General features: G+C 40.9%; 9 protein-coding genes across 12 annotated transcripts in view; 7 read left to right on the top strand and 2 right to left on the bottom strand.

Annotated features, from left to right (window-relative positions):
* frmpd4 (FERM and PDZ domain containing 4) overlaps nt 1-24539 on the top strand; it is a 31753-nt gene extending 7214 nt beyond the window's left edge. The window contains exons 2-17 of the mRNA XM_073473942.1: nt 1504-1620; nt 8194-8354; nt 8657-8759; nt 10991-11036; nt 12926-13030; nt 14904-15011; nt 15401-15532; nt 16920-17039; nt 17241-17377; nt 17687-17813; nt 18013-18102; nt 18207-18389; nt 18565-18697; nt 18782-19759; nt 20192-21376; nt 23332-24539. Coding sequence (XP_073330043.1) covers nt 1504-1620; nt 8194-8354; nt 8657-8759; nt 10991-11036; nt 12926-13030; nt 14904-15011; nt 15401-15532; nt 16920-17039; nt 17241-17377; nt 17687-17813; nt 18013-18102; nt 18207-18389; nt 18565-18697; nt 18782-19759; nt 20192-21376; nt 23332-24539 — 4933 coding nt within the window. The remainder of the gene's footprint in view (nt 1-1503; nt 1621-8193; nt 8355-8656; nt 8760-10990; nt 11037-12925; nt 13031-14903; nt 15012-15400; nt 15533-16919; nt 17040-17240; nt 17378-17686; nt 17814-18012; nt 18103-18206; nt 18390-18564; nt 18698-18781; nt 19760-20191; nt 21377-23331) is intronic.
* Nucleotides 24540-26287: 1748 nt separating this feature from the next.
* On the top strand, nt 26288-31577 carry tlr7 (toll-like receptor 7). Its single transcript, XM_073473661.1, has 2 exons — nt 26288-26302; nt 28431-31577. Exons 1-2 carry the CDS (start codon nt 26288-26290, stop codon nt 31575-31577), a joined length of 3162 nt encoding a protein of 1053 aa, XP_073329762.1.
* Nucleotides 31578-31890: 313 nt separating this feature from the next.
* LOC141002358 (toll-like receptor 8) lies at nt 31891-38297 on the top strand. The gene is made up of 2 exons (XM_073473662.1): nt 31891-32087; nt 34807-38297. The coding sequence occupies exons 1-2, from the start codon at nt 32085-32087 to the stop codon at nt 37891-37893; spliced, it is 3090 nt and encodes a 1029-aa protein (XP_073329763.1). The 5' UTR covers nt 31891-32084; the 3' UTR covers nt 37894-38297.
* Nucleotides 38298-41435: 3138 nt separating this feature from the next.
* tmsb4x (thymosin beta 4 X-linked) lies at nt 41436-42805 on the top strand. The gene is made up of 3 exons (XM_073473664.1): nt 41436-41527; nt 42164-42276; nt 42375-42805. Exons 2-3 carry the CDS (start codon nt 42177-42179, stop codon nt 42398-42400), a joined length of 126 nt encoding a protein of 41 aa, XP_073329765.1. The 5' UTR covers nt 41436-41527; nt 42164-42176; the 3' UTR covers nt 42401-42805.
* Nucleotides 42806-62102: 19297 nt separating this feature from the next.
* egfl6 (EGF-like-domain, multiple 6) lies at nt 62103-71908 on the top strand. Its single transcript, XM_073473663.1, has 13 exons — nt 62103-62176; nt 64161-64267; nt 64599-64691; nt 64920-65039; nt 65173-65292; nt 67187-67321; nt 67407-67529; nt 67990-68052; nt 68677-68925; nt 71033-71107; nt 71192-71287; nt 71373-71635; nt 71801-71908. The coding sequence occupies exons 1-13, from the start codon at nt 62103-62105 to the stop codon at nt 71906-71908; spliced, it is 1626 nt and encodes a 541-aa protein (XP_073329764.1).
* Nucleotides 71909-74197: 2289 nt separating this feature from the next.
* rab9a (RAB9A, member RAS oncogene family) lies at nt 74198-77009 on the top strand. Its single transcript, XM_073473998.1, has 3 exons — nt 74198-74597; nt 74931-75050; nt 75277-77009. The coding sequence occupies exon 3, from the start codon at nt 75316-75318 to the stop codon at nt 75922-75924; it is 609 nt and encodes a 202-aa protein (XP_073330099.1). The 5' UTR covers nt 74198-74597; nt 74931-75050; nt 75277-75315; the 3' UTR covers nt 75925-77009.
* Nucleotides 77010-77212: 203 nt separating this feature from the next.
* trappc2 (trafficking protein particle complex subunit 2) lies at nt 77213-79142 on the bottom strand. Its single transcript, XM_073474000.1, has 5 exons — nt 79058-79142; nt 78669-78796; nt 78321-78463; nt 77570-77657; nt 77213-77475 (listed from the first exon to the last, which is right to left on the bottom strand). Exons 2-5 carry the CDS (start codon nt 78759-78761, stop codon nt 77377-77379), a joined length of 423 nt encoding a protein of 140 aa, XP_073330101.1. The 5' UTR covers nt 78762-78796; nt 79058-79142; the 3' UTR covers nt 77213-77376.
* A 205-nt stretch (nt 79143-79347) lies between these two features.
* Nucleotides 79348-89343, top strand: ofd1 (OFD1 centriole and centriolar satellite protein). Of its 3 annotated transcripts, none has more exons than XM_073472985.1 (23): nt 79348-79467; nt 79568-79682; nt 79775-79978; nt 80059-80127; nt 80220-80241; nt 80323-80433; nt 80517-80653; nt 80780-80953; nt 81076-81182; nt 81284-81403; nt 82607-82680; nt 82767-82858; nt 83076-83265; nt 83975-84105; nt 85037-85148; nt 85594-86283; nt 86436-86589; nt 86698-86789; nt 87992-88120; nt 88285-88451; nt 88547-88720; nt 88800-88870; nt 89135-89343. In XM_073472985.1, the coding sequence occupies exons 2-23, from the start codon at nt 79587-79589 to the stop codon at nt 89178-89180; spliced, it is 3162 nt and encodes a 1053-aa protein (XP_073329086.1). In that variant the 5' UTR covers nt 79348-79467; nt 79568-79586; the 3' UTR covers nt 89181-89343. The 3 variants fall into 3 exon arrangements, with proteins under 3 accessions (XP_073329086.1, XP_073329085.1, XP_073329084.1); XM_073472984.1 differs by having other exon boundaries at nt 79349-79467; nt 80326-80433; nt 86433-86589; XM_073472983.1 differs by having other exon boundaries at nt 79349-79467; nt 86433-86589.
* A 2609-nt stretch (nt 89344-91952) lies between these two features.
* Nucleotides 91953-122772, bottom strand: gpm6bb (glycoprotein M6Bb). 2 transcript variants are annotated; one of them, XM_073474217.1, is made up of 7 exons: nt 122671-122749; nt 96011-96197; nt 95171-95327; nt 94856-95024; nt 94580-94653; nt 94386-94451; nt 91953-92159 (listed from the first exon to the last, which is right to left on the bottom strand). In XM_073474217.1, exons 1-7 carry the CDS (start codon nt 122672-122674, stop codon nt 92010-92012), a joined length of 807 nt encoding a protein of 268 aa, XP_073330318.1. In that variant the 5' UTR covers nt 122675-122749; the 3' UTR covers nt 91953-92009. The 2 variants fall into 2 exon arrangements, with proteins under 2 accessions (XP_073330318.1, XP_073330319.1); XM_073474218.1 differs by lacking the exon at nt 91953-92159 and adding an exon at nt 92575-94003 and having other exon boundaries at nt 122671-122772.
* Between the last annotated feature and the right edge of the window lie 21407 nt (nt 122773-144179).

Genomic DNA, 144179 nt, shown 5'->3' with positions numbered 1-144179 from the left:
ATATTAAAAATGTCTTCTCCAAAACTACACAGAGCCCCTTTAACATGGCTGTTATCCCAGAAGCTGAAATGTAGGCTAACAAGTAGGACTCATCGATGAGGCAAACATGGCTCTGACAGTGTCAGACAGTATCCAGTTTTGTCTACACACATCATTTGAGCTGCAGGAAATGTGTTCTAAATATACACCATACTCGAGGCCTGCTCCCAGCTAATGTACTGTGGGTCAAATAAATCCATATCTGTGTGGAAACGCTAATATCCCCCAAACGCAGCACTGTATTGGAAAAGAAATCACAATGCTTCCTGTGTTGACTAAAAAATGTAGTGCACAAAAGAAAAACACCATGTTCAGCTACAGTAAGGATGAATTAATTATGGTTTAATGCACCCAGTAGTAGTAGGTGTGTTTTGTTAATTAGCTGAAGTGACCCTAGGATGTACTTCATTTTGTAGCCAACTCTCGCTTTACAATATTTTCTTTCTCTCGGCTTGTGTTGACAGTATTTTATTCATATCTCATGAAATGGGCACGTGCGCCAATGCAGACTGTGCTCACAGGCACACCCACATGAAGACACACACAGATACAAGCACACACCCTGCACACAATTTATTATCGCCAGTACAGTAACTGGGGAAACATTTAGAGGGGAAGAAAGAGGAGCTTTGAATAATGAATGCGAAGAGCCCTGTTACACGGCAGACAAGCCTTTGAAGTGACATAACTTACTGCCACCGCTTTCATAGCATCACCAGTGTGCAGACACAAAGACAGAGATAAAGGAAGGACGAGGATAGAGGGGGTGGGTGCTGGGGTGCAGACAAAAAGAGAGATGAAAACATTTTAACCAATTACAGTTCTTCTAAATACCTGCACTCTGCCAACTTGTAGCACAGTGGGGGGGATTGTTGCATGCAGAATTGTGTTTTGTTGGTAAAATCAGAAAAATCAGCTGAAATTGAGATTTAGCCAGGCGCAGTCTTGCATACAAAAGCCTACAATAATTGTTTTTTTGTGTGAAAAGATGGTCATAGCTGGTTGTATTCTGTGATAAACTTGATCAAATCTTCATGGCATTATGCAAATCGAATAACCACTTTATAAGAGAGTTCCTCTGGGCTTTCTTTTACTAAAGAACGTGCTGACATCTAGAAATAATAGCAATTTCATGGCTCTCAAAGCGTAAGAGTGAGGCATGACAACTCCGCCTGTGTGTCTAGCTTACGTAATTAATTTGATTTGTATTCACTGAGTGAACTGTGTGGCTATGGAACATTGTTTGTCACACTGGAATCGCTCTCTTATCACTCGGGTTGAATCGCTTCACATCAGCTATTTCTATTATTATTTTATATGACAAGTTTTATTTTTTGAAAGATTAGATTAACTAGATTTCCAGATATCCTTGCGGCTTGATACTACAGGTGTTATGCAAGAAGATTTTTTACTAAAAATACACATTATGATATAAAGTTGATTTATGTTGAAAATCTCTTGCAGCCACAGGACCAAATCCTCCGGCTGGCCGCCCCCGTCAGGGACCTGGAGCTCTTCGCAGGGACCCCCCAATGGCTGGGACATGGGCACCAGTAGAGAGGGGCGTGACTGCTACATCAAGTAAGTGCCCTGTGTTTAAAGAAACAGAGGGGGAGCTCTCTGCTGTCCCAGATGTTTCAGATGCTCTGCCAACCTGTGATTATTCCAGCCACGTCACTGCCTCCACACTGTCTCCATCTGTGCATTCAGAATACTGATTCTCTGTTCCCTCCACTGCTGCGCACACTCTGCCCCTGCCTCCTCTCACTCTCTCTCGCACTCTCACGCACCCACCACACTCCTCGTGCCGTCTCCCAAAACGCAAGGAGAGGGCTTTGGAGAGTATGCACGATGCGGTGCTGCCGCTGATGAAGAAATTCACCTGTGCGGGGACTTTGTTTTAATCTGAGAGTCTGCACTTCCCTCAGAGGATGCCGGGCTGTAGTGCTATAATTGATCCTCGGTAATTGGCACTCTTGGATATCTGCGCAGGCAGGTAAAAAGAAACTCTCCACTGGCTCTTTATATGTTTGTGTGCACATGTTCCAACAAGTGAGTGTGTTGCTTGTTTCATCTGTGCTGTTGATGCGGCTGCTCTTTGCTCTGTTTTGCACACCAGAGACGTGCAACATGAATTCACACTAGATCTAAAAATATTGCTGCATTTATGAACCCCTGTGCATACCAGATTGTGACTGATTTTGGAAAATTGTTGCTCCTTTTATTTGTTCACAATGTTGTCAATTCTTCTAATCCAAATATTCATTATAATTAAAAGACATGCATCGCAGTTTTTGCATCCTAGATGCATCTTTGTAACGTTAGAAAATCTGTACATTTGCATGCTTTGTGGAATATGAGGTGAGGCACTTGTCACACATGGGTTATAGCATGAGAAGCGTGATGTCAGAGGAGTTATATAAGAAGTGAGGAGCAGTGAAAGTGCCTGGATGCAGAGTGTGCCTGGATGAGGCAGATCACGGAGGCTGTTATGGTTCCAGTTTTAGCTTCTTCTTCTTCTTTTTTTTTTTTTTAGATTTGAGTAACACTCATGAATAAACAAATGTCTGTGTCTGTGATTGTCCGTGGCCATCTGAGTTTGTCAAGGCTACGGGGGGCCGATGCTAAATTGTCGTATCTCTCAGTGGAACACATGTCTAGCCTGCGTGACGGGAGCACATGAATAAGGCAGTAGTCATTTAATATTTACAGTGTGACTCACGGTATTTAACATAGATGTGATGTAGTTTGGAGAGTGCTGCGACTGCATTATGGAGGATTCTTCAACAGATTCCTCAAAATGACAGATTCAACAGAGACTGAAATGAGACTGGTTGGCAGCACAAGTACTTTAATCAACCCAGTCAAAGCATTTATCACATTTAATAGACAAAGTTAGGTTCCATATAGGAGGTTTAGAAAATTCACAGTTGCCAGTCCCCTAAAAGGAGGAGTGACACAGCAGAAAAAAAAAACATTATGCCAATACACACTGGCTGTGATTGCATAATTTGAAAAACAGGACAAATATAACCGCCTCAGCACCAACAAACTGTGAGCCGTGTCAGAGCAAATTCACAGTGAGAGTAGCAGGATATTGCTTTTAGTAATGAGCTCAAGCCACTTTTTCCAAAACATGCTTTATGAAAATAGTCTTTGAACAGTGACAGTCTCCCAGCTCATTTTCCTTCATCTTGTTAACCTTATAGCTCACAGTGCGCCTTCTGATTGCCGTGTAGAGCGTTGTGGTGCTACACTCGCAGCTAATGAGTATGATTAGGGGCCATTAGATGCATGGCTGTCTGCACAATGGGAATCCAGCCATGTTTAGCAGGTGGCCTTGGAGGGGAGGAGACAGCGCTCTTCCTGAATGCACAGGTCCATATGGTTTTGATTTGTGCACAATCTGTTGAGATGAGAAATAAAACTGATGCAGAACACAAAAGTAAATGTATCTGAGAAATGTGAAGCGAAAGAGCTCACAATGCAGTTATTGTTGGTGTTATGAGCTGCTGCATAATGACTGTCAAAATACTATGAAACCAATTCCTTGTTTTATTGTTGGTGTGACGAGGTTGAGAACAAAACGTGTCACTTTAAGAGGCATTACAATAAACTTTATTATATTTAAAGACATTGTAAGGGAAACAGAGATAAAGGATAAATGCTATCTGACTCTTTTGTATGGAGGTTCGAGTGTGCCATGAAAATATTCACTAACATGAATGGTTATTTATAATATTTTACAGATATATTTAGAAAACACTTTCTAAATTATACAATAAAAATATATTGTGTTTATGCTGTCCCACATTTCCGGACTGGGTGTGTTAGGAATATTTTGCCTACTTTCCTATGTTATGTTGAAAATCCCTATAATGTTATATATATATATCTTATATGAGAAAAATAAAGTCAAAAGACACACAAATATACATATATAGGACCTATAAGGACCTTAAATAATTAAGTTAGTCAAATAATGCTTGTTTTTTATTTAAAGGTCATTACTGTGATTATGAATTAATTATTTTAAAAACTTTGTTGGGTCCAAAATGATTGTTTTTTTCATCTCTGTGTAAGAATTCTGACAGTTGGTTCCAGCTTCTAACAAGGTTTGTCAGATGATAGTATAACTCCGTTGGTATCTCATGGTAGCTGTGTTTTGTCAGTGATCAACAGTCTTGGTAGTTGCCAGTTTGTGAAAAAAGGTCAGCAACTTTAGCTAGCATTTTCTAGCTAACGTTAGCAATGTTGGCGAGTGCACAAACTGACAACCACTGGGCAGATGATTCAATCAACAGCAGTGTTGTAACGTGAATGCAATGGATGCAATCTTATTTTTAAGATTGAGTGTTTCTCTGTAGATCACCTCAGGTATAGTACAGGGACAACCCACTCACCTCATTATTTTCGATTCCACCTCCATCTTTTCAGTTTTGTTACTGTGGGCTTTGCACATACCATCGCCAGGCTCTCTGCCTGCCGATACCACTGAACCACACAGAAACCAGACACTTATTAATCAATGAACTTTTTGTTACTCTTACATCTTGTCTTCCTCTCATATACCTTTTCCGCTGATATAAGTAAAGTAATATAATATTTAAAAAATAAGTATGTAATGTTTTTTCACATTTTAATTTTAAGTGAGACACAATGGGTGCGTGTATTTGAATCTATCAATCAGTGTGTACTTGTGTTGGTGTAAGAATGATTAAGCATTTTGTGAGCTGTTGTTGTGATGATACACAAAGTTATCTGGGCAAATCGCCCACATTTAGTGACTAATAGATCAAGTGATTAAAACACTTGAAAGGCGGTTAATGTGTGCCTTTAGCTGCTTGGTAGCCATTTTTAAAAGCCTTCCCTTACTTACTTTTACAATATTGGCGTACAATTTGCAAGCACTAAGACTGATCTATGTACAGTTAAAAACAAAAGTAGTTGAAGCATGTTGAGTGTCCCAATTTAAATATGTGGAATTGTAGTTTTAATTTGTTTGATTTCTTGTGGTTCTTTACCTAAATTTGTATGCAGGAAAGAGAAAGAGAGAGGACGCTGACTTTATCTTTTCATTACACCTCAATATAAATGTGTTCCTCAACTCAGCGGATGCCTTGTGGTTATGTAATTTTTAATTGAAACAAAGAGGATAATATCTTAATACATTTATTATTGCCTCTGCATAAAAGTCACGCAGTTTATAATATATTAGCTTGTATTATCATTTCAATATAATCAGTAACACAACACTTTAGTGCCATTTGTTTAATTACCAGCATCTGCAGCATATTTTGCACATTATCTGCTGGTTTCTCGAACAACACACAGACACATTTCCTTCTGATAAAAGAGACAAGCTCTTCCATGAAGGTGTTTTTGCTACTTTCTAAGCAATGCACACGTTTAGTCTTACTGCAGATGTATTACTGCCACAAAGGTCTCTTACTCATTTTTTCTCCCTTTTACATGACAAAAGCATACAGAGCAAAACAAGGGAGTGGGAGGAGGGACAACAGCATCGTCCTTGTAATAGGAAGCAGTTGGATTTATTTAAAAAGTCTTAATTTAGAGAAACCTTCGCGAAGACGGTGCAGTAATAGTTCCTCAAATTAAAGAGAACAGCAGCCCTGAAAATGTTTCGACCTTCAGCTGAGAGGAGACGACAAAACTTGTTTTTATCTCCTATAGATTATTGTAGCTTTAGCTACATGCTGTGGCCCAACAATAAGGACCCCGTTTTGCTAGAACTGGCTTGTAAAGTCAATGTTTACGGACCGGTTAGGGCTGAGCATTTGATGTATGTATATAAAATCTCTATTTTAAGTCTGTAAAGGTGAATGTGAGGGCATCAAAGAAGAGTGGGTTCACTTTTAGTTCAGATAGAGGTTGAAAAAAATCTGATACAGCCATTCTTTCCACCCCCCTTTATCTCCTGTCTGTCTAGCGGCTCCATTTTACATCCTAATGACAGACCACATGTTCAGGTTTTTTCTGGTTTGCAGCTCTGGGAAAGAATCGCTGAATCCTCCTCGAAAATATCAGCTGACAAAAATCTCACTTTGAACATCTTGTTGCCGTTGTTCTTTTTTTCATAGTATTGGATTTGCGATTGACAGATCTCACTGTGTCTTTGTGCCGTGAAAGATTAATTGTTAGTATTTAGTGGTGAACAGTACATGTGTCAAGAATAACTGTGAATTACACACTGTCTGCCCACGGCTTTAATTAACCAACACTGTTGGCACCATACGGTGCTGCCTCTGCTGCTGCTTATGCAGTCAGAGAGGGTAGAGAAACACTGTATAAACTCTGATGACACGATATGTGAAAGCTACATACAGTTTTTGCATGTCTAAAGCAATAATAACTGCATTGCCTGGACGAAGGAAACTGCGTAGATCAGGGTACATTAGGTTCTAACTGTACAGTCTAGGTTTGCTGCCAGCTATCGAGGTCAGGTTCTCACTGTCATCGAGATAGCAAATCTTAAACTCGGGCAGTCGGGAGGTTTCAACAGCATGACACTCCACAGCATACCTGCCCTGCATCTTTATTAGCCTATTCTGTGACACATATAACAGTGTGAGTACTACAGAAACCTGTAACTGCCTCTTGGTGAAACACACAGTGGATAGCTGCAATGTGAGAATACAAACATTGGAGCTTGATTACCATCGCCCACATGTTCTATTTTTGCAGCATCGCTCCTTATTTCAAAACAATATCATCTGGCATCTTGTCTCCAGACATTTAGAGGATTTAGACTCTGCACAGTTAGCAGTTACATTTATTACTGCCACCTTTACTGACATTTTTTTAACAGCTTTCACCAGTCTGAGCATCACTTGTCAGTCTCTTCAATATGATCAGCATTCATATTTTGAAATTAGCACTGCAACTAACGTTCACTTGTTGTTATGTCGTGGCAGGAGGCACCGTCCGTCTGTACATGCATACCTCCGTCCACCCATCCAAACCATTCTTGTGAATGCGATATCTCAACAGTACCTTGAGGGACTTTCTTCAAAGTCCCAAATGTCCACTTGGACTGGTTAGAATTTAGTGGCCAAAGGTCATAGGTCAAAGTCACTGTGACCTCATAAAACACTTTTTTTTTACTTTTTTGCAGCTCCCAGGGAAGTGCATTAAATTGGCATTCCTTCTAACAGCCAGCAGGGGGCTACCCCCGGTTCCAATTGTATGTAAGCTTATGGGAAAATTATCCTATTTCTAATTGGAATTATTACCACAGTGAACGGTTTCCTAGTGAGTTTATGGTCTCAATCGCTACTTTCAAGCATTTTTCAAAACAGCATGATGTTTGTTGTGTAAATTATGTTCCCATTTAGAGATAAATAGATGATAAAGGAAATTATTATTTAGCTCATGGCTACCTTGAGAAACACAGAGCTCACACATGTCCTTAACGACTCTGTAAGAACACTCCCACACAGAGTTTAAAAAGCCTGCCAACTCCTCCAGTTAGTTAGAACTGACGAAGCCTCTTGGATGAGAGGTGAAACGTCTTCAAGAAACTGAAACAAGTCCAGTTGCCTACGATACAGCACCTAGATTTACCATAAGCTGGATGACTGAGAACCGTCATCAACATGTGATTAATTTTTTTTTGTTTGTTTAGCTCATCTATGTGTGTGAGGCCAAAAATATAATCTCTTATTGTTTTTTTTTCACTAATATTCTCTAAGAATAAAATCACAGTAGGAAAATAATTGATTTAAATTTTAAATATAATTAAATGTTGTTTCTACAGTAATGTTTACAACAGCAAAGTCACCATGTAAACTATACAATATCTCACTGGGAACAAATTCAAAATGTCAGTAAAATCCAAAAAGTTGCTAAACACATTTCTGCTGATTAATCAACTAGTAATTTTAGATGCAAAATGACTACATATTTCTTTTTATGTTCCCGACAGTTTACTCAAAATCAAATCAGTTGGTGGGGGTTTAATGACTGTAGACATTTTCAGTACAGCAAACACGTGGAAATTTGTGAAAATGTAACATTTTCCTGGAAACACTGATGGTGGTTTTGCAACACAAGACCAGTGTTTCATACTGAAACAAAATCATCTAGCAGGGATGACAGAAACAGGAAATATTGTTTGTTTTTTTCCTCTTACAGCCACGTCTCCCAGAGCAGCTCCCTGGAGGAGGTTCGTCTGGAAGGGGACAAGTTTGTGCCACCAGCGCCCCGGAAGGTGGAGATGAGACGAGACCCAGTGCTTGGCTTTGGATTTGTGGCTGGCAGTGAGAAACCTGTGGTGGTCCGCTCAGTAACACCAGGTAAAGTGGCCCAGCTGTACGGTGAGCTCTCATACGTACAACAGTGACTCACTCGTTTCATGGCCATTATCAACACAATCCCTGAAGGAGGTGTAACCCACCTCAAATGTAGCCAGAAGGGAGAGAGGGAAACCCGCTCACTCTGCGGCTTACGTCGATGATTCATTGATTTTAACAGCACTCAGTGAGTAAGCATTCATTAGAGCCTTGAGCTAAAAGACAGGAAAGCAAGAACATCAAGAAAAATGGCACGACTGTGCGCAGTTTGTACCACTTAACTCTTGTTTATTGTGTGTCGGCAGGGGGCCCATCAGAAGGGAAGCTGATCCCAGGGGACGAGATCATCATGATTAATGATGAGCCAGTCAGTTCAGCACCCAGGGAGAGGGTTATTGACCTTGTCAGGTATGACAACACACTAAGGTGAGATGCCATTTGCCTGCTGTTAAACCTGTTGTCTATAATTGTGCAGTGCTAGAAAAATGATTCACACTCCCTGGAAGTTATTATGTTTTATCGTCTTACAACATGGAACCAAAGTCGATTTAATGTGGCTTTTTTGACACCGATCAACAGAAAAAGACTTGATTGATTGATTGATTGATCTGTACAAAATGATCTTAATCACAAATATAATAAAAAATACATGTTTGCATTGGTTTTCGTATGAGAAATAATCACCCATGCAGCCAGTTTGTTTAAGAAGTCACATTATTATATAAAGATAAAATACACAACGCTCAATGCCTCTAGATATCGCACCAGCATATCGGACAAGAACAAAAGCGTGTCTTTCACTCCATAAAGTTCAGGGGAAAAAAATTTAAAATACACACTGTTGAAAGTGTGCATGCAAAAGATCTTGAATGTTAAAGTCCACATCAAACAGAAGCTCCTCTCTCCCACAGAAAGCACTGCTCCTGAAACGCCTTATCATTAGTCCCACCTTTAATTCCATGACAAAGTCACACATTTGCATAATTTATGCCTATCAGCCAGTTTGGCACGTAAGAATTGAACTGCTCTGATGTTGTGAGCGGTGCTAGCTCAGGCGTGTGTGAACTGACCAATCAAAGAAGGTATACTGGGTATTCTGGAGGGGGGCGGGCCTTAAAGAGACAGGAGCTAAAACAGAGCGTTTCAGGGAACACAGTGCTGCAGCACTGGACAGTATGAGAAAACTGATGTGTTTTTGGAGCATTAAAGCATGTAAACCTATTCTAGAAGTAAATAAGTAAATATGAATCAAGATTATGTTACTGTATAGCCTATTTATCATCTCAAATGTTTTCAGAAACAAAATTTAGTGTACTGTTTAGACAATTTGAGGGACAGACTCACATGCACTAACGTGGTAGGCTTACATTTACACTAACAGCCGGAGTGACTACCAAAACAAAGAACAGTTATCTGCTTGAGCAGATACATACATACTATATCTTTACATATCAAATACTTGTTTGCTGCTATATTAATGTTCAAAATATATATTTAAACATAAATATAAGTTTAACATCATCTGTGTGTATTAAAGTCAATGTATCTGTATCTGGAAGGTCTAGCTTTTCTTTTGTGAGTCAGTATTGTGAAGTACACCACGACAACAAAGGGCCACTCTATGCCACTCTGTAAAAAGGTGATGGAAAAGTCAGGGGATAGATACAAAAAAGTGAGTGTCAAAAAAGGCACATTAAAGGTGCACTGTGTAGTTTTGGGGGGAAAAGAAATATGTTCACTCATTCGCATTTGAATAAACTGAATATACAAGCACAATTTCTTACTGTTTTACTTTGCTTATATTTGCAGGAACCTTCCAAGTATCGACCTTTCTAGCTTCAAACAGCGTCCTGGGGCATTTATTGTCCCCTGAAGACAGCTTGTTTATTGAGTTGTGGAAATATATCAAATAAATATTTGATATATACATGTTTATTTGATAAATACATGTAATATTTTATTTGAATGTTACCTCGCTGAGTTTTCAAAACTACGTAGTTTAAATCCCTTTAAATCCCCCATGATTCAGTGCTGTTAAACAATAATACATAAAATTTCCAAGGGCGCTGAATATTTTAAGCACTGGAACTAGTCCCTCACTTTATTTTGTTTGGGGTTTTTTTTATTTAATTTTGTTTTTATATTTTTGTGTTTTTATTCACTATGTTGTTATGAAACCATCTATTTTAGGTGGATATTTTTGTAGCCACCTGCTCCATTCACCGTGACTTAGCTGTATGCTGGTGTTGATGTTTCTTCATGCGTCTCATTTGATTAATATCACTGACACAGCTGAGTGGCTGGCTGTGAGCGTTTGGTCCTCATATGACCTGTGCGGCAGTCTGTAAACAGTACATTAGCACAGGGAAAAGTGCCCATGTGGCCACTCCTTCACCGCTCCTGTGGCCTTGAATGAGCTCAGTCTCTGCAGTAAAAACTCTGCACTATGGAGGCAGGACAGGGCCGCCAGGAGCATCACTGGGACACAATGTTCCTCCTGCTACCGTCCACTATGGTGTCTCAAAAATAACAAGACATATTTCCAGATTTCCCTCACCACATCTTTTGTTTCTTTTCTTTTTTTTTATTAGAGTTGAAAATGAATCTTTAATCGTTAAAAATATTTTTGTGTCTTGCAGGAGCTGCAAGGAGTCCATATTGTTGACCGTTGTTCAGCCGTACCCGGTAAGTTTCTCCATCCTCTATGAATGAAATTGAGCTCATCCCAGTACGCTCTTTGTGTGTTTGTGGAGCTGATCTTTTTGTCGCCTCTATGAAAGCAAGTCATTAATCATGCCATATGTTTGCGCTGGCACTATATCAGAGTGTTAGAGCCCTGCTAACTCAAAGGGAGTCCAATGGCTGCAGTCTTTCCCGGGCTTCTCATGTTGTAGCGTCAGATCCTCGCAAGACCACAGATGAACCTGCCACATCAACATTTACCACCAGTAACAGAGCACCAGATGGTGGTGTACACAGTGCCATGAGCATATATTCAGGCTTTGTTTACAGCTCACATAATCAGTCGGTGGGAATGGAATTATGCTTGAATCCCCTCCAAAAATAGACAAATCATCGATGCATGCTCACAGAAAACCAGGATGTCTGCAGGTCTGTATTAAGTCTTAAAGGAGACATATTATGCTTTTTTTTTCTTTTCCTTTCCTTCAGTGTGTTATAGAAAGGTCAAAGTCCACACCAACAGAAGCTCCTCTCTCCCACAGAAAACACTGCTCTTGAAAAGCCTCGTCAGTAGTCCCACCTTTAATCCTGTGACTTTGTGACATCACACTACGTCACCATGTCACACATTTGCATAATTTATGCCTTGAAGCTAAATTGGCACGTAAGAATTGATTTAGCACAGCTGCTCTGTTGTTGTTAGCGATGCTGGGTCAGGCATGTGTGAGCCGGCCAATCAGAGGAGAGTGGGTATTCAGGAGGAGGGGCCTTAAAGAGTCAGGAGCTAAAACAGTGTGTGTTTCAGACAGAGGGGGGATACAGTGCTGCAGCACTGGACAGTATGAGGAAACTGATGTGTTTGGGTGCATTAAAGCATGTAAACCTATTGTAGTAGTAACCCAAAATAAAATTATGAACCTGAAAATTAGCATAATTTGTCTCATTTAAAATGTCTTCAATTCAAGAATTATGAGGCATTAATGGTCATTACATAGTCTTAAAGTTGAATATGTGAGGTCTTGATTGCTACAAACCTTTTATCTAATTTCATGTATCCATCTTTTTATTTCTCTTTGTCAAACTGAGTCAAGATCTTCCTCTTGAAATTCCAAATTTCTGATGTTACTAATCTTTAAACCTAATGCTGAACCTAATACTGTCTTTTACTTTAGACTTGTTGGCACAATGCACGTTAACTTAACTCACTCTAATAACCATAGTCATACATAAAAATTATACCTCCTATCTGATATAAACTACATACCTAAATTCGGTTAAAAACGATCTTGAAAAGTTTTAAAAGCATTAAATAAAGTATCTGTTGCACCTTGAAAACAAAATAAATGTCTTGTGATGAAAACCGTGACAGTAATTAAAGAGTTTTATAGCACACAACACTTCCTAAAATGTGAAAATGTACTGTGTGAATACATCCATTCATCGTGCATTTCATTAATCATTTTGTTCAAAGTGTTTCAGAGGCTCAGCATGATGAGTGTTGAGTCTTTAAAAAACAGCCACTTAACAAGTGGCTTAACTTGAATAAGGATGTGATTTGCAGAAAAACACGGGAGTATTATTCTACAATACTCAGAGGGCCAAGCAGGTCTTATAATCCAGCCTGTAATTGCTTCCATTTACTATTCGTTTTCTTTGCAGCCCCAGTGACACACCGGCAGTGAGGGTGTCCTCCCTCTTGTGCCCTTACACAGAGCCACCTCAATTGCATCGGCACGGAGTGGAGACATGGGATGTTGCCATGTTTTCAAAAGGGAACATGTCCTTGAATTGTGTGAAGCTGAAAACATGCATGTCTCATCTTTACACTAACTGATCGTCCTTTAAACTCTTTTTCTCTCTCTCTCTCTCTCTTTCTTCTTTCCCTTCAAAAGTCGCCCAAATCGGCATTCATCAGCGCAGCCAAAAAGGCCAAGTTAAAGACTAATCCTGTTAAAGTGCGCTTCGCTGAGGAGGTCATCATCAATGGCCAGGTCCCCGTAAGTCACACTGGACACTGATTCATTGAGTACACATCGAGGTTCTGAGCAAGAGGCAGCAGCAGACTTGAACTATAAAAGCTGGCACAGAGAAGAGAGAAAATATTAGAAATCGCTAACTGTAAAATGAAGACACGCATGAGCAAGAGATACACCTCCTCTGCTTATTTCTTTTCATCACACTACCATCGCTGGGATGAAATAGAGAGCGTGTGCCTCTCACGGAGAGAGCTTCCCTGATTTGTCGGATGTGTCACACAGAAGAGAAGAGGTTTTTTAGAGAGCAACCACAAATTTAAAAGACTATCAGGGAGTCATATCCACTGAGCAAGAAGGACAGCATCACACATAAAACCAGACAGTGATTACTGAGGCAGATGCATCATTGTGTTACTTTGTATTACTTTCACAACTACTTTTGCTCAAAACATGCCACGGAAATTAGATGAAAAGGTAAAAAGGAATCACAGTAAAGAGTGGCAGGGATGACGTATTTTTTAAGGCTTTGAAAGCTGGTTCACTTGACAATAGGCCGATGGGATTTGTAAATTGGATTTTGGATTAATGCAGAAAATAAGCTCTGTGGCAAACAGAAGTTTATGATTCTTTTGTTCAGCAAGGTAATCGTCACAGATGAACACCACTTTTATGATTTTTGAAAAGCTAAAAGGTAAAAGCCAAGTGTAAACGTACTACATTGCGATCGCATGACTTCACAACAGCCTCACTAAACATCCTACTGCATTATACTATACACACTCTACTTTAAAGGTGGTGTTGATAACATACATCTCCCCCCATTGTGTTCATGTCACACTATCGCTGTTGTTCGAATCATCAAGAGCATTATAGTATTGGCTGACAAACCTTCTTAGTAGCTTGTTAGTTTTGACTAGTGAGTAGATGATGTCCCCAAAAACCTATGTGGCCTCATTTAGCCACTTGTTAGCAACTGCCTTTTTAAAGATACGTAAACACTTTGAAATTCACAATTAGGGTACTTACTAGTGCGTTTAATGTCGTAGAACAAATCATGAAAATAACTTGTGTCAGCCTGTGTTAACAACAGACCTTATTTCAGACATTTAACCAAAAATGCATTTAAAAACCCATTGACTTTGAGACAAGGGGAACGGAAATACAAAAATATGAACTTATTTCCAGGTTTTAGGACTCATTCCTGCAGCACCCTATAAGTCACATTCATGTTTAAAGAAATAGTTTGACATTTTGGGAAATACACTAATTTACCTGACACAAATTTAGACAAATGCACAACAGAATTATTTCCTGGATGTAAGCTTGTTTCAATATAGTATATGTTTATTGCCTAAATAAATGTATATATGTTCTATCTATGTGTAACATGGAGGACTTTGGCAACCCTGTGATTAATAATGACAAATAAACGATCTTGAACCTTGCAGCTTGAACCTTGAGTTTGATAAGAAAATCAATACCACATAGTATCCATATCTGCCGTATGCTAGTCAAGAGATCTTATCTTAGCTTCAAGACTGGAAGCAGGAAAAAAATCTGCCTACCAGTACCTTTAAAATGTCACTAATTAACATGTTATATATTGTCTGTGTGTAAAAATGACTCTATGCTAAGCTAAGCGTCTAGTGGCTGCAGCTTCGTGATTACAGTACAGACATGAGGGTGGTATCAGTCCTATCATCCCAGCAAGAAAGCAGATAAGTGTCTTCCACTTTCATCTTGAGCTCTTGAATGGGCAATCATTTTCTAGCAGGGGTCCTCTAATTGCAGACTTTTCAAACCCGACTCCAGTGCATTTTAACAACAGTATATAAACACCTTTCAATTAGGACGAAACAGATTTGTTGATCAATACCTCTCATTCCATCCTCAGGAAACGGTGAAGGACAACTCTCTTCTTTTTATGCCAAATGTTCTGAAGGTGTACCTGGAGAACGGGCAGACTAAATCATTTAAATTCGACAGCAACACATCCATTAAGGTAGGTACCATGAAAGAACTTTGCTACGCTATGAAATGCAGTTATGTAATCTAAAGTGCTGTTCACTTTAAATGTTGAATGTTGTTCACAGTTGCACTGTACATTATAAACTCCCCTCTCTACTCTGGCCTTATCTGAATTTAGATTATGATTCATACAAAATCATTTTAAACCTAATTAACTGTGGCGTGGGAAATACTTGGTCAGCACTACACATTTCCTTTCTTAGTTGAAATTCTGATCGCATGTTCTGTATTAGTCACGTTTTTGTGTGTGTGTGTTCAGCCGTGAAAATGATTTATGGTCGTGGCATTGAGCTGAGCATGAGCAGGCTGCTGCATCTGCACGCTTCTCAGATTGTATTAACCACAACTTTGTCTGTGTGAAAGGATGTCATCTTGACCCTGCAAGAAAAGCTATCCATTAAGAGCATCGAGCACTTCTCTCTGATGCTGGAGCACAGAGCTGAGGGAACTGCCAGCAAACTCATGCTCCTGCATGAGCAGGAGATGCTAACTCAGGTGAGACAGCTCTCTGGGGCGTAGCTAAACAGGAAAGAGTTAAATAATAGACTTGATGGCAAAACAGATGGAGGATAACACCCTTGTCTTCAGGGTACAGTAAAGTATTATTGTATTCAATCCATAGTCCAACAGGAGCAAAACTGTAGTTATCAGTATGACAGGTTATACATGGAAGATTTTAATGGAATAGTTTTGGGGAAATATTCGCTTTCTTGCCAAACGTTAAGAGGGTCCTTGAAATAGTCCCTTAAGAAAACCACTACTTCTTGTTTCTACACTTTAAGTGGCTCTGTGAAACATTAGCTGCTGTTGCTTTCTGTTAGCGAAGCAACAAGAGGCACTGAGACGAGGCACTCGAGAACGTACATAACGTCACATCCTTTGGACTGTTGCAGAAAATCTGACCTGAGTCCTTCACAAAGAAATCCAAAGTCTAGCAGCATTAAACAACTTAAACAAACCATCCACAGGCTTGTATAGTCAACTGAGAGAGACAGGGAAGGTATGACATATGACCAATAAAAAAGTGATTAATACATGTAAATTACTACTAATTGTTACATACAGCTCCTTTAATGTGTGATCTTTAGATGTGCTGCTAGGTGGATCAGAGCCAGGCTAGCTGTTTCTCCCTGTTTTCCGTCTTTTTGCTAGGCTAGGCTAACCGTCTCATGCCTCCAGCTACATATATAAACACACAGTATGTCATTACTGCTGCTAGGGGTCCCTCAATCAAAACAATAAAACTAAAGACATAATTTGATGATTTCATGAAATAGCACAGGATCATGGGAGTTGTTGTCTTCATTATTAAATAACCACCATTGCTGATGAAAATATGTCTGATGTGTTCATGGACTAGGTAATGTTTTAAAGGAGACCTATGATGCTTTTTCATGTCGTTCCTTTCCCTCAGTGTGTTATAAAACTAGGAAAAAATAAGCATAATGTGTCTCCTTTAAAGTTTGGTTTTGTTCCTGTTCACTGATTTCCTCATGTGATGTTTCCCTGGAAATTATAGCAACAGGCGAGCAAATTAAATGCACTGTTACCGTGAATAAAATAATGGATTTCTTTGGGTGTAAACATTGTTTGAAACATTTATGATAGTGTAATACAACTCAACAATTTATGTAACAAAGGTGTTGTAATTTAAATGCAGAAATGTTGGATTATTTTATCTTTAACTGACAGATATGAGAGTGATATTGAACAAGAAAGCGATGAATCAATATTCGCTCAGTATTCTATATTACTCCTGAGAGATCCCGGGATTTTAGTTCATGTACTGTCCTTGTTTATCTGGAAACAAATTTTTTTGCAATGACTTGTTAGAAGACATTTGACTAATGGGTGCCATCTTATCTTCCGACTTGTGGTCTAGGTGACACAGAGGCCAGGGTCACACAAGATGAAGTGCTTTTTTCGCATCACTTTTGTCCCAAAGGATCCTGTGGACCTGCTTAGGAGAGACGCAGTAGCATTTGAGTACCTCTATGTTCAGGTGAATATCAGCAGATGATGATAAAACAAACAGTATAGGTTATAATGTAAGTTTTTTAAATAGGACCTGCTCTAGATTTACTCGATAATAACAACTTAAACAAACGCATGGTTGCTGTAAGAGTGTTGTCTTGAATTTCTTGACAAGAAGAGTAGCTCCAGTGTAACCTCCTCCTTTCCTCTCCTTCTCCGGCTCCTCCAGAGCTGTAACGATGTGGTATTGGAGAGATTTGGGTCAGAGCTGAAATACGACACAGCCCTCCATCTGGCTGCCCTGCAAATGTATATTCTAACCATCAATACCAAGCACTCCCAGAAAGTTTCCCTCAAGTATATTGAGTAAGTAGACTGGATTTCACATTTTGCCATGTGGGCTGGAAGTCATTTGTTCCCAGGTGTAGAGGATACTACTGAGTCCAGAATGCTGTTAAACAATAAAACAATAACAGTCCCACTTTTATTGTTCTACTTCGGTGCCAGAAGATACATCCCTGCTGGTTAGTGAATGATTTTGATTGTACCCCGTCAGTGAATCAATGCACCACTTGTGGGTGAAGTAAATTGATCGCCGGCGGAGAATGATGACTCGACCGTTTATCATAGCGCCTGACTGACCTTCTCTAATCTATATGAATTGTGCTTCTGCAGGAAGGAGTGGGGTCTGGCATTGTTCCTGCCTCCTGCTGTGCTCTCTAGCATGAAAGAGAAGAACATCAAAAAAGCCCTCACTCACATCCTCAAAACCAACCAGAACCTGGTGCCACCTGGTAAAAAGGTAGAGCGTGCTGCTGCTTCCTTTTTTTTCTCTCTCTCTCTATCTCGTCCTCTTTGCCTTGCACTACATGTGAATGGACTCTTGACTACCACCTAGTGGCCAGTTCAGTTTCAAAATAAAATCTGATGTTGCACCTCAGTTAAATGCCACATTTAAACTTATATTTCATCCTATATCTCTTGTTTCCTCTCTCTTCCAGCTGACCGCCTTGCAGGCAAAAGTTCATTATCTGAAGTATCTCAGTGACTTGAGGCTGTACGGAGGACGGGTGTTTAAATCCACACTAATTGTGAGTGAAGCCATCTTGCCGTTTATGCAGCAAAAATATGGCGAGTCACATGCTGTTCATTTCGGAAGGTGATACGTGCGCTGATTCTCTCTTCCTCTTTGCAGCAAGGCGAGAAGCACACAGAGGTGACGCTGCTGGTTGGGCCCAAATACGGCATCAGCCATGTGATTAACACCAAAACAAACCTAGTAGCCCTTCTGGCTGATTTCAGTCACGTCAACCGCATTGAGATGTACACAGAGGATGAGAACAGGGTCAGAGTGGAATTACACGTTCTGGACGTAAAGGTTAATAAACCTTTCTATTACAAATAAGCATGTGCTGACAGGGTTTGTGATTGTTTTCTATGGTTTTACCCGACAACATTAAGTCTGTTCTGCAGTCATTATAACCTCATTCTACAGCCCAGCTCTCCCATTTACTTTGCGCCCATTGTCATCTGCTTATCTGCCTCTTTCACAGCCCATCACTCTCTTAATGGAGTCTGTTGATGCAATGAATCTGGCCTGTTTGACTGCTGGCTACTATAGATTACTGGTGGATTCCCGGCGCTCAATCTTCAACGTGGCCAAAAAGACAGACAGCCTGGAAACAAGTACGTCTGAACTGAAAAGATCACAAAATGACTCATCAGAAAAGTGTTGTGTTTAAATGTTTCAATTTTGGTTCCTCTTTGCAGGCCATGCTGCGAGAGTAAAGCAGAACTACCAGGCCATCGAGTGCACATACAGCACACCCAATAAAGGATGTGAAGACAGAAACAACCAGAGGTGCAGCCAAGACTATTCTGATCAGGAGTGTGAATACCTCGACCACGGGAGATATGAAGGCCAGCCGGTCTACGTGACTGAGATCCACCAGGCCCACTCGATGCACATGGCGGAGAGAGTGGAGTGCTGCAGAATCCCTTGCTCCCAAACTTACCTCAACATCCCGAGAACCAAACCCCAAGACTCTTCCAGGAGTGCAAAGGTCTCCTTCATTTTTGGAGATCCCCCCTTAGACAGTGTAAACCCCCAGAATCTGGGCTACCAGCGACTGATGGATGAGGGCCCAGAGATTCTAGACAATCACAGCCCCATGTACAGGCGTCTTGAGGAGGACTATAAGATGATGGATGCCATAGAAGATGGCGACGGGTATCAGTACTCCACCAAAATCTTTGGTCCTACCGAGTGCATCGAGGAGCCGCTGCTGCACGACATCTGCTACGCCGAGACGACAGATGACGCAGAGGATGAGGATGACATCAGCTGCGAGGAGGACATGGTGATGAGTGACATTGACAAGCCTATGCTGCTCTCGCTCTCAGGGTCCAGCGATGACATCATTGACTTGACCTCCCTCCCTCCCCCACCGGAGGGGAATGACGAGGAGGACAATGACGTACTGCTGCACTCTCTTAACCTGGCCATCGCTGCTCCTCCTCCCGGCTTCAGGGACAGCTCAGACGAGGAGGAGCAGCAGCAAGGGGCTGGGGGTCGGCCCCAGGCGGCCCGCAATGATATCCCAGTGTCTCTCATAGATTCAGTGCCCACCCACAGGGCACAGGGCCATGGAGAGCCGCTGAACGATGCAGTGGTGTCCACCTTACAGGCACTCGAGGCCCTTGCTGCGTCTGAGGAACAGAGTCCAGCACAGTCCGAGAGTAGCACAGGTTCTCCTTTCACTATTGTAACGTTCATCCATTAACACCGTACATGTTCCAGCCATTCACTTTTGATTTGTTGTTGTTGATTTTTCTTTTTCAATAAAGCCCATTTTGTTCTATGTTTCCATTTGTGCGAGTATTTCTTCATTCATTTGCGCATACAAACAGTTGTGTTCATCAAAGGGTCATTCATTTTGTCATGATTTGTTATTGTTTTGTGGATCATTTTTGTTGGTTATCACAATTGCACACTGCACGATATCAGGGGGTATGTTGCTAATACAGAAAAATGAAAGCAAATCCATTAAGATAGTCATCACAGCATGCTAATTTAAGTTCTGTGTTATTCCAAAGTAATCATTCACCCTAATCTGTGATATTTTTGATTTGTCTAAGATTAAGTTATTAATGAGATGTTTGTCTTTCTGTGGCACACAGGTGTAGAAATATCACGAGCGTTTAGCCCCGAGTCCTCAGATTCTGGCAACGAGACAAATTCCTCCGAGATGACGGAGAGCTCCGAGCTAGCCACTGCTCAGAGACACTCTGAGAACCACCTGAGGATGCATGTAGCCATGACAGAGGGGTACCACGCCGTGAGTGAAGACAAGACAGAGGTCACCGCGACTAGTGATGGCGGTGCGGCAGCTATGCAGTACAATCCACAGGAGCATCAGGAGGAGGAGGCAAAATCAGCCGTCGCCTCCTCCCAGATTTTTCACTCAGATGGTGGTGAGATGGAGCCGGAGACGATGGAAATAAAATCGGTGAGCGAATACTTCACTAAGATGCACATGGGCTCAGTAATGAGCAGGCAGAGAGGGAAGCAAGGAATCCAAGGAGATACCTGTGAATCCTCCGACAGATCTCATGTGACGCCTCACGAATCGGCCAAAGAGGAGCCCCCTCACCTTGTTGGGAAGTATAACGCGTTCACTGTGAGAGATTCCTATTACATGAATCAACTCGATCTGGGGCGAACTCACTTGAAAGACAGGCATCAGAAATGGCAGCAGAGAGTGCCTGGAAACAAAATGGCAGAAAATCTCCCTCCAGATTGTGTGAATGACTCACAGGCTTCCCACGCAGACAGGTTGACCGTAAAGGGAGAGAAACAGGACTCAGATGAAAGAAGCCAACACTTAAACCTGCGCTCGCCGTCCAAAGGGCCCGTCTCTGCAGAGGGAGACGCCGCTTCACAAGATAATCAGCAGCAGCAAATTAAGATCCCGCCATCCGAGCAAGACGTCACGCGGTTGTATGAATACCACGTGAGCAAGCGCATGTCGTCGATACAGAGTGAAGGCGTTCATTCTCTCCAAAGCTCACAGTGTTCCTCTATTGACGCCGGTTGTAGCACAGGCAGCAGCAGCTGTGTCACTCCCATGGATTCTCCCCTTTGTGCCACAGACAATATGCATGTACTGTCCGAGTCTTCGCTCAAGGGGCTGAGTTATGTAACAGCTGAGGAGAGAGCTTCTGGGCCCACCAGCCAGGGGAAGGTTGGCCATCCCATGGACCCCACCCTGCTGAGGAAGATCCATGCAGCCACCAGTGCTGAGCCCGGGTTCACGATTACACGGGACGGCAGTCACAGAATGCCCAAGATTAAAGAAACCACAGGTAAAACTAAACAGGAGGGTGCTCTCTTTATCTGTGTCTGTGTGAGTGCATGAAAGGAACAAAAGACATATACTGATGTTACTCACCTCAATGTATCAAGAGATCCCACCAGAGAACACTAAAAAGTAGTGTGTCCCCTCAGAGTTGCAGTAAGGCAGCTACCTCAGTATAGCTGAACTAACTTGGTTTCAAGCTTCTGAGGCTGAACACAGCTTAGTTAAAGACATGTGGTGCGGCGATGAAGGCGCTTTTAAACCCGGCACGGGGATGTATGTCGGACGCCCTCCAGGCAGGGATCTGAGAGTTGATCTGACTACCTTTGCTGGAGAAGGGAGACAGTTTTTTCAGCAACCTCTAACTGCCCTCCTCCATAGACCACACAGCTGCCATTTTCTCCTGATGTCACGCTCAGGGTGAGAATCTTGAATGCTGGGATACTGTTGTGTTGTTCAAAGGTAAGGAATCTGACAAATTGATATCGTTTTACCGCTTCCCGATTGATCAGCAACTGAAAAGATGATGGATAGTGAAAATCTGGAGGGACTTGATAACCCATTAGCTAATATTAGCATTCAACCACTCCCTAGCTAATGTTACTGTTTGATTACCTCCAGTGCGATTCACTTCCAGCCTTAAATAAACGTGTCCAAGATGTGCATTGATATTTTAGAATTAATTTACTCCTTTCCTATCGGATCATCTAACGCCATGACACAATAACATCATAACTAGGAAGTGGTTGAATGTTAAGGTTAGCTGTTGTCTAATTGAAGCTAAAAGGTTATCAAATATGTTGTTTACTTCGAGATATGGCCTGACGTCCTGTCGGATCTTGACTTTCCATTGTCTTTTCTATTGATGATCATTCAGAAAGCTTTGAAGATAACAATGTGTCAGATTGTCTACGGTTATAAGACTTGCAACCTGGAACACAACAGTATGACATTTGTGCTTCCCACCTTGAGCGTGGTGGCAGAGGAAAATGGCCGCCATGTGAATATGGTCAATTGCAATATTTAATAGTGGACATTGTCATATGCCAACTTGGGAGACTTCATTGAACCCAACTAGTTTGCTTAAAAATAAGGGCTGTTGGAAAAAAATACGTCCAGTGGGACATTTTTCAAACTACTTGAGTTTGGGAATAATGGGCCTTAGGAACAATAGCATGGCGCCTTTAGGCACAGCAGTACTTTCAACTAAATGCTAACACCCGGATGCTCACAATGACAATTCTAACATGCTGATGTTAAGTAGGTGAAATGTTTACCATGTTTACCATCCAAGTGTAGAATGTTAGCATGATAACATTTGCTAACTGGATCTAAACACAGCACAGCTGAGGTTGATCATAATGTCATTAGGATTTGCAGGTATATTGCTATAAACTAAAATATTGTATTAGACCTTATCCCTTCACGCCTCTTAGAAACCATTTGAACAAAACAATCTGTGACAAGGGTTCGGAAGTACACACTGATGTTTTAACGGGCCAAAAATATTGGGAACCATTACTTCAAAATATATTCCTGCCCTTATGTAACTGAAATTGGGAGATTTCTTTAAATGTCACTTTTTCTTTCCATTTGAGCCTTTAGAAATTAAGATAATGGTTTCAATCCTGGTCCTGGGCCCGGGCCCCCCTGCCCTGAATGTTTTCGATGTTTCCCTGCTCCCAACACAACTGATTCAAATGAATGCCTTCAGCAGAGCTTGATGACAAGCTAATCATTTGAGTCTGGTGGGTTGGAGCAGGAAAACATCTAAAACATGCAGGGCAGGCGGGCCCTGAGGACCAGAACTGAAAAACACAGAGTTAAGGAATTAAAATATATTTTTTACAATTATGCAAATGCAGGTATATAAGTGTTGTTAGTATGAAACAGTTTATTGTAGATGAATATGTGCTGTGATGCTTAACAGTTCCCTTTGTTCTCCTACTACCCCTAGTGTAGCTTGCACACAGCTGAAGAAGGTTGGGGAAGAGTCATCTTTAGCTCTCTGTACTGAGACCACCACCACAACCATGTCACCATCATCATTAAGAAGTAGCACAGAGCCCGCCGGGCTAACACATGCCAGCCCCGAGCCCGACCCACACGCCCTGGCATTCCCTTCAAGTGGATCTTCATGCGACCCTACATCAGGCAGCCTCAGGAAGCCACGCAGGGTCCCGTTGCTCAGGAGAAGCTGGAGCACCATAATGCCAGGTTCCAGGAGCTTAGAAGCACTGATAGATAAGACCAAAGCCACACTTAGTGGGAGGAGTCGCGGTCAGAATTTCCAGTCTCAAAATCCCCCAAAAGTACAGAGGATATTCTCTGCCAAAACCTTGCCCAAAAGCTTGTCCCAGGGTTCAGTCGCGTCTAGTTCATCTGATAGAAAGCTGCTAAGAGGACCCTCCCTCTTGCTGTCCCCAGCACCGAGGCTGGATGCAGGTACGTGGAGGTGCCGTGGACCGTTCAGTGACTGTTTCCTGCGGAGAAAGACAAACGCTGATGAAAACAGAGAGATTCCCTCACACGCTCTGTTCTCTGTCAGCTCGGTTTCTTTCAGTCGCAGGGAAAACACGAAAGCTGACTGTAAAGCTGAGCAGAGTCACACGGTGGTGAATGACACGAGCCTTAAAGCAAGGCTAGCTCGTGTCAATTCCATGAAGGGAAAAACCTACAGCCTTCACACAGGCTTTGCACTTGCACGGAAGGATGCCTTAGAGATAGCCAGCGTGTTGCGTTCCAGCGTCTGTCACTCGTGCAGAGGTGAGAGACAGGAGGTGAACGAGGCCGACATGGATGCGTTCTCCCAGCTGCTCTTAATGCAGGCCAAGGTGCTGAGCAGCGCCTGCAGTCAGATGGCCGCGGAGTATGGCAGCCCAGAGGAGTTACTGCTCACTCTGACGCACAGCTTCCACACACTCTGCTGCCTGACGCAAGCCTGCATGTCACTCGTGGAAGGCCTGAGCAGGGAGAGTGAGCGCCGCTCGGTGGTAGCCAAGGTGGATGAGGTCGTCATGAACTACGTGTGTCTGCTGAAAGCTGCTGAGGTGGCTTCGGGAAGCTCCCCCAGTGACCAAAGTGTGAATGCATTGACACATCACTCTGCCACCATGTCTGCTATTATAAACACACTAACTCACTCACTGAAAACACTGCTCGACAAATAAACTGTTGTTATTTTGTCCTGATTATTGATTTTAAAGCCATACATAAGAGACATGGGTTTAACAAACCAATGTGAACTGCTGTGAAAGAAAAAAAAACTTGCCTTGTGTATACAATATTTTATTATGTAAAGTAAAAGTAAAATTATATGAATCATTAAAGTTTTAAATAGATTATATTAAGGCCTCTATGAAGAAGCATATGGCCCTCCTCTCAACTATATTATCTAATATGACATAATAGAGATTGTTTGAATGATTTATTGGTTATATTAGGGGCATAACATGTAGATTATTACCACCTTGTTAGTACCTTGTTTATAAATTGTAAAAATATATATTATGTTGGAGAAATGCATACACTATATACAGCTCTAGACAAATCATTGCACAGGACAAGACATGATCAAATAAAAGTAATGAATATAACTTTTTCATTTGCTGGATTCACCTTAATTTAATGGATACTTTACACATGAACACTGAGTACTTTCCTGTTACTTTTTTGTCAAGATCATTAAAAAGATTAAAAGTTTTAAAAGTTTGTATCTCAATTTTTGTCTGTTTGTGTTTGAATAAACACAAGTTTGTTGCTGTTTATCACCAACCTCTCGCAGATAAAACATTTTTGTTTTATTTCTAGATTATCCAAGTTGGCTCCTAAGATTGCATTATTCATACAGAAAAGCTGCTTGACCCATGTTTAGTTTTATACCTGTATTTAATAATTCAGGATTTTACTATTTACTCATGCTTGAGTGTTGGTAATGCTTTTTGCATTAATGATGATGATGGCCCATTTCACTTACGGGGCAGGAGAGAGTGTTTGTACAGTGTTATGCTGCATGATGCTTATTCATCTGAGAGTCATGCTGCACCGTCCTCTACTCCTGCTAATGTGCTGATGTTTAGCAGGTAATGTTTGCTATGTTCACAATCTTAGTCTAGCTTCTTAGTACGCTAACCTTTGCTCATTAGCACAAAAGTACAGTCAATGATGGGAATGTCATTAGTTCTGCAGGTATTCGGTTCTAAAGTTTTGCTAAAATTTTAGTTTTTGACTTGATAATGGCGCTATATGAAAAATTAGTTCAGTTCTGTGGGGGACATTAGTTGCCTCGCAAGGTTGATCAGGTAGATGCTATGAAAAACTACAGTCCTGTTTTGGGTCTCTCAAATGGAGGGCCAACATACACAGGTGAGAGTGAATGTTGCTCATCTGTAGAGCAAGAAAGAAGCCACGGAGAACATGATAAGATTTTGCCTGGTGCAAGAATAGCATGTTTACCATGTAGGCTAAACTGGGAAACCATAACCAAAGCATAGGTTTCACTTTCCTCTGCAGGCTAGTTGGAAATGAAAGCACTTTCCATGGATGGTGGCCACTTAATAACCCACAACTCCTCCAGCTGTGCCATTATACTGCCCAATACGAACCAGAGACTATGACATTCTGTCCTCAAGAAAACCTCTTCATAGTAACATAAGCATGATGTAGATGTTTGCAGCATTATATAACAAACAGCAATCAGTCGACCATTATCACACAGACATTGTAAAAGATAGAAGATTTGGATGGTGCGTGTTGTTTGTGACAATAGGGAAGTGATTCTGGCTAATTATACACTCAATGGGCTACCCCAGGCACCTGTTACTTTCAGCCCATCACCGAACATCAATGTTACAGTTGTCAGATCCAACTTGACAACAGGACTTACAGCAGGACCTCTTTTCAATCTCCCAAGTGAACAATGTTCTTCCACCTGGTGAGTATCAGTTACCTGTATTCATTCACTATGTTGAATTATAATCACATTCATACTGTAAGTAGGGAAATGGCAGGTTGACTTTGATCAGAAGGGCAGTAAACCACATGCAGAGGTGGAAAATCAAACGCTAGCTTGTACCAGGTCCTAGTTTTACTATGACCATATGAGTGGCAACGGGCTCTTTGATAAATTTCAATCTGGTTTTAAAGTGCTGAAAATTCTTAATGACATTATTTGATCAGCCAAACATCTGTTTTATCGCTTTTAGATCTTAAAGTAATAATCTCAGAGATTTCCATGTAAACAAATATCTGTCTATCTATTGTCGAATGAGGTAATGCAATGATGATTGAGCCTATGGCCCACTGATGAAAGTCCTTGCATTAAGTTGACTATGAATAAGCATATACTAGGGTTTGGCCGATGGCTGACAGCCATGGACTACTAATCCTTGACCATCCTAACATCGTGATTTAAAAGGCTCCCCACCAGAGAGCACAATTAAGTGGTGTGTCCCCTCAGAGTTGCTGTAGGGCAAGAGTTGTTGTTGTTTGTGATAACACTGAGGGGATACGCTGCCTCAAATTCATAAACAACGATGTCATCGTCCATCCATCACGATGTTTCACTGTAGACATCATCATATGCCAATTCGGCAGACATCGCCCAACCCTATGTACATAACGTTACTTTTATAGCAACCATTTTTATTCAGTAAATAGTATGTGTTATATTACCTTTTTGCATTCGTGTGGTGTTGTTATGGAGGCGTGGCAAAGCTGGCAATTGACAGACGTCACACAGGCAACACTGGATCCTGGGAAGCAGTGAGGCCTAGAGATACAGCTGTAATTGTCGTTTCTTCACTTGCCATTTCAAAGCAGCTTTTGATACAGTTGACCATGTGATTTTAATCGAGCATCTTAGGCACTTGGTTGGCATATCTGGTACGGTTTTAGATTGGTTTTATTCCTAATTATCTCATTGGAAATTCTGTGTGGCCACTGGCGATTTTAGATCTCCCTTTTCTTGTAGTGTACTTCATTGCTCAGTCCTTGGCCCATTATTATTCTCCATTTATATGTTACCGCTAGGTTTTATGCACAAGGGGTGTCCATTTTTATGCAGATGACTCCCAGATTTATTCCTCATTTGATTCCAATGACACAACATGAATAGTTAACATACAATCCTGTCTTACAGATGTAAAAAAAACAAAAAACTGGCTCTCTCAGGCCTTTCTTCAGCTTAACACAGATAAATCAGAAGCCATTATCATAGGTTCAGACCCCTCCAGCAAGCACTTCTCACTCAGGTTTTCTGTCCAGTTGCATCAAATCCCAGTGTAGAAATCTTGGTTGTCCTTGACAACAAACTTAACTTTGATCAACAGCTGAAATCAGCCATTCAGTTGTGCTTTCTTCAATTACGCAATATCTAAAAAATGTGATCCTTTTTGTCACAAAAAATCTGGAACTTATCTTTCACACCTTCTTTACATCCTGGTTAGATTATTGATTATTAGATTATTAAAATTTTAATAATCACTTTTAAAGCACGTCTAGGGTAAGCCTGTGATTATATCACAGACTTAATAACCCATTATGAGCCTGAATGCAGCCTGAGATCCTCTGGCAGAGGACTGTTGGCTATTCCAAGGTCGAGGCTAAAAACCAGGGGAGAGCGAGCTTTTAAAGTCTTTGGAACGAGCTGCCGGAGGAGATGAGGCAGACTAGCTCTGTTTCTTCTTTTGAATCTCTCTTAAAAACACACTTCCTTTTTTATTTTGTTTATATATATAATATATAATAATATATAATATGTTTGAGTATTACTATTATAATAGCAGGTCCATTTTTTATGATTGTATTATTTGTACTGTTGTTTATCATTTATCTGTAATTTTTCCTGTTTTTGTAAAGCACTTTGTAACTTGTTTTTGAAAAGTGCTATGAAAAGTTATTATTATTATTGTTATTATTATCATGAAGAAGCACATCCTGTACATACCTTGTTGATTTTAGCAGTTGATTATGCTTGATACGTGTATTATGTGTCTTAGACTGCGTTATTAGCTTTCCACTTGCACATATTTCTCAGTGAACCTCCTTGTGTTTTTCTGCAGATGTGTGTGCCACTGCTGGGCCTGTGGTGTTTCCTCTCCCTGTCGACGGCCAGCGTTTCTTACCCAAAAACTCTGCCATGTGATGTTAGTGAGACCAACAATGGGAGCACGGTGACGGTGGACTGCACTGAGAAAAGCCTCAAAGATATTCCCCGCGACATCCCCAGAGACACCACTAATCTGACGCTCACCATCAATCATATTCATGAATTAAACTCCACCTCCTTCCGAGGTCTGGAGAACCTTACTGAGATTGACATGAGGTGCAACTGTGTGCCAATCAAAATCGGCCCAAAGGACCGCATGTGCCTTCAGAGTGTGAAAATAGAGGATAATACCTTTACCAGCCTGAGGAATCTGCAAGTGCTGTATCTAGATGGCAATCAACTCGAAAGCATACCCAAAGGCCTGCCTTCAAACCTGATCCTGCTGAGTCTGGAAGTGAATCATATTAGCTCTATTTCTAAAGCAAACCTCTCTGAGATCAGAAATGTTGAGATACTTTACCTCGGCCAAAACTGCTATTTTCGTAACCCATGTAATTATTCCTATTCTATAGAGGAGGGTGCCTTTTTTCAGCTTAACAATTTGACATTGTTAAGTCTTAAGTCAAATAACTTATCCTTTATTCCACCTCATCTACCCACAAGTCTGAAGGAGTTGTATCTCTACAATAATAACATTTTAACTGTCACTGATGAGGATTTCAAAAACCTAACAAACCTTGAGATTCTGGACATCAGCGGAAACTGTCCTCGATGTTACAATGCACCTTTCCCATGCAACCCATGCCCAAATGATTCACCGCAGAACGTCAGCAAGAACGCCTTCAAAATGTTGACAAAACTAAAGACGCTCCGCATGCACAGCAACTCTCTGACATTTGTGCCGGCTGAGTGGTTTGCGAGCACAACAGAGCTCAAACAGCTCGATCTCTCATCAAACTTTTTAGCGAGAGCGATAGGAGACACCACCTTCCCACGTTTCCTGGGCAAACTGGAAGAACTCGACCTTTCCTTCAACTATGATCTGCAGAGGTACCCCCAAACACTGAAACTGAGCTGCAGCTTCTCCCACCTCAAATCACTTAAAATTCTCAGGCTAAAGGGCTTCGTGTTTCAGCAGCTAGAGCCAGTAAGCATTGTTCATTTAAAACCTCTCAGAGACTTAGAGGTTGTAGATTTGGGCACAAACTTCATTAAAATGGCAAACCTTAGTATTCTGATGGAATTAAAAAGCTTTAAAATAATCAATCTGTCTGGCAACAAAATATCCTCCCCTTCTGACAGTCAAGACGCTGTTGGTTTCTCTGGAGGAGAGCCCCTGGACTGGTCTCCCATGTCGCCTGCTGATCAGTACCAAAATGGGGAAGCGAGAGAGATTCATTACTTCAGATATGATGAATATGCACGCAGCTGCAAATACAGAGATAAAGAACTTGGAGTTATTTCATCCCTTGTCAAGAGGAAATGCAGCCAATTTGGCAAAACCCTGGATGTGAGCGGAAACAACATCTTCTTCTTGAATTCAAGATTTTTAAACCTTAGAGAGCTGAGATGCCTCAATCTGTCAGGAAATGCAATGAGCCAAAGTCTGAATGGCTCCGAATTCACCTATCTGACTAATTTAAAATATCTGGACTTCTCCTTTAATCGGCTGGACCTGCTCCACTCCACTGCATTTCAAGAGCTGAAGAGTCTGGTCGTCTTGGATATAAGCAACAACAACCATTATTTTGAGTCGGAGGGCTTGACTCACATGCTTAATTTCACTAGAAATCTGAAAAATCTCAAGATATTGTTGATAAACAACAACAAGATTTCTACCTCCACTAACACGGAGATGGAGAGTCAATCTCTAGAGAGGTTAGAGTTCATAGATAACCGGTTAGATATTTTATGGAGAGATGGGAACGACAAATATTTCAATTATTTCAAGAAATTAATTAATCTGAGTGTCCTCGACATCTCAAGTAACAACCTCAATTTCATTCCAAAAGATGTGTTCAGCGGTCTGCCAGACAAACTATCTGAGCTCTACATTAAAAACAACAGACTAAACTACTTTTCTTGGGGTCAACTACAACTTCTACATTCTTTGAAAGTCTTAGATCTCAGTGGAAACTGCCTAACTACTGTTCCACGCATGCTGTCAAACTGCACCACATCTCTAGTGAAGTTCATTATACACCACAACCACATCCTAAAACTAACCCCAGATTTTCTCAAGGACGCCTACAGCTTAAAACATCTGGATCTCAGTAACAATATCATAAAGCAGATTGAACAATCTAGCTTCCCAGACAATGTTGTTAATAAGATGGACAAGCTGCTTCTGCACAAAAACAATTTCCAATGCAGTTGCAATGCCACTTGGTTTGTCATGTGGCTCAACAGTACCAACGTAACCATCCCGAGACTGGCCACAGAAGTAAACTGTGCCTCTCCAGGGGCGCAAAAAGGCCATCCTGTGGTCTCAGTGGACCTGCTGGCCTGCCAGCACAACTACCTGACGATCATCCTCTACACCCTCACGACTTCCCTCATCCTCGGCTTCCTCACCCTGTCCATCTCCAGCCACCTCTTCCTGTGGGATGTCTGGTACATCTACCACTTCTGCAGGGCCAAGCTCAAAGGCTATATCCGCCTAGACTCCCAAAGCTCCGTCTATGATGCTTTTGTGATATACGACAAAGAGGATTCTGCAGTGACGGAGTGGGTGTTTAAAGAAATGTGCGTTCATCTGGAGGAACGCGGAGACCGTTGCCTGACGCTGTGCCTGGAGGAACGGGACTGGATCCCTGGATGCCCCCTGATCGACAACCTCTCCCAAAGCATCCACAAGAGCAAGAGGACCGTGTTCATTCTGACCAGCAAATATATTAAAAGTGGCAACTTCAAGACAGCTTTCTACATGGCCCACCAGAGGCTAATGGATGAAAAAGATGATGTCATCGTACTGATCTTCCTGGAGAAAGTGCAATGCAATTCGAAGTACCTGAGATTAAGGAAGAGGCTGTATAAGAGGTCTGTGCTGGAGTGGCCAACAAACCCTCAGGCCCAGCCATACTTCTGGTTCAGCCTGAGAAGCGTATTGGCAACTGAAAGCCACAAACAATACAACAACCTCTTCAAAGAGACACTGTGAATAGAACAATAAACTGTCATACACAGTTCTTTCATTTTAGGTTCCTCTAAATGTACTTCTGCATGTGAATAACAATGTAACGTGTATTTTCTTACATAAATGAACAAAGAAGAAGAAAATGGTAAAATGATAGCGTGCTTATTTTAAATACCCCATTTACTCTTTAGAGAAGTGGCTTGTGCCATCTCAGCAGAGAACTTTATTTTGAATCCTTTTATTTTAAGATGTTAACAAAACTGCCAACATGTTAGGAAATGGGGAAGTGATACAGATGCACTTCCTCAATTCACACGCTACATCTGTCCCAGATCTACGGTAGTCAGTCTGTTACTGCTATGATTGATTTGTTGTGTGTTGTATACTAAAGATAAAGAACACAGAGATGAAGTAGGACATTTTCATTTGTGTTGACTTGATGACACACAAGATGGGCATAGTTTTGGCAATGAGTTTCAAGTGCCAAAGAGTCATTTAAGGATCATAAGGAATCAATACAACACATGCACGATGGTGAGTTTTACTGATACAAGTTTCTCTGTATGCTTTTAAGATGTGCTCTATGTATAGATACACCAAATGATCAAACTGTTTAGTCATTAGATTTCCTCAAAATCATGTGTTATGGATTTACTTTTGACCTGCATGTGCTTTTTAACTGGATGTTTGTGTAATATAATCTTTCATGATTTTGTGCTTCTGTGTAAAGAAATTCACCGCACAAGATAAAACATTGACCAACTGTGTATAAATTTACTACTGATTCTTTTTTTGATAATCAAGTGTTCTACAGTAAATACAGTTCATTAAAGTTAACTCACAACTAAAGCTTGTTTTGTCAGTATCACCTTCCTTTTTTAGAGAGTGCCTGTCAACCACCAAGCATTAGTCTGCCGGTGGACTCACAAAGTCATGTCGTGCAGCCAAACTTTGTCAAACCCAAAGAACATTGTTTTAAATTCTAGTTTCCAAAGGTAGTGTGTTTCAGGCTGAAATGTTGTGTCAAATTCGATATTTCCTGTAAAATATTACTTTGGTAAAAGTGAAAGTCACCCATACGTATAGCACTTGAGTAAAAGCCTTTAAGTTCAGATATTAAAAGTATCAAAAGTCATTTTCTAGGGATAAATGTGCGTGATTATCAAAAGTGTATGTGTAAAAGTATATTATAAATATATTTACATGTATGTATATAGTGTATACTATAGGTAGACCGATCACCCACCCGGCCAATTATCGGATCTCATATTTAGCAGTTTTCTGATTATTGGAATCATTTTTAAAAACATCTGTGTCCAGATAAAATAAATAAATTTTAAACTGCACGGCTTTGGCCCTGATGCAGCATGTAATCTGCAAAATAACTAGTAACTACAGTTCTCAAATATATGTAGTGAGTAAAAAGTATTCTTGCCTCCAAAAACGTAGCAGAGAGGAAAAATAGAGTAGCAGAAAATGTAAAGGTCATACAGCTTTAAAAAAGGTGAACTATGTAGTTAATGGGAAGAAATTTTAATCTTCATTGACTGATTTATTATGCCTAAACAAACTAAATAAACAATTAAATATTACTCCATTAACATTGTAAATATATCAATTCTGAGTTTAAATTTCTTCTCCAAAACTACATTGTGCCCCCTTAATGGCAAGCAGGAACAAGTTGGTAGCGATTACTGAATATATAATTCTAACAAAATGCAGAGAGCACTTATTCTAGTTGAGTTATATTTAACTTACAAACTACTGCCACCTGCTGGGAACAAGTGGTATCATTCTGAAAAGAAACACAAATAGAGTGTTTCTATTTGTGACTATGTAAGATTAATAATTGTAATATAAAGATGGTGAAACAAAGTAAACTTTGTTTTAGTGCCGCAGCTTTGAGACCCCTCAGTACATCCACGGCACTCTGCCACAAAGAATACTTATCATTTTCTGACTTATCCGACCTGGATAAGTCAGAAATCAACCCGATGACAGGCATTAAGATTAAATATAATAACTTTATAGAAATAGCCCATCTTCTCACTGACGGTCTCTTTTGCTTATGTAGGTCATAGAGACATCTGTATTAAACGTGTTTAAAAAGTGTTTCATAACCAGTTACATGTTCCTTGCAGCATGTTTAAAAGTATAGGTTCACAAACTGTCAAGACTGCCTTAAAGCAATAGTGAGGTCACTGTACATGTTTGATCATTGAAGCAGGTTTTGCATCCCTCCCGTCGATACTCTTCAGACTGTAACTTTGGAAGATATCCATTTGATTTGTCTACTCATACAAACTCAGCTCATACCACTAAATCAATTAATGCGAGTAAACCTTCTAGCAATAGGCAAATGACTCCTTTCTCCTTGCCAGAGATCCGGTTTGTCGACACGCATGCCCTGGAAAACCAGGTAACAGTAAAAAGCAGAAGATCATATACCTAATCAGACTACATCCAGAACACAATACAACTTGTTTTTAAATTGTCTTAATCAATAAGATTCTGATAACACCAATAAACACCAGTGATTACTGTTATGTTTTAAGGTTATACTAGAAGAGGACCCAAGTGCAGACACACAGGCGCACACACAGGAGGCAGTATTGGGGGAAACAAAGGGCGAGCTTGTAATAACCAAAGCTGAATACAAAAAAATGAGGAAATACAGAAAAACTAAAATGAGACATGTAGACAGAAACAAAGTAACAACTAAAGGCTAAAACAAAGTGCAAACAAAAGCAAAGTACAAATCAAAAGAGAAACCAGAAACCAAAACTACACACACACCAAAACGAGAGACACGAGGAGTCACTGGAGGAAACACTGGGGAAGAAGCTGGTGGAGAACATAGGGTGACGTCACAGGGAAACATGGATGAGCACAGAGGAAGACAAGACGGACACAGGCTAACACGGAGAAAGTCGGGAACGGGAAATCACGGAGGGACACCGAAGTAACACGGACCAAGACGGAGGGAAATGAAAACAATCTGACGAAGACATGAGGGAGCACAAACACTAAATATAGACACACTAAAGACGGGACGAGGAACAGGTGGAGTGAGGAGGGACAAAGGACAGCAGACAACAATTTAATGACTCATATGGGCACCTAACTTTACTTAAGTTGAAAATTGTGAAACTATACTATATTTAAAATAACGCAAATGCATGATATAATTCATGATGACATACTGTTTAAGTTAAAGTAACTTCATTTGACTCATTTTATTGTTTATCTACAGACCGTCACATGTTGGATACGCCTGCTGTTCTTCTGTCTCTGTTGCCATCACGAGATCCAGCCTGCTGCATGTAAACTTTCGTGGATGTCGCCAAAGTTCCCTTGTGATGTCCCAGCCAGCAACACCTCTGAGGTCATCTTTGACTGTAGGGGGCGTCATCTGCATGAAATACCCGAGGGGATAACTAGTAACGCAACTCAGCTCGACTTATCGGAAAATTTTGTCAAGAATATTTCGGCTGATTCGTTTTCCAAACTGCTGAATCTGACTCAACTCAATCTCAACTGGGCAAACAAGAAAGAAGAAGTGAACATTGATGCGAATGCTTTCAAAAATCTGACAAAACTAAGTGTACTGAGCCTGAGTGGCACTTGTCAGACACATATTCCCAGAAATCTCCCCCCCAGCGTGAAAACCCTTGAGCTAAACATTAACAAGATTGTGTCATTGAATAAGACGAGTCTTGCCGGTTTAACGAATGTGACACAGTTATGGTTATCAAAAAACTGCTACAGCTGGCATCCTTGTGGGCAGTCTTTTACGATTGAGGACGACAGCTTTGAGAATTTGACCATACTGCAGGTTCTGGACTTGTCCTTTAACAACTTAACTAAAGTTCCCAAAGGATTACCCCAATCGTTACTCAAGTTAAAGTTGGGTCCGAACCAAATACAGAGCATATCTGAAGATGATTTCCGCGGGTTATATTATTTAGAAAATCTAAAAATACAAGGGAATTGTCCAAGATGTCAAAATGCTCCATACCCCTGCGTTCCCTGCAAAAACAGTTCTCTTGGCATCCACCCTAATGCATTTGACGATTTGACACAGCTTAAGCTGCTGAATCTTGGAGGAAACTCACTGACCAACCTGAATCCGTCCTGGTTTAAGAGGCTGAACAAACTTAAACAATTGTTCGTGTCATTTAACTTCTTGCTAAAACCAATGACTGAGGAGGCAACGTTTCTAAGACACATTCCCAAGCTAGAAAGACTTGATTTCTCGTTCAACTTCGATCTTAAGTACTATCCTCAGACTATAAATCTTTCAACAGAGTTTTCAAATCTTAAGTTGCTTCGAACTTTGCATTTGGAGGGCTTGGTCTTCCAAAATATTGGACCAGGGACACTCAAACCTTTGTACCAGCTCAAAAATCTGTCTGCATTGAACTTAGGGACTAACTTCATTATTTACTCCGATTCCACCATATTCAGCAATTTCCCCCACCTGAAAATGATATACCTCGCAGAAAACAGGCTGTACCCCATTCCAGTGAAAAACCCCCCACATCCAAATAAGGGATACAATCAGAGGCCGGACTTTTCGATTTCACCGCTTGTGAAGCCCCATGCGAGAGATTTCGATATTGAGTTAACACACAGCCTTATCAAGCAAGAGTGCTTTGACTCTGGACGAGTAGTAGTTCTCAGCTCAAATAATCTGTTTTTCATTTCTCCAGAGCAATTCGAGGGCTACGGAGATATCGCATGTCTCAACCTCTCGAGAAACGGATTATCAGCAGCACTTAATGGAACAGAGTTCAAAGGGCTGGTTAATTTGACATATCTGGACCTGTCATTCAATAAGATTGATCTGGCCTACGACTACGCCTTCAGTGAACTACAAAAACTAGAAGTGCTAGACCTCAGCCACAACGAACACTACTTTAAAGTGTTCGGGATAACGCATAATTTGAACTTTACAAAATATCTGCCAGCCTTAAGAGTGCTGAATATGAGTTTTAACAGCATTAACACATTAACAACAAAACAGATGCACAGCAAATCATTAACAGAACTTCAGTTCACACGTAACTATCTTGGAACTCTTTGGAAAGAAAAAGATGGCACATATAAGAGGCTGTTTACCAATCTTACTAATTTGACAATCTTAGATATATCCTACAACAAAATTGCGAAGATTCCAGATGATGTTTATGGATATTTGCCACAGAAACTCATCAGACTGCACATAAATCACAACAAACTGAATGATTTTGTGTGGGACAATCTGCAGTTTTTCCATCAGCTTGAAGTTTTAGACCTGAGCTACAATGTTTTAACTAATGTGACAGGTATAAACTCAAACAGCACCTACAATTTGACTGTCCTCGACTTGAGTCATAATCACATTTTCCACTTGGACAATGGATTTCTAAACGGTGTGAAAAGCCTTAAGATTCTTAAACTCGGCTACAACAAACTGACGACCATCAATGAATCAACCTTCCAGCCGAGACCTGAGAGTCAGATTGATACTTTGTACTTGCAGAAAAATCCCTTCCAGTGTACCTGCGATTCATTAGATTTCATTCTGTGGATTGAAAACAGTGGCATAAAAATCCCTAGACTGATCACTGAGGTGACATGTGAGACACCAGCAAACCAGAGGGATAAACCTCTGATAAAGTTTGACATTAACCAGTGTGTAAATGACAGTCTGGCATTCTTGATCTACCTTCTCACAAGCGCCTTCATTATCGTTTTCATGTTTGTGGCAACGATTGCTCATTTGTTTTACTGGGATGCTTCCTACGTCCTGCACTATGTGAAAGCTAAGCTGAAGGGATACAGCTCCTTGAACTCATCACATGGTGTTTATGATGTCTTTGTGACTTACGACACCTCAGACCCTCATGTCTCTGAGTGGGTGATGAGGGATCTGCGAGTGAAACTGGAAGAAGAAGGAGAGAAGCATCTTCCTCTGTGTCTGGAGGAGAGGGATTGGCCCCCAGGAGTCCCGCTGGTGGATAACCTCAGTCAGAGCATCCAATACAGTCGCAAGACTCTTTTTGTCTTGACAGAGGGCTACGTTAAGACCGGTGTTTTCAAGCTGGCGATGTATCTGGCCCACCAAAGACTGTTGGATGAGAATATGGATGTGATCGTGGTGCTGATGCTGGAGCCTGTGCTGCAGCACTCTCACTTCCTACGTCTGAGGAGGAGGCTGTGCGGGGAAAGTGTGGTGGAGTGGCCGAGAACAGCTGCCGCAGAGCCCTGGTTTTGGCAAAACCTGAGGAATGTGGTCAGAGTAGACAATCAGGTGATGTACAACAAGACTTACTCAAAGTACTTCACCAGCCGCTGAAACAAGACCAACAGACTGGGATTAATTTATAACTTTATTATCTATAAGAATTGTTTTGTCCACTGGCCAAATGTCTAGTGAATGTTCAAAATGTACCAGCCGCTCAGTAGATTACTGTTGCCTTTTTGGCTGGTGAGTGAGGCAAGTCTACCAGCCAATTGCATATTTTGTTTAAATTTGAGCCCTGCTTAACATCCGGAACCTTGCTCTGAAACTATTGTTCTATATCAACACTGATGTGGTCCATCAAGACTTTTATCACTCTTAAAAAGAACATAAAAAACGACATTACTTCATAATTATTTGCTGATAATTAAACATGTGAATTACTGAATTTGATTGTGTTTTGTGTGCAAGTATTAATGTATGAATAAATCAATCCATTTTCAATCTGTGTCATTTTGTAGGTAAAATAAACAAACTGACCTTAAAGAACAACACAATTTCATACTGTTTTACTTTGTTTATATGTGGCGGACCCTGCCACCTTTCAAGCTTCAAACAGTGTTCTGGGGACCTTATTTTCCTCTGAGAACAGCTTGTTTATTCAGTGATGGAAAAAATAAATATTTCTGAGTTTGTATTATTACCTCGATTTTATCGTAATAATTAAAGTTCAGAGTTTGAATTTCTTCTCCAAAACTACAAACTGCCCCTTTAAGTTTGTAAAAAGAGAATTTAAAGAATCTAAAGAAACCTTACACAACCTCCACGATTATATAAATTCTGAATCCACCCTGAACATTTATCTGATGTATACTCCTACCTTTTTATAAATTCAATCTCTACTGACAATAGCAATCACATTAGCCTATGTCACTGTAATAGAGCATGTTGTACAGTGGTGTGATACCAACCATCTCATTATAAATCTCAGGAAAACTGAAGAGATGGTTCTGGACCCTTGATCAGTGAGGGGTCATAGCTCTGTGGTCATACATGAAGAAGAATCAGTCAGGCGTGCTCCTTTATGAACCTTGTCCTCCACTTGGATAACAGCTTGCTGACAGCGTGTGCTTCGTTCATCAGAGATTGGGTTTTTTACGCATTCTTGTGGTGTATGTGGACCAGAGGATCATGTTTTTATTCTACCAGGCTGTTCTAGAGAGCAAGTATGGGATGTCAGCATGGATGGCAATATTACCATATAGTTGAAAAACAAGCTCGCTCATCTGGTACAGACTGCCATGAAGGCTATGGGGAAAAAAATCAGTCCCTTCAGTCAACATATGAGCAGTCTGTTTTCAGGCAAGCACAGAAGATACCGTCTGACCCACCACATAATTCTCCATGGAGAGTATTAGCTCTTGCCTTCTGGCATAAGATATAGAACAAAATTTAACTGCTATGAAAACTCATATGTGTCTACCTCAATTAAGATTTGACATAATGCTGCTTTAGACCGCAGGGACTGTGCAATAACTTGTGGTGTTCTTATCATTACTGGTTGTGTAATATGTTTAATATGTGCAATAGAGGGGTGTCTGCAACAACTGGTATTGGCAATAACTGTGATCGAGTTGACAATAGACATACTATATTATCATGTCAATAATCCAGCGTCTCTTAAATCTTTTCTGTTTCTTTCTGTTCTCACTTCGTAATAATAGATGTCGGTGATGAGCCTTAACACTGGTTGCCAACCGCCTTACAACAGGATAAGAAGAAAAAGCTGCAGTAACAGTTAACTGTTAGCTAACTAGTGTGTGTGACATGGATCTGCTGTGTGGCTGCTACTCATTGATTTACTACTGCTGTGCAAAATCATGTGGAAACGACAGACATTTATGGTCACATAGACGCTCTCTTCAGCTACAGGACTGTACATGCGCACAGTATTTGAGTCCAAGACAAATTTCCCTATGGGGACGATACAGCATGCCACGTTGTATTGTATAGTATACAAACAAATAAGTCAATTTCCTTCTTACTGTCTCCATTATCCGCACTGTCTGTGGGCCTTTTTTCCAACAGTCCCAGTAAAAAAAACGTTAAAGTAAAAGCTCCTTCACCTTGCTTGCTTTTCATTCTGGGAACCCTGCGTAAACCTGTCCATGATGACCTGAGGGGTCTGGATGCTTGCATCACACAAGTAGATCAGAGATGTATATTGAGGCCTAAGACCATTTAGTGCTTTATAGACAAGTAATGATAAGATTCTGAAATCTAACCCTTCACACACAGGAAGCCAGTGCAATGGGTAAAGAACATGTGTGATGTGCTCCACTTTCTTGGTGTTGTGGACACCAAACAGTAGCCCACGTTTTTCCAAAAAGGCAGGAGATTCAGAGTCAGATCCAGCATTGACATTTCTATAAATGAGTGCATGCATTATGGTGCATTATGTATAAATTAATACATAAATGAATCAATGCAGAAATAAATGTGTTTTTTCATTCATTTCTGCATTTATTTATACATTTTTTTATTTACGTATAAATCACATTTCATATTGATAGATCTCGATCGTCATACCCTGGGCTCCGATGGATCATTGCTCTCTTCTGTTTTACTATCTCCTTATATCTGTACTTCTATAAAATTAGTTTTCTTTTTTATGGTCTGCCCTCTTCAGGTCACAATGATGGAGTGGAGGCACCGCTTGGCGATGCCTCGGCCTGCTCACTTGTCCTCCTGGATCCACACTCTTCACATATATTTTATATGATTTACTTGTATCAGATAGTCTGTCAGTGCAATTTGTAAACTGTGATTTTGTTGTTCTGTTCTGTACATGCGACATCTTTTGCATGTCTGTCCGTCCTGGGGGAGGGATCCCTCCTCTGTGGCTCCTCCTGAGGTTTCTTCCATTTTTTTTTACCCCTGTTAAAAAGGTTTTTTTTTCTATATCGCTATAAGTTTTTCCTCACTCAAATCGAGGGTCTAAGGACAGAGGATGTCGCTTGTTGCACAGATTGTTAAGCTCACTGAGGTAATGTGATTGTGATTTTGGGTTATATAAATACAACTGATTTGATGTGTGTATACATTTATTTCATTATGCATTTATACATTTATGTATTTAATCATTCATTTTTGCATTTATTCATACTTATGTCACTTTTATAAACCTACAGGTCCTCATCTTCACTTTCTTGTTTTCCCCAGTACATTACTTCCCTGTTATTACTTTGTTTGGCCGCACGGTGTCGCCCTGATACAGTTTTAATAGTGTGTGTAAATGGACTCAGTGAACTCAGTGCCTTACTCCTAAATCTCTTTGTAGCCTACATTTAGATCATTTTGTGTCATAAACAAACACTTTGAACCGACGTGACTGCAACAACACTAAAGACAGGAGAAAATGGATAAATCAAATGTATCGCTTATCTAATCTGACGCAGGTGGTCGCAGCTGATTAAACTCAGATAGTTTTCCTGAGATAAAAGCTCAGACTCAGACTCGCAGGCTTACTGTACAATATGGCGAAGGTATATTTCACATTTGGCGCTTATCACTCAATGTTTGTAGCAGAAAAGCGAGTTTTCCGAGACGGTGGGCGTGACGTCAGGGGACTATTTGCATACTGCGCAGTATTTAAGGTGTGATTGACACCAGACTCATCACTGCGATCCTGCGCCGACGCGACGTGTACCCTGTTGTCTCTCTCTCTCTCTCTGTGACTGAAACCCCGGTGAGTGCCTTTTTATGTTTATTTATATATATATTCTAGTGTGTTTCGAGGCTGCTTTTTATTTTAGCCCTGCTGTGTGAATTTCTAAATCGTGGTTTTTGACTTTATTACCTCTGAAGTCATCGTCTCGCTATGTCCTTCCTGTCCTCGACATCAAACGGTCTCAGCTGCGCAGGATGCGTTCAAAACTGCCCAAATAAATCAGAAAATGCCGAAAGTGTGACGCGTTTAAACAAAGACGTGCTGCAGAATGACTGAAGGGTGTAACATTGTTGCTTTGTAGTCTGTGAAACTTAAAAGTTAATTGGGCTACATGCTGTGTCTGTTATTTAGCTTAAATAAAACTTAATATTACATGTGCTCTCACTTTTTCTTAAGTCGAGGTTTGTCCATAGGGGGGTTGGTATTGAGGCAGTACGCACATCTAGATTGCTTTAAAAAGGGCGGTGGTCCGTGAACTGCACACTCCCACTAACTGACACAAAGCTGTTCTCTAGTCGGGCGCAGATGCACCGTTTATTTTGCCTTAATGTCTTCATCCTAACTCATGTTAGCCAATCAAGCTGTTAATTGCGACCTCCACGTGATCAGTGTAAACCAAATTGCTTAATTTATTTATTTATTTATTTTTTTAAGAGCCTCCGCAGACATGGGTGACAAGCCTGACATCTCAGAAGTCGAATCCTTCGACAAGTCCAAGCTGAAGAAGACAGAGACTGAGGAGAAAAACACACTGCCAACCAAAGAAAGTATGTGTTGCACCTAATGACCTTAACCCAGAACATTTGAGTTGGTACGATCACAACCTTTGGAACTAACCATGCAAACTTTACTTCCTCCTTTGCAGTCATCGAACAGGAGAAGTCGGCATAATGCAGATCGGCACTCCTATGCTCTGTACATTCCACAAGACCTGCCTTTTTTTTTTTTCCCCCCCACCCCCCTTTCTTTCCAACCTGTATCTCAAGCTGACTAATTGACAAAACGGTGGCTGTTCGACCCTCGCCACTGACTCTTTTGTCAAGATGTCCCTCTGTACAGTAAGGAAGTGTGGCGCGACGTCAGCATGGGTTTCTGGTCATCTGTTGCTTTGGCTGCATCGCCAGGGTGGTGGTGAAGAGCAGTCGTGCCATGAAACAACTACGGGACCTACACTTTGTGATTTGTAGCCCTGCTCCAGCCACTTGTGAATGCTAAAAACAAGCAGTGTTTAAGGGTTTTTGTAAAATCTGGAATGCACCAGTTTGTTAAATATGCAAAATAAAAAATGTAAATTGACTTTAATGTGTCCTTGTGGTTGATATATTGTCAGTTATGTGTGCTCCCCCTAGAAGGGTTATTGGAACTACTTTTGAGCAGCAAATTCTGCTTTTAATATGAAGCGGCTGTGACAGCATGGGAACATTTCGTAGGCGACGCAGCAGTCTTTGGTGCTGGCACAGTAAAGTAACAACTGACCTAGAAAGTGCTGACAATCCTCACTGCTAAAGCTTGAGCAGCTTGATCCCACAGACAAGCTGGAGCATAAATTTCTAAATCTTGTCCATTTGGATTGCACACTTCAGGATTTTTAAGTTAACAGCAACATTGGAGTTTTACAAAGGGGAACATGAACCCTTACAGATCAGAAACTGACTTGCAGTTTTAGCTGTGTCTGCACGGGTAGCTATTGTCTTTCAATAGACTTCTCCACCCACACAGGTGTTACTTCCTGGAATGACTATCTGAGGGGGGAAAAAAGTTAAGCTGTTTCTAAACATCAACTCTGACTCCAGAGCAAACTATCATTTGCACCATGCTGTGACAAAAATGCTTAAAACTGGACTGGCCTCAAAGTCCTGTTGAATCCTGTTTAGTGCACTTCCTTGTAGTTGCACCAGGTCCATGCTCAGCTAACCCTTAGCGGAAGCATCACTGAACTTTGCCTCCAGCTGTAGTTACAGCAGTCTCCCACTGTCAAACTGCAAAGAGGCAATTGAGAATCTCTCCTGCCTGGTGAAACAAGACAACTCCTCGAATAGATCTCAGTTGTTGATTAGAGTTTAGTGGTGTGTACCCATTTTCATTCAGAAATGCTCTGCTGGTAGAACAGCATAAATGTAATGCTAGGAAAAATGAATGGTGAGAACGAACCGTGTCTGCTGTCAACTGGGTGTCCTCGGATGCCTTTTACTGTAATATGGTGATAGGTACATACTGAACAGCCTGTACCTGGTTGAGCTGAGGTCGTATGTTCTCATACACAAACAGGAACAGAAAAAGCACAGCAAGAGCCTGTTGCTGTGGTGCTGAAAAGTTTTTTTAAAGGAGCACTATTTAGTTTTGTAGAATAAATTCAATTTTAATATTTACAATATATATGAGGTAATAATTATTTTTTTTCCATAACTGATTAAACAAGCTGTTCTCAGAAGAAAATAAGGTCTCCAGAACACTGTTTGAAGCTAGAAAGGTGGCAGGGTCTGCCAAATATAAACAAAGTAAAACAGTATGAAACTGTGTTGTCCTTAAGGCCAGTTTGTTTACTGAGTCATGAAAACAAAGAGAGTTTATTCATTTAGTTTATGTCGGCAGAAAACGATGTAGGCCCCCAAAACTACACAGTGTAGCTTTAAAAACTAAAAAAGGTATGAACAAATTTGCCCGTCCAGGACTGTGAACATACTGTAGTAAAGTGGGTAACAATGTGAGTGCTTTGAGTTGACCAAAGCCTTCATTTTTGTGTGCTGTCATTGTGTTAACCAAGGCACTGACGAGGCTGTTACAAAAAAAAGAGAACCTGCTCTACCTCATTCTGCTGCTCAGCGACAACAGCTGTATCTCATGTGGGGAAGAGGGGGAGAGAGAGAGAGATTACGTAACTGTAATGGGTCTTTAGACTGTAGCAGCTGTGCTGTAACAACAATAGGCTCTGCTGAGGGATTGGCACAAGTTCACGTTCATCCTCTTTCCCATGAGGCTGCATTTAATCTCATTTTTAGCATGGGAAAGAGGACATGCTAGTTTATTTTGATTTTCACTTGCCCTTTTAAGAAGCACCAAAAAGGCCAAAACATTTATACTTTTACACACATCTGTAAAGCCATGCAGCCCCCTGACCCCCTCTGAGTCGTCTACCATTCTTACATACAGTCTGCTCACACAACAGCTCCTCAGTCTCCCCTAACAATGTGTGCTTTGGAGAAAACAGCAGCCAATACGACACATTACAAGACACTGCTATCTCCTGTTACACCCTCTCCACATGTTTTCATGCTGATAAATGACAGATTTATCCTGACAACTTCACAACGTGAATGCCGCCTGAGGGTTCAGCTTCTTCCTCAACGACACGGCAAGAAAAGAAAAAAAAATCAAACCTGATCCTTGTGCATGTGAGAAGCAGAGCATTCTTATATTCAGATATTTACTGTAGTTTCTATCGGCGCTGCTCATATGGGTGTTCCCAGTCGAGACCCGATAACTGTCCACGAATAGTGATGCAAATGGCTCTGAAATGACACTAAGGGCTGATTGTGGTGAACTTGGCTTGAGGCACCACGAGGCCATCTGCCAGTGTTGTGACGGGCACCCTCTGGACCAGCTGTGGCTCTGACTGACTGCAGCCTACTACGAAGAACACAGATGCCTCTGAGACTGCCTATGGCTACATACGTAATGCGCTTTGAGAATGAAACCACACTGGGAGTAATGCTCCCCAGACGAGGCCATACTGTATATCAACAAAAACAATGCACTGTTAATTTGGCTGAGTTTGGATGGAGGGTACAGTGTAAACAAAAGTGAGATTGATATGATAATGCAAAAAATGAATACAATAAACAAAATACAATAAACCTTTAAGGGTCACTATGTAGTTTTGGAGAAGAAATTCTCAAACTCTGAACTAAATTATTATGATATTAATGAGGTAATAATAGAAACTCAGAAATATTGATTCAGAAACTTTTCCTTGACTGAATAAACAAGCTGTTCTCAGAAGAAAATAAGGTCCCCAGAACACTGTTTGAAGCCAGAAAGGTGGCAGGGTCCACCACATATAAACAAAGTAAAACAGTATGAAATTTTGTTGTCCTTTAAGGCCAGTTTGTTTATTGAGTCATGAAAACAAAGAGTGTTTGTTTATTTAGTGCGTTTAGACAAAAAAAAATCAGTCAATGAAGAAGTTTGACTTCTAATTGAAGTTTCTTCCCCAAATCTACATGGTGCACCTTTAATAAACAAGCCTTTACGACAGCAGTAAATTCACGTAACAAGGGACATTGTGCTTTTTTTTTTTCTCAACAGGAAATGCTACAGGGGCAAAAACAAGGCTTGTTCGTACTGGTCATTATTTTTACATGCAGGAGGAAGTGACAGGATCTCACAGCAGCTCGGTGAAATTCATCTCTGCATCTCTGCTCCTTCCTCATGTTCAAGCTAACACATGTGCGCCTGGACCGTCTTACTCCCACCTTGTTTCCATGGTAGCAGACAGGGGATTTTAGACACATGATCAGAGAGAGACTATGGTATTGTTCAGAGCTCTAAATGCGTTCAGTGACTTCCAAGCTAAAAATAATTTGGTATCCATGCAAGCAGTTGTTGACTAGAATCACTAAATTGGTGCAAGGAGCAGTGATTTCAGAAAAGAGCCCCAATATTGAGCCTCTGCTTCTCTCTTGATGGTGGCTTTGCTGTATGTATAGTTTTTCTTCCTCACGTGATAATTCAGGTTCTTTCATAACACTTGGCAGAACATACTGTCGCTCCATCTCCTCACAGTTTCAGTGTCTTTACCCGAGCATGCTATCAAATCAATTGGTATTTTGTTGTCGGAAACATATATTCAGCTGTGAAAATGAGGGGCTGTGAAGTAGAACAAGAAAAACTCCCCAAAGAACGTTTTTCTGCTAGTTTGCTTCAGTCAGTGCAGGTCAGAAGAATGCTTGAGACTCATGAAACCCCCTGGGGAAATTGTCTACCTGCCCAGGCGTGTCTCTCATGTCAAGCTTTGCATTTTTGAGGGTGTGCAATGTAGCAAATATTGTATGCTCTGCTCTAATGGAACATCTAATGCATTACTGTGACTAAATCACGGCCTCAGCATGCTCATTACAGACAGCCACGAGTGCACTGTTGTGTGTAAAATCACATAAAATGACTTCCTGAATTCGTTAATTGATATAAAACATGTTTGTGACATGCTTGTAAATGTGCAACAGGAAAACGAGGATTCACAACTGAAGGTTTCCATTTTTAGCTTACATCGAGCATTATCTCGAGTATTTCTTGGCATTTTTTCTTGTTGTGTTTTTTCTGCCAGAAAACTATTTCAACCTGTAGGAGAACCTCTTTTTCTTAAAAATACAACAGAAGACAAGATATACATAATTCATCACATCAAATGGATGTGTCTAGTTATCTGTTTTGTTCACTGGCATAGAGAAACAGAATAGAATAATAGCAGAATAACAGAGTATTCAGGAATATTTACATGAAGAAGAGGAATAATATAAGACAAGACTTTCATGAACATATATAGGTCGGTCATAGTACAAAAGCAGAAAAAAACTGCTTTGGAGTTTATCAAATGCACATTATCATGTATTCACGGGGTTAAATATTATGTGAGGTGATAAAATTTTTCCTTCTATCCAAGTTTTACTCCATTTTCACCATTAATCATGGGTGTGGTAAGAAGCTGGAGCTGGGACAAATATGTTCATTCATCTGTTTGAGGAATTTCAGCGTCTTTATGTTCTCGTTTCAGAGTGCACCGAGGAAAGGACAATTCATCTTTGTCTTCTTTATCATAGCCACGGTGGGAAAAAGCAGTGCAGCTATTGTGTGATAGGTAGACACAAAAGCTGAGGGTGTGAGCTGGCCAATCCAGTGACACACCATAATGGTTGCTATGTGTGACAAAGAAACTCCCAGAAACGTGCCTTGTGCTAGACTTGAGATTTGTGGCAGAGGGGAGATATTTACAATCTGATCAGTTCGCAGAGATACACAAATATTTATCTTGTGCAGATTTTAATAGGAATCTCTGGAAAATCTTTGTAGCTGTTTAAAATCTAAGACGGCCATTTGAAACCTGATTAAAAGAGCAAACACAAAGGCAGAGTAGCCTGACCTGTTTCTAATTCTCCAAGGGCTGTTAACCTTTACTCGGAGTAGTGAAGAGTAAATACCTACTTAGTTGAGAATGCACTTTGCATTTCATGGTGTTAGTCCTACAGAATTACATGACAAGGGTGGCAGTCAAAAAGGCTCATAGGTCATAATGTGAAACATAAGAACTACCTGACTTAAAGTGGCAGTGGACAAGTTTTACTTTCCCCCCCTAGCGTTTCCAAGTGGCCTTAGTGTTGTCTCTGCTGTTGAAAAGACAACTGGAGCATTTCTGTTTTCCTCAGAGTCGCAAATAACAAGAACAAATGGACAAAACATGAGTTTATTCAATCACTTGGTCTATAATATATTTAAAATGGATCGACAGTTAACCCTTCCCTCTCTCGGTGACCAACGTAAAAGCAGATGGTTTCATTAATCTACATCCATTACATTGTGCAAGCAGCATTTACTTCATAATGATGCAAAGCAGAAAACTTGAAAAGCATGTGACAACATATGTGAGACACAGACAAACTGAAGTGAAAAAGAGGAAAGAGTACAACTAGTGAAACTACATGCTGGTGAGTAGCCTGGATTTTAGAAACACTGAGGTCAGGAGACAAAATTCCTTTGTAGCACACCTACCTGAAATATTTGAGTAGTCTTAAAACAAACTCAAAAATGAAAATAAATTTTAAAAAAACAAAACTATCTTTTTATTCAACTGTTTTTTGTCTCCCTTGTGCAGTAAATGTTCTAATGTCTTCTCTACACTGTGACATCAGACAGACGTCAACAACCAAAGCACAGTTACACAAAGACAACGTATTCCAGGAAGAAAGAGCTGCTCCTTCTTTGCCTCGCTGCCGTTGATTTTTTTGCAGTCTGCTTAGCTGGGCAGATGTGGCCCGAGTGCTATGACGGAGACGCAGCATAGCGTGATTCAATGTGACATGTGCATGCAACCCCTCAGCTGCAAGAGTCACCCTGGTGAGCTCACTAGCTCACCAGCTGTGAGGCTGGCAACCCAAATACCCCCCTTTTCAGCATGACAGACTCATGTACATTGTGTATGTACGTATGAGCAGGAAGAATTCTCTACTTGTAGAGTGGCCTACATCCGTTATACAACCTGCACAATCTGTTTACTTCCTGTCAACTCCAAAGTACCGTCTCTGGTATCATTACTCTCATCTCCAACCTTAGTGATCACAGTGCTTTTTTCATCCTGAAGTTAGTTACTTCATTTTCAAAGTTAGCTTTGAATACATACTTTGTAACAGCATTGTTTTTTCTCAGATAACAGTTAGCAGCGTTAGCTAGTCACTCAGTGTAGCACTAACGTTAGATGGATTTCATAGCTTAGCTAACTTTAGGTTACTATGGCTGTTTATTATAGAAGCATAATGCCACACCAGAAAAAGGAAAGTGGATCAGTATCTAATAATGTGATGGATGTGATGAATGTGAGAAAAAACAGCACAACTACCCCCTGGTAGTCTGGCTAGCTGCACTGCTAACTCAGCTAACAAGCTAACAACATTTACAGTCATGGATATTTTAAACAGAGTACAGTCTTAATGTGAAATGTTATGGTAGAACAGTAAGTTATCACGTTATAAGATTAAACATTTCACGTTGAAATGAAATAAATAGTTAATTGTTATAGCAAGAAAAACATCTTGTTATATCAATAAATTTTTCTCATTATAACCTGATAATGACAGCTATGATGGCTCACCGGCTGGCCAAAATTAAAGTGGCTGACGTACACTGTCTTGCAAAAGCAGTAAGTGCTTATGACCATGACTGTGCTTTTCTTCATTTTAGCAGCTAGGCTAGTTGGCTGGCTAACCTCACTAGTGAGGTGAGTATAAAAATGATCAAAAATACCAAAGCACTATATACAAAAACAAATGGTAAGTACTGTCAATACAAGCTAAGTGTTAAAAGTGAATTTACTAACTGAATATTGAAAAAGCACTGTGATCACTAAGGTTGGAGGCCAAGGTAATGCTGCTGTAGCGTTGAGAGGAAGTAAACGGTATACGTCACCCTACATTGTGCAAGTTGCAATAACTTCAGTGCTACAACCTGTGTCGCACACAGTGAATACAGAGAACAAAATGAAGGTTTGAGCTGGAACGATAACAGTGATCATGTGTAAAAAAGAGACAGGAAGTGAGAAGAATAAGTGTGAAGTGAGAGGCCAGTGTGCATGTGTTTGAAGGGGGAGACAGTGTGGCAGTAATCATGTGATGTTAGCACTGGAAGTGAGTGTTCTAGGTTGTTGTGCAGAAAAAGTTTGGAGAAAGAGCAGAGTCTCGGACATGCTGCCTTAAAGCTGGCAGCTGAGCGAAGTATCTGACATCTGCAGCCAGGACTGACAAGAGATTTAGAGAGAGGTAGACTCTTGAGATGAGCTTTCAAGTCATATTCATCAGCGGAGTGACTGATTCATGTTTAGATACATTTTTAGACAGAACTATAAAAATCAGTCCAGTGATAAATCTGCATAATGAATATCCTTGTCTTGACATTAGTTCAAGCTCAGAGAAATGCTTGAAAGGTAGAACTCAAAAAATGCTGAGGTGCATATGCAGTAATTTCAGGCTTTGTCCTTCTGTCGCAGATGCTGAGTAAATGGTCCTTTGATTTGGCAGTGTGGGCCGCACAGCATCATATACATGAATGGACGTCCTCTGCAGGGACATCCAGTTATTAAGTAAATAGGCAGATGCACTTTATGGCTTTTATCTTGTGCAGCTGTCTCCTCTGTGGTGTCTTTTTTTATCTACCCTTTGTTTACCACATTAGTTTGTGTGGATGATGCTTTGTCATAGTCACAGTCACAACTTTTAGTCAGAGGAAACAAAGCGGTTTCCTCTTCAGGAAGTGTCTCTCTGTCCAGTAGTGTAGACTAAAGTTGAGTTTGAAGCAGTGACAAGAACATCATACAATGAGTCAGACCTCTGCAGCATCTCATAAAAACGACACTCCAGTTTTGTTTTTCACTGTCATATATTGTCTTAGTAATCACATGACAGACCTCTGCCAGTATTTCCCATGAATAATAGGACAAGGCTTTGATACATCATTGTTGTGATTGTTGTTATTGGTCACAAAGAACCAAAGCTCTGCTAATGATGTTGCCCTGCAGTTAAGACCATGTGTACACATCATCATACCAGAGCAGGAAAATGCTCTTGACAAATCCACAGAGCTCGACAATGTGTCAACCTCTCCTCCTCCCACTTGCGCAGTCACATTGATGTTTCTCTAACTTGCAGTACGGCTCTCTAGACTGCTTATTACACTGTCTACACAGGATTATCTGCTCGCTGAGATGATGTTTAAGACATTTTTGAGCTCTTACAATGTGCTAGGTTAAAGTTTTGTAAGAATGTACATTAGGCCCCACCCCACCCCCTAACACACAGCTGAACCAGGACAGAACAGCAAATTGGACAAAGGGAATATAGTACTGAGGTGGTTTTCTTGCCAGGTTTGACTCCTGGCAACCCGGGGCTGTGTCAGCAAGGATAGCTTACTGAGCTAACGGCAGCTAACTACATTTAGTAGCAGTTAGCGTTTACTTTAGCAGCAAAGCTACCGGTATCTGTCTACCAGGAAAATCCATACATCACCTTGGTACTATAAGTGGCTTCTGTCTTCGTTCTCAGAGGCCACACACAGCCCTGGTCTGGAGGCGCTCATGAGAAGCTGCTGGTTTTTAGTACGTTTGTTAGCAGTTACTTTAACAACAAGCTAACAGACAGAGCAACTCGAGGGCAGCAGAGGGAAAACCAGCAGATATTGTCTCCATAAAACATGAGCCAGTTTCACCCAAATCACTGAATAAAGTTATAAAGTTGTATTTTTGTGCAGTAACCCATGAAGTCTGGTCACGAGAATCACACTCCTCTAGCGTCCTTCTTTTTATACATCCATATTGTGCATTGTGTGTTTCCAGGAAGTTACAAACTCTAAAATACCATTAAGAATACCTACAAAACAGCTTGGCAGCTTGGCAGCTTGGCAGCTTTGGCGCGGTTAGGCCTGATACTGATGTACAGGTGAGATACGGTGCAAGACATATGTGAAAAAAAAAAAAAAAGAAACATTAAAAAAAACATAAAAAAACATTCAAAAAGTGATTTTGACTTCATGGGAACTTTAAGATGGCATTAAAAACAGATTATTATCACTCCTTAGTACACCGGTCTTGTTATAATGTGTCTGTATCTGGTAAATTTCCTTCACATCTCACAGATTTACAGAGTTTCTGTATGATACATGAGCATGTTTGTGTGAGCTCTGAACGCAGAAGTTTCAAAGGTGTGTAACAGGATGTGGTTAAAAAGCTGCAGGGCCATACTGTAGAAGCAAAACTAACAAAGTAACTATACTGGAGGCCTTACAGCATATACAGACTGAAATAGTGTTTAAAAAAAACTTAAGATTTTGCTGATCTGATTCCTCATTGCTGAATTTGCAATGGCAAGTCAGGAAGAGGAACTTGTTCATCGTGTTGCTCATAAATTGAACTGAAGATGCAGATAAGTGTCATCAGATCAGATCAGATAAGCTGCAGGTAAATAAAGAAGTGTTTGTAGAGACTTTAAGTAACTTACAAAGATGTCAACGGGGTGTTTCTTTGTTTGCCAGGATTTTACACGGCTTGTCATATGATCATCAGTATGAACTGGCTGAAATGTCAGCAGAGGTAAAGAACATTGTGTACCAGTTGCACAATGTACAGAACAGCATGCTTAATGTGTAAGTGAACCAGAAGAAGCGCCCAATGTACTTCTGATGTGTGAAACTGTGGTGCAGGAGTCTATTTGTGTAATTTGAGAACTTGTGATGCTGACAAAACTTATTTTAGGTAACATGTATGACTATGTGTTAAGCAGGTTCTTTGTTTGTTGTTTGTGTTGTGCAAGCATGTGCAATACTGCTGTTATTCAATACTATGCAATGGTCTGGAGCAAAGTTAACTGAAAGTAGACACAAAACCTGGATTGAGACAGCTTGATGAAAACCGTCTGAGGAATGTGCTTAGCTATCACTGCACCAATAGGCCTGGCCACATACAGCGTGTATCCTTTGCAAACGCCTGCAGCCATGTTTTCGTTTGTGATATCTTCATAAAAGCAGGCAAACTCCAGTTACATCTAATGTGGTCTGCGGTTGTTCAGTGTTTGCAGTTGTCTAGAGAGCTTGTTGTGAAACAAGCCGACTAAAGCTATGGCATTTAGATCAGGTCTGAGAATGGTTTGATCTCCCCTTAATTAATGTGGATAAGCACTTGGAGATTGTGTGTGTGTGGTTGTGTGTGTGTGTGTGTGTGTGTGTGTGAACAGCTCAAAGTGGGTCTGTGGAAGCCATCGAGACAAAGCCTGTTTCTGTTTTTTTGAACTGTAACTTCCGACTTCTGCTATTTCTGACATTTTCTCTCTTCCTTTTGCGGCAGGCTGTTTCTGCTTCATGCTGTGCACGGCTACAGAGGAACATGTAGGTGTCACATACAAGACTTATTCTTGTCTGCTCACATCTGAAACATTATGCAAATATGAGCCAAACAGAAATGCATGTTAAAGAAATAGTTCACCCCAAAAAAATCCAGAGATACTGCCTTCTGTGGAATATAATGGAACTAGCTGGCACTCAGCTTGTGGCACTCAAAGCAACAAAAAATTATATTTGAAAATCTTTCCAGAAATTATGACCCGGTTACTCAGGATAATCCACAGACCTTGTTGTGAACAGTTTCATGTAGGGATTATTTTCTTTCTCCCAAAGTACACCCATCAACCGTATCACTGAACAGGAGGAAGTGTGCTTCTGCTCATGGACGAGAGGCTAGCTTATACACCAACTAAGCTAGCTTGCAGTACAGCTTAGCTCAGGAGTATGCCTATATGCATGTTTAGATCCATCACTGTCATGAGCATGAGCCTCGCTACCATGAGTAGATGCGTGCTCACTTCTGTGCAGCCATATGGTGTAGTTTGGTCGAAAGAGGTCACATCTAGTTCCACTCAATTTGATAGTATCATGGTTCGGTTTAGACATTTTCTGTTTTATTTTGTAGATTATATCCTTATGTGTCTTGTTGTGACTTTTCTCCTTCCTGTCTTTGTCGCTGTTGTATTTCTCATCACCTACACCAATATAATCTATACAGATAAATAGCACTACATGTAAAACAAAAATATGTATTTTTGATTTTGGGGTGAACTGTCCCTTTAAGTTACATAATTGTGTATGTATATAACACCAAAACATACAATCTGCTCATACCTCACAGCTTACTAATATAGTGTATACAAACCACAGTTCATTACTAGAGACTTTCTTTTTTTTTATCCCTGTCTTTGTGTATCCCTGCAGCTAAGGCTACAAAGCTTATTCTAACAAGAAACAGGAAATGAAATCTGGTTGTTTTCATTGTGCTGATGACCACAAAAGTCTATAATAACAGCACAGACATTTATATTTCTGGAGCCTATAACCCCTGCGATAAAGCAGGGACATTAAAACTCTTGTGCACTCACACGGTGAAGGTTAAAAGTGATACTGCAGCATGTCTTATCCTGTTAGGCACGCATATGCATGCTCACTCCACTAAGGTGATGTATAGAATGCTCAGAGAGTACATAGTTGTGTAATTATATCCAGCATGCACATCCCCATTTAGGAAGAATAAAGGGAAGTTTTTTAAACTCTGACCTTTGGGTTTTACCGCTTTAAAAAGGTTAAATGGCAAATTGAACCCCTGCAGACATCAATGAACGATGCAAACTGTAGCCACAGTATAAAACTGTATCACTGTGCAAGAGGCCTCATAATCACAATAACATGTTCCTTAATTATAGCTTTGATAATAGCAGCATGGAAAAGTTTGTTTTGCATTACGAAGAGAGAATATACAAAGCCTGTGACGGTTCCCAGAGGTAATTTAACAAATGATGGCTTTAACTACGATCTCCTGGCATGTGTAGCATGAGGAGAATGCAGCAAACATAAAGGTTAAAGCAGGAAGGAGCATTAGTGACAAAAAAGTAAAGGATTAGGACCTGAGAAAAGAAAAGTTTAAAAAATGTTAGGTAGGTTAGGTATAATAAGTGATTCTGGAGAAAGATATTTGGTGGTTGAGTCTCATTCCCATGTCTTCAAATGCCAAGGCTTTGAGTTGGTGAGTTGTGCCATCACCAACCCAAATCGACGGTATTTAAAGGAGACCTTTTATGCTTTTTTCCCTTTCCTTCAGGTCAAAGTCTGTACCAACAGAAGCTCCTATCTCCAACAGAAAACACTGCTCCTGAAACGCCTTTAATTCTGTGACTTTGTGACATCACACTATGTCACCATGTCACATGTTTGCATAAATTGTGGCAGGCAACTAGTTTAGCACACAAGAATTGATTTAGCACAGCTGCTCTGTTGTTGTTAGCGATGTTGGTTCATACGTGCGTGAGCTGACCAATCAGATCAGACTGGGTATTCAGGAGGGGGGCTTAAAGAGAGAGGAGCTAAAACAAAGTATTTCAGAGATACAGTGCTGCAGAACTGGACAGTATGAGAAAACTGATGTGGTTTTTTGAGCACTAAAGCATGTAAACTTATTCTAGTAGTAACCCAAAATAAAATTATGAACCTGAAAATGAGCATAATATGTCTCCTTTAAAGCTCATCTGTAAAGGAGGTTAACAAAACAGGCTGTTTAAAAGGGACATGGATTTCAATTTAGTCATGTGGCAGGTGCACTGGGGAAGTTCCCCATTAACTAGCCACAGAATTGAAGAAATGGAAGTCAACAAACATACTGAAACATCTGCAGACATGTTATGTATACAGTATTTGTGATGGTGTCTAAGGTCTGGTCAGGATCCACTGAGGAGAATGAATCATCAATCTGAATATTGAAAAGTCAGCATTATTGCATCAGACAAAGGCTGGTCTCCCCCTGTAATACAGGAAGACTGTGGTACAACGGATATAGTTCAGTGAAGCAATATCATCAGCTTTGCAGCAGCAGCAGAGTGGGCAGCATGGGAGCTTTGCTGCGACTGTGACAGATTTAATAGGCCACTGTAATGCCTCTGACCAGGCAAGCCCATTAATAAATAACGGCGAGCCACACATCAACCCTCTTGAGATGTCTGGTGCTTCCCCATCAAGCCACCCTCACAGCATGGCACGACTGTGTCTGCTGCTGCTGCTATATTATTAATGTGAGGAGAGCGAGGAGGCATCCAGCTGAGGCCGAAGCCTGCGTTTAAGCCTGTCACACCCGTCACATTAAGGGGTGAAAGTGTCTGTGTGATCTCTGCCTGAATCCCCCAAGGTATGACTCTCTGGTTGCATTGGGTTCAACCTCACTTAGCAGCAGCCTGTCATTGTGTAATGTGTGGGCAGCAGATGTTCCAGGAGGAGCACCTGGACTCTTAAATCCAAATTACAGGAGCTTTCTTTTGGGTCAAGGAAAGGACAAAAGCACAAAAATGAACCTTGAAGTAGCAGAGGTGAGGCTTCTTTGGACACCTAATGTGAGAAATATAAATATCAGAATGTTGCCCTGTATAAAAGTAGATTTTCTGTCCTTGAGTGTGCATGACAGACACTCCAGTTAGAGTTGTAGTAAAAAAGCTTTCTCAAGGTCACATCTATAATTGCAGGAGGAAGTCACAGCTCACCCGGCTCTATTGCACAGATCTTTCCCGAAAAGTATTTCACAATTGATCAAGTAACTGTAATGGAACAGAAAATGTGTTATTTTGGAGATTGAAGCTTTGAAGCAAGATGGCTAGAGGGCACCAATAATAGCCTTTTCAAATGTGACTGTTAGATAAACATCTGTCAGATGAGATAGCAGTGTTCGAATGTGTCTGATGAGCAGTGGCCCATTTTCACTGCAGTCAGTGTTCTCTGCAGAGCATTCATTGCTCATTTCGTCTCCCACTCAGGGCAGGATGTGGTTGTGTACACACATCACTTTCAAAATAACTTCTCAACAGCCATGTCTCTCCTTTTATAGTAAAAGCCTTGCTCAGTGTGCCAGGGGCCACGGTAAGGGCCTCTAAGTGAATGAATATATGTGACCGCGTAGGGGCCACTGACTTCTTCAAAGAGGCGCATGCATCTTGCAGCTGGGTGGAAGGGGTGGGGATAAAATGGGGCTACTGGAGTCTGCTAATCCCGGTATCAGCTGCATTATCAAATTATAACTTTATCGACTTGTGTCTGCAAGCCTTGAGTCGATTTAAATGAGAGGAGAGTATTGGCCTGAGTGCATGCCAGGAAGTGGGGAGGCACACTTCCTGAAGCTGCCTCAACAAAGTGCTGCACTACTTGCAGCCAGTTTTAAAACATAAGGGAGAAAGAAACAAAAGTCAATACATGAAATAATGTGAGTTGATTCTAAATTTAAAACATACTGTAAATAAAACATGATGAATCAAACCCTTTACCGTTCAGAACTGCATGTTAATAGCTACAGGAAACAGCAAAGTAAAACATTCATGCATCAATAACCACCTCTCTTTATAATGTGTCTGAAACTGTACTCTCACTCAGAACACAAAGAAGTCTGTGATAGTCTGACAGACAGGGACCTCTGGTGAGAGAAAAAAAGACGGAGCACCGCCACTGCTAAAATTCCACTCACAAACAGTTTTCTGGTTTTCAGGTTTCTGTTCAGGTCTTTGTAGCCATTAAACCACAAGCCAAACCTGCAGTGTTTAAATACATCTGCATTCCAGGTGACAAAGCAGCTAAGTATTTAGCAGCAGCATATGGCCTTTTGTCTATCTCCAGGCTCTTTACATGTGTTGGCAAGTGCTAACCTATGTTGCCCTCTCCTGGAAGAAAAGAGAATCGAAGAAAAGTAAAGAGTCAGCATGTAGCACAGGGAAGCAGAGCATTGTACTGATAAACGGCACCGACAGCAAGACGTATTGTAGTCAACTAAAAGAAGGCACACCTAAAACAAATATATATCCGCTTAAGTGTACACTATATTTTCAGATAGTCTTTTCCTTTGGCACTACATTCCCTCAACCGTACAGTCCAAAAGTCCATATTCCTATGCTCAAGTGCAGCTGTGCCTGCCCCACACTGTATTACTAGGCTGTCTGATGGCAGTGTAAAGTGCCAAAAATGTTCAAAATATAGTGTACACCTAAAAGGATATATATATTCTTTATAGGTGGGCCTTTTTTTTAGGTGGCTAAAATACGTCTTGCTGTCGGTGCTATGTGCTGCTTCTCCACATAGGGGGAGAGCAGACAGTCATCTACTGCAGGTAATACACTGACTAGGGATAAGCACCCCATACAACCCCACATCAAAAGACCTGAACAATCACTTTAAGACATGTTTTATTTACACTAGGTGCAAATCAGACACTAAATTAATACTACAGTAACATAATACAGTAAATTTCCTTGTATTGTTATAAGTTAACTAGCATCACAACTGTGCAAGACACAGTCAAGAAACTTTACAGTTGTGTAAATGAGATGAAAATGAAGGCCAAGTTGTAGATGGGCATGTTCTGGGCGTTTGTCCCCTCACATTTTACGCCCCTGGCCCTCAGTAGGTCTGTTGCAGTCGTTAAACTTCACATGCGTGTCGTTGAGATCAAAATAAATGGTGAGTTTGAAGATGGACGTGGTCCACCTGATGAGTACTGAGTAATCTGAGTAAACTTTAAGTAAAATGGCTGCTTAGAAAACTTCAATCATTAACATCATCTCCACCCTCTTGTGATTTTGTGGGACAGTAATGTGTCATACAGTTGGTGTTAAGATCAAAGTTAGTGATGCAGTGTGACAATATGTCAAAAATCAGATTTACTGTTGATGAACTAAGTACTAAATATTCATTTCAACCTGCTTGAGATAATTTTAGGTTGTTTTAATGTATTATGTTTGTTTATTCTTGGTCAAAAACTATTATCTTAATTGATTATTTGTCTAGGACTTTACAAGTAAGGAAACATTCTGCTGAATTCCACTTCCAACATTTTCATTGTGAATCACCGCTGAAAACTGCAAAACAAAATAGTCATGGGTCAGACCGTGAACATGTTGACGGGTGCCGCGTCTAGTGTGATCCCATTGCAAGATGTTCTATAGTTTAATACTAGTGCTACAAAGCTAAATTTGTTTGGCCAGACTTTTGTAAAAACTCATTTTTATACTGTATAACAACTGTACAAATCAATCAGTATGGTATGCTTTATAACTACCACAAATTAAACAATCCTTATGTTTTTTCATTAATTTAAAATATATACACATATGACTGTCACTAAGGTACATAGAAATCCCATTAGATGAAAGTTACAGCCTTGGTCTCAAATGCCAGGGCTTCCTTATAGACAGAAGATGGTGCTGTTGCAGTGAGAATAATGGCTCCAGCAGGTTCACCCGACACCGACCCCAGCACAGAGCCCACACAGCCTGACATGGCAGCACCAAGGAAACAACTCTGATAGTACGCATGGCCCACATGCTTGAGATGTCAGTCATATAGACTCAGGTTGCAGACTAGAAATGGGACACACAGGAAAATGCGTGCATATATTTGTGTGTGTTATTATATAGCACAAGAACTCTTCCTAAGATAGCATCAAATGTAGTACTATAAAAAAGTACTATATGATGCAAGAACGTAGTTGCTGTACATAATGTCATGTACAGTGGTGTATGTGAACAATTACTTTATTGTTTAAAGCAGTATCACAGATTGGAGCCTGACACTGTACAGAAAACAACACAACGGGGCATTGTTTTGTGAGAAAGCAGTTCTTATTTCATTCCCTAGATTATCATTCTGTCACGTTTCATAAATTTCACTGTGAACCAAAATAAACCGCTATCTGTCATGGAAGAATAATCAGAGTCAGAGTATTAAAGAACATTGCTTCTGTCCAGAAGAAAAATACACTGAACGTTCTGTTACCTGGTGACGTTTTTTTTTTGTTTTTTTTGGTTGAAATAATTCTTGATTACATTTCTTTAAAAATACATGGTGATCCTTCTAAAATAGATTTCTTGGGGGGCAGTCACTGTAGGAAAAGCACCGCAGTGAAATAATAAACATATAATGGCTCAATTATATTCAGCTGCTTCAGTTTCAGGGTCCTGCTTTTGTGCATGCTGGCCCACTGTCATGACTCATTAAATACAACAGAGCCTAAATTAATGTTATAAGTAACACCTGTGTTTCTCCTGCTATGACAAGTTAAGATGTCTGCAGTGGAGAAGGCCTGTAAAAGTCAGCTGGTTCTAAAAATGATCCTCTCAACGCACTGAAGTGTTTTTCATATTCACCTCTTAAAGTAGACAATTATCCGACCAGGCTTATCCACCACACTTACAGTTAAAGAAAACATTGTTTTGGTTTCCGATGTCACATGTTCAAAACACCTTTCAATTTGTCCCAAACACCTTTCAATTTGTCCCAAACACCTTTCAATTATACTGTATTTAACTACAACATAACAACTAGGTGGTCCTTGTGGACAAACCGCTTGGAACCAGTAAAACTACTTGGATTGTGGTCATGACAACTAAACTATCAGTTAAGCTCCTAACAGACTTCATAATATCTTGCTAATTGGCACTGTCCACTACTACCACTACTATGCAGCAGTGCTACAACCACTGCTTTCTTCCCAGCAACCAAACCTTCTACCTCCTTAGCATCCTCCTGGATAAGCACTGAGGAATTGCTGCATGCAGATTCACCGATATGAGTTCAGGACCATCTTAATTGCTGTTGTGTATCTCCCCACCTCTGCTGAGGAGTGTTTGAGAGCTCAGAATCAGGTCCATGCCTTACTGATTTGATGTGGCACAGCAAACTCAAATGTGTATTATCTTTTCAATAAATGGGTGCAACAATGGGAATGTCCGGACTTTATCTGCTTTGACCTCACGCTGTATAAACAAAATGAAATATAACCAACATTTAGCGAGCTTTTGTAAAGTTTGTGCTTCCTGACATGAGTAATGAATGTCTGGCTAAATAATCACAGACTTGTATGGTGACCTCAACTACAGTGTTTAACTGCAGACTTCCTTCTCATCTGAAAGCCGTTTCCATTGCAGTTTGCAAATCATTTTGAAGTCCATAAAACATTTTGGAGCTTCACAGCAAAACAGTGTTGCAGCATTCTCCTAAACAACTAAAGTAGATGGGGGCATGTATTAAAATGTAAAAAAAAAAAAAAAACAACAACTGAAAAAAACATAAAATGGCTCCACACAGCATGTTCAGCGTAATCCATGTATTTGGAAGCCATGAGATTCTTGGTACTTCCAGAGACTTGGATGGAGCCGGACGAGCTCTATGGAGCCATTTTATGTTTTTTTTGCAGCTACTTCATTTGTTTAGGAGACTGTTGCAACACTGTTTTGCTGTGAAGCTCCAGAAACTTCACCAGACTTTCTGACTGCATAAGCGTCAGTAATGAATTTACATATGTGGGTGAACTTTTCCTTTAAGCCTCCTTGAACAATGCGTCAGTGGGCAGACATGCAGTCTGTAAATGTGTAAATGATATTAAATGAAAGTGCAAAAATGACCTCTGTCATACTGCACAAACATGAGAGCTCCCACAACATCACCTGTCCCTGTATAAGGGTACAGAGGACCGGGACCAGATGTTGGAGCTGACTTTGAAAGCGTGAAAACTCATTAAAAGTTTTTACGGCTGAACTTGGAGTTAGCATGTGTGAGAGAGCAAAGCTTTATGTGCTACCTGTGAGAAAGACATCAAAGCCGACCGGAGCTGCTAATGACAGGCCTTAGCATGTCTGAGTTCCACAATTAGCTGATATACCTAATTATCCCCGCCCCCCCCCCCCCAAGAAAATACAACATGGGCTCACCATCAAGCAACAAATGTGCACGTAAAGCTCATGTTATCTCAGAAAAGACTCAAAATAAGATCAATAGGCTACACTGCATTTGACATCAACAGTATGAGTTTTCCTTTTTCCAGCTAGTGATCCACAGGAAGACTTCCATGTGGTCTTGTATAGGGTTTCAGTGAAGAGAGGAGCACCCCTAAACATAATCTCCACCCCCTGTACAAACCCACTCCTACCTCCAAAAGTCGCAACCTATCCCTCACCATGCACCGTGTGTCACTTAAGTGTCTGGAATTTCAGAGAAGAAGAAGAGGAAGCAAGATTATGGGACGTAGAGTATAAGTGAAAAGAGTGTGTGAGAGAGACAGAGAGAGAGAGCGAGAGAGATTTTTTTTCCCTGAAGGAGACTCTGACTTTGTGCTCTGAAATTACATGAAATCCGGTGTGCTTTGTGAAACTAAGACCCGTTCCTGTCTAAGCACTTTAATGAGCGTATAAGCCCCCAGGAGGAATAGTCGAAGCTCTCAGCAAACCAAAGTCAGCCCCCCGTGGGAAACAAAGCTCTCCGGCTGCTCGCGGTCACAGACATGCAGCCGTTCACCTTTGTCGGTGCTCTTTTTCTCCTGCTCCACGTCTCCTCTCGGAGCACAGAAGCTCATAGGTAAGTCAATGAACTATGCAGTGTTTGATGTCGTAGTGTTTCTACCTTTAAAGGTCCACTATGTAGATTTGGGGAATACATTTTGATCAGAAGAGAAAGATCTTCATTGATCTTTACTGATTTATATGCCGAAACAAACTAAACAAAACAAGCTCTCTTTGTTTTCATGACTGAATAAACTGAATAAACAAACTGACTTTAAAGGACAACACAATTTCATACTGTTTTACTTTGTTTATATGTGGCGGACCCTGCCACCTTTCGGGCTTCAAACAGTGTGGGGACCTTATTTTCCTCTGAGAACAGCTTGTTTATTCAGTTATGGAAAAAAATAAATATTACTGTGTTTGTATTATTATCTCATTCATATTGTAAATATTCAAATTCTGAGTTTAAATTTCCCCTGCCCCTTTAAACCTGCAACAGGTGTAAACTTTACTTGGATATTTGATCAGATAAGAACTAAAAAGACCTTCCAGGATCATGTCAGATTGATTTCTATGAATTATAAACTTTATATTGAACTGCAAAAAATTATTAAATTTCAATTTCGATTAATCTGTTGATTATTTTCTCAATTGATCGATGAGTTGTTTGGTCGATAAACTGTCAGAAAATCATGAACAGTGTTTCCCAAAGCCCGAGATGGCGTCTTCAAATGTCTTGTTTTGTCCACAACCCAAAAATAGTCAGTTTGCTGTCATAGAGGAGAAAAGAAACCAAAAATATTAAAATTTAAGAAGATGGAATCAAAGAATTTTGATGTTTTTTCTTTAAAAAACTACAAAACCAATTAGTCAAATATCAAAATGGTTGCAGCTGTAGATAGCAATGATGAAATACACTTGCACCAATAAAAAACCCAAAAGTGTCACTTACAGCAATTGGATTATATACAATTTGGCCCACTTCCTGTAGCCAAAAAAAGGTATTACTGCAATTTTAACTGCTGGTTCCTCTTCATGCTTCCATTTCAAGAGGAGCTTAATAAGTAACTTGAACCCCCCCTAATTTACCTGGAATTATGTGTTTTAAATCTTTACTGGTAAGACTGTTGTTTTAAGATGTTACGCACTGTTGCCCCTGCCAGCACAGGACTGTGTGAGCGATGACAGTGTGTCAGCTAAATGTGGCACAGCAACTGTTAATAAGTGAAGAGCACCTGTCACACTTAGGAGCCCCTCTCCTGTGGGCTATTCTGGTTGATTTCAATCAAGTCTCAGATTCCTCCAGTCCCGCTGGAGCCGAAGCTGCTTATAGGATGCTTCCCCTGCGACGACGAAACATCTGGGATATCAGAGTTTGGCACTGAGCTTAAATGTAGACATAATGATGCTGAAAGCTAAAAAGTCAGATTTGGATGTGAGATTGTGACGTGGATTTCAATATTCATAAAGTCAACCATCACATCTTAATTGAATTTACAGGTTAAAAATACACACATGCAATATAATCTATATGTGCAGCAGGTTATTTTGAATGCAATGCTGACTCTCTGAGAATAACTTTACAGTAAATTCTCATCCGCTGCCAGAAATTGGTGTCAGGGGAAGATCAAGGTAGAGTAGAAAAAAAAGGGAGGACATATGGTTGTGCAGAAGGTATCAATGTGCAACGCAGGAAGTGTTTGATTAGTGTGTTTTTCCCCATCTGTAGCCTACATCCTGTCAGCTGGCTGCTGCTCCACAGGGAGCCCCACTTTTATCACTGAGCAAGCCTGTGAGGAGACACTTTATTTAGGTTGTTTGTTTTTCTTAAGTACCACTGGGAACAAAATTAGGAGAAAAGGATGGCTGAGAATCTGCAATATGGAGAGCTTAGAGAACTTGTCATTAGTGTTTCATTGTGGATGTTGTGATAAGATTAAGCTTAAAGGCCAAATTTGCAATCTGATTTTTCACGTGTTTACCAGGGTGGGCTATAAATTTAGCTAAGACAGCAAAATTACACATCTTACCTTCCTCCTCCTCTCTCTTTCTACAAGGGAAATCCGACAAGTCCTTACTGGAAACCAAGCAGGTGTGTGTCGCTATGGCAGGAGGCTGGAGTGCTGCTATGGCTGGAAGAAAAACAGTAAAGGGCAGTGTGAGGGTGAGATGGATTCAGAAACTGGTTTATCACATATATGCAAAATATTCATATCGATAGGAGACTTTTCTAACTTACACATAAAGCTTTTTGAATGAGCAACATGTATATTTTTAGAGAGAGAATCTAAATGTACTGCCACAATGCACAATATCCTGACCACTGTTATTCTTTTCATGAAAGGTATTTTCCTAACCCAGAGAATGTGGAGAAAATGACTAGTCTAGATCGAAAAACCTTGTCTGCGTGAAAGAAATGTGTGGTTTAACTATAATCCACTCTCAAACCACGGATAATTCTGGTGGTATTTTCTCCATCTTAAATGTTTTACCAGCTCAGTGTGAGCACGACTGCAAGCACGGAGAATGTGTTGGCCCCAACAAATGCAAGTGTTTCCCAGGATACACCGGAAAGACGTGTAGTCAAGGTTGGTATTTGGGGTCGGGGAAGAGGGTCTGGAAAACATGGGTCGAACTGGGTACAGGATAATTGCATTCGCAGCTGATAACTTGATTTACGAGCTAATTTTAGATATGTTTTACTCCAAGCATATCTTTATCTCTTGTGTTTAAATAAAAGCATTTCAGTTCAATTTTGCATTCTTGGGTTTCAGCAGAGAGGGTGTTTGAAAAACGAGGTTGACTCTTGTTTCTAGATCTGAATGAGTGCGGCCTGAAGCCTCGTCCCTGTGAGCACCGCTGCATGAACAGCTATGGAAGCTACAAGTGTTACTGTCTCAATGGCTACACCTTAATGCCTGATGGATCTTGCGCCAGTGAGTCATATCATTTATGCATACCCTGAGTGGAAACACAAAGAAAATCAAAGTTGCCAAGTTTGCACTTATACTGTATGTACTTATATGCATTTATATGTTAAATGTGTGTTTTTCGTGTTATTGCATGTAGATTCCAGGACATGCTCTCTTGCTCACTGTCAGTATGGCTGTGAGGAAGTTCAGGGGGAGATTCGCTGCCTCTGCCCGTCGGCGGGGCTGCAACTTGGGCAGAATGAGAGGACATGTGTAGGTGAGCAACCTCACTCATGCAATTACAGATTATGAATACAGTGATGGAATGTTTTCAAGCATAGAGAGTCATGCGAGTAAATATATGTCAGGTATGATTCACGATTAGAGACAGGCCGAAGCAAGAGTGAAAAATCAGACGGAGCAACAACTTTTCTCTAAATAAGGAGCACAGAGTGAAAAAACGATTGACTTTTTGCTAGTTTCCGTCTGGATTGGGAGTTTTTGCACAGTGGAACAATCTCGTAATTATTGTATTATGTGGCTTCTGCATGCTTGGTTTGTAAATCAGATGGATGCAATTAAGTTATATTTCTTCCAAAAGTGCCTGAGCTTTGATAGCGCTGGTCCTTCACACTGGTCACTGACGGGCGAAGGAATGTAAAGGAAAAAGAAGAAGAAGAAGAAATATAATAGTTCTGGAGCATTACAGTTCAGGATTACCACGGATCCAACACACTCAACAATAGAAGTACAGCAGGAGTACACTGCATGACAGGATGTACTGTACTGTAACAGACAAAGAATGAGCCCTCAGGAGACAGAAGCATATCCACTGTATCTATCATGAAAGCATCAAGTACTGCGGTACAAATTTGAACCTGAGCTATATGAGTAGCAATCTTTCCGTCTACAGTAGATACAAAAGACCCCTAAATAGCTGAAGGCCCAGTCTTTAAGTTGCTGACCAGAAATACAGTAAATACATGTGAAAACAAGCATACCGATAGATTAATGTAAGCAAAATAACGTAATTATATGTCTGAATAAAAATACAAAGTAAACTGACTATATAATTATCTCTATAGGCTGACAGCTATCATTATTTGGCACTATATCACATTCAAACGGATTACTAACTGTGACATCAGTATAAGCTTAAAAACCTCCTTGTACACATTTTGTCTTGTGCTAAGTAGTCATAGCAACCACAACAATACCAATAGCTTAGTTACCACACTCAGTGGAAACACTGTTTCCTGCCAGTCCAGACAGGAAACACAAATAAGCAGCGATGGCTAATGGGAAGCCAGTGAGGGATCATGATTACTAGGATGGTGTAAGGTGCTCACTACACCATAGATGGTGAAGCTCCCCGAACTGGCAGATGGAAAAGAGCTGCTGATGAGTCCATGTGAATGAATCAGGAAAATAGCCAGGAAATGTCATTATAAAAAGTGTCAAAAGATTTTTTTTAAAAACATAGTGGCCTGATTTCCTCAATATTGCCTAATGTGATGTGTGTACTGCAAGAAATTTTAAAATAGTTATGAGTCCCAATTTAATACTGCTGCCGCTATATGACCTACATAAGCAAAAAAGAGCATTAGTGAGAAGACTGGCTATTTCTATACGGTTATTATAGTTAATGCCTGCCACTGGGTCGGATTCCTATGTTTACAGGTTGGATCAGTCATGAAATGAAAACATTTTTTTATGGCTGAGTGCTGAGGATGAACTGAGGATGACACTAAAACACTTTTTTTTCATCATCATATTACAGTTATTAATCTTACATAGCCACAGCTAGATACATTACCTCACTAGGCATCTTGCAAACAGCTGCGTTTAAAAAAGAAATATAATATTAAATATGTTGCACCTTTTTTGTGCTCACTTTCAAAACAAATGCATGTGCCAGTGAGATCAACATCGTATGATGCAGTGGAAACATTACTTTTGTCCACAGGGGCCGCCACAATTACAAAAAATTCTGTTTCTTGGAGCTGCTTTAACAGTTTTCATGGGGGGTGCATATTTTTGTTCTTTCATGGGGTATTGCCTCAGCAGCAAGGTGTTGTACTTGGTACAAATAAGCTTCCAATTCCTTCATCCAAACTTCATAAATATTAAATTGCAGGCCTTTAAATTTCTCCTGTTTCCTTTCCCTTCAGATATTGATGAATGTGTAACTGGGAAGAACCTCTGCCCGTACAACAGACAATGTGTGAACACCTTTGGCAGCTACTTCTGCAAGTGCCAGGAGGGCTACGATCTGAAATATGTCGACGGCAAATATGACTGTGTAGGTAAGGTATACGCATTTATTACAGGGAAAAACATTTGTGATCAGTTCTGCTCCTCAAGGTACAAATAGGCTTCTTCCAATTCCAGACCACGATGAGTGTGCAACTGGCACCAACAAGTGCAGCCACCACGCTGACTGTCTGAACACTCGAGGATCCTACAAGTGCAGGTGCAAGTCTGGCTTCAGAGGCAATGGCTTTGAATGCTCTGGTGAGATCCAAGAACTGCCACACAGAATTATGAATTCATAGGTCAGGGATGCCTTTTGATATGTAATAAAACTTCTTAAAAAAAGATGTTTTAAATCCTTATGTCTCAGGCCGTTCCCAGATGAGAATAGTCAGTCAGATAGGTCAAGAGAAGTTTTACGGCCACATATTTCATTTGGACTTTTTAAACTTCAGCAAACAACAGTCCTGCCAAGGCTGGTTTCCTGCTTTAAGACTCCACTAATCTTCACAGATGTTAGCGAGAGAGAGCCACAGATTGAAAACACACCTGTGAAAATATGACATTGTACGGTAGCCAGCCATCTGAGAAATAAGGAGAAAGGCAGGTTGTGTTGTCTTTGAGCTGGGCCCAGATAGTAACAGGTGAAGCCTCATGTAGCCAGATGACATAAAGGGAATAGGCCAGAGGTTTAAATGAAGATGCCTTTATTTTTTTGTAGTCAAGCCGTTTTATCAGAGGTCGTGGGATGGAGACAAAGGCAGTGCAGATGATTTCCTCAATGGTGAGATTGTGTGAAATCCAAGACCCTGCATCCGCTGTGCACTCCCTGCAATGCAACCCCATTCATCCCCTCCTCTTGCATACTTTTAAGAAACAAACTCTTTGCCTTGCTCGTGACTGGAAATGTTGTATGTCCACACAGCTTGATATGACACCTGGAATCCTCAGCATGACCCTTTGTATTAGGGGTGGGCGATCTGACAATTTTAGATCATGATTGATCTCGAAGAAGGTGGTATTTAATGTCCTCTTACGTCTGTTACCAAACTTCACATACCCATATTGACTAGCAGATCCATGCTACGTGAACAAACCAAGAACGATGTAGAGAAAAAAAAATTGAGAAAAAAGGTTGCAATTCAGATGGTGGATCAGGATAGTATTTTGTGGCCAGATCGCCCACCCCTGCTTTATACACTGAATGTATGTGATAAAAATGCCTCAGTTAATGTTTGTGCAATGAATGTCGCTGTCGTCCTTCATCTGCATGGAGTAGAACAACATCAACAGCTGCAAAATACATGAGAACAAGCAACAAACGCATCTGAAACCTGGTGAAATACTGCATCTGCCACTCATGATTGCGCTTCCACATGTCTAATCTGGTTCCTCTTCCTGCCCGCAGCCATCCCAGACTCCCCAGTGAGGCCCCGGATTCTGGGAGGCAAGCTGGACAATGAGGACATCAAAAATGTTATTCCCGAACCGGCCGCGACACCGCCCCCTAAGCTCCACCAGCAGCCTTTTGACTATGATGGAGAGGTCTACATTGGCACCCAGACTGAGCAGAGACCGGAGGAGGAATTTCCAGAGGAAGAAGAGGAGGAGGAGGAAGAGGAAGACAACCAGCTCAATCCAAGGGGAGATGTTTTCAGTAAGCGTCCTTTTTTTTGGCTCCCTCGCAGTATTTCTGTCGCTGTCGTTCTGGGTGGTCCACAATGTATTAACCATGCACAGACTAAACAAACTGAGTATGCTTCTACAGCGATTTTGCTTGTGTGTCTACACGGCATCTGAATACAATTATCGATTTCTCGGTAGGCAGCTGAACTAAGTAGGAATTAGCAGGTCACGTCTAAGACCAGAGAGAAAAGAAGCTTGTTGCTTCATGCCCCCTGTCGACCTCAGGCTCCTCCATGACCTGTGTAACTCTTCTTGGAAGGTTCTCGTTGGACTTAAATATGACTCTAGTGAACGACATGCTGAGACACATTGAATCTGATTAGTCAGAAATGTCCCAGTCATGCTGATTATTAGGGCTGCAACAAATGATTATCTTCTTTGTCAATTAATCAGTTGATTAATTGATTAGTTGTTTGGTTTATAAAACGTCAGAAAATCGTGAAAAGTGTCGATCAGTATTTCCCAAAGCCCGAGATGACATCCTCAGTCCTCAAAGATATTTAATTAACTGTCACAGAGGTGTAAAGAAGCCACATCCCAAGCTGGATTTAGAAAAATTATTACTCTTTTTCTTGAAAAAAATACTCAAACCAGTTAATTGATGAATGAATAGTTGGTGATTAATTTAACTGATCAATTGTGACATCTCTACCGACATTTCCACATAGAACCCCAAGCGCTATTATTGTCACGCTCGCTTGTCCTGTCACATTGTGAAAAAATATGGTTAAGATCAACAAGATTGGCTCAAACAAATAGAATGTATGAAGATCAATTAGATTTCCACCTATTTATTATGAGACATGATGTCATCCATGCCTCAGTTATGTGTGTACAACACATTTGTCAGCAACACTTTCATCAGATAAACAGTGAAGAGTGGGCAATGTGGTCATGCAGTGGTATGCACTTCGCTGAGAAACCCCATAAATGAGTTTACCTTTCACCACTAATCTTGCCTTTATGGAAACATCTGAGTCAGTGTAAGAACTCCGATAGCAAGAGGAGACAGGCCCCGAGACATCCATCACCTCCAGGGAGGAATGTTACTCTGTCGGCATGTGAGAGCCCAAGGATACAACCCATCCTGGGCCTATTTCCCATCTCCTGGGAGGAGGGTGAGAAGCCTCCAAGCCTTTTATTATGTTTTCCCCAAAACAGCTGTTGTGCAAACAGACTTGACTCCTAGTAGGAAGGTCTGTCATCAGCACTCTCGACCTTTCTAACACTAGCCCACTCTGGCGGAGCAGGTTCAATAACCCCAGCTGCTGCAAGAGCTTTAAAATACTTCGGGGGGGTTGTATCGTCAAGTTGTAGATCCATCTGAAGACAAGAGTGACAGCAGGGCAGGTCTGCACCTGTTAGTTAAAAGGCCCTTTCTGGCTTTTGTTTCATCCTGGAAAATCTCTCAGCTGCATAATTTTTAAGATCACATAGTTTCACAGAAAATTATAGACAAAATGTTCTTTGTTATTTTTATGAGGCAACATTTAAGTTGTAGATTTTATAAGATTTCGTAAGAGTGATTGTGATACAGTTGTGATACATATCACACACTCAGTTGCCAGTTTATTAGGTACACCTTGCTAAAACTATTGCAATCTAATGCAGCATTCCTGCAATAAATCCTCCTTTGAAACTGAACATTATAACTTTCATAAAGGTAGGATTTACTGCAGGACTGTTGTATTAGACTGCAATAGTTTAAGCTAGGTGAACCTAATAAACTGGCAAATGGTTGTATATCAAAGGAGACCTATAATGCTTTTGTTTTTTCCTTCCTTTCAGTGTTTCATGTGTTCTTGTGCATGTTAAAAATCATCAAAATTAAAAAGCCTAAAGGCCGCACCAACAGAAGCTCCTCTCTCCAACAGAAAAAACTGCTCCTGAAACGCCTCGTCTGTCATCCCGCCTTTAACTCTGTGACTTTGTGACATCACACTGCATCTCAGAGTCACACATTTGCACAATTAATGACTTGTGGCTAGTTTGGCCTGAAAATTGTCATAATATGTCTCCTTTAAGCTGAAAATTCTTGAATTCCCACTTATTTTTTTCCCTTTCATCTCTAAACACAGTATCAGAGGACTTTGAATCAGTGTTCGGCCCGTCCACAGAAGTCAAAGAAATCCAAATAAAACCAGTTCAGGAAGGTAATCAAATATCCGTGCCATTGTTATATAATCACTGTCTATGTGACTAATTTGCTAAATTGCTCCTTTTGTTTTTCCCTCTAGAGTTCATCATGGATTGCAACTTTGATCAGGGAGCATGTGAGTGGGTCCAAGACAGGTCTGATGACATGGACTGGAGTGTAGCCTACCACGATGACGGTAACAGAATTATGAATCCTTTTTGCTGTTTTCACAAGTTAATTTGTTTCCTGCATTCACTTATAAGTGCTACAAACTCCCTCAGGTGCTGAGTACTACATGACCATGAGTGGGCTCATAGGGGATCAGGACAACGTAGCCAAGCTGAAGTTGCTCCTCAGTGACCGTGCCCAGCAGGGCAGCTTCTGCCTGACCTTTGACTACCGCGTGGTGGGCCGTGATGTGGGAACTCTGAGGGTGCTGCTGGATAACAACGCTTACCCAGTATGGGAGCAGAGCCGGAGCAGGGACCAGGGCTGGCAGACGGAGCTCCTCACTGTGGCCTGGAAAGAGGAGGCCCCAGGATCTGTAAGTCATCTTATCTTTTTATAACACATATTAGGTCTAAGCAGTTCTTATGTGACTAGCTATGACTGATTTTCTTACAGTATGTTTGAAATACAGCCCATTTTGTTCTCTCACTGCTGTAATCTACAACCTTAAGGTGAAATTGGACCACTGAATGTCTTTCAGATCGTCTTTGAAGCTCAGCGTGGGAAAGGTGTTGGAGGAGAGATTGGGCTGGACAATGTCGTGCTGACCTCAGGGCCCTGCCAAGAGGATGTCGGCACCGCCTTTTAAGAATCGCCACGGCGAATTTAGCCTTTGAAAATCTGGTCTAACTGACACATGTCAAAGATTCCTGTTTCCTGTCCGTATTATGGTCTCTTCCCTGTGGCACTTCTCAGTGTTTTCTCATGACTTAGCCACAGGACATCCACATAAGCACACAGACACACAGCCTCAAGGGAAGATTATGTACAATCAGTGCATGCATGTTTACTTCATCACCATGCTGCTACATCCTCTATTGTGATTTTTATCATACAGATTACTCAGATCTCAGGAATACGTGGAAATGCTAACTTTGTCCGTTAGTTAGGTTTAACAGTATTGTGCTTAGTCCTTTGTCGTGTATGTGATAGTGCAGTGCAGAAGTTACCTGAAAATAATCTATGACTTGTAATGTGAATTCTTAGGTGAATTATATCTGAAATTCAATGTTAGATTGATAACTTTTTTTTGAAGGCTGGTTAGTTTAAAGTGCATATCTGCTGTAAATTTTGCTTTCATATTATTCTGAACTATTGCATTAAATCTGTTTTGTTTTTCTAACTCTGTCTACCGTTCTTGCACACACGGGTGCATTATCTTGATTATGTCATTCACTGTGGGTTTCTGCAGATATCTATCATCACCTGCACTATTCTAGTAATAGAGGTGAATGTGGTGGTATCATGAGCTAGTGTTACAGCTCGGACAAAATCCAAGATATAATGACAAAGTGAGGGGGTAATTTTAGGAAATTCAATCTGCTGACTGAAGAAATAACACCACAAAAGAACCAGACATATGCCAGAGCTGGTATTATATGTCAGGAAATATTTGTGGTAGTCAATAATACCTAACTTGAATGAGAAAGGTATGCTGTCTTGATAATATGCAGTGGGATCCAAAAGACTGAGACCACGAGTCAAAATACTTATATTTTGCATTTGTTAACAAATCTCCCGACTTATGAGAATGTTTCACACTTTTTCCCCTTTTAGTTATCTTAATCTGCCATGGCACTGCATGTTAATGCTAGAGGGTGGATTATTCTGTGTTGTTTTCTGAGAATTAAAAGCAGTATTAAAAGTATCATACATAAAATGCTGTTGCATTTTCAACAGACTGCAGGAAATAGTCATTGAATCTCAAAATGTTCAGGGCATCCCAGCATGATTTGACAGTGTTCCACAAAGCTTCTTGTGATGCCACCGAATACTTGGCTTTCTCAGTCCTCAAGCGGCCCCCTAAGATTCAAGATTCAATGTTCAATGGAGTGGGGGTCAGGTGAGGAATGTCCATGATAGTCAGGACTCCTTGGTCTTCAAGTTCTTGCAAAGCCTTAAGGTGTGTTTGGGGGTCATCTTCTCCACAAAGATACAAACCAGAGGGTGTCACATGTCAGAAGAATGGAAGCGGTACTTCTTGGTCAGGGTGGAGTCAATTCTGTGCAGGTATCCCGACTCCAGAGCAGGCAAAACACCCCCAGACTTTAATATTCCCACCACCATGTTTCCACTAGGGTTTGAAACACTGTGTTATCATTCTCTCTCTCGTTTGTCTCCTTACATGCACCCTTCTGTTAAAGTAAAAAGGACCTTTTTTAAGTCACTGTGAAAGGGTGGTATTTCCAAGCCCACCTCAAGCATTTGGCCTAGTTTCCCCTCATGTGATGTGGTTTAGAAATGCTACTCATCCTCTGAGATCACTACAGGGCAGTCTTCTTTTGGCAGTACTGTAGTTAATTGGAGTCATGCGTTCTTTATTTAGCAAATTCTTCATCTGTGATGATGTTGCTTTTCTATCTCTCGGGGAACTAAGCTTCATATATTGATGTTCTGATGGTGCGGTCACTTTGGGTCTGCCTGATCGTGCTCTGGATGCAACCCACCCAGTTTCCGTCAAGCTTGGTAGAGTTACACGCACATTTGAAACCTTGAGTCTTGCCAAAGACTCGTTTGACTTCTGAAACTTTCACTTACTTTCTGAATCCTCAAGCTTCCTGATTATTCCCAGGTTTATGCTACAGTATTTCCCATGTGGACGTTTGGACACCACTGTAGATATCCATATGTAAAAGGGAAAAAGAGGATTGTTTTTGTCTTGGAAAGATAGTCATTTATCCTTTTTTCACAATATGGTATAGTTATGTGGTGCAAAATTCATGTCATAGCTTCTGTGGAGATCTCTAGTGATAATGGGACAAGTAGCTAGGTGGTAATGTTACTGTATAAACTGTATTTTCGGTGAGGATGGCTGGATTTTTGTAGCATATAAAAGCTAAATGTCGCTCTCTGGTGGCTGTGCGTGAACAATACAAACAATGTAGTTAAACTAGTGCTAGCTAACACCAGCCGACAAAAACACGCCTCGCTTGGTTTAAAAGTAAATATTGAATTCTATTTTTTTCTGTAAGAACGAGATAATATTTTCTGAATAATACTGAATAAGTTGTAGGGGCCTGAAGCGTTACCTCATCTGTCGTTGGTCCTCTCTGCCTGACAAGATCACATGATCCGAGTCTGCCCATGTATCGTTAGCCTGTTAGCTAGCTAGCCGCGTTAGCACCGAGCCTCAGGAGTCCACCAGGAAACGGTGCGACCTGTCGTTATCTCGAGCCACGCCAAGGCGAGGAGCTGTCAAACATTTGCATTAATATCATTTCGGTTGTTTCGTGCGTCCTTTCTCGTCGGCTCTGCAGCGGTCTGGCTTAAACTGCAAGGTACGTGACTAGCAGTGTTGTCTGCAAGTAAACCTGAGCTAGCAAATTTGGTATATTTCATCAGCCTGACTCCAGCTGTTTTCCTTTTTTATGTTACCCTAGCTTAGCTAACACTTGGCTAGCTGATAACATACAATGCAGACTCTCTTGCTAGCATGTTACATCTGTTCGTTTAATACTGTGTGCATTGTATGCCACATCATAGTGCTCACAAAAGGTTTATTGAACGCTTGGTTGCCGTTTATGCTTTATTGCAATGGCGCTTCTCAGCAAGAACTGCTGCTCTGGGCCATCTGTTAATCAGGAAACTGAATGTTTGTCACTGTGTTACAGCTGGTTGAACGTTACCTACATGGCTGCTCACATCAACAGTAAGCAGATGAGCATGTGACCAAAGATCAGGGTCTACAGCACATGATCTGGACAAGTGGAGGAGGGCAAAATCAACCAGGGGTGAGACAAAAACAAAACATCCTCCAAAAAATGTGTTCCTGCAGTTAAATTTGAAGTGTTTCTTACTTAGAAGATTTTATTTCAAAACTGATATTATGCTGCTATTTTGATTTTCTTAATTACACTGTACACAAGAAGAAAAAAACAGGTTGGATCAGTGAAAAGAAAATGAATACATACAGTACACATAGTAAAATATCTTTTGCATATTGCATCTCCCCATTAGGTAAATTATTTCAAAGTGGTCGATCAGGAGTGAACAGCCATGACAACAAAGACATCCCTGCTGAAAGTCATCCTGCTGGGTGACGGTGGTGTAGGAAAAAGCTCCCTCATGAATCGTTACGTCACCAACAAGTTCGATGCACACCTTTTCCACACCATCGGCGTGGAGTTCCTCAACAAGGAACTGGAGGTGGATGGCCACCAGGTGACCCTACAGATCTGGGACACTGCCGGCCAGGAGCGCTTCCGCAGCCTGAGGACTCCTTTCTATCGTGGCTCTGACTGCTGCTTGCTCACCTTCAGCGTAGATGACAACCAGAGTTTTCTCAATTTAGGCAACTGGAAGAAGGAGTTCATCTACTACGCGGACGTCAAGGAGCCAGAGAAGTTCCCATTCGTCGTCTTGGGCAACAAACTGGATGTGACGGAGCGGCAGGTGTCTGCTGAGGAGGCTCAGGAATGGTGCAAAGAGAACGGCGACTACCCCTATTATGAGACCAGTGCCAAGGATGCCACCAATGTAGCGGTGGCCTTTGAGGAGGCAGTGCGCAGGGTGTTGGCATCGGAGGAAAGAACGGACCACCTCATCCCCACAGACACAGTCAAGCTCCACAGAAAGCCTCGCTCTGCTGCTACTTGCTGCTCATAACATCCAGGAGTTATCACTAACATTAATTTGCTGTCATGCCTGTTATGTGATGAGGCTGTAGGTGCACTATGCTGTAGTGACATCTTATTTAAACAAATGACGCTCTATGATTTGTTATACTGTTGAAGGTTTGATAATGCTAGTTGGACTTCTGCTTGAAGAAAAAGCGAGGAAACACTAAATTGAACCCCCGTTAAATTTCCAAATAAACATTAAATCACTGAATGACTCACTCGGTCTGCCATAGTTCAAAAAGTCAGGCTTTGGAGGGGTAACAGGAAAAACAACTGTATTTATATTGGCCCAAGACTAAATGTGGGAAACTAAAAATATGTCATGACGAAACAGAGGCAGTATTTATCCTTTCAAATGGCTGTGACTCTTAAACTGTTTGTAGGTGTTTACAACCTTTGGAGTGTGATTATTATGGGATCTCTGAACCTTACTCCTAAATGTAATCATGCAGATAGGAGTGATGACTTGTTTATATTCAGAAAAACAACTGCATAATTAAATAATTTATACAGCCCATTAACTTTGTTCCTGAGAATTATGAAGTAGCTAAGGCACTACTTTGTGTAACTAACAAATTGAGGCTTGTCGTGATTATTGCACATTTAGTTCTTGTTTGCGCACATTCTGCATAGTGAATAGATAATGGCTATGTGCTGGAAGCACTGAGGGAACAAGATTCCTACAAGAAGATACATATTAAAGCAAAGATAACATGCATGGCATATGGTGTATTTAAGTTTCTGGAAACTTTTGTATTTTTTAAGCTGTTTTTACCTTTTAAAAAAATCACTGAATCATCATTTCCTTTGGGAGAGTGGATGAAATAGAGGATGTGATTGACTGAACCTTTTCTCTCATTATTGAGTTTGTTTTAGATGATGGTTTTGATTTTTAAAGCACTCTGTTTAACTTCTTTTTTTATACTTTCAGTTGAAAGTGTTTCCACACAGCTTAATATTTAAAATGGTGAACAATTCATTTACCATAAGTGTCTCTCATTCAGATTTCATTTTTATTCAAAATTGTACTACTGGTATGCCAAACGATCAATAAACCCCCTGAGAATTGTCGCTTAAGCATGTTTTGTAGTCTGAAAACTTCGAACTAAACTGATTATAACCATTCTGCTGTGCTTTTTAACCACTGCAATTATACTGTATAATGCCTGATCGTAACACGAAGATCTTGCGTCTTAAAGTCTTGACATTGATAATCAGCATACAGTAATCACAGCCCACCTCATGCAAGAAATCAAGAAACAAACACCCCAAAATTACATTAGACAAGAACATGTTTTATAGAAAATCCATGTGTTGAATACATTTTTACATGTATTAAACAGGAAAAGACAAACACAGACATCAGACAAGGGTGTTAGATAATATATACAACAAACAGACAAGATGCTTTCAAATCTTTCTGCATGTGAAGAAGTGATTAACTCAGGAGATGCTTCTTTCCCAGAAACTGTACTTTCCTCTCAAAAGCTGTGGAACGAATCGGTGCGTTGATTTCATAGAATGGATTCATTGCAAACTGGAGGAGAGAATAAATTATTAAATCAAACACACAAACACAAATTAAAAAAAAAAGTTAACATGTCAAGGTATTCGAATCAAAGACAACTCACCTTAATGTATAAATCGTACACATCATTAAAAAAGTTTTTGATTCCATCTTCTTGTCGCACATCATGCAGCATGATGAATCTTATATGTATGGCAGATAATTAAAGAAAATAAAGCCATGGCAATCAATGTTTTAAAATATGAATAGTACAGAATAATATCAATGTCTGACTTAGAAAACAAACATAACTGGTCTAAACCTATATGTTAGATAATGACAGTCCAGCTACAAATGACAAGTATTTTCATTATTATTTCCTGTTAGCGTAATCTGTATGCCCATGCCCATCACAACCTCCCACAGCCTGAGGTGACATCTTCAAATTGCTTGTTTTGTTCAACCAACAGTCCAAAACATTAAGATATTCAATTTACAAAGATATAAAACCAATAAAGCAACAAACCTCCATTTGTCAGAGGCTGGACGGGGAGAATATTTAGCATTTTTGCTTGATAATTGCCTAAACCAGTAGATAAAATGTTTAATCAATTATTGAAACTGATGGTTACATTTCTGTCATTGGACTACTTGTTTCAGTTATCTCTTATTGATGCATTACTATATCCACATTACAGATGATCACCTCTATAATTAGACTATTAAAAATCCTATTCTAGGCATTTATACTTTTTGTGTCTGTCTCCTCTAATTAGCTGTGATTCAAATTACTGCAGTCAGTAAAGTATTACACACTATGTAGTCTGCAGCTACATATTATGTGAGGAAACTACTGGAATCGAAAAAGGATATGTCCTGCAGTGACGAAGGCAGACACAAACCACTCGTTGAACTTGTCCACAGTTTTGAGGTACATATTGTTGGACAGCCACATGTTCTCATCCACCAGATCCAGGGCTGCGTGTGCAATGAACTGGTTCAGGTGACGATGGTCATCCTGTGGTCAAAGAAACAAATCTCATCAAACAACATAATTCACTAACAGACATTAGGCCTTGAACTAGGTTACGTTAATACAGTTTAGTGTGGTCGTGGTTGCATGGATTATATGCCCTGACAGTTATTCTGTTGTCAATGGTCCGACTCTTACTGGACAGTATATACTACAATGAATGCTGCTGTTATTGATAAAGCCCTCTTACCTTTGATTCAGGCTTCCCAGCTGGCAAGAACTCCATCTCGAACACCGGGTTGTCTTTATGACCGACCATGACAAAATAAAAACTCCCAGACATCGTTTTCCCCTTCTTCTTAGCAAAGCCAAGCGGCCCTGGAGAAAATTCAAACCAAACGAAATAGGTTGAACGATTGAATCTTCTCAAACATCTGTTAATGACACCCTAATGATTCTGATGCTTTAGGCTAGCAAGCTAACGTTAGCCGCAGTGCTCCACAGACGCTTGGTGTCGTTCAAGTCTTGAGTTATTCTTGTGAAACTATTGTCAACATATTACAAATAGAATGATTATAAGAATGCAACGTAAGTGCATAAAGAAAGAGTATTCGCTTGATAAAACCGAGGTTTGTTTACCTGTCAATTTTGCTTCCTGGAGTGCAGCGAGAGTAGTCGCCGAATGATGACGAAATGCTCAAGAAGCAAAATATTCCTATCAGTTCTGTGCTGTAAAACGGTTAAGTGGCAGGTTTTTTGTTTGTTTGTTTGTTTGGCTTCATGTGAAGTATTACTGCATTCAAATTATGGTAATTTATGTAGTAAGAATAATAAACAATGTGCTGCTTTTCTCGTTACGTCATAACTATGGGACTCCCGGCACAAGAATTTCCGTTGACGAATTTAAATGTTTGGGGCACACCTCCTCGAAAGGGACACGGAGACGCATTCTGGTTGTTAGGCAGGTAACTACAGAAATTATTCGCTTTTTTTTAGATGCTTGTGGTATCAGGCTTTCTGAAGACACTGTCATGATAGTGTGAGACCAGGTAAAAATACTTAAAAGTTGTTGAAAACTGAGGGTTTGTTCTCTAGCTTGTGATGCTAGCGTCACCGAGCTTTCGTCTGTTGTTGTTTCTCTCCTGTCAGGACCTACAAAACCACAGTTATGTCCTCGGCCAAGGAAGATGCGTTATCCCAAGATGAGCTGAGGAAAAGACTTTATCAAACTTTTAAAAGTAAAGGAGTGCTCGATTCACTTAAAGTAAGTCATGCTTACTCACCTGTTGATCCTTATAGCCTCTTACCCACCCGTCAGAGAGAGTTTGGTCCTCATCTCCGTGTTCTCCTCACCAGGCACAGCTGCGGAGTCACCTCATCCAGGAGTTAAAACACCCTCCTTTGACTGGTGCAGATCCAGTTCCCAGACCAGTGCTTGTCAAATCTGAACCCCTTTTGGTCTCAGCCTGTAACAGCATAGTGGCTGATCATCTCCGCACCTCTGGGTATGAGTACACCCTTTCTGTATTCTACCCTGAAAGTGGCCTATGCAAAGACAAGGTGAGCATCAAATGCATTTGTCTAATCCACTGTAACGTGTGTTGCAGATGAAGAATTTAATCTCTGATCTAATTATGCAGGTGTCAGCGAAAGGAGACCTTCTGCAGCTTCTTAGAATTAGTCCTCAATCAGCCCTTTACAGATCCCTGGTAATTAATAATGTGATTTACTTGTAGAGTATTGTTCTCAGCAAAATAAATACTGTTAGTAATAAAAGTGTTGCTATTTCTTTTTTTTACAGTCCTCAAACAAAGATGACAAAGGTAGCTGCAGCATTATGTTCCCTTTAATACAACTGCTTCTGCCCCCAAGGGCTGTGCTTGATGTGTTTTCTCTTTGTATAGCAGGGTTCCTGATCAGCCTTCTAACACAGCTAACCCACCATCATACTCACAGCCTGTGCCGGGATGCTGACACTCAGACAACCAGCATGGCAACTTATGGAGAGTCTCTCGGTATGATAAAACAACGTCTTGAATTGTATTCCTCAGATATGTTTCAGTTTTAGTTTTTAATGTTTTCTTTTCTCCTTCCACAGTTGAGAAGATGAAAATGATTGATAAGGAATATGAGAGCTTCAATTACAGTGGGGACAGGTATTTTTCATTCCAATCAAAACTGGCTGCATATAGAAAAGAAATCGAGGCACAGATGCAAGCAGAAATGAACACTAAGGTACATATATTTTTCTACATCTAACTGTATCTGCAATAATCAACATTTTAAAAGGTATAAATGCTTGGCATGTAGACTTTACTGCTGGTTATTTGGCCTCAACATTGTGACTTTTGTTTCTTAAAGATGGAACATTTTAAAGATGTTGAAATCGCCAAGGTGAGGATGGAAGAAAAAGCTAAATTTCATAAAGAATTCGACAAGCTGAAGCAAGAGCTGGAAAGGACTTATGAAATGAAGGCAAAGGCGTTGATGGACCGGGAGAAGAATGCCATTGATCGATTACAAAAACAACAAGAGGTAGAAAACTTCTAATATGATGCTTTGCTCTCAACATCACAGTATTCTTTGGCATAATTTACATTTCCTTTAATTTAAGACAGTGTAATTGATGCTGTCGTTTGTATTTCTCTCTTCCTTAGATTGAAGAAAAAAACATGTATATGCAGAGACAGTCGGTCCTGAAAGAAATTGAAACGCTGCGGAACAGAGAGAATGAGCTGAGGATGAGAATGGAGGCTTTTGAAAAGTAAGCTTTTTTTTTACCATTCATGTTAGCAAAGGGATGCTATGCTCTCTCCTTGTGAGCACTGGTTCATAAAGAACTTTGCTGTGGTCGTATGATGACAGGACTTGTCAAATTCACGAGGAGAAGGTCAAGACCAGTGAAGATCTGCTGAGGAGGAGAGACCTGGCAGTGAAGACTATGGAGGACACATATGACCAGAGGCTGAAGAATGAACTTTACAGGTATTTTAACAAATGTCTAATTGTACAGTTTCTTTATGGCTCACATTGTCTGGGGTTAGATATGTTTTCTTTATTTAATATATTCTCCCTATCCTGTTGGTTCACTTTACCCCCTCTGTTTTGACTGTTTGTCCTTGTTAGAGATATTGCCATTGTGTGTCCAGAGGATGTCACTGTTTTGTAGGTTTAAGTAAAATCAGCTTCCTGTGTGACGTACATTGAAAATGTGAAAAGTCTCATAGATTTATTCTACAGCTAAATGTTTTGTTCCAAGTGTCATTAAAGTTGTCAGTGATTCAGTGAGTAACTGGGTATTCTACACATATTTAGACCTCAATGTCCCAAAAGTAAATTTTGTCAAGATGCTTGTCATTTGTTATTAGATCAAAAGTATGACTCATAAGATGTTATGACTATGGATTAGCATACAATAAGGGACTTGACTGTCCACTTTACCAAATGATATATTGCATCTCAGTTTCATTGAGTGTTTTGATGGCAGCTGGTTTGGTTTATTACCCTGCACCCTCTAATAGAAAAAGGACACGTGTATTTTTTTCCACATCAACATCTTTATTCATATTTTCAAATGACTTACAGCAACAAAGAAATGGATAAGTTCTCATCCAGCAAGAGAAACTTCAAATAGATTATTGTGCAACATTAAAAGTAAGCCCTCCCTTACGTGTCCGACATTTGGAAGGTGTTAACAGAGGACAAAAAAATAAAAGAACAGTCAAAGTTAATAAAAAAAATAACTGAATATAATTAAAGTAAATGAAAACCAAATGAGTTTCTTTGCTTTTCCTAAGGGTCCTTTTTTCCTTTTTTAATTTTTGGAATATCAACTCAAAAACACAGTTTACATGGAACAGAACAACTATGTATCAAAAGCAGTTACTTCAGGCAAATGAAGAGGACGGTTATATTTATACCTCATACACCACATTCAATATAATATAATAATTCATATACCACTTTAAAAAAATACCACTTAAAGATGTAGAACCCCTAAGTTTCTACATCTGTTTATGGACAGTTCTTTAATCCAATCAATGAATTTTGGTTTACTGGTCTTCTTCGATGGCAGTGGGGTAATCCCTTTTTGCAAGCAGTAAACAAAGATCCAAGGCAGCACTAGACACATGAATTTTTATGATATTTTGTGTGTGAGTGTTGTTCTTGTGCCTTTTATAAAATCAGGTATCAGCTCGAGTTGAAGGAGGAGTTCATCAAGAGAACAGCAAAACTAACCGAGAACGAGAACAGAAACAAAAGTGAGTATTTAGATTAAAGCAAGGTTTCTGACAGGTTTGCTTTGTCCCATCTTCTGAATTGTGTTTACATTCTTTTTGTTCCTCAGTGGAAACTGCTCGCATCCAAAATGAGTCAGCTGTAATTGATGGGAAATTAGAGGAGCACAGCAGAGCATATTCAGAGCTGAGACGACTGAAGGTAAACAACTTCTTCAAACAATCTTCAGTCACAGCAGTATCAACTTAACCCTCTCCAATAGAAAATAGGCACCATATTGAAGTCCTACTAAATAACTGAACTCCTGTCTTCAGACAGAACTTTCAATAATATTTGTATGTGGCAAAATGTCATTGATAAATTAAGTGTCCAGCTTTCTTTTGCCTGCTCTTTTCATGTCTCTTCCGTCGTCTTCCAGGTTGAGCTTGAGACAGCGCAGCAGCAGATTTCTCTGCTGACTCAACAGAAGGAGCTGTTGAGGGAAAGACTGGAGAACATGAGTGACTACCCCGGCTTGAAAAGAGAGAAAGCAGAGCTGCAGGGCCAGCTGCGGCTGCTAAAGACACAGCTGGAGGAGGCCCAAGAGGAGAACCGGCTTCTCCATGCAGGTGAGGGCCGGCGGCTGTTGCCTGCCTCAGAGGAGTCTTCCTATTAATTTTACCACAAGAGATTAATAGAATCAAGGTTTATTATTATTATTGCTTCTAATGTATAAACCTAGAAAAATCAGTACCTCTTTTTTTTAAAAACTGAGATAAATCCAGTTCCTGTGTTGCATTCAGAGAGAGCTTGAGTGCTCGTTGTGAGCTGTGGGAGATGCAGTGTACTGTGAAGCATTCATGTTAGTCTGTCCCACTGCTTCTGGCTCTGCTGAGTCTTTTTGAATGTGTCTTGCCTGCCAATGTGGGGCCTCTGTGCTGTGTTTGTAGCTCTGCAAACTAAAAAGGAACCAGTGAGGGAACGGGGATGAGAAGTGGAGTGAAGGGGAGCAGAGACAGAGGGCTCCCTTTACCCATGGCACACAGCCAAAATTTACCTCTCTCTAAAATACAGTATTCTTCCTGTTTGAGGATGGGAGCAATGGGCCTCTAACCTTATCAATAACAAAAGGCAGAAACATGTGTGCTGTACTCATGCTGGGCACATCCATACAGCCACAAATCATTAACTGGAGCACTTCAAAATGACATGAATCAGAGCAACTTCCATGTATCACTGGGTGCTTTGTCATCAGATAGCTTACCACTGAAACAGACACTGGACGGACGGAAAGGACGCACTTTAAGATGATGTTTTGACTCTGATTACTCCTCTCAGATTTGGGCAAGCCGTCCAAAGAGCAGCTGGCCTTGCAGACTGAGCTACAGAGGCTGCAGAGAGCCCGCAGGCAGGATGAGGAAGAGTTTGACAACCAGAAACAGGTGCTGCAGGCACAGCTCCAGAGTGAGGTCAGTCACATCAGCACGTCGCTGAGTGTGGGAAACTCTGCAGTCAGCTTTATTTATTTGTGTTTGTTTTCATGAGATTTTGTCCCACTTTGGGGGATTTCTTTTAGTGCTGACTGTTAAACCGTATTTTAATCATCGTTGGGATATGAACATGCCAGAGAAACGCATCACAAAAGACTGCCTGAAAGATTGACTATAGTTTTGTCACTGTATATTTCAGTAATATATCAACTGAATTTAACACTCAGGACAAATACCTTTCTTTAAGTATTGTGGTGAACAAAAAAGCAATAACTTAGAAATGGTTGGACAAGAAACCACCAACAAAAGGCGAAAAGATTGTTATATTGTTAACTACTGTCAACTACTACATGCTGCAATATTAGTGAGTATCTACACTGTAGTTATTGTGTGGTACTGGGCACATATCTTACATCTCTATTTCTTGTAGCAATTCTATTTAGAAATTTAAATACATATATAGTTGTCACATATAGTTTAATGCAATTTTTTTGCAGTTATTTTATATTTTACTAATTGTACTGTATATTTAAAATTTTATTTTTCCTTACTCTTATTTCTTATTGTATTTTTTAATAATATTTAATTCAATCTCTCTTTAGTGTGATATTTTTATTCTTGAAGGTGCTACTGTTGCGTACCAATTTACCCTCCGGTATCAATAAAGTATTCCTGATTCTTATCAGCTACCTTCAGATTAATTGGTGTCTTTTTGGTGGTGACTGCGAGGTTAGATAGCACGAAGAAGGAGACAAGAGCTAATATGGGTAATTCAATGTTTGATTAATTACCGCAAATCATCTCATCATGAAGGCCTATTTTCCTGTATAATTGTGATTTGTCCTCAAATCTGGATTGATCCGTACAATAACTTCTTGTGCGATGTCCTATCGTCTGCTGTTTCCTGCAGGTGGAGCGGTGCGCTCAGCTTGGCGCTCAGTTGATAGAATGTGAGGAGAAGTCGCAGTGGATGATGAACCACATGGAGGACATTAAGATGCAGCTTCGCCAAACTCAACAAGGTACCCCATGACTGGGTGGCGTGCATGTCTGCCACATTGTAGTGGGATTAGCCAATTCCAACCATGTCTGTACGCAGTTATGTATGTTACGATCAGTAATGCATAACTTGTGTAGTTAAATTATTTCTACTTTTCATAAACTGGCTTCCTTTTTTGGCTCATGTTAACATGGGACCTCAAAAGTCCTCTTTTTTTTCAATGACTGGAAAATCATTTCAGCAAAAACAAGAAAGGAAGGCATGTTTCAGTAGAAGCTAAAAGATCATAGGTGTATATGCATGTAAATAGTTATTTCAAATTAGTTGTAGATCCCCTTTTTTTCCCCTTATGTTTGCTCTTTAATGGTGGTTGGTCTTCTGTATTAGTGTTCAACTCTCCTCTTGTTTGCTTTTCCTTTTCTTTCCTCTCTCTCTTCCCTTTGTTGTAATCCATACGATGATGGCAGCTCTTGAAAATGAAGTGCTGCGTAACCCCAAGCCCTCTCTTGTCGATCGCTCAGTGCTGGAGCTGAGCGCTGACAAGCTCGTTCCCCCTGACATCTATGTGGACAGAGCTCTGCTGAGGGCCAGGGTGGGTTATGATGATGTTTGTCAAGCAGGTGGGCCCGTGCGAGGACACAAGCCGCTCTGGAGCGACTCTCCAGACTCCGACATGGAGCTGGTGGCTGAAGCCAAGGCTCGGATCCAGGAGCTGGAGAAGGAGGCTGAGACCTTGGAGGAAGCATACAGGAACTACCAGCAGAGGGCAGTGCGCTCCACCTTTTCACACATGCTTCCCCCGAGACCTCTTTCCCCACAACGAGCACATCCCTCACATCGCCCTGACTCTCCTCTGAGGAAACAAATCTCTCAGCACTCACGTCACAAATCAAAGGTCTCACACAGACCACTGTCTCCACAAACTACCAGAACCCCCTCCTCACCACCTTTTGACTCCAGAAACACCGTACTACCTGCACAACCCAAAGTGACCTTCTCAGAAGAGCAACCCCAGTCCACAGTTTTCACTGACCACAGTCTCCATTCACTGACTGAACCTCTGTTTCTAAGAGATGGAAGCAGCGCTCCATCCAGACGTCTGTCCTCCACACCGCACTCTTCCTCCAAGAAAAAGCCTCAAAGAGAGATTTCAGAAGGTACTTCAAAAAATGCTTTATCCTGTGAACACACTTCACAAGGGATTAGATGCACCAGCCTCTTTTACCTGTAAATAAATAAACAATGAAATAGTTTCATGTAGAAACAGTCAGCTTACACCTTGACATGACTCTTTATTCCCTGATAGCAGCAGTTGCTTCTCCGAAGGCCCTCCCGGAGCTCTCACCTGATAGACAGCTCCCTCCTGCACCCCAGGATGAGGTGGAGACCTCAGGTGACTTCTCCTCTGAGCGCAGTCCACCTTGGAGTCCTCAGCTCAAGAGCACAGCACGAGACCAGTCCAGGTACCATCTGGCCTCTCTTTTGCAAGGACATGACATCATTTTTTTTTAATACACTTTCAAATGGAGATAGTGAATACTAATGCCCTCATCTCTGCCCTTGTTTGTCAGTCCACCGCAGCTGCAGCCTGTGGTCTCCAGTTTGGAGTCTTCCCCACTGCCGGAGGAAATAAACCTGGAAGATCTTACAGGGATGTTGTCAGGTACTCTGAGCTAGTATTTGTGGGTGTTTTTTCTTTAATGGCCTGCAGCCTTCTTGTTATGTGAGACCCAGTTTAAGATCTTCAGTAGTTATGAATGCAACATTGGGGTGTACTTAATTCTGGAAAGGCAGTTTGGTTGTGTCATTGAGCTTGACATATAAGAGCAGAATTGTGATCAACAAGTAACTTTTTCATCCGTTGGCACAAATCTGTTGCACCACTATGCATTATATCAGAGGTGCACAAGTGCCAAAGCAGTCTAATTGTGTGAGTTTCATCCGTCCATATAAAATAGTATTTTTTTAAAAATTGGATCATATTAGGGATCAACTGATATATTAATAATTGGCCAGGCTGATAATCGGTCTATCCCTCGTTCATATGCATGCGGAGTCCTTGAAAACACTTGAATTTCACTGTGGTGTTTTCAGGTTTGGATTGGATTGGATTTTGGATACAGTGCTTGAAATTGTAACTGCCTTACTTTCATAATAATTGTTTTATATTGGCTCAGCCAGCATGTATAGGATGACAAGTCCACTTCCAAACAGGTGACACATTTTGAAACAATAAACACTTTTGTCTTTTCCTTGAATTTGTCACAAATCTGTCACAAAACCTAATTTTAGCACGTGTTGCACAATCGATACATAGCAGTCGCAAACATCCAGGCACTCTTTGCTTGAAACGCCACTTGGAGATGTGCTAATAAATTGCACTGAAGGGAGCGACAGTGTGCAGACTCTTTTATGTGTTGCACAATAACAGCAGATTTTTCACATTAATGTGAGGAAGTGAAAGGGTAAATATATGTATACATTTATCTAATTTACCACAGATGTAAGTAAGATGTAAGATGTAAGAAAAGTACTTGAATTTGAATATGGAAAACGTGTAGAAATCTTCAAAGAAACCTTTATTAAACCTTTATTACCATTAATGTGTTTTTTTTTTTTTTTTTCATTATCATTAATTTAAACAAAATCCCAGTCTCAAAGTGAAGTATATCCGGTATGGAGGATTTTGGATTTTGGAAAGGCTGCTTTTTAATGAGTGTGTGACTGGCCTCCAAAGTGTCCTTTCAGTGGCCCAGCACAATGGTGAAGATGAAGGGCAGCTGATTATGTATTCTGTGCTGGTCCTCTGGCCCTGTTGCATTATGGTGGAGCATAAAAGATCTCTTTGTGCGTGTCTCCCTCCAGAGCCCGGCCACATTCCAGAGCTTCTCCTGGACACTGCCGTCCCTCTCTCTGAGGAGGCCCCTGACGGCCCCGCTGTCCCCCGCCCACCAGACCTCCCAGAAGACCCGGTGGACTTGCAAGGCCAAGCGGGTGAGTCGTTAGTCCCCCCCCGTCCCCCTCCCCGTTACTGCCACTTAATCTCGGTTGACCCCAAATAACAAGAATGGCTGCCTTCTACTGTACACCATCAGTCTGACTGTGTGACTCTTATATTATAGCCACAAACTGACTGAGTCAACCTGTATGTTTTCTAGAAGTTCCACAAACTTCAGGTGAGGCTGCCAGGAATGAAGATGAAGAAGAGGATGAGGAGCAGAGGTGGGAAAGAGAGCGAAAGGAAAGACAAGAACGAAGGCAAAGAGAGCAAGACGAAGCCAGGGAGAGGGAGCTGCAAGAACTTAAAAGACTGGAGAAAGAGACGGTAATGATCATCTTGTACCAAGTTCTTCTAAAACTCCTCTTCTTGAGCTTCCTGATGAAATGAATGTTGACAGTATCTGCTGTATTTCTAACCAGCTTTTGCAAGATGTGGAGAAACCAGGGCAGGAGGAAGAAGACAGTGGAATTAAGAAACAAGGAGATGAAGAGCAGAAGCAAGAGAAGGATGACGGGGAGGAGTCTAAAGGTGAAAATCCATTGGAGAAATACATGAAGATGGTCCTGGAAGCAAGAGAAAAGCAGCATGCACAGGTGGGTTGAGCACAAATTTCTCTGTGACACATGTAGAACTTTGCTTTCATGATGTAACTTTTTTTGTTTTTGTTTTCAGAGTCCTGGGAGAGAAGAAGCAAGACACACAAGCCCAGAGGCCAAGAGTTTGTCTGATGAGAAAGACCACAGGTAACTAAAAGGACACAGAATTGATAGACTGATGAACAGCTTTCCTTACTGTAAGATAGCTAAATAAATATATAAGCCTACATAATCCTCCAAAAACATTTAATTTCTTCTCTGGTTTCTCATCTCCTGCTCTTGTTGATGTTATTTGTTCTGGAATTATGTTGTCTTAAGGAGGAGTACATTGAGATGTTCTTTGCTATTTTTGGTTTTCTTTTTTCTTTCCCTCATGGCTTTCACTAATTAACTTTGATTTTGTTTTCCCAGCATCGCAGCATATTCACCCAAGGATGAAGACGATGATTTCTGGTGAGCTGGTCGAGTGCGAACATGAACTGATGAATTTTACAAGCCTCTGTGGTTTTCTACTGTTTTAACAAGTGAGGAGCGTTTGTTGTTTATGTTTTAAGAGTTTGCTTTTGAGCTTGTATATTTGACACCATTTTTGTATCAATAAATCACATTGGATTGTTTTATTCTTTTGGATTGACTGTGCATGACCAAACGATATTCCATCGTACAAAAGAAAAAACACCACAACACAGAAGTTTCTTTTTTTGTATTTTTTATTTTCATAAAAACAGTCAACTAAGCCAGTTGAGTAATGTCATACAGGGGTTTCCAGTCAGACGGGATGCTGGATTGTTGTCCTCCTGGTGATTGATAGGTAGCCTTTATTCTTTAGTTTTTGGTTCATTCAATAGGAAACGGAACACAAAGACGAGATGAGATGTACATTAGCTTCATGTACACCTGTGGCTATTAGTCCTGCAGAGAACTGCAGGTTTTCCACTACAATATCTAACAGATACTGTGTAAAACACTGGAAAGGGAGTCAAATTGGCATCCATACTTTGGCTAAATTTACCATTGAGTTTGGCTTACGATTTTATAAATGACTGGTGTTGCAACTAATTGTTATTTGAAAGTTGAATTTAAAGTTAAGTATCAGTAATTCATGAGGAAGCCCTTGACATTCGTAGAAAATACATGTATACTATCAAGCGACAAAATAATATAAGACTCATATACTTTCGACTTGAATAAAAACCTAAAAAAAAAAATACAGCTATAACTAATCAGCTACGTAAAAAGGATTAATTTGTATTCAGTTAGAAAAACAAAAAGGAAACAGGCAAACACTGCCTACTACTGATGTCAGCGTACACGACTGTACATCACGTGTGTCACTGCGGAAACAGTTTTTCTTCATGCAACAAAGAAACACATCAAGTTATCCCTGTAACTCAACTAACAGAAATAAAAGATTACATGAGTAATTATGTCAGCATTATGACAATTGCACATTGAAAACAGGTGCAATTATAGAAAATTAAGAACAAAAATGAAGTGGTTTTGATCTTCAAAAATAAGTAAACACAAAAAATCCTGACTTGTAACAAGTTTACATATTTCACACCTTTAAGTTCTTTAGAGCTGTAGGTTTTTTCATTGTGCTGCTACACACACTTGTTTAATAGGATTTTTCAAAATCAAATACATTTTTGATCATATATTACAACATATGATCGGATATCACAATAGATAAAGGGCTTAAAATCATGAGCTCTCTTTGTTGGCAAGCCTTCATCTCTTTTTCTTTCATTTGCATAAATGAAAACAAATGGATCAAAACTTTTAAGATATTAAATACACTGAATATATTTCGGTCTCATTATTGGCAGCAGTCCACATTTAGCAAGCAAGTGATTCTTATGGCATTTATGCATACAAATTAAATCCTATGATACTTTGATGTAGAGGAGCTCCTGGTGTGTGTGTGTGTGCTATGCATCTACCATTAAACATACTGTGTGTCTCAGGCATCTTTTTGACAATCAAACCATAGTTTTACGAGGGAGAAGTTCCAGTTAAATTGTTACATAGGCTCTAGTGCACATCTGAGGTAGTGTTAATGTAGGCCATGAATGTTCTGAGTGACTTTTAAAGGAGACTTATTATGCTAATTTTCAGGTTCCTTCATTTATTGTGGGTACTATGAAAGTATTACATGCTTTAATGCTCAGAGAACACACCAGTTTTCTGCTGCAGCACTGGATTTACCCGCTCTGTTTTACAATAGCTCCTTTCTCTTGAAGGCCCCACCTCCTGCATGTCTTCTCTGATTGGTCAGCTCACACACGCCTGAGCCAGCACCACGAACAACAACAGAGTAGCTGTGCTAAATCAATTCTTGCATGCCAAACTAGCCGCTAGGCATAAATTATGCAAATGTCAGACATGGTGACGTAGTGTGAGGTCACAGGATTAAAGGTGAGGCTACTGATGAGGCAATTAAGGAGCAGTGTATTCTGTGGGAGAGGGGAGCGTCTGTCGGTGTGGACTTTGACCTGTTTAACTTTCAAAATCTTTTACATGCAAAAGAACCTGAAGGAAAGGAAAAGAAAATGAAAAAAACATAATAGGTCTCCTTTCAGTAGCTGTATAATGAAAATTAGAACCTAAAACCAATTAATAACACTTGGATTATCACTACAATTAAGATGCAGTTACATACTTGAACTTTTACAACAGAACTGGGTCCACACTATATTTTACCTGTTTCCTTACTGCGAAGTCAAAGCGGAACATCCTGTCACGTGCCACATCATAAATCGTGGCACACTAACTCTGGTTGGTGTAAGGCCTTTCATGTTGTGTGTAATGAATCTGCATTTTTTTAAAAATTTTATATTGAAAAAGAGTAAAATAAACATTCCCTTGTTGAAGACTGGCCACCGTAGCTAAAACAGAAAGACAGAGCAAGCCTGTAAAACAAAACTGACAAGAATAGTGCAATGTCTCAAGCTTTGCCAGCAAATGGCTGGCTATAAAAAAAAGGGCCACTACACGAATATCAGAATTTTTCCTTTCAGAAAAAAATAGAAAATGAAGAAAAAATAAAAACAGCATAAATGAAATTTGGAGTAGCAGTTCCAAAACAGAGTTAGTGCAGAAAGCAGCACTGATGCATTAGTTTGTTAGGAGCCTGGTTAGTACTGCACAGCGTCACAGCAGTTGGCAGGTTATTTTAGCTGAGCGTTGTCTTGGTCCAGAGGGGCCACAGTGGTTGGCCACAGTGTCTGTGTGTGTTTATGTGTGTGTGTGTGTGTGTGTGTGTGTGTGTGTGTGGCTAATATCCTTATGTGTAGGAATTGAGGCATTCCTTTGAGCGTGAGGTGATGTCCTGCAGCTCCCGCTCTTCCTTCATTTTGATGTCTTGGTAGGCATGCATTTGACTGGCATCCTTAAGGTAGGCCCAGTTTGCTGAGAGAATCATGAGGAAGTGGATCTGGAAGAGAAGGGTGAGGTGGATGGCCGGTGAGCATGTCAAAGATGCAAAGCAAGCTACAGGAGTCAGAGCTACATCACAGACATACACAAACATAAAAGTTAAGCTTTTTTAAATAAATAAAAAAGTTTAAAAAAGAAAAATACAATTATTGTAACATCACTGTTACAATTATTACTAATACTGGAGTTATGTTGCTATATCGCTATGCACATTACTACAGAAATGACATTTTTAAGGCGTGAGAATGAGAAGAGAAGGAGTTTGTGCGTGCAAGTTTTACGCAGCTGCAAAAAAGCGTGAGGTTAGTGCGAAGCATGAGATTTAATATTTCGTGAATCTGACCCTGTTCCACATGCAGTTTCCCGCATTACGTCGCTGCTGTAGGATTCATAAGAAATAGACCAAGTAGGGATTCTTTTGTAAACAAAGATTGTTTATTTTATATAGAAAGTAAAAGCTACAGTCTTGAAAAACTTAAGGAGGAAATTAAATATATGAAATATGGAGTATAAGTAACTATAAACAGATCAGAGAATCTGGAAACTTGTAAGCATGCAGGCTCAGTGTTAAGATAAAAACAAATGGCTCTTTAATGGCACTTTGAGAAAGAATAAAGAAACAAAACATCAACTTCACAGCTGAGGCTATACCAGCGCCAGCCCTCATAGAAAAAAAAATACATTTACTCTACTCTAAAGTAGGAGAATTTCTTTCTTTATTTTTTTTATAAAATACATGAAATTAAAGTGAGGCTTAGGGCCTCATGCAGAAGTTTACCCCTGGTACTGGCCTAACCCTTCATAGCGTGCTGTGCTTGCTAGGTATGTGCAGTTACTTTGAAATCTACAATAAACACAACTGGTCGCCATAATACTCATCAGCATTATACAGTTGGTGAAAGGTTTTTAGTTTAGTTTAGAAATCTAAAACTTGTGACAAGAAAAGATAATACAGGCTATTCTCTGTGTAACACTTCGTGGTTTCATGGGTCGGCACCAAAATCTTAAGGCTAAGGAAGGAAATCATGAAAATATAAAAGGACAAGGCCACTGTTTTTTGCCACTGTAGCTAGTCCTTTTTGTTTTTAACAAATGTATCGCTAAAATTCATCCTCACCAAAACTGCTTATCTGGCAACCAAAAAGCCTGAGAACACCTTTAATATTTGTCATTGGATGTCCTTATGGACTCATTTCAGAGCTTAATACTGTACATCTACACGGGCTCGGTGCAAAATGGTCTCATTTCCAATTTAGATCATTTTTATCTTACATTTACGTCTCAGTTTCTGCACAAATTCGCATCTCAGCTCCGACTGAAACCGATGCTTGTCCTGTTAATCAAGGTGAGGTGCTGCATGCTAAATACTGTATCTTTCATCTGGAATACTCATGCAGCTGACGTGTCTGTGCAGGTCAAAAATCAGCCTCACACGTTACGAATATAAATAACACTGTTGTGGTAGCTGTGCGCATTTCTATAAAAATCCCATGGTGACAAATTTCTAAAAGTGAGTGCCAAGGAAAGCAGAACAAACCCAGTCAGCTAAACACCACCCCAATCTGAAGACGACTCTCACCAGGTGTCCTTAGACAAGCAAATATCCCTGGATACCAAATGCTAAAGGAAGCATACAATCAGCTATTTACACTAATCGAGAGATGTTGATTTTTTTCTATTCTCAGGTTGATTTTTTTTTTTTTAGTTTGTTTGTTGTCAGTGGCAAGTGTCTCTACTCAGTACAACCTCTTAGAAAACAGTTTAAAACTTAGTGCAGCAGTCTTCTCGACTCTTAAACTTCAAAACAGCAAAGTTATAAGTGGTAGCCATCATGTAGATCAGCTGGTGGAAGAGAACAGAAAAGGTTGTAAGAGAACATGCCGGTGACCTCCTCGTCACGTTAGTGAAGTAACCAATCATTTTTCAAAAAGTTATAAAAAGTCCATCATTTTACAATATTAAACTCATGATTATTATTTCTTTTATGACACACAAAAAGCAAGCCCCAACTACTCTCTCTTCCATCCATCCTAAGCTAAAGAACAGGGCCGTGTGCATTTAAGCAGATGGTAAAACAGCAAATGGAATTGGAGCTGAGAAAAAAGCCTACGTGTAATCTTCCATATGGGAATGAGAAGAGGAGCACTCGACACATGATCTGCTGATACACACCGTGCAAAGATGGACTAAAGGGAGAGGATGGAGAGACTGGAGGGAAGCTTACCAGAGCAATCACGGTGGCTCCGGCGCCGGCGCACGCTACGATGTACAGGTGGTAAGACAGGTAGAACTGGAGGAGAGAAAAGCAACGGTGACTATCATTTAGTTAAAAAAAAAAAAAAGTGATGTCTATGTGATGCTTTTCTGCCTATGCGTGCGTGCCATTTTTATGAATGTGTGTGGATGGAAGAATCTTACCTCACTGGTGTTGCAGATATCACCTAGCGTGGATCCACAGGCCTTGCCTGGCGTGGCATTCCATGGGATAATTCCTGCAGCCGTGAAATTCAATGGTTAAATTTATCGTACCACGTGAATAATGATCAAACCCGCCAAGTACTATGAGGCCACAGAGCACGAAGAGCAAAATGATTAGGGTTTCTTTTTGCCACCTCAGTGTGTGAACCAATAAAAATCTATTTGTTATAAAATGAAGAAACTGATGCCAAACAATACGAAGTGCTATTCTCTTACCGTACTGACGAACATCCACACAGATGGAGTCAATGTTGGTGAGGTTGGCCATGGGAGACCTCATGGTGGCACAGGTGGACCACATGTTGTAGAAGAGGAAGACCGGCACAGCGGAGAAGCCAAACACACCGAGCCAGGCCACACCCAGGATGTATGTGAGGAACACAAACTGAGGACACACAGATGACACAACAACACTCATACTCATGCTCCAATAATGAGCATCTTCATCTTTGTATGTATTCTAAATTTTAATCACATGGAGTGACACCTATTGTAAGCACTCTGTGTTTAAGAACCAGGTCGTATACATACCATTCCACTGATGCAGCGTCCACAGATGGTGGTCTTGAACTCGCTGTGCAGCTCCTTGACTGCACTGGTTGTGTAGAAGCCCTCAGCCAGCAGAATGATCCCATACAGGAAGAAAAACGAAGCGATGCCATAGATGACATACTGCATCAGCTGTATTCTGTTAAAGAGCAATGTCACACATCAGCTTTAGTCGTGCCAGAAAAGCTGCGATAGGTTTAAAAAAGCACAAATCAACCACTAACATGTTTTTAGCCTCCAAACGAACACCTGGAGAGACCCACTAAAAATGTCAGGTAGAGTCAGAGCATGACGTGTGTGGAAAAATAGCTGCTTCCAATCATTTGCATTTTTTTGCATGCAATCTTTAAAACATGAGTAATCATGAACAGATGGTTAGGATTAAGATAGTGCTCCAGCTTCCCCAGGAGACGTGAAGCCCAAATGTGGAGGTAACAGGTGAGGCATGTCTCTGGGAATCATCTGCCAAGAGACAGACTGCCTCTGTAGACTTCTTAAATTAAACAGTCCACTACAGCAACATAAAACACATGTGCAGTCCTCTCCCTGTCATTCCTTTTTTATTGTCTGGACTAATGGATGCACTGTAAATAAAATAAAGGTCCATATTAGGACTGTTCTCCAGGATAAAGTGAACGTAGGAGATATCATCAGCTAAAAATAGCCTTCATAAAGTCAACCTCATTACAGGTGATATCTATCTTACATTTGGGCCTCTCTTTATGTGACTGTTATGTAAGGACGCATTATCAAGGGGAGCATGTTTAGTAACCGATCCTACTATGACATTAACGAGGGATGAGGCAGTCGTGAAGTACTTACACGTCAGTCAGCATGGCGTGATCAGTGGTGACCTTGGAGAAGTGGGTTTCCAGGATGGTCACGGTGCCAGTGAGAGCCACATGGCCACATCCACAGAACAGGGCCACGCCGGAGAAGCAGAGGATTGTAGCCACCAGCGACGCATACGGCACCCCGCCTAAACATTTGATGCAGCACTCAAAGCAACCTGAAGAAAAGAAAAACAGACAACAATATTTTTACTTTAAAGGTCCCATATAATGCTCAGTTTCAGGTTCATAAATGTTACTTTGGATGTTTCCTAGAAAGTTTTTACAAACTTAAAAAAAAAGGTGCAATATGTAAGAATTGACCACCTGTTGAATTCATACTCAAACAAATAGGGGGCAGCATATCACCAGAGTAACCACCAACTGTAGCTGCCATTAGCTCATTAGCTCATTAGCTGCAGCACCTCTATTCACCCTCTGCGTCTCTTTAAGGCCCCCTTTCCAAAAAGCCCAGTCTGCTCTGATTGGCCAGCTCTCCCGGGCCTAAGCAGGCACCGCCCAACGTGTTTCCACATCATCTCTGGTGGTGTTTTTACAACTGTTTGCGAGGGCATTGCTGACAGTGATCACTGCGTAGTTGTGACATCATAATGTTACAGAAGTCCTGACGGCTCGTTTAAATGCACAGTTTCTAAATAAGGGCTGTGTGCATTTACCCATGGATTGAGTATTTTGATACTTTCACAATATTTTTATAGCACCTAGACGTGCTTTATAAAGATATAATATAATAATATAAAAAAGGAAAAATCACTTTCTGCAATATGGGACCTTCAAAAAGCCACACAGTAAATTCTTTGTCAACATCAGCCCATGATTCCATATAAGGGATTGTCTTGCAGGACAGGAAGTGATCTCAAGGGAATGAAGTATGAAATAAATATTCATATGAATCATCTATTTACTCATTGAGCCTATCCCAGAACACAGGCGAGAGGCGTGGTTCACCCTGGACAGATCACCAGGCTAACATAGGGCTACATGAATCATTGTCTACTTAATCACCCCAAGTGGCGTTTTGTCACCCATCAGGACTCATTTAGGGAACTCCACACTGACTTCACTCAGAGGTTTAAAGAACATACTCATCCTCAGTGCTGCAAAGGAACTCATACAGATGGAGCAGACAAGTCTGTTCAGGTCTCGTAAAATTTGGCCTGTGGTCATGCTTGATGCTCCGCGCTTCCTTTCGAGACCTTTGCGATGTAAAGTACCAGCAGACACAGCACAGTCCGCTGTGTGCAGCTGAGGTTTTACACTCTTCACTCTCTTTTATGTTTCCTCTGACAGTTCATCACTACACTTAAAGGGCACTAATGACCATCCAGCAGGTCAGAGCAATGGCTGTCTGCCGAGCCGTAATGGAAATCAATGACAACTCACAACGAGAGAATGAAGTGACCCAGATGGATTTGACTCATGCAATGCGTTACTTTGCTTTGTGAAATGGAGCCATGCAGTCATCACAATGCCCTGTCTGTGGAGGCATGCAAACAAACCACAGTGTGCCTCCAATCAGATCCACATGTGGCTGACAGGATGTCGTAGAGTCATAGGACGTCCAGGTCAATGGCTGTTAATGTTTTACAGCACTCACATGTGCTTGATGCCACACTGCAACTTCTGTGTTTAGAGCTGTAATCAATAGTTTTACATTAACAGCGGATCAAATGACAGAGGCTGCTCAAAGTGAGGAACCTACAGAGAATTATCTCCTACTTTACAGTTCCCTTCAGTTCTACAGACCATTTTAGCCTCTTTCAGCTCCTTGTTTTGGTTTTCTGGCCCGCCACGTTACTGTATTGGTTCACTCTCACAGCTGTCATCAGCATTGCGTTCAGCAAAAGAAGCGCTAATAAACCACTGGTACACTATCTACCCAGCATCAAGCAGCAGCAACTCATTAAGTTAGCAACTAGCTAGTAAAATATGGGTAATGAGTTCCACTGGAACTTATGGGTCAATCATGTTCGCTTTCAGCTGTTTCATGTTAAGTTAGGGGTGATAAAAACCCAACATTTCCTGATTTTGCTGCTTTTCTAATAAAAGCTTTTGTATAATAAGGGGGTACTTTTATTGTGAAAAATTTAAAGGAAACGAAAGTATTCACAGTCGCTCCTTTGACCACTACTCCAGACAAACCCGTCATTAGCTCCACACTGACACAAAGATACAAGTTTTCAACACTTAACATTGTTATGATGTAATGAATTTTGTTTGTAGTTAGCACCTACATTACATCTGACAAACTGTTACAGACCTGGGATTTTTATTTTACGACAGTGCTGTTGCACTCAGAAACTGTGGGGGGTGCCAAATCACACAAAGACGATTCAAGCTGAGCCAGCACATTCATACAGAAAAGCCTCTAAAGACCCACACATTTATTTAAGGAGTTGGTGGAGACCAAAACTGAGCTAGACGGAGAGTGACTATTGGACGTATATATACGTATGGTGCACAGGACTAATCTCACGATGAATGTTAATGCTACTCCGCATCTACTGGATGTATAAATACTGTAAGTGACAAGTTTGCCATATAAGTGAGTTGCCGTACTTTTAAGAAGCAACAACCTTCACAGAACAGATAATGCAAATTTCAGCACCATTACCAAAACACAGCCTTTGTAATCAGTCAAGACCATGCGTTCACAATTAAGTAGAAAGTAGAGTTTTTCTTAAAGAAAACGGAACCAAAGTGTCTCTTCTACTTCCTGCCTCATGCATGAGGTGAGAACCCTGAAAGTTCATCTGTGTTTGTGCTCTTAGCTGTGACAAAGGAAATTAAAACAGATATACTGCTGCTGGGCCAATACTTCTGCAGTCAGACGCTTCGTCCTGACTGTTTGTGTAGTACAGGGAGATAAAAACATTTTTATCCCATGGTGGGTGAATAGGAGTTGCCATGGCAGCATGTTAACCACAACTCAATGAGTGTGCCCACAGCAGAGTCTCTAACTTCTACCGCAGGCCACATTTCTGTGATGAACATGTCGGGGAGGCTGAGCGAGCTGCTGGGAGTTGAGGCGCAGAGCTCCACAGGATATTGAGCCCAGCTGTAAAGTAAACAGAGTCCATTTAAAAGGAAGAGCTGCTCTTGTAGTGGTTGTCACTGTCAGGTAGTTCTGATCCTCTAGCAGACTATATCTTTGCTATAAATCAAGTAGCTGTCACCGTGAAGAGAAGAAATGTTTCCATATGAAAAACTGTGGTTAGGGTTTATCTCCATTACCAAATCTCTCATATTAAATGTGCACAGAGTGACAGAGCCAGCAACAACAGTCACACTGGCTTATTATGAATGCATTTGATTTAAATCAAATATGACATGACAATCAGCGTGGCTGCCCAACTCATCAAGTGTCTCTTTGGTTTCCAACCCTGCCTTGAAATGCGTCACTGTTCCCATTAGATCAGCTGTCTAAAAGCTGATAGCACGGTGCTGAACGCCGTATTATCATCATGACAGTCAGTCCGCCCCGACTGCCTGAATTTCGCTGGATCTGAAAATGTCTGAACACCGAAAGGGACGTCTATAAGAACTGTTTATAGGCCGTTTCTTCTTTAAAAAAAGGTCACACTGACCATGTAACCCCCCCTTCCCTGGAGCCCGTCATGGAGCAGGTCAGACTGACATGTCTGCATCTGCCATGCTTGTCTAACTTGGAGCACTTAGTGAGAGAAAACCTACATTATGTTTGGAAGCCACCAATCCGATCGATACGCCATCTGTTTGATTAGTGTCCGTTCCACAGGATTGCTTTGCTTTTGAAGCATCCAGACTGAGAGTGCTGGTTAGACATCGCTCTCTCAAGGAGAAACCTTGTGTCAGTTACTGGCTGTTATACTTAATAACACAATAAATCCGCGGTGGTATTTTCACAGCTGGACTTGACATGTTGGCAGGTTGGTATAACTCTGCTCTGGCTGACTGAAACAACACTGGCACAAGGACGGACCCACTTCAACTATTAGCAACCTCTGGAATACTGCTCTGTTCACAAAGGGCCTCTGTGCAAGCCTTTAGTCTTGGTATTAGACAGAAGGGGAGACAGGAACGACATGAAAGCCCAGCGCCACTTTTAAGTCGACCTGCCCTAAGTACCACGGGGACAGTAGTCTGCCAGAGTAAAATCAGTTTCGTTCAGTTGATGGATTCAAAGTAGAGGAAGGACTGTGAAGTAATCGCAGGGTCTGTGAGATATTACGTGCATCCTTATCATGAAATCTGCTGACTTTATAGAAGGCTGCATGTTGATCCTTCTTTTGTGAGGTAGGTGGGGCTGCACTTTTGGATGGAACAATTTTAGATTTGGGGAAATTTGCTTATTCGTTTTCTTGCTGACAGTTAGGTGAGAAGATTGACACCACTCTTGTATTTGCACCAGTAAACCTACCACACAGCTTCACAGCTCAAGTACAGACTGTTTTCTCTGCACCGTGTGGGATTTCATAGAGTACAGGATATTGCAGGGCAGCAGACTTTAGTTCGAATCATCCTCCTCCACAGCGAACAGCAGTAGGAGCTGGTGACTCTTCAAACAACAATCTCGTACTAAATGGATCATGCTGGCTTGTTCTGAGTGGAGCGCCATAAATGAAAATCACGTTGGGCCCTCTTTTCCCTCTGATGACTTTCACATGCTCCCAAGTCCCTGACTAATACTCCTGGTTAGACCTCCAACCACTTCAAGACTCTCCAACTAGCTGCTACAGTACATGAATGAGAGAGGAGGAAAGATAGAATGAAAAACAGAGTGTGAGAGAGAGAAACACAGACAAGTTAGCGACTGTCTGTAATGACAATGTCAGGCCTTACAGCAGAGGCTACGTTTGCTGCATCGGGATCACGAGGAGGGAGGAAAAAAAAGACGCTTGTGTGAGAAAAAGCGTGTGTGCATGTATAACATTGTGAGAGAGAAAAAATAGAGACAGAGTGAGAGTCCAAGAAACCCTGATACAAAGAGCCAGTGTGTGCAGCCCTACACTGTCCATCACACTGGACTCTCAGGGGCCATTCAGAATGGCAGTGAACCACGGTCCCGTTCTTCCGGCCCGCAGGCTTGAGGCCCAGGACAAGCCCACCGCTGAGCTCCATCCTGTGTGCCCCCCTCCAGCACCGCACATAGCTCAGCCACAATGGGCCACAGCAGCCACTTCACACTCCAGGAGGATCCTGTTTGTCAAAGCAGCTCTAACCGTCCAATGTGTGAATGAGATGGCTCATTAAGACCAACGTGAGTAGTAGCGGGCGAGCTGGCACACGGACCCGCAGACGGACAAACAGACAGAGGCACAGCTAGACACAGTGGGCAAGAAAGTGAGGGTACATCTTAGCCTTGCGCCTAATGACGACAGTGCTAGACCCCAGACTTGCAGAGGCCCCAAGACCCCTAGGATTAATGTGTGTCAGTTTTTTTTTTTTGCTGGTTGTTTTTTGAACATTTTATAAGTTTATTTGATAATCAACAGGAGAGCAAGACAAAATGAGGGAGAAAGAAAAGATGGAATGATGCGCAACAAATGTCCACGGCCGTACACGTTCATAGTTGGTGCCTTAACCCTCAAGCAATCAAGGGCGCCCCAGTTTTTGTTTTTTTTGTTAAGGAATTTGCATAATTTAACTGGTCTTCATTCAATGCTGAAGACTCTATATGACCTAAATAAGCAAACAAAACCGTAGACAGGCTATTTCTTTTTAAGTTTTTCTTAATGCCTGTCATCGGGTCAGATTCCCTGAGAAATCATACCATTACTAGGTTATGTTAGCTTTTGTTTGCTTTCTCAACAAAATTACTACGACCAAAAAAACCCAAATCTGTTAGCTGTAGGCCACACATAGGCTAACCTAGGTATGAATGGCACTTTGTTTCACTATCATACAGTTATCAGATGTACTTACTGCATCTTGCAAAAAAAAAAAAAAACTATTTTGTGAAACAAGACAGTGGTGCTCATACCGCTTTTGTCCACAGGGGTCGCCAGAATCAACAAAAGATTTAAGTTCCTTGTAACTGCTTTAAAAGGACAATATCAACTGGGTCCACCATCAATCAGGTGGCACTATCTTTTTTCAAAATCTAGTTCTAACACTTTTATTATTTTTAGAGTTTATTGTGCTGGCATGTTGCCTTTTTCTTAAATATAGATGTCTTCCATCAAAACACCACAGACTTACAGAAAACCCAGGGGCAGGTTGTTTTCCAGGAGTAAGAGCTGCAAAATTTTTTTGCATTCAATTAATTGTTGAAGCAACTTTTCAAGCAATAATGGTGGCATTGCACAGGTTCCAGCTTCTCAAATGCGAACATTATCTGGTTCTTTTCGCTTCCCTCCTTTTTGGACTGTTGATCAAGGAAAACTAGACTTGCAGTCCCAATCCAAAGACCACTTACTACTTACTGGGGCTGCAGTCACATCTGTCGCACATCTGTTTCATAACACAGGTGCCAGCGTACTGTCTAACTTGAAAAAAACTTTTATTTGCAACATTTTGGTACTAGACCTGATGAATGTCTAGTACTGAAACGCTGCAAATAAACATATTTTTGCTGTATGTACTGTACTTGACAGGTTCAGGGGGCAACAGGGGCCCAACAGCAAATGTTTGCCCCAGTGCCTCCAAAAAGGTTAATCCAGCCATGCATCACCACAGTTTGCTTGAGCTCAGACTCATCACACTAACAACTGCAGCTGGCTCTGCTTCATCACCACCCACCATCCTTCAACATCAGACCTCACGTGTCGACAACACAAAGCTGAAATCTTCCAACAGCTGGGCCCTTCGGTGGAAAAAGTACGGAAAAAATGCCTAAATTCGCTCCCGATTACGTAAAGAAATACCAACTGGCTGTGATCAAGTGAGCAGCAGACTTTTTGAAGAGCATTGTTTAATCTGATGTCCGTACCAGACACACCCACACCTACGCAAACAAAGAATCACATGCAAGACAAACACAAACAAGCGCCACATAATCATATGTACAAAGTCAAAGTATGAATTTCTGATACAAACAAAGCTGGCTCTCACAAATAAACACTTGGACACACACAACTTGTGATGAGAAGTTGCATCTCTTCCATCTCATCCCTGAGTCCTCCTGAACAATAAGCTGGTTCCAGGGCCGTCCAAAGCGAGTTTTAATCCATCATGTAGCCTCATTGCGACCAGATGTGTCTGTTTACAGCTGATGCTAAGTGTTGTTGTTTGTTGCTTCATTGGGGCGAGCTGCCAAAGCACCATTTATGAGAAACAGTCTCATTTTCCACACTCTCCTCCACTTTGAGAGGAGCGATACTTAAAAATGCCATAATGGCTATAATGGCCATCCTCGAGGGACGGGGGGGATCTGAGCCTGGAAATTGGACAAAAGTGGTCTCACTGTTTACTTATCTAACAACGGAAACTTACACTCTGTCAGCTAATAGCTGTTGACGGCAGCTCACCCATGGCTGTGTGTGAAATGAGCTGAGGGAGATGTGTGTACATATTAAATGACAATTAAAGGCAATGATGGCCGTAATGGCTCATAAACTGTGTTTGGGTACAGCAGAGGAGTAAATATGTGAATACGACTTGTGTGAGCAAATGATGGTTGAGTCGAGTCAACTCTGATCAGTATCACTATCACACACAGGGTCTTAAAGGGCTTCATAGACTCATAGGTCTCTATTTATCCTCATTTCCTGTCTGCCCTTTACCATCTTTATTTTAAAAGTCCAAAAATATTTTAAAGAAGTAAGACATAAGTAAATTACTAATAATAACAAAACTTGGCACCCCTGGTTGGCAGTGTACTATAATCAGAGCTGTAGGGAAACGGGCAGTTCCACAAAATGTTCCACCAGAATGTTGCAACATTTAAATATTATATTAGATTAAAATATCTCATCTGTCTCATACTAATAATAAAAAGTCCAGAAAAATAAGGTCCAGTTAACTGGAAACCAATTCTTACTTTACTTGGATCCCTTGTTTCAAGAGTACATATAGCGGTACTAAAAAAGTACTAAATGATATGTACTTCTCCTCGCTGTAGAAATAATCCACCGCAGCATCTAAGTACAGCGTTCCATCAGAATTTAGAAACAAGATGAAACTGATGGACAAATACAGAAAATCCAAATGAAAAACAGTATCTGGCTCCATCTTCTCAAATGTGGGGACTTGCTGCTTTTCTGTGTTCTAACAGTTTTATATCCCTGTAAATAAAATACTTTTGGATATTCAATGGGGATACATGATATCGATGATTATTATCGCCGATAATGACATTAAATGGAGCCAATAATCTGAAGCCAAATTGCTTTCACTGATTTAACAGGTGCAGCAAATACAAGAAGAAGAAAATGAGGAAGATTACAATGCATTTGAAGAAGAAGAACAAGAGGAAGAAGAAGAAGAAGACTACAATGCATTTGAAGAAGAAGAATCAGTATTGGTATTAAGCTGAAAAAAATCTATATCGTGCATCCCTAGTATTTAAATGTTGGTCTGACGAGACTAACGAGGACCTGAGAAGCTGAGATGGTATCGTTGCCCATTTTCTGACATATTTAAAAATAACAAACTGACTGTTAGTCAAACATGACGTTGTCAACATTTTCAATCATCCAATTTTGGAACAAAATCTAGATGATTAAACATCACTAAAAGAGTTGCTTTTGCCGCATCTGCCATTATCAAGCACCGTGAGAAACACCACAGCCTTTCTTGGGAAAAGAGCTTGTCTGAATGTGCAACATTTTACCTGGAATTAATGCTGAGAACAAAGAGCAACAGGGAAATCAATGATCCCTGCTGAGTCCTACAAGAAGCAGGTGAGCAAGTTAATGACTTTCCCTCTCTCTTCAGCTTTCACACTCCTCACGGCTATCTATCTGTGAGACCGGTAACGTCTGGTTCATTTATCTTTCTCCTTGCCAGCCCCTCATCCACCTCATTAATCATCGCTCCCCGCTGAAAGAACAACTCAGATGCACCCTGAGGTTTGATTGAGCAGCTGTTGATTCTGCACCGGGCTCGGTGTCCTTAAAAGTGACACTAGCATGATGATGATGACCGGCGGCAAAATGCTGCACCCCTCCTGCTGCAGGAGAGAGGTCTGCTGAAAACACCCCACATACTTAAACTAATTAGATCATAAAAAAAACAAGCACAAGCAAAGCACTGCAGGATTAAAACTCACTGGAAACATGACAGATGACAATTCTGCAGAGGCGAATGGAATATCAACAATTATGTGCGTTCAAACAGTGAAAAAAAGGATGCTGTACTGACATTAAAAAAAACCCTGCTGAGCTGAATCTACCCAACTATTGTGCAGAGTGAAACCAAGCAGGCTGGAGTAGGTTAAAGCCCCAGTAAACACAGCAGTGAAAAGAACTGAACTGGCTCTTTGTGAGCGCTCATTGGTACCTCTTTTGTCCTCCCTCTGGTCTTGGTTTTCTTCTGATGGAGTTTCCATGGTTGTTTTTCTCCCATCCAACAAAAATGCTTCCTTTCAGCAGATTCTCTCTTCCTCTCTCCCCCCTTACTCTCCTGTCCTCTCTCGTTCCCTCATTCACTCACTCCCACAAATTTATACTCTCGCTCCCTCTCCCTTCACGTTCGCTCTTCGACTCGTCACGAAGGCACCTCTCCACTGTACATCACAGTTCCTTTTTCAAGATGCAGAGGTCTTGTCAGAAGGGATTTGGTTGAGGTTAGTGCGTGCCCCCAGTCATTTATCACTTTCACAGTTAAAATGTGCCTCACTTATTTATTTATGCTGTATTTGACAGGGAGAGATACAACAGCTGTCCGTTGCAAGTATTAGTGTTTATAGCAGATGCTAATTTGAGTCACCCATTCCTAGAAGAGCTTTTATGAGAACAAACAATGAAATAAGAAGACAGTAAAATTCTTACAAACAAAAATAAGACAGGTTTGTTGATAAATTAACCGGGATTTGGTAGCTCTATTAAAAATGGTTTGTAAGTTTGCAACGTGCCACATTACATGTGTATGAGCTGACTTTTATGTCAGGAGATGGAGGGGACGGTTATAGCTAGGCAAGAAGGCTGCTAAGCCAGTGACCACTGTTCAAGACAGTGTTTCAAAATTTGGATATTTTTAAGGAAACGTCGTTACATCTCAAGCCGTGTCAGTGGTGACAGAACTGGTTGTTTATAACTGCTGGAAAGACATTTCCATGCGTTTGAGGTAAAGAAACTTTGTGTTTATAACGAAACATCTGGCCGTCTCCAGCTGTGTTTGTGGTGACAAAACTGGGTATTTTTTACGAGGCACCAGGAAATCTCCAGCCATGTGAGTGTTGACAAAACTGGGTGTTAATAACGAAAAGTCTGGACATCTCCACTCATTTTTGTGGTGACAAAACCGGTATTTTAAGTCATAAAGTAATATTTTCCTTACCTTAACCAAGTGGTTTGTGTGCCTTAACCCTAACCAGATTGTTGTCACAAGATCAAATTGAAAATTGAGCCTAAAGATACGTGAAGTTGCAACATAAAGAAATGTAAAGTGTGAACATGGTTTACAGAAACGCACATTGCTCACATTTATCAGCTTGTGTATTAGCCTCGGGCTGAGGAGCAAGTCCATTTAAACACAAGCTTTACATACTGAAAACCAATAATGTTTGCAAAACTCTGACTGTTTTGGAATTCAGTTCAAGTGAAATCTGTCCTCCTAACGACACAAAAATCCTCGCCTATGCCTTGAACACACTCCCTCTTATCAGGTGTCCCAATTAAGAGCAAGGTGCCTGCATGGTGACAACAGGTTTGTTATAACAGAGAGGGGCTTTAGTCGACAGAGTGGGTGAAAACCCAACTCAGCAAGAGTACAGGGACACACAATCACCTCAGTCCAGGAGAGGGGGAGTGTGCATGCGTCCTGTGGTGTAGTCGAGAGGGGGGGTTTAGCCCTTCATCTTCTGATTTGCACCATATGCCCTCTGCTCCTGCAGCATACATTAGCAACCTCTGACCGCTGTCTTCCCTCCATCTGGTGGTTTCTAACTCACATGAAAAAGGACACAGGAAAGATCTACATTTCCTAAACAAGGAGACCGAACATCCTCTGGGCTGATCCAAACAACAGAGGAAACCGCGTGTGGAAATGGGAGAACCAGAGAATCGTACAGAGGGCTAAAAGAGCCGAAAAAGGTGGGAGAAATAGGAGAATGCTGAAGGGATGATACAGTAAGAAACAACTTGTTAAAAATAACACAGACAGAGGAAGACGGAAAGCAAGAGATGACCAGGGAGGGAGACTGGGAAGAAGATCTTGGCTGTGTTTGTTTGGCAACAGCAGGCCGAGGAGCCCCAGGGGCATGCTAATGAGAGAAAGGCCTTTCAGCGGTGGGGGGAGAGCCCTGCCGGAGCAGCGCTGGAGTAGGGCCTTCTCACGGATACCAGACCTCAGAGAGGAGGGGGGATCAGCAGGGGAGGGGAGCCTCAGGGGTCAGGGAAGTGAACTTAGCGGGGATCCCACAACAACAAATGCCGCACTAATCTTCAAGCTTTTTCACCGTCAGCCCTGTAAAACGCCAGGAGAACTGACATCCAAGTGAAGTGGGGGAACAGAGACTCCAGCACATGTGTCGAAGAGATAGTTGCTGGAACTCTTTAAATATGAGAAAACAGCTGATTTAGGGGAAACTGTGCTTGTGATTTCCCCGAAGTTGCAATATGGAGCTCAGGGGACGCTTCAAAAGGACTTGATAAACATGACTAATAAATGTATCACAATGAAGCACACAATACACCAAAATCCAAACAAATCAGTCATCCATCTGCAGGTCTTTAAAGAAAGTGTGTGAACGGCAGAATGTTTGAGTTTATTGCGCACACATGAAAGGAAATTCAAAACATGTGATCAGGCCCTGTCAAAATGTTTTTTCAGACTAACTTTAATGTATTTGATTCTCATATGAGAAAACACATGCTCTTGATTGGAAAGAATCACAAATCAATCCAACAATTAAAATAATGTGTCTGTGGCTCTGAGATCAGGCAGGGAAGAAATGCGACACTTACTTCAATTTCAGGGTGGTGGAGGAAACTGCCACAGCAAACATCACTGGCATGAAGGAGTCAGTAGAGTACTTGTCAAAAGTTTAATGTTGTAATGGCTGTGCTGTACAGGATACCTGCATGATACGACCGGACATTACCAGTCAGCTGGTAGCCAGTCAGCTAATGCAAGCGCAGCTGAGCCAATTCCAGAGATCGAATCAATGTACAATATTATGTCTGCTTCGTGTATTTCCTAAGGGCTTCAGCGTTCTCTCATAACTAACGTTCAATTTTATTGTCGTTTAATCCGTCTATTATTCTCTCGATTAGTTGTTTGGTTTATGAAATGTCAGAAAATGGTGAATAACATCAAACAGTGTTTCCCGAAGCCCAAGATGAGGTCCTCAAATGTCTTGTGTTGTTCACAACCCAAAGAGATTCAGTTTACTGTCATACAGGAGTTAAATAAAAACTAACTGTAGCTGCTGGTGGCTATAGTTTAGTTAGCCGTGTAGCTAGCCAGCAGCTTGGAGCACCAGGGGAGTGTTGGTGTTTACACCACTGGCACAAGAGCAGGCCAGGGCTAGTTGGTTAGCATGCTACCTTCAATAAATATCTCTGCAACAAAATACACTGACGTCATAGCATCAGAACTGTTGCTTTTTCACATTCTGGTGATATTATTTGAAGGTTTTCAACTTGAATTCTTACATATTGCACCTTTAATTGTAGTAGTTGACAACTAATTGATTAATCTATTATTTCTTGCCTCTCCAATAGTGATACCACTTTACAGTCAAGAATACTTCAAAGAAGATGGAACTAGAGAGTTTTCAAACTTCAAAAAGATATAAAACATTGTCAAACATATCTATGAGTGGTAAATAAATAATCAAATCATGCTCAGTCCAACATATACTCTGCTTTGAGCTCAGCCTTGGCCTCCACCAACTCCTGGGGAGAATAGGTCTTTAGCAGTTAGACATTCAACTTTCCCACCAAGACCGTATTGTGAGTCTATTTAAATATTTTTGCAGGAAACATCTGTCTGCTGCTAGAGTTGACTTTGAGTGGAGAAACTTAACAATACAGCAATAAAGTAAATGTACTGGCCTTAAAAGAGCTAAAAAAGAAGTTTAAATGTTGTGTAAAGCTGCAAAGTTGGGTGCTAAAAACACCCTCTGTGCCAGGCTGAGTGTCTGTGGGAATAATCATGTGAAAGCCTGAGTGCTGCATGCTAAACTCCAGCGCTGAGACACCGACACTCCCATACTCGAGGACACAATCTGAATGACGATGAAGCTCATACAAATGGAGGAGGCTTCATTGTGGGTCAACCTTTCACGCTGGGAGCCTGGGGGCCCTGAATGCTCCTCAGTGTTCAGTCACCCGTGAAGACCTGCACCCTGCTCGATTCACACCGAGGAAGGAGTTTCTCAGGGATGGATGTCTGTGCCCGGGCCCGAGCACCACTTACAGACACTAACTACAGCCTGAGAAAGCAGCTAACCACACCAGAGCAGAGGAGGACGGGTGAAGCTAAATGGGTGTGTGGAGTGCCCAAAGTGAAGTATGACTAAGAATGAAGGTGAAAGGATGTTGAAAGGAGAAGGAGGCCACACTGATCATCTTAATACCCCTTAATAATTCTGCTGCCCTCATGGAAAAAAGCTGTAACATCCCCTTTCCTTTATTTGACAGTGATTGCGACATCAGAGACCGAAATTCCCGTAAACTCTGTTTTGTTGCTGTCAGCGAATCACTGTTAACACTGCAGTGGACTTACCGACCTAGATTTAAATGCAGGACATCTTCATAGGTCAATCTGCTGCTTTCATGTTTGGCATGCTGAATCCAAGTCATTGATTGGTTTAAAAAAGCATGGCGCTACAAACTCATTACACGGATCCATTCCCTTGTTTGCTGACCCATTTTGCTCAGCGAGTCTACAGGATAACAAAAGCAACGCAAAGTCTGTGGAACAATTTAGCATACGATTTATTATAACAGACAAAGTTGTTGCCTCAAACTCATCCTATAAGAACAGATGATGCTTCCATGCAATGATTAAACAAACCAATCCAACCAACATGAGCCTCTAAGTTGCATTCCTACTCCCGCAGAAGAGAAAACTCTATCTGTAATGGAAAAAATGACTACGCTAACCGTCTTGATTCATTATAGCAAAATATGTGGACAGTGAGAGGAGAAACCACAATTGGCTGACTTATAATGAGCCCTGTGCTTTCCTTAGAACTGTCAAAAAGCTTTAAACTAAGAAGCATCAATATCAAAAAAAGAGGAGACTCAGAGTTTGAGTAGAGTGAAGGTTAAAAAAAGGTATTAAATTCTTTTATGGTGTCAGGCTTTTCAACTTTATACTCAAACTTCAATGAGTGCCTTGGGTGTTTCTCCGTTTTCCCCGCTCTCACTCCAAATGCATCAAACAGCACCCTGGTCAAGTGTCCCTCTAGTGTGGGAGTATAAGAGCGAGAAAAGTTCAAGTCAGGGGACTTCCCTCCGAAAGACCGGAGTTCATGTCCTGTTTGTGACCAGGATTCAAGAGTGATTTGTTTTTAAATGATGTTACGTTAGTGTGGTGAAGTGACACAAGTTATGTATTTACTTAAGTTACTTAGTACGGCACTCATGGCCAGGTGCAATATCCAAATCACAAGAGCTCTAATTTTTGATAAAAGGTAAAATATGTTACAACATACCAGTATAAATTACTACAGAATACCTGAAAACGGTAAAAATCACAATCACAAATCACTATTTCATAAAGACCAAAGTGATGAATAGCTTGTTGAAACAGCTTGATTCGTCTGACCAACAGTCCTCAGCCCAAAGATTTTTGGTTTACCACCACATGAGGAACAGAAAAGAAGCAAAACCTCACTCCCTTTTTTACCCACAATGTCTAGAAATCAAAAGATGGACTGCACCCTTCTTTGAAACACTGATTCAGATTTCAAAATCAAATTCAATGTTTTAAAGCAGAATTTTACCAGCAGCTCACTCACCTAAATTCAAGTTGTGGCTAGAGAATTGTTCCCTCACCCAGCTGAGAGTTACCCAGTCCTGATATTTATGTGAGAACCTTATGAACCGAAGACCTTGTCCTCATGGCCTGCCATCCCCTAACCTCAAAAATCAAATCTTATAACCGACCCCTGCACCACTTTGTGGTGCAAACTACCATCCCACAGACCAGCACATTGTTCTTCATGCTGAAGAACACTTACATTCTTGCAGCACAGTAGCGGAAATCCAACTCTGCTATTCGATTTCAACCATTCCTAATAGAGACATACTTTTTGTTGACGTTTTGTCCATTGTACAATTTCCAGATTGTATTTTTCTCTCCACTGTAATTACAAGTGTTTGACCAAACAATGCCCGCGGTGTCTGACTCTGCACTTCTCTAATTACATGTTTGTGTTACGATCGTGTTAGGTCTGGAAATGGAGCAAACACTCACTAAGGGATGCCTGGCAGCCATGTTTTTCCTCTAAAAATGCCTTCACAACCCTGACTCTCTGGCACCTCCACAGCCACTGTGGTTGCAGGGAGAGTGAGAGGCGCAGATGCTTCGTATTACCCAGGCTTCCTAGCTTACAGTACTTTGGAAGCTGCCACCATGGCTTGGCCGGACAGAAAACCAGTGCGATATCAAAACCTGAAGATTTCAGTCTGAAGTCAAAAGAGTGAATCAGTGCCAGAAAAACACAGACCTGGAAGAAAGTGGAAGAGAAAGTAACAGAGAGGAAGAGAAAGAGGTAGCTGTACTCCACAGCCCCCCATACAAGCCATGAACTACTACCATTTTACAGAAAACTAAAGGTCTTTGCATAATCGTTTGTTTGTCTTTCAGTGTGCACTAAATATTTTAATGATACTGGTCTGGACGAGGCTTGGCTGTCTCTGTGGTCGGCCACGCTTACGTTATGGAGCCAGTGAACCAGCCAAGAGGTACAGCAAGCAAACACCTCTTCATTATCCTGTTAGAATAATGCTACATGATTACCTCTAGTCCTTTCAATATATATTCTAAATCATACTTTGCCAAGAAGTGGGGGGTAATGAAAATACCCAGCTACCCCTGAATCATTTGTCTGTAAGCAAAATTTGAGGGTTTAAAACACAGTTTTCATTCCCAGTGGGACAACAAAGATCATTCAGAGGTTTTCCTGGAACAGACGAGCCTCAGAGGTCACGAGTCTTAGTAAAAGGTTGTTTTTTTACACATCTAGCATATATGGAGCAGTATTAGCATCAGCATACTAGCAGAACTGATCCTGGAAGTACTGCTTTTAGCATCGGTGCAGCAGTCTCATGGAATCTCTCGCAAGAAGACTTAAAACTGAAAACTCTTACACCTCCGGGACACTTTGGGAATGTTCTTAATAGTTGTCCATCACCCCCTGTAACCGCTTTAATCGAGTTTTGTTGATCTATATAGTTGCATTTCATACCGAAACTTTTCAACTGTTTTGGTTCGCTGATTTGTTTATGTGTATTGCACTCAAATTATTATCTATCTAGGTTACTACTGGAATAGGTTTACATGCTTTAATGCTCACACCAGTGAAACGCTCTGTTTAAGCTCCTGTCTCTTTAAAGGCCCCCCCTCCCGATTACCCAGTCTGCTCTGATTGGTCAGCCCACGCACACCTGAGTCAGCTCAGCTCACCATGTCTCCGGTCGGCTCCGTCATGTTTTCAGCTTCCAGTTATCCGAACCTCTACCGTGTACATGGTGATGTAGTGCAATGTCACAAGGTCATGGAACTAAAGGCCGGACTACTGACGAGGGGTTTCAGGAGCAGTGTTTTCAGATCTTTTACATGTACAAGAACGTATATTAAACACTGAAGGAGAGGGAAAAAAACAAAAAGCATATTAGGTCTACTGAAAGAAAGCAAAGCCATGTTTCTAGCCACCTAAGGAATGTAAGTCAAAGATTCATTCATTCATTCATTCTATTTTGGTCTTCATGGTCTGAGATAAATATCCGGCTATTTAGCTGCTAAATGTTCCCATATGGCCACGAGCTAGTAGCTAACTGAAAGATGCTAGCTGAATGTTGCTCAAAACCAGCACTGCAAAGTCAGGCGATCTTTTTCCGTAGGTTCATCACAATAAGCAACACCTTTTACATACAAGTATTTAAGTGATCCTCTGTTAATTTATAACTATTGATTACAGCCACTTTAAAGCTCCTTCGTGTGATCACGCCCCCCTGAGGTGTAGATGTCCTTCTAATCTGATTTAATCCATCTTCTCTCTGTACACATTAACTGCAAACTGCACCCACCCTGCAGTCATTCTGACACTGAGCACCTCCCCAAAGTCATTTGAGACATATGACGGTCCATTAAACTGCACTGAGAGTATAAAGTAAATCCCACAGGGACTTCTCTTAGTGGTGTTAATCCTTTAAATACAATACCTATCTGCGTAAGCATTTTTATTTTTAGCTCAACACAAAGAGCACTGAGTGGACAGCTGTCAGTTTGAATGATAAGGAAATTAGCAGGTTATTTGTTTTATCTTGTACCACAGATGTGCACATATATCGACTGAATTATGAATATTCTGTTGGAAAATTAAACAACACAAGCACGCTGTTATTATTCATTATAAACTAGCCGTGAGAGTAACATCAAACATGAAAAACTAGCTCGTGTAAAATGTATCCCAGTGGCCTGTTATCAAAATAGTTGATTATTTTTCTGCCGATTGACTAATCGGTTAGCGTACTCATCCTTGCAGCATAATGCTGAATCACATTTAATTTAGCATGAAAATCTAGCATGTTATGTCAGGGATCTAGAAATTGTGTGAAAGCGAGAGGATCTCCACAACTCAAACTTTCTCACACTTCAGCCACCAGGAGGGCAAATACTGTAACACAGGGCTGGAGACAGGCTTTTTTTTTCACACTTGTTGTACAGGGCATAGGCATGTGAACACACACACACACACACACACACACACACACACACACACACACACACACACACAATAGAGACATAATGAAGCATCGAGACATGGAGACATCAGTCGAGACTCTCCAGCTAATCTTGGGGTTGCTTCCCATGAACAGCCCCCGCCCTCCTCTCTGTCTGTCCCAGCTGCTGGGATTTCTTTCTCTGCGTCGCTCCCGCCGCTCCTATTGTCCTCCGCCTCATGCTGCCAACCTCTCACCCCTGACCCAAGACATTACCCTTTTCAAACCCTCCAGCACTGTTCCCCCTCATTAGAAGGAGCAGAAACGCTCCTCCTTCTCAGCCCCAGCCAGTCGGGATTCATCACCAGCGCTATGACAACAGAGCAGATGACACAGGGATCACTTTAATGCCATTGTTACACGAGGCTGTCCTCGTGTCTCAAAGCCCTGCGTCCTGCGGCTGGATCCTGGAAGGACACAGAGTCAGCCGTAACCTGAACCTGACACTTCCACCCCCGCAGAGACGCGTTTGTCCTCAGATTCACAGTTAAGAAGCGGACTAAGTGCTTCACAATGAGTGGAAAAAAAACAGTTCATCACAACAGAAAGATAGAAGCTAATCTCTAGTGGTCGGTTTATGCTCTCCCCCTGGCTGACCTCTGCGAGAGTGGGTCAATCCATTACTTTATTGCTTTAAGCACTGATAGGCAGTTTTCCAACAGCAGAGGCTGTAATGACATTTTGTCCATCATCCTGGACATGAGAGAGCATCCACAGCGCAAAGCAGAGCCCATTTATGGCACCGTCTGATGTGATGTAGTCGCTTCATCACTATCAGCGTCTAAACATTTACACTCTCAGGAATGTTTTCTGTGCACACTCCATCACTCAGATGATGTGGACGTCTCCGTAGATGGAAATACATGATGCATGCTGCACACACACACACACACGCCACTGTGATAATACATTATAGGAGACATATGAGGCTCATAATTTTAGTTTGGGTTACTACTAGAAGAGGTTTACATGCTTTAACGCTGAAAAAACACACCAGTTTTCTTAGACTTACATCGTAAAGTCTAGGAAATGTCGAAGAATTGTGAAAAATGCTCATCACTACTTCCCAAAGCCCAAAGTGATGTCTTCAAATTGCTGCTTTTGTCCAACCAATCATCCAGAACCTAAAGACTGTTCATATGCTACCATAAATGACAAAGAAAAGCAGCAAATTGTTACATTTAGGAAGCTGGAACCAACAAATGTTTGACATGTCTGCTTGAAAAATGACAAACAATAAACTGATTGTTAAAAGAGTTTCCAGACGGCGACCTTTGTTGCATCTCTCCCCCACTTCCTGTCTGCCTTTCAACCTCACACACTGTCCAAGAAGGTGAAAAAGTACTCAAAAATATCGCTAACATGTCATATTTCACTTTCAAATGACTTTGAAAAACATTAAATATAGAAAATGATGCTCTATATCTTTTCCAGGAAAATTTCCAAAGATCTGTAGAAACACATCTACAAGCTTTCACACATTTTTCACACTTGCTCTGTACATTCCAGATGCTCCGTTCCTTCACACCATCACTTTCCCATTTTCAGCTGTGGCCGCTCTATTGTTGCAGTATTGTTTTCCCATAGAGTAGAGGTCAAAAGCTAAGATGACTTATGAGGCCTCTCGGTGGTGTAGCTGCGATATTAACACTGCTAACTGATCTCTTCTCTGGCCTGCGTGTGGTTAGGGGGTCGAGCTGTTTCTCAGACAGCAACATCTGGGATTTCCTCTCCCCTGAAGCTGCCGTTAGCTGGTATTTTTCTCCTTTCCTTTTCAACCAAGTGAACCTACAGTAAGTGACAAAAGCATTAAAAACCCATGAGGTGTGCAAATGGTAAACGCATCACAAGATACAGAATGAATGTGGGTTCAGAGTATGCCAGTTTCATTTATTTCAAATCCAGCGTTCAACAGTTTAGTCAAATTGAAATCCATCTTCTCAAACCCCCAAACAGTCTGTCTCTGAAGCAAACAGCCGTCCCTCAGCTATTGGGTTTCCTGCAGCTGTCGCTTTATTGAAGCTCTGCTATTGCAGATTTTCATCTGCTTGGCAGAAGTGCCTCTTCCTGCCGATCAAGCCTTTCTCCGGAGGATAATAAGCAGACAATGAAAACTCTCCCTTGGAAACCTTTTTTTTTTCTTCTTGGGCAGGAAAGTGATTCCTGGCATGAGAGAGAGAGAGTGTGTGTGTCCAGTGGCCTCTAACTCTGGTTTCAGTGTGTCACATGCAGCACCGCATCACAACAACATGAGCAAAGAGGAGTCATGTGCATTTCATCTAAGACACGTAACACAACAAAAAAGAAGAAATAAGTCTTTGCAAGTTTTGCTTTTGGAACGGTATCATCACAAAAACATCTTTCAGTTTCTCAAGTAGGATTTTACATATAATCCTGACTATAGCGGTAAAGAGAAAGTCATTTAAATTCCTGCTTAATTCATCCCAAGCGTAGCATTTGGCTGCATCCAAATAGTCTCAGGCTGTCTGGCACGGCTCTTCATATGGTGAACATTTCTCATTGGTGTGCTGGGGTACCCCAGATGCTTTTGTCTTACGGTTGTTTAGCAGCTGCGTAAAAGCGGCGAGGACAAAGACCTATCTGTGGAGGGTTGAATACACTCAGTGGGCACACAGCCAACAGCTCAATCCTACAAGCTCCCACAGTTGAAAAGCAGACTAATGCATTCTGCTCTCACTCCTCACAGATGATCTTACAGGGAAATTAGCTGGGAGGCCCCTATTATTCTTCTCATTTCACCTAACCACTTTCACATCTGAACTGTGGTCGCATCCAGATCCTTAATAATGAAATAAGAAGTTTGTGAAACTTCCAAAACACGACATGCACTTTGTTCCGAAACAGGAAGAACGTATACACAGTGTTGAAAGAGCCGAACAGCTTAGCTGAAATACTGGGTCTGAACAGTGAAGCCAATGCGTGCCAGTGCCTTACATCTGCATTCTCTCTAATGGCCAAAAAGAAGTATGATTGTATGTAAGCTTATGAAAAAATGGCCCTGCTTCTCACTTGATTTATCAGTAAACAGTTTCCTGATGAGTTCATGGTCTCAATCGCTAGTTGCAAGCCTTCTACAATACAGTTTGACGTTCATTTTGTAAATTATGGTCTCATTTAGACCAAAATAGACAAGAAAGTAGGTCTGCTTTGGGGCATGGATGCCTTGTGATTGACAAGTTGCTAATACATGTGTCTTCGAATTCTCAATCAGATCCAATCAGGATATCCTTAACACCCTCTTGTCCAAATTTGGTCACTTCTGGCTCCAAAAACGACAGCCTTAATTCCAAACTCGAGGCTAGAAAACAGTGGTCCACAAACCACTTAGGGACACCACAGTGGATTTGCGCTTCACCAAAAACAACTTTGTTAAAACAATAAAAGGGGTTCCAATGATGGGGGCGTGTTGCTTCTTGTACTAAATTACGATCCAGGAAGTCCAGTTAGAGTAACGGATCAGTAAGTTTGAAGGCTCATCTAACAGCTGAGCCAGGCTCAACTTACAGAACAACACTGTTATTTTTTGTTTTGTAATATTTTGTTAACCTAATTCAAATAAATAAGGAGGATGACCTTTTTCACGCGAGGCTAACATCAGCCTGAACTCAACTTTAGAGTGCAACTAGCCCTGGCATTTAACCCTAGTGCCCACCCAATGCTAATCCTCTGGCCCAGATCCTGACCATCACAGAGTAGAGGCATTAGCTACATGTAGCACGGGTCTCTCTGCCACAGGCATGATTCAGTGTGGAGCAATCACTCCATTCAATGGCTGCATTATGATCTATTTACTTGCTTACACAAGACTGGGCGAGAGAAAAGAGGTCATTGCGGGAAAACATTATTGACTATTTAATCAATGTCCCCCTGCTCATGTGACGGAGAGTGGATCAAATGCGGTCATACAGGGTTGCGGCGATGTGGTTTACTGTAGATAGCAGAAAATCCTGCAGTGGGGCTGAATGCCTGTTGAATGAGTGAGTGCATGTTCATCAGCTGCAGGGGCTCTTTGCTTTCGCCAGCCCCATTATCTCCCAGAGGCCTTCTGGAACAATCATCTGACTGTGAACAAAACACTGATACAGATTGCTGCTCCGCTGGCAAATATCACCTCCGCACTCGATGTGTGTGAACATGCACTGACGCCAACATATTGTAAAACTGGGGGGAAAAAAGAGACTTTATTATGCATGTATTTGGCAGTTTAACCTTGAAAATCGTGGGTGTTTTTCGGAAGTCTTGCAGATAAGATAAAGGCCAGATTGTATCTTTGGCATATTTTCTATGACACCAGGGTTCAGCTGCATGTGCACATCTGAAAGCCTGTGGTCTTTTGCATATAGGATATTTTCAGATATGGAAATGCCATCCTGCTTCTACCATGTGGCAGCGCAACTGTGACATCTTTCTAACAAGGTTGAACTTGCACACACACAAACACATTCACACACACACATACACAGTGAGAGAGAGAGTCACCCACGCACCCACTTCAGCTCAACCGTGAATGGGCTTTTAGTAAAAGTGACGGCCGAGGCACATGCTTGAACAAGCATCCCCACTCAGGAACTTCTATTCCTATCATTTCGTGTCACAATACTCAATGGCCCCCTTTGTCGTCGGAGGAGTTATTAAGCTCAACAAATTAACATGACTGCTCTGGCAGACCTGCACTGCTGGAGAGAAACAAAAAGCAGTGAAGATGAGAGAGGAAAGGAAACCCAGAGAGACAGAGAGAGAGAGAGGGGGATGAGGGAGGATTCAGAGGAGCGGGAAGGGAAGCAGGAGATGAATGAAGTCTTGATTGAACTTCAGGGAAAAAAGGGGTCTCCTTTTTTGTTTTTTAGCTGATGCACGGTTGCAAAAAAGTACTGTAAGGGCCTCATCATCTGTATAATTACCGAAGATGCTCGGTCATATCCTATGCCAAATGGAAGGAAGCCCAGAAATCATGTAACTATGTCAGCGACTACCTCATTATGGAGGAGATTCAGTGTAATTAATGATCGCAAACCGAAGACGAGAAGCAATTTAGGAATTATTGATGGTGACATAAAAATGTGGGATCAGTCATCAAAAGGTTAGCGCGTACTTTATTTAGACTGAACCACATTTCAGACTCAGGGAGTCATCTTTTTGGAGTTAAAGGAACAGTTCACCCAGAAATGAAAAGTCAGTCATCTTTTTCAGTTCTTTAGGAAAATGCTGCAACGCTGTTTAGCTTGGAAGCTCCAGAAGTGTTTTGTTGACTACGAAACTTCACCTGATTTCCATTGGCATGGGGATGAGTAGATGACGACTGAATTTTCATTTTTGGGCGAACTGTTCCTTTAACATGCTTTGATTCAAACGAGCCCAAAACAGCAAAGTTCACTTTCGCTCCCAGCACCCTTTGACCATCTCTGCAGTGACTCATTCTCACAGACTCTTCTTGTGTTTTTGTCTCTTGGATACAGAAGCATGACCGGGACATTACAGTGTGCCTCTGAGGACACTATCTCCATGAGTCAACTAAAAGCAGGACAGGGGAAATTATCTGGATCTCTGTTATTGCTCTGCCATCAGTTGACAACCTGTTGATTCCGCATAAAACACCTCCGCTGGCTCGGGATTAGCAGTCATGGGTCTTTCCTCTCCTCAGACACAGGATGCAGGGTCACAGCACACACAGTCCATGTGCCTGTGATGGTGAACGCTGCTGCTGCTGCTGATGTGTGAGCTAAATAATCAGACACTTTCCAGACATCCTAGTTCAGATGGAGGAGGAATGCGCAACATTAAAGAGCGCGAGAGAGCCGATACTTTGGAGACACTTCACAGACACACACGCAGAAATCATTATGAAGGTCACTGTCCATCTCCTGTGTTTGTGGATCACTGAAGAACAGAATCGATCGTATCATGAAGTCTTCACTGTAATCGTTAGATTAACACTTAGGCCTCTATTTGCTCACTTGCAAACTCTGAGTCAGAACAGCTGAGCCGTCGAGCTACAGCGAGATGTTTAATTAGAGACACATTCAACACTGTCAGCTGTGATTAACTCTCTTTTTCTTGAATTCCTCAGAAACAATGATGTAACATTTGGATCTGGTTTGCATCCAGCCTCTGTGGCCTTTTCCACAAGACCACCACGCTGAATAGAAAACACTCTGACTAGAAGGTTTCCATAAGGAAAAACAATCTTTCCCTTTTCTTTTTTCTTTTTTTCCTTTTTTGTGACCCGGATCTGGCTCAGAGAAGAAAAGACACAGCGTTCAAAGCCGTGTCCGTAATTTGCTGTATTTGATTAGTTGAATGTCCTGTCATAAGACGGCTTTAAATGCTGAGCGAGTAATTCGATTGTATCTGTGAAAGACATAAATTGAGAAGATGGTTAATTCTGCACTATGTGTGAGCCTGAGAGCTGTTTTCCGAAAGGAAAAGGGTTTTGGAGTATTCAAACTGAGAATTTGAATATTTACAATATAAATGAGAAATTCAGAAATGTAACTGAATAAACAAGCTGTTCTCAGAGGAAAATAAGGTCTCCAGAACAATGTTGGAAGCTGGAAAGGTGGCAGGGTCCACCAAATATAAACAAAGTAAAACCGTATGACATTGTGTTGTCCTTTAAGGTTTATTCAGTCATGAAAACAAAGAGTTTGTTTATTCAGTTTGTTTAGGCATAAAAAAAAAATCCGTCAATGAAGATCTTTCTCTTCTGATTAAACTACGTAGTGCTCCTTTAATCTTTATGTTTGACAGATTTCTTCTCTGTGGCTTGAGGGCTGCAATCTGCAGCATGAAACATCAAGCTTTGCATGCAGTCATGCTTTTCTTGCTAAAAGGAGTATAATCACTTGCAAAAAAGGCCATTTTTATCTCCAGGCCAACAACTTTCTCTTCAGATCTTTATCTCAATGATAAAACATCTACTAAGAAACTGAAAACACATTGTCCTCCAGTGTGTTTAGTTATCAAGGGGGCTTCTTGGCAACCAAATGTCACAGGACCAACACCAACAACCTGACAAGATATTTGTGGAAAACGACTTGCTTTCTCCCTCTGAATCGAGCCCTGACGCCAAGTTATCCTCCCACATCCTTCACACAGGCGCTGTTGCAGCGTTCACGGCGAGGACAGAGGAGGATCTCTCGGAAAAACATGTGGCCCCTGTGCGAGGTGAAGGTCAGCGTAAAATCGAATCAGACATGAGTTATATAACCTCTGAGTGACATCTTCACTCCGCAATCAGCCTCGAGACGTCCTGTTTGTTTTGGGAAGTCGATCCATTTTTCTGCTTTCAAAGCTTTTTCTCGAGAAACACGGCAAATCACAGCACAGCGGTGTGATATCCGCTCCTCTGACACAACAAAAGGCGACCTTTACAGCAACTTGCATGTCTCCAAATTAACAACAGGCTTCGCTGTTTCTCCTCAAAAGGGCCGTGGAGATTCTTTGAATATAAAACAGGAGCTTTGGGAAGTGGACAATGCACAAAAGGTCGAGTAATATCCTCTATGAGACAGTGAATGAGGGTCTGTGGGGAACTGGTTCACAGGGCTCACAAACTTGCAATTCAGTGAACTTCTCTCTCTTTCTCGCTCTCTCTCTCTCTCTCTCTCTCTCTCTACATTAAGAGCCACTGAAGTCTCACAAAGGAGCGGCTCCAAATTAGGAGCACAAAGACGCCTCTGTGAGGAGCTTCAGAGCGAATTAATGAGCATTGATACACATTCGCACACAGTGTTCTTCTTCCCTGGCCTCAGCTGCACCGCCGCCAACAACGCAAGGGAAAAGATGCTGCAACGCAAAACTCAAGCAAGGATGGGAGCAAGTTTGGAGTGTTTTTCCATTGTGCTCTCCCATCTGGTCCACAGGTTATCACTGCTGCAAAGTTTACAAGAAGTCACTAAACATCCATGAGCATGAGCGCCTCACTCCTCTCCATGCAGGTTGGGAGCACAGATGGCCAACACTTGTGGCTGATTTAAAGACAGGACAGCACAGACATTCAGATAGCAATAACAAGCTCAGGCATAACACACACAAACACACAAAGATGGCTTCAGCTATGGAGCATCTGACTAATACAATATGTTGCCTGTTAGTGTCATCCTGTGTGCAGCTTGGTTCAGAAATACCACCACAACAACCAACTAATCAATCACTGCTGACCAATAATGATCAATAAAGACTCATCATTAAACAAAGCAAGGCTGTAATAAAATATAACAGTCCAGGCCCTGTTGAGCAAAGAGAGACAGTGAAGGCAGCAGCAGCAAGTTGATCTGGACTTAACACCTCCGCACACTTGCACAGAGTTGACTGCAGGAATCCTGATAGACTTAATCTGCCTAATCGCTTTCCTCAACTTGCTTCAGCAGGCTGCTCTCCCTCTAATACAGATTTTCTCATGAAACCGGGTCAGGTAAACAGCCTGCGTTTGCAGCACTAGAAGCTGAAAGAAAACAATCGGCGCGCCCCGAAAGTTGGAGCGACAGTAACAAAAAGTATGAAGCGTGCTGTCATGAAGGGGGAAAGGCGGTATTTATATCCGACTTTCAGCCACATGAACAGGACTTACCCATCTTGGTAAGTGTTTCCAAAGTGTCCGAAGTGAAGCGATCAGCTGAAAGTTGAGCCCCGGCTACGCTGATGTTGCGTCCTGGGATGCACACTGGCCGCCTGGCTGCTCCGACACTCAACGCTGCGTCCCTTTGGAGACAGCCTGGGTGACGTCACACAGAGGGGGATTACTGATGGGAGGACGGAGTTCGCCCTCCTCCTCCTCAGTCCTCATCAGGAAGTCTCACTGGTCACTTGGCTCATCATTGGCCACTTTATCTCGAAGTTGCAATCCTGCGCGCAAAGTCCTCCAGTAAACGCGAGAGAGATATGATTGTCATCAAATATTATCAGGACTTTATTTCGATCAAGATGCAACTCAAGCAAGGCACCTCTGTGCTCACAAACACACAGCAGGTCAATGCTGGAGGTGACAGACTGACAACAGGCAGGTGAGGCGTCATCACAGGTCAGAGAGCAGCATCAGAGCTGCAAAGTGCAGCTGATCGTTGGATTATCAGAAAAATAAACGACCAATGATCTTTGAACACTATTTTTTAGAAGACTATTAAATATATGAGATAAGATTTTGAACCTGTTTTCCAAAGTGTGACTATATTTCATAAGCAAGTAGTAGTATTATTTCATATGCAAGTAGCCAGAAGATGTCTTATATCCAGTGTTGTAAAAGAACCCAAAAGTCACACCAGAGTAAAAATAATGATATTGTGTTAAAATGTTACTTTGGTCAAAGTGAAAGTCACTCATATGAATAGTACTTGAGAGTAAAAGTCTTAAAGTATCTGATATAAAATGTACTTAAGTATCAAAAAGTAATTTCCTGGAAATAAATGTACTTAAAGTAGAAAAAGTACAAGTAAAAGTTCAATTAAACATATTGATGTGTGTTGAGTATTGTATCCGATGTTCAGCATTTGTCTAATTATCAAAATTAGCTTTGTGTTGTTGTTTTTTTGGTTAATAAAATAAATTAATTTAAGAAGGTGCTTCTTTGGCTCTTGTGCTACAAAGAAACTAGAAACTGAAGTTATCAAATAAATGCAGTACAGTAAAAAGTGCATTATTTGCCTACAAAATGGAGTGGAGTGGAAGTATAAAGTAGCCACAAAACAAAATACTCTAGTAGAGTACAAATACCTCAAAATTCTACCCAAAGGTCCTACTTGTAAGAAAAGTTGATTTTTGAGTATCATTCCCAACTAGTCAAAAATGTTTTGGGATTTTGGGACGGGTTGACCGCCGTCCCAAAGTGTCAGTTTTGAAAAGTTAGGAATGAGACTCAAAAATAAACTTTTCTTACGAGGTGCACCTTCAAGTAAATGTACTCAGTTACATTTCATGCAGGTAGCCAGAAAATGCCATATCTCCAGTTTTGTTAAAAGAGGTCAAAAGTCATACTTGGGATTAAGTAAAATCAGCATTTACAAGTTTGAATCATCATAAATGTTGTTTCACATCATTTCTGAGTTTGTATTATTACCTCATATATATTGTAAATATTAAAATTCTGAGTTAGAATTTCTTCTCCAAAAACGACGTAGTGCCCCTTTAACTCGTTCACTTAAATGTAATGATAATAACTGAGACGCACACTACTCTGTTGTCTTCTGAAGGGGTGATGGAGGTGGAAACTGGGCCAAAGAGTCTGACATCTATACTCTATCAAAGTGGGGTCCCCAGGGGTTCTTGAGGGGGTTCCACAGGGCCCCCCGCAAAAAGGCAACCTTTTTTTTTTACACAATAACAGAATGCATGACTATTCTGGGCCTGTGTTTCATACACCTTCTTTAAATTCTCATCACACGAGGGAAGCTGGGACGAAAATCTTCATCAAATGGGGGGTCTGTGGTCTAACATGTGTCACTGTGGAAAAAACAAAAGTAACCCCCTTTTTGCATATCTACATGCGCATCGATGTGTAAGCTGTCTGCATTTAAAGATATAAAGATATCTCTCATGTTTGACATTACTTCTGTGGACTTGTGGGATAAATCGTTCACTCCTTCACAAAGATGAGGCCTTCACAGAAACAATGCCAATCACCATCACTCCAGTGTGCTGGTATCCGGTATCCAAGGAGTTCTGAGCACCCCCTAATCCATTCCAGCCTTTTCACTGGTGGCCAAGTGGCAACTCTCAATGGGCTGTTTCATGGCCAAACAGGGCATCTGCCCAACATGGCAAACACAAAAGCCTCCGAAAGGCAAATATTGAACTGGTCAACTTCAGCGTTACAAAGACAATATCATCCTTATTTCCAAAGATATTTTTTTGTTTAATCTGCTGTGCTCATTAATTTATTCTTTTTTGTTTGCTTTCCATGTCACTTTAGGCTGTGATACAGAGTCAGCAAGTCAGGTTTACTTTCTCAACATTTTCACATTTGTGTTTCTTCAGATACAGATCTGCCATACCTGCAAATATGCTCTCCAAACTCGCTGTGACCTAAATCTGTGAGTGGTCAAGCATATTTGATCACTTCTGCACTGTATTGTGCAGTTTTTTTTTTTAAATTATGTTCCTTATGTGTCATAAGTTACATACATTAAGCATGTCTGCTGTTTAGAAACTGTATTTAATCTGCATCTCCATAAAGTGGAGCTCTCTGCTTTGCTCTTTGACTTCCTTTCTGTCCGTGTACATGAGCTGTATGTCGGTGTGTGAATAGAGGATCTGCATGGGAACATTCCAGCACCGCGCTGGCTGTTACAGCAGGCACGGCAGCTGGCAGACAGCAGGCATGCAACTGTTATTAGGGTGAACCAGGGCAAAACAAAACACATCGGACAAAGCCTTTTTATCTGACATTAGACAGCACATATGGCCGTTTTACTTATGGAGCGATACAGGTGGGACATGATGTTTTACTTTATTGGTGGATGCTGTATTCTGCAGAAAACCTTCAGTGTTTCTTGGGAAGTTCATTAATTGAAGGTGCAATGTGAAAGAATTGGCTATAAGTCAAATTCATACTCCAAACAAATGGGGAGCAGAATATCACCAGAGTATCAACAGAGTGTGAAGAAATCAGAGTTTTGATGTTATGTTAAAGATGCTGTGTATTGTGTCGCAGATATATCTACTGAAGTTAGCATGCTAACCAGTTAGCCACTTTGTGCCTCAAGAGGTGATAGTAAACAACACAGACAGCTACCAGTCCAGTCACCTAATAGGACAACTAGCTGCACAGCTAACTCAGTTAACTAGCTGATGGCAGCAGTTAGCAGTTGCTCTTGTGATATGCTGCCCCCTATTTGTTTTGAGTATGATTTCAACAGGTGGCCGATTGTTAAATATTGCACCTTTAACTGTACTGCTAGTGGTCGTATTAGTTTACTCTGCCCGGACCCGGAGCTCGGGGAACCAGGGGAGTGTTGGTGTTGGTTACTGTCAGACTATCAACACTTGAGGTACAAACTGGCTAGGGGCCAGCTGGTTAACTTGCTAACTTCAATAGACAGCATATCTCTGCAACACAATACATAAATGTCTTCAACATTACACAAAACTCTTATTTCTTCGTATTCTGTTGATAATGTCAGTTAATTTTGAATGTTGTCTTGCATTTTGCACCTTTAAATAGTTTTTTTCATGTAGCAATCAGAGCAAAGAGTAACAACAAAGGCTGTGGTTTTGGCATGGATATATATTGTAGATGAGCAGCTAGCTTTCTCACAATGACAACTTAACATTTTTTTTATATATATGCAATGTCATCCAGTAGATTAGTGATTCATAGGTGAAATAAAACTCTGCAAATGACCATTCAAATTTCATTTTGGAAATAGTTTGTAAATGAAAATTAACACTACTGAACAACGTTCATTGGGATGTTCATTAGTTAAATGTTTCATACTCGAAACAAATAGAGGGCAGCAAATCAGAGTAACCACTTATTGGTGCTAACTATCGCTGCCGTTAGCTTACTAGCTCACTTAACCATGCAGCTAGCGGTCGTGTTAGCTGACTCTGCCCCAACTGGGAGCTCGGGGAACCGGAGACACTGGACCATATTTCAAGGTAAAACCACAGGTTTTAAAACCGATTAGCTTCCATTAGACAACAGCTAACGTTAGCATTCAACCACATTCTAGCTAACGTTACTGTTTAATCCTGTTTTGATGCAATAAGATTGTAAAGGTGTAAATTAATTCAGAAATATCAACACACATTTGGCGACATTTGTCTAAACCTGGAACTGAAACACACTGGATGTAATCAAACGGTAATGTTAGCAAGGAAGTTGTTGAATGCAAACCTCAGCTAAAGAGTTATCAAGTTATGTTGTTTAACCTTGAAATATGGCCGAATGTGCCTCCAGATTTTCACTATCCATCATCGTTTTAGTTGCTGATCAATTGGGAAGCTGTTAAATGACAACAGTTTGTCTGATTACCTACGTTTAAATGACTTGCAACCTGGAACACAGCAGCATAACATTATGCCGGCATTTCCCGCCCTGAGTGTGACAAGGAAAATGGCTGCTGTGGTTGTGGCATAGATATTTTAGATGAGCGGCTAGTTTCTTACAATTACAGCTTTATCGGCTTAATTTTTTAAAATATATAACTGCAATGCCATCCAGTAGATGAATAATAAAGAGGTGAAATAAAACACCATCACCATTGAAATGATATTTTGGAAATAAATTGTGAATAAAAATGAACTCTTAGCAGCAAGTTTGGAGCTGTCATCCTGCTGATTTATTGAGTGTTTTATTTGTGCAAACTAATATCTCAAATATCACTATGAGCAAAGTATCAGATACAGCAATGATGTCTTTTCTTACCAAAGAGGCAATATAAGGGGGTACAGCTGAAGACCGAGCCTTTCTTGAAGCAATTTTTTCTGGTCTAAATCATGCTTCTAATTAAGAATAAGCACAGTCAAACGAGGATGACGGCAGGCAGCAGAGGCAAATTGAGGTAATCCTGCAGCGTCTAATTGCACATAAAGAAAAGCTGTTGAAGCACCGTACCAAACACAACAGCCACCATGGTTACAAACCACTGAGAAAATGGCAGACGCCGCGAATGGGCTCAAAATGAGAGGCAGTTTAAGGCGTACTCAGAGTGAAGTTGGCATCAGCTACGCGGCTCGGTCTGGTGATTCTGGCCTGCAAAGTGTTCCTCTGTGTGTCGGCTTATAACAGAACTTGAATGACAAAAAGTCTCTGCTCGTGTTGGTGAATAAATAACACAAAAGAATTTCAAAATAATACAAAACATCATTTTTCTGGAGATATGCTGTCAAGTTTAATTGTTTTCTTCAGTTTTTCCAAATACCTTTCTTCGGGTAAACAGATGTTCAGAAATTCATCAGCTAACATTCAGTAACTGCACACATTTACTGAAAGTGCTCAGTGGGGTAATACAGAGAAACTCCTTCCAGCTCAAATGTCTTGTGGCTGAATCTGTGGCACTCATTATACATGGACACATGGGACTGTTTTCCCAGATAAGTCCTGGTTCAACATGGTTCAAACACAGATAAATATTGTCATACATGACACTTCTTAGTGCTTTTTCTTTTGTCTTTATCCTTTGTCACAGAGACATTGAGTCAGTTTCAAGTTTTGACTGTGTAACTCCAGCTGTGGTGACTTTCCTGTTTTAAGATGAGTTGAGGGGTTAGTTGGTCCTCAGTGGAAACTTCTTACCTCATAAAACCTTCTTAAACAAAAGCAAATACCTCAACAGAAAATGATGGAGAATGTCTCAGAAACTGAATACAACTGTTCCTGAGACGTTGACCTTGTAGTGAAGTGAACAACACATGAGGTTTAGTGTGGAATTAACATCTGGTTTAGCATTTGAGAAGAAGTGGAAAACAATGTTTCATTGCCATCTTAGGGAAAAACACAGAGGAAACATATTGTTTACCGCTACCCACAAAAGGCTATCAAACGAGTTTAATCTATTCAACTCGCCTATAAAACTAAATCCTGCTTACAAGTTGAAAACATATGCCACTTAGGGACAAAATATGTTTCTGATTGAGGCTTTCAGCCAGTGTTTTTCTGCTCTAATCCGCATCGTGATTTCTGACCACGTCAACTTATTGAATCTTAAAATTGGCCTCTGATCAAGTGAGATCTCGACGGGGGTTAAACAAAAATAACTGTCATGTCTTGGAAAGGTTTTGGAGGTATGTCAGTGTCTGCTGGAGGTTCTGCAAACACATCGAGTCAAAACAGACTGTAGTGAAGTGGTGGTGACCGACTCAGGCAGGTCAAGGGGAGTGATGAACATGTAAGCAACCACGCTGAGCTCATGTAATTTATCGCCCCCGAGGCCCCTAGGCAGAGGGCAGTCACAAAACAGCACCACGCACAGCTGGGGGCTGGGCAGGAAGTTACATCCAGACTAGTTATCTCCTCCAGCCCATTTGTAAAAAGAGAGGGATTTTAAAAAAAAAAGTTAGAAAAACAAGAAAAACTTGAGGGTGAAATGGAGTGAGGAGACAGAGTCCAGATGCTGTGTGACAGCCCGACAAATTGCGTTACATCTGTGGCTGCTGCCCTTGATTTCTGCTGGTGTTAGGAGTGAAAAGAGTTGGGAGTGGCCAGATTTCGGAGGACTCAACAGACAAGACTTGACTCCGGGAATGGAAAAACAAGAGAGCAACTATGTACAACCTCGTGACTCTGCCTGTAGAGATAATTGGGTCAGTGCAGCAGCTCTGTATACAGGATGCATCATGAAGAGACCATCAGAGTTCAGATGTAACACGTTTGATTCCTGCACATGTAACACAGGGGGATTAATAGAAATATGTCAGGAAGGAAGTTCAGATCAGAGTTAGTTCATCTTGGATACACTCTAAAGCAAACATTGCCTTAATACTGATGTAAACCTTTGCTGAATTCCTCCACCACTCCCATCATTTGTTGGCTGGCAGCAGTGACCACTGGCAGGCTCAACATTACAGTAAATAATTCACTTGAGCCCGACCAAAGTTATGTTTGATTTTACATCTTGTTTGAAACAGTTTCACTGATAAATGAGCTGTATGAGAACTTTTTTGCTGGAAAGGAACCCTTAAAATGTAATGTTACAGTAACTGAACTGACAGCAACATGGACAACTGACTGCTTCTCTAGACTGTGCTGCCATCTAGTGGATTGTTTTATGGTGCCCCCAAGGTGCAAAAACACTAAAAAACACATTTTTCCTTTATAGCTCATATGCACTCATGCCAAAATGTGCTCTAAAGCAGCAAGAGCTTCAAAAGTGTTCACTTAAGTTTGCATTATTGTCACATCAAAACGTGTTTTACAGAGGATTTACTGCTAGTCAGGCGCATCTTTCCCTTTAAAGTCCTCTATACAAAAGTCTTAATCTTGTTTTCAATGATGATATATCTGCCCCTGTTCCACTGGCTCATTCGCTGTGTGAGAATATGAAGAAAGCAAAATGCTTATGCCCTGAAGAAATAGCTTAGCAAACCATTCTGTTGAAAGCAAAAAGTGATTAACAACAGAAATGTGATGTATGATTTGAGGTCATATTTAAAGAGACATATCCCTTCTGAGTGTCAAAAAATAAAATGGAAGCAAAATTAGAAGAATATGCAGCCATATATGTGTAAATATAGGTTTTGATTTGGTCACATTTGACAAACTGAGGCTCCATCAGACTGTAGTCAGAGAGCCTCTCATTCCTCAGCCCATCCAAGAATATCAACAGTTTATCCTCCAAAACAGTCTCCATTCCTCAGAGTAAGGAATTCAGCAAGAAGATGGAAAGTTTGCAAACACAAATGTTGTATCCACGTATACACAAACAGAGGTCATGGACCTGATTAAAATTGTTAAAACAAAGCTGCTTCATCCAATATTGTTGTCATTGCCAGGAAGATTACAGTGTTACAGAAAATCTCTGCTGTGATGTAACTGTACAAGTTACAGAACGGTCAACAGATTCAGTTACAGATTTTAATAATTTTAAGTACAATGAATGAATGTATGAAGAGTTTTAACAAGCAAACACAGCAGGTAAATATAGATCTTTGATAGGATGCACCTTCACAGTATTTTGTTATGTGATGCTGAACAAAAGTCGTATATTCAATCTAGGGTTGTCACAATATTAGATTTTCACTGCATGATTTTCAAGATAGTGATATTATTGCAATATCGCCTCTATAGAAAATTTGAAAAGATCAGTAATGCTATCAGTCAAATTCACCTTTGTTTATTGTGTGTTTTGTCTCTTTTTTTGTCAAATAAATTAGCCTTAAAATATGAAGAAACTGTGGGGGGCGCCAAATCACACAAAATGCCAATTTCTACATAATGTTGTTTTAATGAATAGTGAAAATGCATCCAGATGAACGGGTAAACAACAGATCTAAGGGGCCAAACATCTGCACTGGATTATTCACACAATATTATCATATGTGTATTATTAACACAATTTCAGAGATAAAAAAAAAAGGTAGCACACACACAAATCTTAGGGGAAAAGTTGACTAAACACCATTTTTTTTGTCTGTCGTGGCAAATTTTCAAACTCTATAATGCCTTTTTTATCAGTTGCCATTAAAACACAGGTTGAATCGGAGTGCACTTACACAGATCCAACAGAGTATCCAATCTGTTATAGTTGCAGTTAAGTTTGTTATTTATTGAGGTAGTTGCAAAGAGATATGACGGACCAGCTTCTCCACTTCTGCAAGTTGTCTTTTTTTTGTTAAAATCTGTTCTTTTCCCTGAAATGTAATTTTGCTTGTTAAAATAGTAATGATTAATATATCAAACCAATTTCATTTTTATAGGCCAAAATCACAATCACGTTGCCTCAGTGGGCTTTACAATCTGTACAGCGAATGACATCCTCTGTCCTAAGACCCTCGATTTGAGTGAGGAAAAACTTGCTTACAATAATATTTTTTGTTATATTATTATAACAAGGGAGGGATCCCTCTCCTAGGACGGACAGACATGCAATAGATGTTGCGTGTACAGAACAGAACAATAAAATAACAGTACAGTTTACAGTACAAAGTATTACCTACATAAACATATGTTCAGCGTGTGCTCCTAGTTTTTAATGTTAGTTCAGTTTTTAGCTCAGTTTTTATTCTGTTAATAACCTCCTTGTCTGTACTTATGTTGTTTGACTGATGTAACACTTGGGGGATTAATAAAGCACTAGTTATCTGTCTAAATAAGGCTGTGTTCTCTGATTTGAATGTGTTTTTTTAACTTAATAACTCTGTTATTTGAGTAGTGTTGTGTCATTTATTATCCTTCAGTAAATCAGAATTCCTAATTTTTACCATAACAATGCAGCACACCACACAAAATGTGTCAATAACACTTAAAGTCACTCATCTTTACTTTGACATATACAAAACAGTTTCAGTCATTAGTAGGTTTGAATTGGCCCTGATAAGTCGACGTCTGCATGTACAAATGGCTCATAGAGTCCACACTGTCCGTTTGTCAGCAGATTAGTAGACATTTTCAATTAACAACAGGCATTAATATGATTTTCTTCATATCACAAGTGTTGAAAGTCAGATTTCTCCAGAGGACTCCTGTTATGTTACTTGACAGATTAAGAAAGTGGTGCGCTCGAGTTTACCTGAGGGAAATTATCAACTCGTTGGATGACAGGCGACTTAATGTTGTTTGAATGGTATCACCTCCGAGCAGCTGCTCTCCTGTTGACTCTCCAGAGTCTGAAATGAAAGCATGTCATCATGTGTGTGCATGTGTGTGTGCTGTACATCTATATCCTTAAGATTACCACGCCTTAAAACTGTAAATCCAAGGTACAGGGAGTTGATAATGGATTATGAAAAAGTTGCCAGCATTTATTTAAAAATGTTGTCAGAAACACTACGGTACTAAAATGTGTGTAACAGATTGTATCTGATATTCACATATTGAGTAAATTATTTTTAGAAAGTTATAGATATTTAAAGATATTTAAATTTTACTCCTTTTTATGTATATTTGTATACATATTGTCAGACTTCCTGCAGATTCTCTTTTTGCTTCGCTTCTGCTAGTGAAACTGAGAATTTGCCTCCCTCCTCCTTCAAAAGACTGATGAGAAGTGTTCTTACTGTACAGGTCAGTGATGTACAGTCTCCAAATCAATATATTGAATAGCACTGTGTACGGATAGCCTTCACTTGGTCTGTAAGCATATGTTATCTCTAAAACTGTTACCATTCCAAAAGGCCATTATGTCAAATTGAGCGGCGGCATCACTCAACTTTTATATTGAAGCAATGCATCACAGTCTCCATTTGCTGGCTGATTACTCTCCACCAGCCTTGAACATAATTTCCCTGCTGTGTCTTTCCCCAAACACAACGTCAATACTAATTAAAGATAAATGCATCTTCTCATATCTTATTCATTTACAGGTTTGGTGACCTCCAAATGGCGATGTTTCAATGTGGTTTTATACTTACTTCAACAAACAGAACATGAAGCCATTAGTACGCAGAGTCGCACATTAGCACGCCGCAGATTGCCAGCTCCTTCCATTGTTTACTGTAATTACTTATTTGCCAAATAGATTTTATCTACATGCTCTCCCCGGTGCTGTCACAGTTCTTGTGCTTTGCTCGGAAAGAGCAGAAGAGGTGAACGCTATGGTGAGGACTGGCGGGGTCCGCCACATTTATGTCAGTGTGACACAGATACATTTATCACATTTGAAGGCTTTTCTCCTTTTTTATCATCATATTACACACATTTGCTTTTACACTATTCACATGCTCTTCAGTTTTGTCTTAATATGCTGTTTATGTTGATGTTACTGTGGATTCTTGCCTGCAGCTCCTCTCCATCAAAGGAAATTGGGCTTTTATACTGAGAACATAATGGTAGATTGTCTTTTGCTGACCTGGCAATAGCATGCACGCGTTACCATTTTCATTATTTTACCAATGGCTCACTGAAGCTTTTGAATGCTGTGCCGGTTTTAGTGTCTGTCACGTTGGAGCAATTTGACCTAAATTTCTTTGCTTTAGATATGTCTATTTAGGATAGGGACTTTCAAAAGAGCTAAATATCTAATTTTACTTCTCACACTCCCCATTTCTTTTGCAGCATAAAATGGCTTTACAGGATGTTTGCACCTGTGTGTCATTAAATATTGGCGTAGCTCTGCTCACAGCACCCACTGTGAAGGCAGAGAGGAACGTGGTCAGGCTCTAATCAACGACAAAGGCCAGTGGAGTGTCGTCATTTTCTCTGGAGGCTGTTTCATTAGAAAAACAGACCCATCATATTGCCAGCGGGGAACAAGTTCATCACCGAGCCTCGACCACATTGATCCACACTCAGTGCAGCAGCAGAATGAGAAATATAAACCTCTGAGGTGTGTGTGTACGTATGTGTGTGTGTGTGTGTGTGTTTAATCAGCCTGTTTTCACTCCCAACACGTCAAATACAGCAGCCTGGTCAGTGGCCCTGTGCTCTAATTTTGAAGCCCATCAGACAGAACAAGTTCTGTGTTGAGCCAAAAAAACAGGGACATGCTTCACCTGTGCACCAATTTGCTTCATGTCACTAACATTAGGGAGTTAATGCTTGTTTGCGTGGTATTTTACCATTTGGTTCGCTGTCACTCCACGAATCAACATGCTGTTGATGGTGCGGGCCGCTCTCAGAGCTTTGTGGGAGAAAGTCTGTTTTTTAGGTCAGTGCTCTCGTTCTTTCTGTGCAGCCCTTTTAGGACCACAAAAGCCACAGAGGGGAGATGTGCCGCTCTCAGGCAAAGCATCTCTCACGACACCATCACTCTGTGTCTGTCCTCCCAACAGCTGAGTCTCAGCCCATAACCCTGGAAGACTTGGGACACAGAGTAAATACAGACTCCTGGTTTAAAATTTTCTGTGTGCAACAAGCAAGATCCCCCCTGCAGACACTTATGATATGAATAATGATATGATTGTGACTATATTAAAGGGACAGTTCACTCCAAAAAATACATACATATTTTTCCTCTCACCTGTCGTGTTAATTATCCATCTAGATAGGAGATTTTGGCCATAGAGATGTCCGCCTTCTCTTGAATACAATGGAACTAGATGGCACTCAGCTTGTGGTGCTCAAAGTGCAATGGGGAAAAAAAAAATCGGTAATGTCTCTATTCAGAAATCATGACCCAGTTACCCAAGATAATCACAGACCTTGTGAGCAGTTTCATACTTGCCGACCATATCACTGCGCAGAAGGAAGCGTGCATCTACTCATGGACGGGAGGCTAGCTGAGGAGGACATTTGCATCTCGTGTTTCCTACGTGCTTCCTTCTGCACAGTGATTCGGTTAAAGGAAAACAGTCCCTGACGTGAAACCGCTCACAACAAGGTCTGTAGATTATCTGGAGTAACTGGTTCATGATTTTTGGAGACATTGCTGTTTAGTTTTTCTAGACGGATAAATAGCACTACAGGTACTGTCCCTTTAAGAGCCTGAAAAAGTGTGTTTTGTGTAAATTGTGACTATATATGCAAAAGATAACATAAAAAAACTTCTAGGAATAATAGTTCCTAGATCTTAAAGCAACATTATATAGAAATTGGCATTTTGTGAGATTTGGCGCCCTCCACAGTTTCTGAGTGCAACACCACTGTCATAAACACAAATCCCAAGTCTGTTACAGTTTGTCAGATGTAATATAGGTGCTAACTACAAACAAGCTCATTACGTCATAACAATGTTATGTGTTGAAAACTTGTATGTTGAAGTAAACATGTATGTAACGCTGTGATCCTACCCTCTCAATGAAGTAACATAATGCAGAAACAAGTGATGGGGGGCCGGAGTGGCTGTGACAGAGACACCATTCACCCTATTACAAGACACTGCACCATCAACATGATTTGGAAGCTGTTATTTTAAAAGTTACATAATGTTGCTTTAAAAATGCATCAAAACACAACAACTCCTTCTCCCACATTGAAAGCTCTGGAAACTATTATACATTTTTCATTTTAAAAGTCCAGACTAGGCATGGGATGTCCCCAAGATATAAAACATGTGCACATCTGCAACAATAATAATGACTTTTATGTGTGCCTGCTACAGAAAAATACATGTTGTTGGGTGATATGAAATCATATCGCAATATATCTAGGCTATATCATGATAATATATATGTATATATCTCAATATTGAAATATCCTCAAAAGCTCCTGGGGGACAAAATCATAATATTTTTTACCATATAGCTCGACATGGATATTGTGAAAACACTGTGGGGATGACTCTGGGTACTTTCACAAAATATGAACACAATAACATTTTTGACAAATAATCATCAGTATTTTCTTTTTAATCCAGTTTACCTTAACGAACATTACTGTAATAATGCCAGAATCACCCAGAGGTAAATTTTTATCTGTAGTCCTTGTTATCTGGATATAAGTATAACGACAATTACACATCACTTTGTTGTAATGCAAAAAAAAGAGATAACACTATCAAGATATAACAATATCCAAAATGTAAGACAATATGTAGTCTCGTATTACAGTAACGATTAACATCAGTACATTGTTGGGCCATAGAAAGATATTGTGTGTTTTGTTCTGTATCTTCAAATATAGTGAGGGAAGAAGACAAATTATTGATGCTAGAAATGTAATCCAACCCTGTTTAAAATTCATGCTGTGAGATTTTGATGATTATTTTTTAAACATGTCTGACCTTTCTATGTCTTCTTCTCCTCCATCTGTTTAAGACCACTGACTGATGCCAAATTAAACTGTGCCTGATTGTTTCTCTGCAGCTTGATGAGAACAGCTGCAGCGGATCAATATATCCATTTGTAAAGTAAAATCTAATTGGAAATTGTTGCCCATTTGCGACTGCGCTCAGACACAGAAGCAGACCCGGTGGCAGGCAGAGCCAAAGGGTGCTTTGGGCAAAAAAAAAAAAAAAAGACAGAGATAAGAGTCGTTTGTTATCTGCCTCATAATGAGAAATCAAACAGATTCCTCTGCTTATGTGGATCCCTCTTTCCCCGCTAATATTGGCAGCGTTTAATTGTGTTCACCAGCTGAAACCCTCTCAGCTTTTGAGGTTTCATTCGTCATCAGAGAAATACAGCTGCTCCAATCCGCTTATCAATGTGTGTCTCGCTGATGTTTCCATGGAAACTGTGTTTACTGCCCCACGGTTTTCTAAAAATGGTTCCAAAGTGATAACGGTGCCAGACGAGTGAGAGCAGTGCAAAGATGTGACGGACAGTGACAGTGATTGACATTGTTACAAGTGAAATTTAAATGTAGTCTGTGAACCACCGCATATGTTCTTTAATACATCAAATTTAATTACTTAACATTCTGTGATGTCAAATTGTTTGCCCATTTTCTGATTATTTAAAGCTTTGAACGGCTGAATTAAAAATATCTCTCCTCCTCTTCTCTTCTTCTCCCTGTATGTCTCATTTTCTCATCCAGCCGCTCTCCATAAGTCTCGCCGGCTGCTCCGGAGAGGTGCTGAATATGTTAGCCGATGAGCACAATTTAGATAGAGGCAAATTAGAAAGTGAGGTTGACCTTGTGGCAATCTACGCTCAGTGTGAAGCCCAAATAGTGGAATTAAAAAGGCTAACTAATGTCATTATTTCTCTTTCTTCTTCTCATCATAATAATATGGGTTTTTGTTGGCACATTACCCAAACCTGGACACCTCCAGATTATTTCCTTTCATGCCAGGAGAAGATCTTTTGTGAGGCTGATTATGTGTCCGCTCCCGCAGCTATGACAGCGCCCTCCTCATTCCAACCTGCTGATTACTCTCCATCACTTGAAGGTGAAGGACATGATTGAAAATTTCAAGCAAATTTGCTTTTTCAAAATATGAAAGAACACAAACAAGCCACTTGTATCCACAATTATCCAGTCATTATCTATTGTGCTGTAGCTAACGCTCTACACTATGTTATTACACTGTAGTAGTTTCTTTCTCGCCTTGTGAATGCTATTGGATGTCTTTTGAAGAAGACAATTATTAACTCTCTTAGATGGAGGAGACAGTTTCAGCCCTGTTCCCATGGCGATCAGCGCGGAGGAAATAACTTTGCATTCATCAAGTTTAAAGTAGGATTTGACTATCACTGGGGGAAAGTTGGGCCTTTAGTAAAGCTCCCATATCTTGTTTAATCATTTCAATGTGATCCGCGTGAAGGAACCTTTTCTTTTTTTCCTTTGAGTGAACTTCTAAAAATCTTCCCTCTCACTCAGTGATTTCCTTTGTTTCCTTGTGTGTGCTATTGCGATTATGGGATTGATTAGTGTACTCTGTAGCTAATTAAACCTCTCCTGAATATGTAAATCTGTTATCTGGTTCTGCTGGCAAATGAAAGAATAGTGTTGCTGGTCATTCGACACTGTGTGATTAAAAAAAAAAGGCCTCAAAGTTCATGTGGTTCATGGTTGTGAATGAATGACAGAAAAAGGCTTAGATAGAGCTGGTTAAATTATTCAAAGTTCAGACCTCTAACTGGTCAGAGAGTGAATTCAGTCAACCTTTGACATAATGAAACTCAAAGACACGTATAAGACCTTGGAGCTGTCAGGAGTATTAACTCTGACCGCCTCTCACTGCTGGAAGATCTGACAGCGCCACAGAGTCCACCACCCAACGAGAAGCAAAATGAGATCTGGACCATTTTACTGTAAAATATGGGAGAATCTGGTGAAGTGAGTGATCAAAATGTGGGCCTATTTTCTCTTTATAATTCCGAACTAGTGACTAATTAATGATTTTTGATCATAAAGTAGAGAAATACAAAATGACATAACTTGTTTAATTATTTTTGAGCATTTTTTATTATCAGACTAGTAGCAATCTCTAATAAATCAATTGTTATTAAGATACAAACCATTAAGAAGAGAAACGCTTGGATTACAAAGGGTTTTAGAGTTTAGTTAATGATTTATTAACCATTGACAAAGCCTTTAGTTATGACCTTTATACTTTATAAGGTGGGGTGCAATAGAAAGTAATAGAATTTTATTATATATCTATAGATGTGAGTAACACTTTATAATAGCCATCATTAATAAATGGTAAGTTTACAGTTGATTTAACTTTATTTCATAGTTATGTCACTGTTACAAGTGAAATGCTATATAAACCATTTATTAATTATGGTTAATATAAAGTGTTACCTACATGTGGCATTTTGCAATTAAATGTTTAAGGTTTGTGGTAGGAGACACTATCCTGAAACATATTTAAAGGTTTTTGGCACTAGGCACACTGGTTACATGCTGTACTGCACATATTTTCATAGTGGACACAATCACAAAGGAAAAGATGATGATATACTGAAGTAATTTGTGGATGATGCAATGAACTCAACATGAAGATTGTTTTCAGTATCTTGTACTTCCTTTGTGAACTCAGCCAATGGTCGTTCCTTAAAAAAGTGTGGTTCTGTCCATTTCAAAACAAAACGACATATAATCCACCAACACCATCATTTTCCTTGTCTCATTGAAATTGTGCAAAATTCCACCACTGGTTCAAGGATTTTATAGTAGTACTAGAAATCTTGTTTTATCCGTACCTTAAAAAAAATGCATCCAAGAAGGCAGCTGATGTGTTTTCTTAAAAAAAATCTGCATTTAAGGTGTGAGCAACAATGTGAATTTAATATCATTAGGCTATAGCATCTGTCCCTGTAAGTGTCAAAATGATTCATGAGCAATGTCAGGAAACAAACAAACAAAAACATACAGTTTTACATTTAATGTTTGGGAGTCATTTAATCGTTAAAGGGTCTATATGCAAGGCACTAGAAAGTTGGGGGGTTAATCACTGTCATAAAAAAAAAGGAAGGAAATGCTAAGTCCCCATAGGTCTTTCCTCCTTTCAACAAACAGCTAACTAAGCAAACATATTAACACTGTAACATAACATTATACATTTGGCTACCTTGCTAAATAGCCAGCATTAGCAGGTGTTTAGACTACTTACCAGTCTAGAAGAAATGTTGTGAGTTCAGCATCAAACTTCATCCCTTTACTGGCCAAGAGCTGTCTCCAGCGGTGGAAATAAACACCAACATTAACTCTTGTTGTGCTTCTATTTCTATCACTTCTTTTCACCTTTAAGAATACGCTCTCCAAGTAGTCATTGGGTGCCTTTTGCAGATGGCAGGTATTACTGTTTTCGAAATCTCTTCGCTACATGAAACAACAAATAACAACCTCCAAGCTAGCAACCTGCATGCTGAAAATGGCAAGTACCCTCACATTTACCTGGTTGCTAACCTAAACAAGCTAGCAGTTGTGTTTTTTTCCTTGGAGGGATTTAGCCTCATCCAAGTGCACGTGGCTGAAACTGGTTTTCATCTCGAGCGTTAACTTCCCCCATCCCAGAATATCAATTGGTGCAAGACTACCATCTCATGTTGGACGGAGGCACAAAATGGTATTATGAAACAGAACTGACCAGGGCTAGCTGGTTAGCATGCAAATTTCAGTAGCTATCTCTGCTAAACAATACAAGGAAGTCTTTGATTTAATGTCAAACCTGTTATTTCTTTGCATTTTGTTGATAATTTTGATTACATTTTAAATGTTAAACTAAAATTCTTACATATAGATCCATTAAATCAAGAAAAACAGCAAAAACAACCAAGCAAGAAACTAGTCAGGTTCTTGATAAAAACCAGTTTCAGTTTGGAGAGAAAATTTCAAAGAAAAGAAATACACTGCAGCACAGATGTGAACGTCGCAAGCCTTCAATACTTTCTGACACTTAAAAGCAAGACAAACATGAAGAGTATGAGAAGAGACATGGCGAGTGTCCGTTCAGGAAGACACTGATGCTTGATAATAGAGGACAGTGTTTCTGTGTGCTGTCAGCCATCCTTTACCTCAGGACTACACACACAGCGCAGCTCAGCTCACAAGCTAAATTACCTGTAGGTGGCATTTAAGTTTAAATTCGCTCCTGGAACAAGAAAACAGCACAGATAACCCTCCCTCGGTACAGTATGCCGCTCACTTCTATAGAATATATTCATTTTGAGTGTGACAGTCAGTCAACTTTAATGTGTTCTTCAGTTTGACAGGCTGCATGCTAGTCACTTTTATGAAGCCATGTTTGTGCAAGCACATCATGTCTTGTGTTCTAACAGCGAGCCTTTAACGGCGTACCTGCACATACCCCGCTATATGACAGTAATGATAACGTTTCCTGTTTCTTCTGACAGAGATGTTGCAGCTGACAGTATTCCCTGCCACGGGCGTTTTTCCGAGCACAGTTTAAAAAATGGTCACATTATAGTTGAATACCAACACGCATTAATATTCAACACAAGTCCCTGCACATAAGAGATTAGTTTCCTCATAAATATCTAAAAAAGCCAGGGTAAAAGAGCTGTGGCTCTGCCTGTGTCCCTCTCGTGGGTAATTGGTCCCATAACATACATCTAAGCTGCACTGAAAGGAAGAAAACGGATGTAAACCAGTTCAGCAATTCAAATTGCATCCAATCTTCAATCTATTCTTGCATCACTTTGACAGCTGCACAGCTCCAGTGACAACGCTCAGTGAGACAAGCCTGCGAGCTAGAAATAGATAAATTGTGAGCCAGTGTCAACATGGAGCAGACATTGGCCAGGGAAAGAGGATGTGTGTATGTGTGCTGTTTAAGGTTTGGGTGACTGCACAGAAACTGGAACTCAGGGGAGACATCCTGACATGCAGATCTGAAGGAAAAATACATGACGGATTCAACGTGCGCTTGAAGAGCAATTGCTTAACAAACTGGCACAAAAGTCTTAAGCGTTCGATACGATGTATACATCCTGTGAAAAGCGATTTTATTCAGCTGTTTGGATGTGCAGAGACAGAGTTACTGTGGAGCGCGGACGGGGGTCTAGACTGGGGATCAGCGGGTTTTCAGTGCTCAGTGATGGAGAAAGGCTCTGTTGCTCCCACTGATGAAGGAAAGCCGTGATTGACAGATGAGTGTTGGTGAAGACTCGTGCTGCTCCCTTCACTTGGCCTGAGGAATCATACGACCTATAGGAGGAACATCCTCATGAGCATTTAGGCTGTTGATTCACACAGCTCCTACTATATCTAGAGAGAGGTATCTTAAAGGAGACATATAACGCTCATTTTCAGGCTCATCATTTTATTTTGGGTTACTACTAGAATAGGTTTACCTGCTTTAATGCTCAAAAAACACATCAGTTTTCTCACACTGTCCAGATCTGCAGCACTGTATCACCCCTCTGTCTGAAACGCTCTGTTTTAGCTCCTGTCTCTTTAAGGCCCCTCCTGAATACCTGGTCTGCTCTGATTGGTCAGCTCACACATGCCTGAGCCAGCACCGCTAACAACAACAAAGCAGCTGCGCTAAATTAATCCAAATGCGCCAAACTAGCTGCTAGGCATAATTTATGCAAATGTGTGACATGGTGACGTAGCGTGATGTCACAAAGTCACAGAGTTAAAGGCGAGACTACTGAGGAAGCGTTTCTGGCGGAAAGAGCAGCTCCTGTTTGCGTGGGCTTTTTAAAGGTGCAATATGTAAGAATTTGCAGCTGTTGAATACTAAAAACAACCAGGGGGCAGCACATAAATACATTAACTGTTACGTGCTGCTAACTGCTAGCTGCCATTAGCTAGTTAGCTCGGTTAGCTGTGCATCTAGCAATCCAGACTGGGAGCTCTGAGATCCAAGGGGGTATTGGCGTTTACCACGATAGCACAGAAACCAATGACTGACAAACAGAGGTTAGCTGGTTGGCATGCTAACTTTAGCAGATATCTGTCCAACATCAAAACTGTTATTTCTTCACTTTTTGTTAGTCTTTTTTCAACAAAAATCCTTCCATATTGCACCTTTAACTTTCAAGACACTGAAAAACACTGAAGGAAAGGAAAGGAACGAAAAAAGCATAACAGGTCTCCTTTGAACATTTGTCCACGTGTCAGCCAACATAATCTAAACATGTTTATCATTCCTTTGTTCGCCAAACAAGCCCTCAAAATAGCTCCTTTTTGCTCCGACAGAGAGATTATGATAAGTGTGTTGGGTGTTGTGGCACCAGAGAATTCACAAATCCTTCCTTCTCTTCAAGAATCCACTCATTAAATCCTTCACACTCCTCCTCCTCCTCCTCCGGCATGTTGCCTCATCAAAATAGCTCCTACCACAAGTTACCTCTCTCCCCGTACATCCCTGCTAGGCCCCGGGATCAGCTCCATGAGTTGAATTATAGAGCGAAAAAGTCATTAAGTGGGATAAAGATACAAGGAATCGATGGAGCAATAGATACTCTGCAGCTCTCAATTGTCTCCAGTCCAGTGCACATGAGCATCGGGGTGGTAAAGCCTTGCTTGTTGTTTCCAGGTGAGCTCTACAGCCGGTCCACAACTCCTCAGTTATTGAGGGGGATCAATGACAGCAGCACACTACATGGAGCATCCTTCAACTTTCTTCTTCTTCTTCTTCTTCTTCTTCTTCTTCTTCTTCTTCTTCTTCTTCCTCTTCTTCTGCGTACGCATATAGATGCAAACATTAACTGATTCGTGTGTTATTTTTGGGTGTAATATTGTAACAGAGCGATTACTGAAGAGGATTTAATTTTAAAGTTATAAATCGAGCTGCAAATCCTTTTAGACAACACAATAAACCAGATGATGTAAAAGCCTTAATTCCCCACAGAATAACGGGCAGCGGCGACCAATCTTTGTTGTGTGTGGGCAGCTTTAAAATAGCGCCTTCGTCTGTCTTGAGCCAGTAATTTTAATGGCTTGCGCGGAAGCTGCCGGATAAATGAGGCAGACAGACAGTTCTAGTCAAAAGGATTGTTCTGTTTTATTCTCCCCTTTCTTGCACAGGGAGAGAGGGACACTACATCTCCCTCTCTCGCCTTAATGACACGCAGATTTGACTTGTTCTCTTTTAATTACGTGACCCACCTGGCCCAAAGTCTTTTCCTTATGGAAACTAATGGCCAATTGAAGCTCTGGTTGGTTGTCATTACGCAGACAAGCCAACTGCAGCTGTCTCGGGGATGGGGAGTAAATGAGTTGAGCTCATAGAGAATTTTGGCCCTTATCGGTGAGGAAATGTATTCATTAAAGCAATTTTTTTGATTTTTATAGATGTTATTTTTGCCATCGGAGCAGGCACAGAGACATGAGAGTCATCCACATGAGTCTGGGTGACACTTAAAGGGGCGCAATGTAGTTTCCGGAGAAGACATTCAAACTCAGAATTTTGATATTTACAATATAAATGAGGTAATAATACAAACACAGGAACATTTCTTTCATAAACAAGCTGTTCTCAGAGGAAAATAAGGTCCCCCGAACATTGTTTGAAGCTAGAGAGGTGGCAGGGTCCGCCAAATGTAAACAAAGTATGAATTTGTATTGTCCTTTAAAGTGATAGTTGGGGTCTTTCGATGTGGGGATGTATGAGGTACTTATCCTGACTATAGTCAGTGTATTACCTGCAGTAGATGGCCGTCAGCTCTCCACCTGTGTGGAGATGC

This window comes from Pagrus major, chromosome 9 (genome assembly GCF_040436345.1).
Source record: "Pagrus major chromosome 9, Pma_NU_1.0".
Taxonomy (NCBI): Eukaryota; Metazoa; Chordata; class Actinopteri; order Spariformes; family Sparidae; genus Pagrus; species Pagrus major.
This window is presented reverse-complemented; position numbering and strand designations above follow the sequence as displayed.

What these genes read in the sequence shown, in the direction of transcription:
- tmsb4x (XM_073473664.1), top strand. Translation starts at nt 42,177, where the DNA reads ATGGGTGACAAGCCTGACATCTCAGAAGTCGAATCCTTCGACAAGTCC. An exon ending in CACACTGCCAACCAAAGAAA is followed by an intron (nt 42,277 to 42,374) that starts GTATGTGTTGCA and finishes CCTCCTTTGCAG; the next exon opens with TCATCGAACAGGAGAAGTCG.
- trappc2 (XM_073474000.1), bottom strand. Translation starts at nt 78,761, where the DNA reads ATGTCTGGGAGTTTTTATTTTGTCATGGTCGGTCATAAAGACAACCCG. An exon ending in CTGGGAAGCCTGAATCAAAG is followed by an intron (nt 78,464 to 78,668) that starts GTAAGAGGGCTT and finishes CTTTGACCACAG; the next exon opens with GATGACCATCGTCACCTGAA. An exon ending in TCTGCCTTCGTCACTGCAGG is followed by an intron (nt 77,658 to 78,320) that starts ACATATCCTTTT and finishes ATTATCTGCCAT; the next exon opens with ACATATAAGATTCATCATGC.
- rab9a (XM_073473998.1), top strand. Translation starts at nt 75,316, where the DNA reads ATGACAACAAAGACATCCCTGCTGAAAGTCATCCTGCTGGGTGACGGT.
- egfl6 (XM_073473663.1), top strand. Translation starts at nt 62,103, where the DNA reads ATGCAGCCGTTCACCTTTGTCGGTGCTCTTTTTCTCCTGCTCCACGTC. An exon ending in CGGAGCACAGAAGCTCATAG is followed by an intron (nt 62,177 to 64,160) that starts GTAAGTCAATGA and finishes TCTTTCTACAAG; the next exon opens with GGAAATCCGACAAGTCCTTA. An exon ending in CAATGGCTTTGAATGCTCTG is followed by an intron (nt 67,530 to 67,989) that starts GTGAGATCCAAG and finishes ATTTTTTTGTAG; the next exon opens with TCAAGCCGTTTTATCAGAGG.
- ofd1 (XM_073472983.1), top strand. Translation starts at nt 79,587, where the DNA reads ATGTCCTCGGCCAAGGAAGATGCGTTATCCCAAGATGAGCTGAGGAAA. An exon ending in CTGAAGAATGAACTTTACAG is followed by an intron (nt 81,404 to 82,606) that starts GTATTTTAACAA and finishes TTATAAAATCAG; the next exon opens with GTATCAGCTCGAGTTGAAGG. An exon ending in CAGAGCTGAGACGACTGAAG is followed by an intron (nt 82,859 to 83,075) that starts GTAAACAACTTC and finishes GTCGTCTTCCAG; the next exon opens with GTTGAGCTTGAGACAGCGCA.
- gpm6bb (XM_073474217.1), bottom strand. An exon ending in GACGCTGCATCAGTGGAATG is followed by an intron (nt 95,025 to 95,170) that starts GTATGTATACGA and finishes GTGTGTCCTCAG; the next exon opens with TTTGTGTTCCTCACATACAT. An exon ending in TGTGGATGTTCGTCAGTACG is followed by an intron (nt 94,654 to 94,855) that starts GTAAGAGAATAG and finishes TCACGGCTGCAG; the next exon opens with GAATTATCCCATGGAATGCC.